The sequence below is a fragment of the Danio aesculapii genome, chromosome 14, assembly GCF_903798145.1.
Source record: "Danio aesculapii chromosome 14, fDanAes4.1, whole genome shotgun sequence".
Lineage (NCBI taxonomy): Eukaryota > Metazoa > Chordata > Actinopteri > Cypriniformes > Danionidae > Danio > Danio aesculapii.
In genome coordinates this window covers 37,815,897-37,931,218 of record NC_079448.1, presented here as the reverse complement: position 1 = coordinate 37,931,218, position 115,322 = coordinate 37,815,897, and the positions used below count along the sequence as shown (strand labels likewise).

Sequence of the window (115,322 nt, the reverse complement as noted above, 5' to 3'; positions counted from 1 at the left end):
CAAAAAAGCCAAAGCTAAGCAAACACTACCAGTTTCTGTGGTATAAATACAGCACTACAAAATACAAAAGAGAGAGGTCGACTTAGAATGTAACTTGCCTGATTTATAATGGTTTGTTCTGCTGTAGTTTGAAACTTATGCTGAGAAAATGCTGTGTTTTACCTAAGGACAGTGGTCTCTGTTGCCATCTTGTGGCGGAATGTCAACTGTCACTTTCTTTGGTCTGCTCAGACAGGCTGATGCAAGATGTCCTTGCTGCAGCCCGCAGCTTGATGATTTAGGCGATCATCAATTACGTACCGACCTGGTACCGCCCACTGAGGTAACACCCATGCTACTGTGACAGTTGGGTTAAGGGTAAGGGGAGGTGTAGGCGATCATTAACTACGTAGCGGACCTTGTACCACCCACTAAGGTAAAGCTCATGCTACTGTGATGGTTGGGTTTAGGGTAGGGGGAGGTGTAGGTGATCGTCAACTATGTAGCAGGCCTTGTACCGCCCACTGAGGTAATGCTCATGCTACTTTGACGGTTGGGTTTAGGGTAGGTGGAGGTGTAGGTGATCGTCAACTATGTAGCAGGCGTTGCACCGCCCACTGAGGTAACGCCCATGCTACTGTGACGGTTGGGTTTAGGATAGGGGAAGGTGTAGGCGATTGTCAACTAAGTAGCGGGCCTTGTACCACCCACTGAGGTAACGCCCATGCTACTGTGACGGTTGGGTTTAGGGTAGGGAGAGTTGTAAGTGATCGTCAACTACATAGCAGACCTTGTACCACCCACGGAGGTAACGCTCATGCTACTGTGACGGTTGGGTTTAGGGTAGGGGGAGGTGTAGGTGATCGTCAACTATGTAGCAGGCCTTGTACCGCCCACTGAGGTAATGCTCATGCTACTTTGACGGTTGGGTTTAGGGTAGGTGGAGGTGTAGGTGATCGTCAACTATGTAGCAGGCGTTGCACCGCCCACTGAGGTAACGTCCATGCTACTGTGACGGTTGGGTTTAGGATGGGGGGGGTGTAGGTGATCGTCAACTACGTAGCAGGCCTTGTACCACCCACTGAGGTAAAGCCCATGCTACTGTGACAGTTGGGTTTAGGATAGGGGGAAGTGTAGGCGATCGTCATTTACGTAGCGGGCCTTGTACCACCCACTGAGGTAACGCCCATGCTACTGTGACGGTTGGGTTTAGGGTAGGGAGAGTTGTAAGTGATCGTCAACTACATAGCAGACCTTGTACCACCCACGGAGGTAACGCTCATGCTACTGTGACGGTTGGGTTTAGGGTAGGGGGAGGTGTAGGTGATCGTCAACTATGTAGCAGGCCTTGTACCGCCCACTGAGGTAATGCTCATGCTACTTTGACGGTTGGGTTTAGGGTAGGTGGAGGTGTAGGTGATCGTCAACTATGTAGCAGGCGTTGCACCGCCCACTGAGGTAACGTCCATGCTACTGTGGCGGTTGGGTTTAGGATGGGGGGGGTGTAGGTGATCGTCAACTACGTAGCAGGCCTTGTACCACCCACTGAGGTAAAGCCCATGCTACTGTGACAGTTGGGTTTAGGATAGGGGGAAGTGTAGGCGATCGTCATTTACGTAGCGGGCCTTGTACCACCCACTGAGGTAACGCCCATGCTACTGTGACGGTTGGGTTTAGGGTAGGGAGAGTTGTAAGTGATCGTCAACTACATAGCAGACCTTGTACCACCCACGGAGGTAACGCTCATGCTACTGTGATGGTTGGGTTTAGGGTAGGGGGAGGTGTAGGTGATCGTCAACTATGTAGCAGGCCTTGTACCGCCCACTGAGGTAACGCCCATGCTACTGTGACGGTTGGGTTTAGGATGGGGGGGGTGTAGGTGATCGTCAACTATGTAGCAGGCCTTGTACCGCCCACTGAGGTAAAGCCCATGCTACTGTGACAGTTGGGTTTAGGAAAATCACTCGCAAAATCGCAAAATCACTCTGGACGCCTCACACCCAGCACACTACCTGTTCGAACTGTTACCGTCTGGTCGGCGCTTCAGAGCACCGAGCACAAAAACAGCCAGACACAGGAAAAGTTTCTTTCCTCAGGCTGTCTACCTTATGAACAGTTAAATATTCCCCTACTGTGCAACAAATATGTGCAATACTTTCTCATACGCACTTGTACACAGCACCTTATATCAATATACAATGCAATACTTTCTACATTCGCACTTGTACACAGCACCTTATAACCTGTATATTTATAACAATCTGTACATACAACTCAACATCCAGGTTTCTTCACTAACCGCATCTGTTTAATGTTCATCATTTTTTATTATTATTATCTTATTTTTTCAGATTATTTTGTGTTGTCACTTGTCACTTTATGTACACTGGAAGCTTCTGTAGCCAAAACAAATTCCTTGTGTGTGTGAAGCACACTTGGCAATAAAACTGATTCTGATTCTGATTCTGATAGGGGGAAGTGTAGGCGATCGTCAATTACGTAGCGGGCCTTGTACCACCCACTGAGGTAACGCCCATGCTACTGTGACGGTTGGGTTTAGGGTAGGGAGAGTTGTAAGTGATCGTCAACTACATAGCAGACCTTGTACCGCCCACAAAGGTAGCGCCCATGCTACTGTGATGGTTGGGTTTAGGGTAGGGGGAGGTGTAGGCGATTGTCAACTACATAGCGGACCTTGTACCGCCCACTCAGGTACAGCCTATGCTACTGTGACAGTTGGGTTTAGGGTAGGGGAAAGTGTAAGCAATCGTCAACTATGTAGCAGACATGATCTACTACGTCATCAAGCTGCGGGCTACTCTCTGCTGATGGCGGCCAACGCACTGAATCCAATGCTCCGAAATTCTAAATATTTAAAATAGGCACTATCCTTATAGATAAACTGCATAGTTGCAATCTAAACAACTACATTCTCAACAAAAAAAAAAAACTCCATAATACATTATGTTGTCCAACAGCAGTATTATTTGTCAAACTGTAGTGTCCTCTGCTCGTCCCTGTATACGGGCAGAGTAATACACAAGGGTGAAGAGGCTGTACGAGTGCTGTCATTTGCAGAATTCAGATTTAAGAACCAGACAGAACTGTTGTATAAAAATATAGTTGTTGTTTACAAGTGTTAATTCGTTCATATTCATTGTATGATTAAACTTTGTAACTATAGCTAAGGAGAACAGAACGAGTGTGCTCAACTACATTAAAAGCAAAGCAGCACTCCTTTTTTCCAGCATTATGGAATGACCGTCTGGGAAATGACTCCAGCAGGAAGACAAACAGGAATGGGCAGCTTGGAGCAGACGGCCAGCTAATGTGGCAGGATGGACAAGAGACAGGGAGGCAAAAAGCTCATTCCTGCTGCTCAACGTCATCCAAGGGCAAGAGGAACTGAAGCAGTGGACTTCAGTTTATTCATTCTTAGCTTAACCTTTCCCACTCTTCCGCTCTAGTCTGCATACCAGGAAAAGCTAAATCTCCCTGTAAGCAAATCTGGACACAGAGTCATGACGAGTTGCTTTTACATTCTTAATTAAACTGTAATAGTAGTTTTTTTGTTTTACACTTTATTTTGGTCTTCTTTAAACACTGTTTTCAACACAGTCACTCATTAGTGTTAACAAAAAGAAGCAGACAGAAAACTAAAACTATATAATGAGTGCTTATTAAAGTGTTTATGCACTTTGGCTGTTCATTTAAAGCGGGACTGAAAGATGAAAACTTTTCAAACTCACAAAAGTGCACGTTCTTCTTTAAAACAGTACTTTTTTGTTTGCATGTAAAAAAAGATTTTGTTAAAACAGTGTTTGCTGTATTATGTATTCACTCTGAATTAATAATTAAAAACCAAAAAAATGGCAGACCTGTATGTGTGCAGGCATTTAATGTCTCTTTGCAAAGTGACATCGGCAGCTACTGGCCAGACACCCACATAGCTTTTTGCAGATCTGTGTGAATGGGTTCGTTCTGACATCTTGAGTTGTCATCTGTTGGTTGGGGCTTTTTTCAATGCAAAGAAAAACTTTAGTGTATTTAGTGCATGATTGTCATGTAAAAGTATCCATAGTTATCAGAACGTGTAAAAGTTTTTATTTTATTTATTATTATTAATATTAGGAATAATATTGTATCTGTATGCAACTTGAGATGAGAGATGTCCAAAATAAACGTCTACTGCCACCTGCTGTCTATGAAAGGCATATAATCAGTTTGAATACATGTAAATGTAAATGTGTATTGCGTGTGTACAGATTTGAGGACAAATATGCTCCCAGAACATTTATCCAGTTCTAAAATTTACCTTAACTCTAATTCTAACCCTAATGACATTCATAAAAGGGTTTTAAGTTAAGGTAAAAAACAAATAATAATAAAGTACAACCTTTTAATGGCGTCACGGTGGCACAGTGGGTACCATGATCGCTTCACAGCAAGAAAAACTGCTGTGTAAAACTCATTCCGCAGTGGCGACCCCTGATTAATAAAGGGACTGAGCCAAAAAGAAAATGAATGAATGAATGAACCTTTTTAATTTAAATGCAGATATTTTTTTTGAGGTATAATGTTAGGGCTATTACAGTAAGTATTTTAAACAAGCGGTTAAGTATTTATTTTGTTTGCACACTTCACAATATTAGTGGAAGTATATGTCATCAAGTTTGAAGCAACTACAAACTCTGTTTTCAACCTGTGGCTTGAAATGTCTCAAATTGGCAGTCTCAAATCAGAATTCTGATCGAACAGATGTTTTTAATGAGGTTAAAAAGCTTGTATTTGCTTGTTTGGCAGATCCACAGAACAACCTTAGAGTCAAATGCTTTTAGATTATTAGATAATTGCTTTTGATACATTATATTTCCAGTAAAATATTTGCAGTTTTTTTGTTGTTGTTGTTGTTGTTGTTGTTGTTGTTGTTGTTGCGCTTAAAGTATTCTGACAAGAGGGTGTTGTGTAAGTGTAAAGCGTAAAACTATTTAACGTCTGTTATTTTATGGTAAGTTTCTGTAATTTAACGTCTGTTATTTTATGGTAAGTTTCTGTAATTTAACGTCTGTTATTTTATGGTAAGTTTCTGTAATTTAACGTCTGTTATTTTATGGTAAGTTTCTGTAATTTAACGGCTGTTATTTTATGGTAAGTTTCTGTAATTTAACGGCTGTTATTTTATGGTAAGTTTCTGTAATTTAACGTCTGTTATTTTATGGTAAGTTTCTGTAATTTAACGTCTGTTATTTTATGGTAAGTTTCTGTAATTTAACGGCTGTTATTTTATGGTAAGTTTCTGTAATTTAACGGCTGTTATTTTACGGTAAGTTTCTGTAATTTAACGTCTGTTATTTTATGGTAAGTTTCTGTAATTTAACGGCTGTTATTTTACGGTGAATTTCTGTAATTTAACGTCTGTTATTTTATGGTAAGTTTCTGTAATTTAACGGCTGTTATTTTACGGTGAATTTCTGTAATTTAACGTCTGTTATTTTATGTTTTTTTCCGGCACCCCAGCTGCCAGAAAAAAAGGGTAAAATAACGGATTTTTTTACAGTATAAAACACACTTTTAAAATGGCCCTAAATTACATAATAAGTCAGTGTGTGAGTTCAGATACACCATATGCATGTATATAGAATATCATGCTTGAATGACTTCCACATAATTGTCTAAAGTGTTGTTTAGCCTCATGTATTATGAAATAATGTAGTATGCAATGAGCTATTGAACTTGTCATCTCTCTCCGCGTATCTTCTTATATTGAGGAGGAATGTGGATTTGCTGGTTCCCATGGCAACCACCTCACTACAGGATGCTGAGGGCTTCTGTGCACACTTTTTACAGCCCATGCACTCTCTGTCACTCTGCTCTTATGGTGCTAGCAGCTCTTTCCAGCAGTGAATAAATCAGCATCAGCTGGCCACTAAAACACACATAGCGAGCACCTTCCTGAACTTAAAACACAACATTAAACAAGAACTAATTTTTAGACTGGAAATTCATTGGCTGCTCAAAAATATCCATCTGACTGTTTGCAAACACAGCTTCATAACTGAAAAATCAATGCCCTCATTTCATATTTTGCTCATAGTTCTTTCTTTGTGTGTCATTGTTTGACATGTGAGCTTAAACCCCAGAGGTCTCCGCTCTCTTCTGATAGTGGCAAGTGACAATTGCTAAAAAGACTTGCTGAGAGCAGTGGCCCTTCAGAGGAAAACTCTGTGTGTCTCTGTGAGAGAGATTGTATCAGGGGAAATAAAGAAATATCACACTTTTATGTCATTTTAGAGGGACTGTGACAGAGCATCTCTATGGACCTTCACCCTAAAATTCTGCTGCAGATCTGCTTGCAAAAAAAAGTTTTGATTCCATTAAAACAGACGACAGAATGACTGACTGCACATTCAGGTGATTTGATAAAAGGCCAAAACTGTGGCTGTAATTTAAATTCATGAGTTTCTAAAAGGATAATTCACCAAAAAAAAAGGTTAAATTACTCAGGACTTCAGAGATGTAGATAATAGGCTGTATCAAACATTGGGAAAATCTAAAAATCAATGTGATCACACTCAATGTATAAGTGGGGAGAAAAGGTAGATAATGGTTCACTCATCACCCCACACTCCCCTTCAACCCCCCGAAATTATTTGCCTAAAATTGCTGGCTACGTCCCAGATCACACTGGACATACACTGAAAAAATACGTTTTGCTGCTACTTCTAACTACGTAAAATGTGCTGAATCAACACAGTTATTGGGGATTTTTTTGGGATAACTTAATTGTTTTATGTCCGATCCACATAAATTTGTACAAACAGTTAAGTTAAATTAATTGATTTGTGTTGAGACAACATGAAAGAATTGCGTGGAACCCAGCATCTTATCCAGCATCCTTACTTTTTTATGGACTGCAGAATACACTGTAAAAATGCTAGGTTCCAAACAATTCCTTTATGTTGTCCCAACAGAAATCGTTTAGGTTGACTTACACATTTTTGACTTGATCATTTTAAGTTGATTGAACATAAAACAATTAAGTTATGCCACCAAAAATCTGAAAAACTGTGTTGATTCAGCTCATTATAATAAGTAGCTTGAACAAGCAGAAAAATGTTATTGAGTGTATGAAAACAGCAGAAGATCAAAGTCACATACTGTATTCAGTTGAAGTCAGAATTATCAGCCCCCCTGAATTATTAGCCACCCTGTTTATTTTTCCCCCCAATTTATGTTTATCAGAGAGAGATTTTTTTCAACACATTTCTAAACATAATAGTTTTAATAACTCATTTCTAATAACTGATTTATTTTATCTTTGTCATGATGACAGTATATAATATTTTTCTAGATATTTTTCAAGACACTTCTATACAGCTTAAACTGACATTTAAAGGCTAAACTAGGTTAATTAGGTTAACTAGGCAGGTTAGGGAAATTAGGCAAGTTATTGTATAGCGATGGCTTGTTCTGTGGACTATCGATGAAAAAATATATAGCTTAAAGGGGCTAATAATTTTGATCTTAAAATTTTTTTTTTTATTAAAAACTGCTGTTATTCTAGCCGAAATAAAACAAATAAGACTTTCTCCAGAAGAAAAAATATTATCAGACATACTGTGAAAAATACCTTGCTCAGTTAAACATAATTTGGAATTCAAAGGGGGCTAATAATTCTGACTTCAACTGTACGTTGAATGTACTGAGAGTAAATTAACAACATATTTTCTTCTTTTTGGGGTGAACTATCCCTTTAAATTTAGTCTATCTATTCTTCAGTTGTCCATATGCTGTCATAAAAAAATAATTGGAAGTGGCTTTTGTAGTTCTCAGGGGGCAGAGAACATTTCAGGGACAAAAGCTATTTGATTCACTAAGAGATCCTGAGATACTCTGCAATCCCGTGTCCAGCAAACACCATACAAGTCTTCACCATCAGCTCATTTATCAGTGTATATTGTATTATTGGCTGCTGGGTCTATTTTTAGCCCTGGGAACTCTTTTCACAAGGGATGCATGTATTGCTGAGAAGTGTTCGAAATATATGCTGTAAAGAAGTCAGAAAGTATCTACAGGGCAATGCCTAAAAATCTAGACCTACGAACTGAGGCTACAAAACAGGATAAATTAAGCTGGGGGTTCTTGAAGTTTCCTTTCATTTTAAAACATTTCTTATTTAAGATTAGTCGGGTATAACTGACATGCACTTCATTATGCTGCCTCATCCCTTCTTCTGAAAAATGGGTCCTCTATGTGGTAAATGAGTCATCTTACTGACAGATGCAAGAACATTCTGTGCTACAGAGAAGTCAACTTTTGGTTTGAATCACTCGTCAACTGAATGCGTCTCTACAATCACAGTCAGTGAAAAGCCAACTGCGGATGAATATTTTAGCTGCTCGCACTCTCTCAAAGCTATGGCAAGCATGTCAGGACTTAGGTTATTCATGCAGCATTTTCCATCTTGCCCTTTTATCCTTAAATGCTTTCAAGGTGGTATTAATTAACTCTCTGAAATAATAGTAATAGGCCTATCTTGTTTATTGTTAATATTTTATCTTCTTCATTTCTCAGATCTCATCTCTAAATATGCTATATTTAGAAATTGGACATGTCCCTAAGTCTCCCAAGTCTTATTTACTACTGGAAAACTCATTCATTTAATTTAGCCAGTAAATATTTTTGACTGGCGACAGTGGCACAGTGGGTAGTGCTGTTGCCTCGCAGCAAGAAGGTCCCTAGTTTAAGCCCCAGCTGGGTCAATTAGCATTTCTGTGTGGAGTTTGCATGTTCTCCTCGTGTTCACGTAGGTTTTCTCCAGGTGCTCCGGTTTCCCCCACAGTCCAAAAATATGCGGTATAGGTGAATTGAATAAGCTAAATTGGTCGTGTATGGGTGTTTCCTGGTACTGGGTTGTGGCTGGACAGGCATTCACTGCTTAAAACACATGCTGGATAAGTTGGCGGTTCATTCCGCTGTGGCCAGCCCTGATTAATAAAGGGACTAAGCCAAAAAAAATGAATGAATGAATAAATATTTTTGACTCTCAATGTGATGGTACCATTGTAGGCTACCATTTTATGAAAGGTCTACGAATTCAGCTAAACATCCTCTTAATGAAGAAAAATATTGGGACTATTTGTTGTCTGAAAGCTGAGAGATTATAAAAAATGTAGCACTTATGTTCAACTAGCATCCAATGTCCAACTAGCAACCAACAAACTTTATTCAAATTTTTAAGGCCTTACATACTGTAGCAGGCTATAGGAGAAAAAACAAGTGACTCATCTAGGTAGAAACTTTCTATTTTGGGAAATTCCAACAGACTAACTTGAGTTTTTTTGTAATAAAATGACTGCTATACTTTATTTGCTTTTCCATGAGCTAATTCACCTTATCTTGCATTTATTTTTTTATTAACAGTGAAATTAGCGTTACAAAAGTTGTAGATGTGGTGAATATGGTTATTAACAAATGGAATGCTATGTCTTAAATGTTGTAATTTGGATATGACTTTTTGTAGAAGATTTTACACACATAAACCATTTTTTCCTCACTAAATCTAATTATTTCCGACAACAAAGCACTTGAGAGGGACACGACTAGGCACGTGATACGTGAGACTCAACCATAGATATATCTATAAGAATCAACGCCATCATCGTTTAACTTGCAGAGTAAAATCTAGATCGGATATGCGGCCGGCAGGAAGTGCAATATGTACATTAATAAAGCAGCATTTTGTTTGAGATTGTATAACAATAATTAATATTTTTACAGTACTGTGACGGTAGGGTTTAGGGTTGGGGTGGGAGTAGGCGTTAAAAAATACGATTTATTGGGTAATTTAATAGATAACATAAATAATACTCGATACAACTACTGATTTTACGTTACTGTGACGGTTGGGTTGGGAACAACAACCGTTGTTAGATCGGATACGTTGCGGCCGGAAGTTATTTCTGTAATTTATTAAATTTCTCATTTATTGTATTTTATTTAGGTCCACTCCCACCCCAACTCTAAACCCAACCGTCACTGTACTGTAAAAATATTAATTATTGTTAAACAGTGTCATAAAAAAATGCTGCTTTAGTACATGTCGCACTTCCGGCCGGCCGCGTCTCCGATCTAGACTTTACCTAAATTACACAACACAAATGAGAGTAACTACAACATATTAGAGCGACGACCAAAGGAGAAAAGAAAAATAGCAGTACTTGTAGCCTACAGCAAATCTCTGAAGACTTTGAATGTTGCTCAACAATACAGTTGATTTTCTTCGAGCTTCGGGGTTAACGTTAATCATATAAGTCAAGTAACTTCCTGCAGACGTTCAGCTAGATACACTATGGGTTGGCTGGAACGACACGACGGTAAGAAAGTGATATTTAATTTATTTGTTATGTAAATTAAGCCTATATGTTTGTATGAAAATGAATTTTAAACTACATTTTCATGAAATTAAGGCCAGCTGCTGTTAGGTTACAGTACTTAAGATGGCCATTGGAGGGCAGTGCTCCTCTGCAGTTGTATATCATAGTTGAAAGTAAGTTGAAACAGAACTGCTTTGAGTTTCTTCCTAACAAAAGTAATGCTAGGAAGAATGGATAAGTAAAGATTGGGATATACTGCCTAACATGCTTACTGCTTTGCTATGGTGTAATGGGACTGGTCATTGTTGCACATTATGTTCCAAGATGGAGTTTTTTAAGGCAAATTGTGATTGAGATGTCATAAATGCCATGCAATTGTAAAATGAAGAATGGGCAGCAGATTTCAGCTTCATATTTGTCTGAAAATTTATAGCTTTCCACAAAGTTCACCATTTTGAAATGGCTTCAGTACTTGCTGTCATAAACAAATTTTTTAATTCAAGGAAATCAATATAATGGTTCTAATAATAAAAATGTGTGGGATATCTGTGCTACTTGAACTCAAGTCATTCATATTGATTCTCACAAAGTCAAGAGAAAATTAAACCAAGATCTGATCAAAAGATCAAGATCAAAAATCATTACCAAAATCAGGTACATATGCAGCACAAGGAGTGTGTGTGTGTGTGTGCGTGTGTGTGTCAGACACCTGTAAATGACAATAAGCTAATGAAAATGGACTAAATGAAATGACCGTGATCAGCCTAGACTGCTGCCTAATTTCAGAACTGAAAGACAAACAGGTAGTGACAGTGTGACTGGCACAGGAGATGTTCTTTTGCTCTCATCACACAAATGAGGCAGAGCGAAGTAGTTTTCATCAGGTTGCTTCATTATCCCGGTGATGAATCATTGTGCATCATCATAGCAGCACATACTTATGTCTGATAGCTTCCACAGTACTGTTTATTATTGCGGGACTTTATATTCTAAGGGGAGGGATTGGGGACTTGTAATACATGTAGAAAAATAAGCATTTTGAATACATCTTAAAGCAAATAAAAAGTTAGGGGAATTCATGCGTTTGTTTTCTGTACATTAAAATGTGTCCTGTTTATTTTTATTATTTTTTATTGCTGAAATAATGATCATCATGATGTTTTTAACCATGATGTACAGATAACATCTTGTAAAATGTAATTCAGTGTAATATTATTTTGACACTGATTGATGGCATTATTTACCCCATATTGTAACGCTTTTGTACTGTTCAAATTTACTACCCTTTTTTAGGGTTCATGGCTGTTTTTGCCCCATTATGATGACAGTTTTTGATCACAAAGCCAGGCCACCACAATAACCCTTTAGATAGGCCTGTGCAAAAAATTGTCTGGCTTTTATATGGAGTTTTATGGAGTAAAACAGCAGATTATAGTGTGTGCGGATAAATACACTTACTATGTTTACTATGTTTTGAGAGCTGAGCTGTTTATTTGATTTTCTCAGACACACTTAACGCAGGGGTGTCACACTGCAAATTTCAATAAGAAAATCTGCACTTGGTATAGGTGAATTGGGTAAGCTAATTTGACCGTAGTGTATGAGTGTGTATGGATGTTTCCCAGTAATGGATTGCAGCAGGAAGGGCATCCGCTTAAAAACATATGCTGGATAAATAGGCGGTTCATTCCACTGTGGCGACCCCAGATTAATAAAGGGACTAAGAAAATGAATGAATGAAAGTCTGCACTTTAAATACATGCATGATACACTTCTTTAACCAAATAATAAAAAAAGTGGACACTTCATGCACTCGACTGTCACAGCTTTATTTACATAGAGGAGAGGCCGGATTTACAGACCCCCCTATTTAAATGACATAAGTGGGAATAAATGATGACAGAATTTTAATATCAGTTTATTATGTGCTTTCAAATAGCTAAATTGTTGCATTTTATCAGGTGGAATCTGCAAACAAATTATCAATAGCCTTTTGTTTCTCTGAGAAGTAACTGCATATTTTTACAGTGACTGCTGTGAACTTTAGTCAATATGTAAGTCAGTTCTCCTCATGTTCTCACAGGTCACTTAACAGGTGTAGTTCATCTCATTAACTATGGCCATGCTCCATTAACATCTGTCAGCCAGTAATTATTCAAATAACTTTGTCTGCATTTTGAACACTCAATCTTTTCTTTTCGTCTTTCAAATTAAACCATCTAGCAAAGTTCATTTTGGCAAATGTTTTTCTTGGATAATTATTAACTGATATTTCACATTGACTTTACAACAATTTAAGCTTGTTCTAACTCTCAAAATCTTTTTTAGGGTCAAAGTGTCAGGCTTCAACAAAAATAGATGTTTATTCATAATGATAAGCCAAACAAGGCACATTCACCTAATATTTATACATAGTTGGGTTGCACGGTTTACTGGTATGGTAGTATTGCAATACTATGGCTTCAAAATACTGGCAATGCCACTGTAGTTTGTAAACAATAGTATCGTCATTAACCTCTGTCTACAATAGATAATGTTGGGATGTGGAAAAGACACTAAAATGCTCACGTTTGTCTAACAATAGACCATTTAATTTGATAGTCTGTAAAGCCCTTTAAGATTGCAAGTTTTCAGACGTTTCAAACGCACATCTTAATGGGTTCATTTCTGTTCCTCTTAATATGATTTAGTAGCTGCAACAACCACGACAATATCTTAAAAAGAACCACTCACAAAATGAAATTTTGAAGTACTTTGGATTGTTACCTGATAAGACTCCAAATAAACTCAAAATTGCAACACAAAAACAAATTTTGACCACTTTATATAGCCCAATTTTGATGGAAAAATGCAGGTGATTCATTCATTCATTTTCTTTTTCGGCTTAGTTCCTTTGTCTTTCTGGGGTCGGAATGAATCTCCAGCTTAACCAGCATATGTTTTACACAGTGGATGTCCTTCCAGCTGCAACCCATCACTGGGAAAGTAACAAATTTCATTTGGTATAATTTGTATCTTTATTTTAAAGTATTTTTGTTGGTCATTTATCTACAAAATAAACAAAAAGAATTAATAGGTGAAGTGATGTGCAAATAATACTTTTTTCAATAATAAGGGAATTACAAATTAAATTCAAGACCTATTATAACATGAAAATGTAGTATTTCTGACAATTTTCTTTATAATTTGAGTTATGAATTACAGCATTCCAATACTACTTGGTGTCGTAAAACTTCAGCTGGTACAGAATTGTAAAATGAATTAATGGTATCGCGACAATCCTAATACATAGTATAAATCTCTTTTGCATTTTTAGGTTTGTTCACACAAATCTGTACATTTTCTCACTATTTTCTCACCCTCAAGTGACTCCAAACAAGAATGTTAGGACCTAGACATGAGCCAGTATAGGATTCTGACAGTATGATAACCTTAAATGGAAAATCACGGATTACTGCTCTTAAATAAGTTCCTTTTAAATGTTTGGGTAAAATACTTCTACTTTTCCCTCATTGAACACAATATAATTTATTTCAAGAAATATGTCAAATATTTTGGAACAGTAAATTATTTGTCAGGTTAAATTATTAAAATATATCATTGACTTCATTAGTTTGAGAAACACATTAAAAAGGCATCTTTGGATATCATTGGATATTATTTTTATTTTTTTATTTATTATTTTTTTTCAGATGTTTGCTGAATCATGGGCTTATCAGTAGCTCTTGATGTGAAGGGTCCTTTTCTGCTGGAATTACTGTTGCTCTAAAAACTAAATAAAATAGTGGTAAAAAAACAATAACATGTAACCTAGGAATTAACAGTATAAAAGAAAATGTTAGTGGTTTTAAAACCTTGACTTTTCCAAAGTGCGGTAAACATTGAATCCGGTTGTAACCATCTCATGCCAATTAGAAACTAGTAAGCCTTGACACAAACAGTAGAAAAAAATGGTTACTGTTTTTATTTATTTATTTCCTTTATATTTTTAGAATAACTTTCAGAAGAAATTCAAACAGGTAAAGTGTAAATGGTGACATAATTTTCAAGATTGGGTGAATCATACACAGACATTTCTGAATTTCCCTGGCTTTAAGTGCATGATAAAACCTGAGATCTGGTTGTTGGATATTTGTAAGGTCTCCATTCAGTGACTGAAATAAATATGCAATTCCCATTGCTCTTTGGTCTTGTCAAAATTGGTGACAGAAATTCAATTAAACCTGTGTAATGACCCTCTGAGGAGCTCCTGTCAGATGCCTACAATATTCTGCATGTGAGTTAGAACTGGCCTTGTCAAATAAATTACATCCCGAGCCACCTCAGATACTGCATACCGAATAGGATACTGTACAGAGGGTTGAAGACACACATGCAATGTAATCTTACATTCGCTTTGTTGCAACAGGCTTTGTTATATTTAAATTTTTTCAAAAGTCATAAAGAAGATTTGTATGGAAGGCATTTTAGCTGGGGGAAACCTTAGCACAAAGAGACCCTAGATGTGTTTTTTTTTTCTCCTTGTCCTTGTTCTTTATATTGTCCTTTAGGGCCATAATCCATATTTATTTATCTGTCAAATAATTAAAAGCCATTTTTGTCTCTGTGCTCTCCTATTAGTAGTGATCTTACAGAATGTGCCACAGGACAACAATTCTTTTGTAGAATGGACTCTAATAGATAAAAGATAGTCTAGTCCCTGCATGGGCAAATATAATCGGAGCAAATCTTTTCTTTTATGAAATGTAGAATTAAGTACTGTTGTTTTTCCTGTTATCAGTATTTGATAATCCCTGGTGTACAACTGCAGGACTGGTCTCTTTTGAACTAGATTGTCTTTAGATTATCAGTTAATTGCAGAGCTTCACTACTGATCGGATTCGCAGTCACTAGACTCATTCCTGTTATGCATATTGAGTCCTATGTGAATTTTAACTCCTTTGATGTTCATAGCAGTGTACTGTCACCATAACAACAGCTTACAGTTTTATTTATAGCCTCGTGCAGGGTCGTTTGCATTCAGAGACATCTAAAATCTTGTATGACAACCCGAGCATTCATTTCTTTAAATCACTGCAGTAAATGACACATTGCTGATTCAAAGGAACAGGACCAAACATTACTGCACACCATTGCTTATGGTTTTACTTTTTTTTGACTCATTCATTGTTAGTATTAAAATTAATTTATGGTTATTGCTTATTTTTATCATAAATTACTATCATTGTTGAGATATGCTTGCTTGAAGGCCAGATAACTTGCATGAAATAAGGCATAATTAGGATATATTTAATAATATGTGAAGAGCTCAGATTCAAAAGCACATAAGCGCAGTCTGAAATTTTCTTCTAAAATGAGCACTTTTTTCAAGGCCTCTGTGTGTAAGTTCAGCAGTTTCTCTTTTATGGCAAAGAAAATGTTCTTTTTATTGTCTTTAAAGTAAAATAATGAAACAAACAGGAGACTTAGAAAAATGCTAAAGTTTTGAAGAACAATTTATTTGCCACTGAAAGGTTTTGCATCTGAACTCTTCATATATAACTAGAAAGTAGGGCCAGTAGAATTTTGGTCATAATTGTAATCACAATTATTCAAAACGATTACAGTTGAAGTCAAAATTATTAGCCCGCCTGTGAATTTTTAAAAAAAAATATAAATATTTCCCAAATTATGTTGAACAGTGCAAGGAATTTTCACAGTATTTCCTAAAATATTTTTTTCTTCTGTAGAAAGGCTTATTTGTTTTATTTTGGCTAGAATAAAAGCAGGTTTAAATATTTTAAAACCTATTTTAAGGTAAATATTATTAGCCCCTATGCCTAATTACCCTAATTAAGCCTTTGAATTGCACTTTAAGCTGAATGCTTGTATTTTGAAAAATATCTAGTAGAATATGATGTGCTGTCATCATAGCAAAGATAAAAGTAATCAGTTATTAGAAATGAGTTATTAAATCTATTATGTTTAGAAATTGGTTGAAAAAAAAATCTTCTTTCCATTAAACAGAAATTGGGGGGAAAGGGTCGCTAATAATTCAGGAGGGCTAATAATTCTGACTTCAACTCTATTTATACAGTTATTTTCCTCCCTGTAAATAAGGAAAGGGAATTAAATACTATAGAATAAAAATATGAAACAAACTGTGCTATAAGCATCTTCACTGTAAGAAAAAACTTTAATTATAGCTACAAAAGTCCTTTAGTCAAGAGCAGTGAGTGATTTTTCTCCTTTGTTTGATTAATGAAAAAAACACTCAGCAGCAGAAATATTGTGCACTGTCACTTTAAGAGCAGCACCGTTCTGATGTCTTTTGATACTCAACTTGTTTGTTTATTACACAAATGAGGGGTAATATGAATAATCACTAAACACCGCGTTTTGACATATTTGTACACTATTTGAATATGCTTTTTATTAATTTTCATGTGAAACTGAGCTTTGCAGAGCAACAAATGTGTACAACTAGAAAGGGGGCGGTATATGATGCAATAATCGTTTATCTTGATTAATGTTTTAAAAATGTTTCGATTAATTGTAAAAAGGGTCCCTTGTGCTTCGGGATCTCGACACTGTGTCGAAGCGTCCGTTTCATGTCAGCCACCCCTAGTGCCAACCGCTCGGTCTTATTGACCACGATTCTGGATTCTCTGTATGTGTCTGTTTACCCTGTTTTGACGGTTGCCTACCTGACTAATCTTATAAATAAACTGCATGTGGATCTAACCCTGTTGTCCAGCACCGTTGCATTACAATATGTAATATTAAAGGGATAGTTCACTCAAAAGTCAAAATTTTGTTTCACTTACCGTTTATTTTGTTTTTCCTTTATATGTTTTTTTTCATCTAATTATGTTGGTCGCTCATGACATTAATAAATCACCAATGATCACATTTCAGATTTTTAAAAAATCTTCAATTTTTTTATCTTCAAAAAGAAAATATATATTACAAATTTGTAGTTTAGTTTGTAATGTCAAGTCACAGCAATTTATATGCATATGCCAATAGTAATTATTAACGAAGACCTCAAAATAAATAATATATTCCCCTAATTTCATTAAATCATTTTGCCTACTTTGATTTGCATTGGTTTCAGGAACTCTGATTTGTTGAGTCATTAGTTGCACTCATTATATTGGACTCATTAGCTCAGTGATGAGCTCACTGAAAAGTCAGCCCATCTGTGACCTCATCAGACACTCAAAGCAGCTGGAGTGGTCTATCATGAACAAACTGTTTTATTCATTAATTAGTCTACTTAAAAACGAACATTAAGAACTTATGCATTTTATCAAGTGGTATAATTTGGCAGATTTTTAAATGGTAGAGATGAAAGTACCAAAATGAAAACTTAATGAATGTCCCTGGCATTTAGAATAGATAGTACCTGATGTTACTCTCAGTCTGGATCAGTATATTGTTGTGTATGTAAATCATTCACTCTGAGAATGATATAATTTTAAATATAACTATAAAGATAACTGTTATTGTCCACACCAATGCATGATCATTCTATTTATTCATTTATAATTCTACAGTTTTGTTGTCTGCCAAGCTCTTTAAAGCATCATGGATTTTAACAAGTGGCTGTCAATATTTTTATTGTTCAGCAGTTATAATGAAATCCTCTATTCTTTGAAACTCATTTTAGAACTATAGAGTGTCAGCATCATACCGCCTTTTATAAATGGATCTTAACCATCATGGAGCCAGTTATTACATTTAATAACATTGCACATTAATTTTCTTGCATGCTGTAATTGGAAATCTCTAAAGGTAATTTCATGCAGCAAGTGGCAGTATAATGAAAGGTCTGTTTTATAGTCATAGCCTAATGAATGTCTGTAGGTGATGTATGTCACGTTACTAAAACCACCTGCCATACACACTGAAGCACAAGATATCCAGACCAGGAATGCAGTGCTTTATTACTCATAGGATTCTATTATGTTAATGTGAATAGTGGGAACTGGTTTATTTTAGATGTAATGTTTGCACAATGCTAAGTATTCTTGGCCATTACTTTGTGAATGAGGTTATTAAGACCTCATTTTTGTGGAAGATAGATGCCTGCTGTATCTGTAATGCTATTTCAGCACGTTTTAGTAAGTGGTTGCACGTAAGTATTTGTTTTAAATGTCAGAAAATGCCATGCACCCCATTACTTTGAAATTACCTTCACATTGGCCACCATGCTCAATTTAGTAATGAGAGTCTTGTTAAATAAAGGCAATAGGATTGAATGTGTACAGTTGGTCAGAGCAGAGGTGGAGGAAATATAGAATCCTTTGTTAAGAGTATAAACTCACTTGTAGAATAAACCTCATTGTAAATATATTCTTGCTTTTACCAAGTACAACAAAGGCTTCAATTTAAGTTTGCTTATTTGCATAATAATGACCAAATATTGCTCTTAGTCTACAAAATGGATATTTTCACACTCAAATTAATTCGCCACCCTTGGTGCAGGATGTGTTCGGTTATTAACAGTTATAAATACATTTTCCACAGATACCGTATATTCACTCAACTTTTCTAAGCCTCCCAATGCTTTTAGCTTTTAATTAGACCCAAAGACCCGTTGGAAAACTGCTTGTGTTTCAGCTGAGAGAGTCTGCCCTATGGTGGCCAAGATTTATCTGAGCAGCAGAATGTAAAGTAGTCTCCACAGAGACATTATGCCTCAACAACCACAGTTCAGTCTAGTCTCTGGATATGAGCCGGTGGAGCTCTGATGGTGGGAATCACACATCGAACCACATATAAATATGTTTGTGTGGGCAGATCGATATGACTGAATCACCGGGTGCCAAATGGCAAAGAAGTTTAACAAAATTGTAGACAAAATTGAGCTTATCACTGCATCACAGTAGGAGTTCCACTCAAACTCAGATGTCCAAAGAGGTTTCCATTGAAAACCATTTTTAAAGTGAAATGTCACATTGCGTTTCTAAAATATGTAATTGTTGTCATTTGCAGCTTTTCTCAATTGATTTTAAGTAAGGCTGTACGGCATGGTATGTTTAGACAGCATACGGTGTACTAAATAGGAAGTTTTGTGTACAGATGACAGTAAAAAATAGTAAAGGTCCTGTATTATACACACTAGACCAGTAAATGGCCATTTCACTTTGTAAAGAAATGCTATGCACATGTGTGCCAAAAGACTGCATCCCTAATCAGAGGCAGAGAATGGTCTGATCATCATTGCAAAAGGAATTCTGTGGTAATCTAGGTTTCTCAATATGCGCTCTTCAGCAATCTTGTGTCCTTGTGTATTGTCATCATCAACTGCCAAAGTTCAATTCCAAAACTTAAGACCGTAGGAACAGAGGATGCGTGAAAGTTCCCGGATGTGTTCTCGAGGATGCATCAATGCAGACCCAGTAGTCCCAGTAGTCAGTAGTGGGGCTGAATAAAGGAGGAAGGAAGCGCAGAATTTTATTTAGATTTATTATTAAAGATATAACTTATTTATCTCAGGAGTTTGCCCAAATGAGACAGTAAAAGTAAACATTAACATGAAAATCTTAATAAAGATTAAGGGTGTGTATTTGCTGAAATTCGTACCAAAATCTGTATATTTGTAAGGTTTTTGTGCATGTTATTCATTGTAAGGTTAAAAAAACAATAAATCGTTGAATGAGCACTGTAATGTTTAAATAATTTTTCCGTTTAAAATGTGTAAAGTTCATGTGACCATCTGGAAGAACGCAGCATCTCATTTCTCACAGGATGCGTTCTCTGGTCTTGTGTCTCCTAAGTTTGTTTTTTCGAGGTAACTTGGCAAACAGCCTCGACCATGAAGCCTCTTTTATCTAAAATTATTTTCAATGAAATATGTATTTTAAGGATCCTTTGAATTTGAATAGCCTTCATCATGCCATGGTGGTGCAAGTGACCTACTGTATGTCTGAACTGGGCCACACTTCTGTAGTTTGCCATAGCTTTTTTTGCCTGTAGACTGAAGCCATGTTTTCAGGTCCCCAAAATGCAATGGATGTGTGAACGAATCGGCTAAGTGTATTGAAAGTTTTCCATTTTAAGATGACTGTCATGTCAAACTTGATGACTGTCATGTCATATAAACGCTTAAAAAATGTAATTCTTGATTTCAAAAGGGAACATATTGAAATCTGCTGCAACTAACTTGAACTTGTATGGGTGAATGGGTTTGTCTGTGAAAATAAGAGCAAACAAATAAGGACAGAGCAGAAATAAGATAAGACTTAGAAGAGGTGGAGTGGAGAAAGGAAGAAGGGCGAGAGAAATTGTATGAATGGGATAGAAGAACAGATAATGAAAGCTTATCAGTTTATCAAAGCTTTTTGGAAGACGTGGAGGGAATCTGACTTAACCATTTTGCAATGAAAAAGTTTTATTTTGTAAATTTAGAACAAAAAGTATGTTGTTTTTTTTATTGTGTGAACCCCTATCTTCCCAAAAAGAATTTAGTTGTTATAACGAATTTGTTATATCATTTTTTTTTTCAATTGTAAGATAACATGTCCTTAAATAAATCATTGTCAACTTGTTAACTTATTTTTCTGTATGCTGTGGAATTTTTATTTGTTTGTTCCTTTTTTTTACCTTAATCACATTGTCTCCACATTATCAGGCCAAGCCAACAAAGCTCTGCTGAATATCTCTAGATTCAAATTATATTTGGTCCAGTACACTAATATGAGTTACATATTGTGCCCTGGGGTATTTAGCTTTTCATACTTTTAAAAATGGCCTTTTGCATTCACAGGAGAGTCGTAAAATTCTGAGGGGAATTGTTCATTCCAGCAAAGCTTAAACCTATATCCTCATTATAGGTGTTGTGGGCTGGCTGCTGTGTCATTAATTTAACACATCTCATTACCTATTAATGAACATGAATCCATAAATGCAAATGAAAAGAAAAGCAACACATATACATATGCACAAATATACATCCTGCAAGCTGAAAATGAGAAACCATAAAAAAAATCACCGTGCATCTTAATGTAGATTGTTTGTAAAGCCATTTTTTAAAGTCTTATTGTCACATAATTTAGTTCAAAGCAAAGAAATTACCACCCCCCCCCCAAAAAAAAAAAAAAAATTATAAGAATTTAAATAGGAACCTGAGCTATTTGTGTTTCATGAAAAGAGCCTTTTAAAATGTCTCCTTTAATAAAAAAACACAGAGAACATTTCAGAAGTGTTTTAGCACTGAGAGAATGGGGAGCGTTATGAGGTAAATTCATAATTTATAAGTAAATGAAGGCAGAACAACATGCTTTCATGCTGCTGAGAGAGAATTTTGCTGCATGTCCCCTGAGCATTAGACACATGGCAAAACTTGTGTCAAGCTTTTCTCATTGTATTCTTGTTATACTTTTGTGAATCTATTGGTATGTAATTATTGTGTGTAGAGCTGTGACAATACCAATACTTTAGTGAGAGTACTTGCCATATTGCAATTAACAAAAATAAAAAATAAAGTTGTAAATGATAGATGTAAAGCTGGCACTCTATTTTTGTCATCTGTATCCATGTTATGTTCATTATTTATGTTCTTCCAGAGTCTTTTAAAAGAAAGACAGTCCTAAACAAATACAGAACTGGCGTAATCAATTAGAATTAAATATTCAAACACTCATATTGGTCGACAACTAAACTAAATATTTAGGGAGGCTGGATTTAAGAGGTCTGCTTTTTGGTTAATACCACGGGAATAGACGGGAATACAGCAGTCTCTCTTTGCTTTTAATTATGACAGACACATGTTGCATATAAATGATCCTGGAGCAAGAGAAGCCATCTCTGTTCATCAGGGTCATGACAAGGTGAAATAAAACACATCTGTAGTATTTTTGTCAGTCTCTCGCTCAGACACAAATTTAAGCGTGGCGCCCGAGGACTTGATCTTCATAGCAATGCTTACCCATGCAGCTGCAATGTGTGTTTGTGGATGCGTGTTTGATTCCTGAGAGAAGCTTAAAGTTTTATTCTCTTATGGAAATTAAGTGGGCGATTGCATGAAGTAATATTAAGATCATTGCTTCAAATGTTAATATAATTCATTGACATGAAGTAATTTTCAAGGAAACGCACAGCGATATTTCCAGGCTGATTTAACTTGCTACAGTCACATGATTTCAGTTATTTAATTATTTTTACAGTTTACAACCCACATTGAGCAGTAAATGTTTAGTAAATGATATAAAACAGCCTGCTCTCATGAGGAAACATAAGCAGGGCTTTTCTTAAAAAGCTGAGTTTAGTTTTAACTTTAAATGAGCAATCACGTCTAACCGATGATCTAGTCTGTCTTATAATGTCCTTGCAGACAATAACACATTGTTTTAGGGGTGGTGGTGCAAGATCATTAAATATGCTATACATTAAACACACATCAGCATAAAATAAAAAACTGTCGAATGTCAGTAATTTATGTTGTGCAATACAGTTACAGTAATGATAGCTCATTGGCTTCTCAGCTAAATTTTTACAGTTTATTTATAGATAATATACAATGGTTTTAATGTTGTAATGTTCGTATGGGACCAGCTTGTGGCACAATAAGATAAATGAGGGAAAATCATTGTATTCATAAAAAGTTTAGCAGCAGTCATAGGTAACTGATGCCGGATGTTTCTATAAATCCTCAGGCTTAAACCTTAACTGTGTGCACTTGATCAATCTTTCATTTTTACGCACGATATGTTTTCCCCCTGCTTTCTTTTGTTTAGTTACTTTGGGCTAAGAATTAATTTTTTTTAATGTATTTATTTTTGCAAATCCTTAGTGTTGAGCTCTGAAAAATGAAATAAAAACTATTGAAATATGTGAAATAAAAACTAATTGCAATTCAACACTATGAAAAAGCACAACCGTATTGAGCAAGGTCATACACACACATAGTGAAATGAGTGAGACGTGTGGACATAACACAAAATCTAAATCAAGTAATTTTAACATGTCAAAGTCAAATTTTATGCATATAAAATATATTTTCTCAACAACAAAATTGTGGCTAGTGAAAATGCCGAGTGGCTTGTAATGTTGAAAAACTACTAGCCACAGTGGCTGGTGATCAAAAAAGTTCATGTCAAACCCTGAACGTAACTATTTTACGCTTTGTCAGTTTAGTAGCTAATTTGTATGAAAAATCCTTGTTAAAAGCAGGTACCCAACCCCACCCCAATCGTCACTGGGACATGAGCAAACTGTACTAAATTGTATGGATGAGATCGTACGAGTTCAAACAAACTGAATTGCCGTGAGATTGTGGAAAGACAAACACAAACTCTCTTTCTGTCTCACAATTCGACATGCATAACTTTAGCTCCCTTTCCAATGCACAAGGGATTCTGCCATGACTTCTGGAATTCCCTGTCTAGTAGCAGTTACAATGAACTTTCTGTCTGGCCTAGAAGAAAGCAAAACAACTTAAAGCTACATTTCGTACTACACTTTTGGCTATAATATGCAGCTGCCAATGACTGTTGAGAACTTTGCTGACACATGTTATCCACACATGCTTTATCTCTTTCTCTATAATAACGACATTATTAATTGCATTTACAGACCATTTCTCATTGGCTCATGGTGACACAGTGGCTCAGTGCGTAGCACCATTGCCTCACAGCAAGAAGGTTGCTGGTTTGAGCCCCGGCTGGGTCAGTTGGCATTTCTGTGTTGAGTTTGCATGTTCTCCCCGTGTTGGTGTGGGTTTCCTCCGGGTGCTCCGGTTTCCCCCACAGTTGAAAGACATGCAGTACAGGTGAATTGAATACCGTAGTGTGTGAGTGTGTATGGGTGTTTCCCAGTGCTGGGTTGCAGCTGGAAGGGCATCCAATGTGTAAAACATATGCTGGATAAGTTGGCGGTTCATTCTGCTGTGGCGACCCCTGATTAATAAAGGGACTAAGCCAAAAAGAAACAGAATGAATGAATATTATTGGCTCAAAGCAGTGTTACTAACCCTAAAATGACATTCACAATTAGGAATGGGAACCTGTCCCAAACTAAAAAGGACATTTTGAAGAAAAAAAAAAATTATATTTGAAATGCTATTTTTGAACAATGTCTTGAGGTGTTGTAAATTATATTATTTTCTGATTATTCAATGTCCCATTGTGCATTTTGTTCTTAATTGTTCAGTTTATTACATCTATATGCATATGTTTTATGCAGCGGATGCCGTTTCCAGCTGCAACCCATCACTGGGAAACATCCAAACACACTAATTCACACACATACACTACAGACAGTTTAGCTTACCTAATTCACCTGTACCGCATTGCTTTGGACTGTGGGGGAAACCAGATCACCTGGAGGAAACCCACACAATCACAGGGAGAACATGCAAACTCCACACAGAAATGACAAACTAACCCAGCCCAAACTCAAACCAGTGACCTTCTTGTTGTGAGGCGATCATGCCACCCACTTTGGCACCGTGACTCCCTTGTTGAAACATTATTTTTTATAATTTTTGCTTTTCCTTTTTCTTTTACAGTTATTTACATCAGGATATCATGTGCTTTCATTTATCAGTCTCTAAAACAATACAATATTGTTTAATAGTCTTTAAGATGTATTTGTTTTTTTCATTTCTACAAATACACATTTGTTGGTTTTTCCCTTATAAGTCTACAGTTTGCACCTGCAATTTGTGTTCATTAAGTTTGAGTGATTCATGATTCAAAAGTTCAAAAAATGAGTTATCAATAAAAACACAAATACACAAACAAGCACAGCCGAGAGCTCCTGGGTCTCCATGTTTGGCTCCCTGCTCTCTTCGCCACAGGCAATCCTTGCCCAGCTGAGCATGTAATGGCCGCAATGATTGTACAGACCATCTAAGATCGAGAGCACAGACAGACAGGGCCGTGTGTGGGAGTAGAGAGAGTAGAAGAGGAACAGAACTCTAGAGATTTAACAGTAGAGGAACTCAATAGTGCTGGATGTCTTTAAAATGGCCCAAGCAGAGGCATGGTAGAGGGTCAAAACCATGAAGGATACAAAGGTCAGAGGCAGGGGACAGTAGTTTAGCTCTAAATATCAGATCTTGATATAAAAATATAGATCAGCTCTGTACGCATATTGGAGTCCTCTAATGTCCAGTTGCACTTACTTGGAAAAAAGCAACATTCACACACAAAACAATGTATTGACTTGTTTGTTTTCACAAGGTGGTAATGTTTCTGTTATATTTACTGTACTAATGTGTTATTATTTATACAGGAAGCACTTGTTCACTTGCCAGACTTTATGCACACCATCTGTTGATCATAATATGTGCAAGATTTATTAATAAGGAACGACTGATTTATTAAAAAAAATAATAATTCACACGTGAGGAGCAGACTTTATGTGAAGCACAGTGCACACATGCACTTTGCTGACTACACATTGCTACTGGACCAGTCATTGGTTGCCTTCTTCAACGCTGTGCATGATGTCATCGAGAATGTGAAAATAGCTGACAAGAGCACAATCGATAGCTATGAAGTGGTGCTTTTTGTACTTGTTGTCTTGGTATCAGATAAGCCCCCAAAAAAACAATCCATTGCATAACTCCAGTATTGTTTCTAATTTGTTACGTTGTGTTTAGAAGCTGTGTAAAAGCTTCTATGCTTTTATTGGTCAACGTCATAGATGTGATGGAACAGGTTGTAAGAAAGGAATGAAAATAATTAAACATGACAAGGTTAAATAAAGTAAACTTGTTAATAATTAAACTTTTTGTATTGACGTTGTAAAGCATCCCAGACCAACTGCTAATTGTTGTCCACTATAGTTATGTGCAATAATATCTTAATTGCATTTTGAGTGTTCTTATAATTCAAGTTAAAGGGGACCTATTATCTAAAAATCACAGTTGTGTGCCAATGATCTGTGAATATAGCCAACTTCTAATGGTAAAAATGTATGAATTTTATTTTTTATAACCACACTTGTTGAAAACCAGAAACACTTTGATTGACATTCTCCCTTTGTACATGTCGTTAGAGGGGGAATGTCCCGCCCATTATCGATGATCTCTCCCTCATTAGCATAGGATGTTAGTCCTATTATGTTTTTTTATCTGCTGCTATGCTGACTCATGGGCATTTTTAGCTCCGCCCTGATTTCCTGATTTAAAAAGAGCAGTCTCATTTGAATTTAAAGTGGCAGTCACCAAAATTATGCAACTAGGATCAAAACCTAAAAGTTTCAGACAGATGCAAAACATTATGTGTGGGGTATTTTTAGCTCAAAATTTACATATGCACCAAATCAACATTAGAGACTTATTTTACACAATATAAAAAAGGGCTTAATAGGCCTCCTTTAATAAAATGTAAAATTTTAATAAATTATAACCGTTATTATTTATACTATAATCTATAACAAAGCAAGAGTGCTTTTTTTTCAAATATTAGCGTGCATATGAGATCACAAATATTACATTTATGCAGTTCAGTAAACATTTTGACATTGAAGATATTATAAAGTAAGTTACATTTTTGACTTCGTATTGACAAATAAAGCCTGAACCGTGCATTTCACAGCACTCTAGTGTTTTGTTCTTGAAAAACATGATTATTTTGTAAATGAAGCAGCTATTTATCAGGAATCATTTTAATGAATGATTCAATGACTTTCCACCACCTAAAAACCTTTTTTAATTTTGTATTTATACATGCACCAACCACTTTATTAGGAACACCTGTCCAGCTGCTTCTTAACTCAAAGGATTTAGGCATGTAGACATGGTCAAGACGGTCTGCTGCAGTTGAAATTGAGCATCAGAATGGGGAAGAAAGGTGATTCTAAGTGACTTTAAAATAGCATGGTTGATGGTGCCAAACGGGCTGGTCTGAGTATTTCAGAAACTGCTGATCTACTGGGATTGTCATGTACAACCATCTCTAGGGTTTACAGAGAATTAAAAACATCCAGTGAGTGGCAGTTCTGTGGGTGCAAATGCCTTGTTGAATTGGCCAGACTGGTCCGAGAAAGGCAACAGAGGTATGCAGAAGAGCATCTCTGAATGCACAACTCGTCGAACCTTGAGGCAGATGGGCTACAGCAGCAGAAGACCACAACGGGTGCCACTCCTGTCAGCTAAGAAAAGGAAACTGAGGCTACAATTTGCACAGGCTCACCAAAAATTGAACAATAGAGGATTTGAAAAATGTTGCCTGGTCTGATGAGTCTCGATTTCTGCAGCGACATTCGGATGGTAGAGTCAGAATTTGCCATCAACAACATGAAAGCATGTATCTATCCTGCCTTGTATAAACGGTTCAGGCTGGTGGTGGTGGTGTAATGGTGTGGGAGATATTTTCTTGTCAGACTTTGGGCCCTTTTGTACAAATTGAACATTGTGTCGATGCCACAGCCTACCTGAGTATTGTTGCTGACCATGTCCATCTCTTCATGACCCCAGTGGACCCATCTTCTGATGGCTACTTCCAGCAGGATAATGCACCATGTCATAAAGTGCAAATTATCTTAAACTGGTTTCTTGAACATAACAAAAAAGTTCACTGTACTTAAATGGCCTCCACAGTCACCAGGTCTCAATCCAATTGAGCACTTTTGGGATGTGGTGGAATGGGAGATTCACATCATGGATGTGCAGCTGACAAATCTGCAGCAACTGCGTGATGCTATCATGTCAATATGGACCAAAATCTCTGGGATTTTCGAGTACCTTGCTGAATCTATGCCACAAAGGATTAAAGTCTAACCTGGTACACATAAGGTGTACCTAATAAAGTGGCGGGTGAGTGTATATCACATTTCTAAACCAGTCAACATTCTTGCCCAGAAATGAATTTTGATAAATAATTGTTTATAATTATCTAACAAAACGCTGAACCTTTTTTTTGCTTTATTGGACAAAATGGACATTTGTGGAGTTTTGTCTTTTGTTTTAGGTTGTAAAACACTTTTGTAATTTGCAATAGCAAACGCTTTGAAACTAAAACAAAACGTAAAGGCAAATGCACGATTGCATCCAGTGCAGCAACATTTTGGTGATTTCATATATAGGTTTTGTTCATTTTCCTCGAGTTCATTTTCTTTCGATGGTTTCTGAGATATTGTTTGTTTTAAATTAACATTTTGTCTGTCTTTGTGCTGCAGCAAAACAAATGCAAATTGATGCAAATTACAAAAGCCACAAAGACTCGACTCTTCGTCCCTCACTGTGACACTGAAGATGCACTGTGACTCCAGCAAAATGGAAACCATAGCTTTGATGGCCTGCTTTGTTTTTGGCAAACAAAAGGCTGCACTAAAAAGCAAGTTTTTGGCACTTCATTATTATTACATTCTGCTCTGTTTTGGGCCCTAGGGGACATTGTGCCTTTTTATTTCCGCTCACTGGGAAGCTTTGCAACCAACACACACATGGATGTTGCTAACAGGCTCAGCGGTAGCTATCAATTCGACATCAGGATTAATAATGTGCCCGTCAACAAACGAGAAGCCCACTGCGAAAGGCGCCACATGTGGTGGCATGAGTGGGTCTGCATTGAAGTCGGCGGACTGTTTGCCCTCCCCCTCATAACACATTCACATGCGTCCACCCCTGCAGCTGCTCACATGACGCACAGCAGTGACCTCCGAACGTCCTCATCTGAAGTTCGCATGTAAAGGAATTGCATGATATTTGAATGCTGGCTGGTATCCACGAGCCATTCACAAATCATTTTGCAAAGCTGCCAATTTGGAAAAAATAACACAAGGCATCCCATGTCTATACAGTTTTTGTAATGGTTGTCCGGGGGTGGGACAGCTGAAGCATAAATTGCATAAAGTGCTGCCGTTGATCTTCCCCATGATATGGGCTTATTCGGTAACGCTGATGAAATCTTCCTTCACATTGGCCAGAGTAAATGCCAAGCTGCTAGCAATGCCAAGCTGTACGAAAACCCTCAGACCCAGTAATCTCACTCTCTCGGTCTGGGTACTGTGCCTAATTCCCTGCCAGGGGACTGCCCTTCTGTTCTTCTTTGGCAGCAAGTTCTCTCACCATGTCCACCATATGTCAAGTGTTACCCTGGGACGCTTTTCAGTGGCATCCTAGAGAGGCTGTCAGAAAACTGCTTTTCCTACTTTTGATTTTGTCCTTGATGCTTTACATAGGATATTGAATATTGTGTGTCATAATAATCAAGCTTGGAGACCGGTGGAAGCGCCAGTGTAGACAAAACACATTGAAGATTTGCCAAACCTATATACAGTTGAAGGCAAATTATTAGCCCTCCTGTCAAATATTTATACTCTTTCAAATATTTTCTAAATACTGTTTAACCGAAACACATTATAAAATTGTAGGGTAATTTACAGTTTGAACCAAAAAATGACCAGTTTGACTGATGAACAACGATGCCGGAGTCAGAGATTCAAATGAATAAAGTTTACTGAAGATAGTTTGGAGTTTCATCAGCAGAAGCCAGCTTCAACACTCGCAAATGAGTTCCTACGCCGCTCTGCTTACAATCACAAATCAACAATAATAACACTTTCACATTACATCATTAACTGTGTTGGACATAGAGTTGTTTAAACCTAATTGGTGAAAACCTTGATTTCCATGTGGGTGCATGCGTACAATTCTGAATGATATCTCAATATCTCAATCATACAAATGTCAGACATCCACTAGGCTGTTTAGAGCTGGCCCCAAACCTGTGAAAGGATCCACAATCGAATAGAACACACACACTCAAAGTACAATCCTGTTTCTTACCCAAGGCTGAGTGTACTCTCAGACGTCTTTATCAAAACTGGTTAATCTATGTTCAGGCTGCTATATTCAAACTACACAAAGTCTATCTAGCCTAAAAAGGAAAATCACTTCAAACAGATTTAACACACAATAATAATATCAAAATCACTTTAGACAGTATTAACACAGCAATAGAAATAGGAAAACAGTTGTTTTCAATCATCAAACCCATCACTCAAGAAGTCTTCATGACCACTGACCTGGTTTGATGTCTTTCGAAAATAGTTACAAAGAGACAGGCACTGAACATTCTTATATTAAGAGATGTGTTAACTTTATTCATTAGTCAAAATCATTTAAAGATTAAATACTTATTCAAATAATCATATTAATAAAGTAATGAGAAAAATATAAACGTTGATCCTTGCTTGAGCCTTATTGGAAGACAGAAATCTGAATCCATCAAAATCTAATAGATTTCTAATTCTTAACAACTAATGTTTTCGTCCATAATTACAGTCAATAATATTTTACTTGCAAGATAGTAGAATTCCACTTAAAGAGCAACTTGGAGACTTAACTAGATTATTAGGTTAACTAGGCAAGTTAGTTTAATTAGACATTGGACAATAGTGGTTTGTTCTGTAGACAGATGAAGAAAAAATTGTTTAAGGGGGCTAATAATATTGACTTTAAAAATGTAAAAACTACTTTTATTCCAGCCAAACTAATACAGACCCCTTAGTTTTTTTGCGATCATTGATTGCTGATCGATTTAAATCATCTCATAAAACATCTAATTCCAACATATAATCAAATTAGATTTATTTCAGTCTGCAGCGAATTGTTTTACATTACTTACAGATGTTGCATATGCAGCGCTTATGATGTCAAAAAATGACGTCTCACCTGCGCCCTCACAATGCCAACATTGCATGAAAGTGAAGGAAAATTGTTATGCAGCATATGCATTGAGCAGCGATCAAGCGCAAGTGATTTACATATGAAGTCAATTATTATAATTATCATAGTAGAGTAGTTTCTCAAGCAGTTTGTTATGCATTTTGGAAACCGGTGATGAGCCCCTGGTCTAATGCGCCACCTGGCTTGAGAAACCCATTCTCAAAGACTTAAATTTGGTCCTTATTTGGGTAGCACACATATTCTGAATGCCTTCGGCAGAATTCAAATGAGCCATTTTAATCTAGATTAATGTTGATTAATTCCAAATTACAGTGATATTAATCTAAATTAAAAAATCCATGCCCACCTATTATATATATATATAATTTTTTTTATTTATCTATTTATTTTTTCAAATCACAAAAAAATCTTGAAAAACTAGGGGGTCTGTTTATAGGAACAAGACTTTTCCCAGAAGAAAAAAATGTAGGAAATACTGAAAGTTACCTTGCTCTGTTAAACAACACTTGGAAAACATTTTTAAAAATATACCAATTTCACTGGAAATTTACTAATCAGTTTGCCTTCAACTGCATACTATCAGTTGCCAATACATGCAATAAATGCAGATAGTCTGTGATCATTTGAACACCTGGGACATCCAGAAGCACAAATCAGACTTTTCCATTAGAGAGCAGAGCATTAATCTGGATATGCCTCGGAGAACACGTGAAACCCATCTTCCTAGAGCATTTCCATGGTCTTCCACTGCATCTGTTATGGGGAAACCCAGAGGGATAAGGATCATGGAAAAGCTCTAAGCAGAAATTGAGGCAGGATTCCCACCTGCAGACATAATACTCTTGTCGGTTCAGCAGGCTCAGTTGCATTCAGTTGGAAGTCATTTCAGTTTAATCTCACTTAGAATTGGTAAGGAAACATGCAATAGCAACGAGTTATCATCAGTGTTTTCAGAAGTGCTGACCTCATTCAGCCGTGAACTCTGTTGCTTCGGTGTGTACAATTCAGAGGCATCACTTAAAGGGATAGTTCACTCAAAAGTGGAAATTACCTCATTATTTACTCTCATGTTGTAAACCCTAATAAGTTTCTTTATTCTGATGAACACAAAAGAAGGTATTTTTAAGAATGCTGGTTACTAGGATCCATCGACTATGGAAGTCAATGGGCTATCAGCTTTTTTCAAAATATCTGCTTTTGTGTTCATCAGAATAAAGTAACTCAGGTAGGTTTTGAACAAGTGAAGAGTGAGTAAATGATGACGGAGTTCTCATGTTTGGGTGAATTACATCCCTGTGTCATATTTAATAGTTTGAACTTTATTTGTATTCATGTGACAGATGAGATATTGTATTTTCATACCAGCTAAATCTAGCAATCTAGCTGTGTTTCTTAAGACATGTGCTAGCCACTTAATGCCTTTTAAAGTACCTTCAGTGCAGCGTTTTTGTCAGTATAGCTTGTAGCCAACTACTCCACGTTTGCACCTTTTAAAAGGATAATTCACCCAAAAATAAAACCTCTGTCATCATTTACTCATCCTTTACTTGTTTTAAACCAAGTTTCTTTCTTTAACAGGTCCAACCAACAAGCATTCTTTAAAATATCTTCTTTTATGTTCCATAGAAGAAGAATCACACGAGGCAGAGTAAACCAGGGGTTCCCAAGCTTTTCAAGTCGCGACCCCCAACATAAGGCCTATATAAACAAGCATGTTGACAACACAAAAAAATGCAACAGTCTAATATTCATAGGCTATAATGTATATAGTCATTTATTAATTGATGTAATTTAATATTAACCTCACACTGTCAGAAAAAAAGGTACAGTGAGGGTATAATATTGTTCCAAGAGGGAACAAAATATATAATTGTACCTTTAATGGTCCCAAATTGGTCCTTTTTGGCTAAAGGTACAAACGTTCAGATTTAGATTTGAAAGGTAAATTTATGTACATTTATAACCCATTTGGGTACAAAATTGTACCCTAAAGGCCCAATTTGGCACCTTTACAATTATATATTTTGTGCCCCTAGTAACAAAATTGTACCCTCAGCTCATAATAAGATCAAGACACTATATAACACTAATTGAAATGTATTAATACTAAATGTTAATACCAAAAATACATAATTTACAAATATAAAATTAATAAATTCTTTGAATTAAATATTTTTGTATATATCTATATATATATTTAATGTTTTCAAATGTAATTTTTCCTCAAAAATATTTATAATTGACCTTTGCATAACTAATTGTTTAAGACGCTAAATGAGATTTAGAATAAGGGCCATGCAGAGTGACAACAACATCATTCAGGTGTTGTTGTTCCTGTGTCTTTAAGAAAAGGTGGCTTGGTTGAGACGTTAGTAGAGTATGTTACTGAGGCAGTCAAGTATGCTGGCTGTTTACACAGAACTTTGCACAATTTTCAAAAAAAAAAACAAAACACAGGAATAGTCTATTTCGGAGTCCACACTTAAAGTAAATATGTATTAATGATATATAAGTGGGCACAATGTTTTCAGCACAAGTCTAATCTTGGTTTAATTTTGGAGACCACCACTCAGAGATCATCCTCAATGTTCAGTTGTGGCCTGTATTTATTTTTAACGTATTTAATTGCCATAAAGGTGTCAGATGGCTTTTTATTTGCATGTTGTTGCTTTTTTAACTATTAACAACTATTTTTATCTTCTGTGGGTTATGGATAAAATATGGTCATTCTAATAGCTGAATCAAATTTATTTGACTTTTGGAAATCACCAAGCGACCCCCATTTTGGGAACCACTGGAGTAAACGATGAGTTAAGTTACATTTTTTTAGTAACAAATAATATAATTTCAAGAAATTTTACTTGAATGATATGTGATGATAAGTGCTTAAATTTTTTTGAACTATTTAATTCATCATCATCAAAAAAAAAAACCCTGACAAATGTTGAAAAGTGGAAAAAGAAGGGCAGTTATATTTTAATTGTAGCTGTGTTACAGTTTAGTTATATTATATTACAGTCTCTGAGAGCATACAGTAGATCAGCCAAGGCTTCAAAAACATAAAAGACATGTTTGAATTGCAGCATTTATCTTTGACTGAGCATTTTCAATTTAATTGAATGTTTATTCCGCAGTCAATGAGACTTTGAAAGTCATATCTTTGAATTCTGACTAAAGGCAATCCCTGTTTATTTACCCAGATGGACAGAGTGAAAGAGACACCAGATGCAGAAATGAGCTATGAACAGATGTATGGAACAGAGGCCTTAGGTCCTGCCACGTCTCATATATCAACCCTCACACCTCACTTTGCCCTTGGCCACAAGTATTCTCAGGATCAGAATTAAACCGGATTAGTTTATTACAACAAGCATGAGATTACACAAGCAAAAAACTAATCTCTACATGCTTGCTTTTTATGTTCTTCCTGTAGCCTGTAATACCACTCTAGATAAACACTCGAGCAGACCCATGAGGAAAATTATTGAATCACGCCGATGCTTTCATTTATAGATTTCATTTATTTATTTATTTGTGTAATGGTAAGGAGCAGTGACTCATAGGCTCAGCCATTGCTTCAGTCATACAGGAGTCACATATCTTCCTTTTCACAGAGACACACCATTTAACTTTACTGCTCTGGCTGTGAGGGGGTGTAAGTGACCGTGAATAATGTGGGACATTAAAGCACTGGAGATCACCCACTCCCTTCTGCTGATTCAGAAGAGACTGTCTGACCATTTTGTAGACCGTGCCAGTAACTCAATCATGTTGACATTGACAGATTTTCACAGTGCTGCATGCGCATTCAATTTCCATTCTAGCTGGAAAAAAAGAGCTGAACAATTCATGAATTTATGATCTCAAATCCAACGCCCTTGCAATTTCATTCTTAAATGATGAAGATTTGGCTATGTCTATTCAAGTATGATCTCAGCGAACATTAGATCTGCCACTGACATGGACAGTTATGAAATTGCTTAGTCTTTTCAATCACGAAGTATAATTTTTTTCTGCGTTATAAAAAGAGATGGAAGTAATTCATGTGGGTAACACTTTACAGTAAGGTTGTATTAGTTAATGATAGATAATGCGTTTAAACAATGAACAATACATTTATTACAGTATTTGTTCATGTTAGTTCATGTTTACTCAGGGTTCATTAATGTTAACAAGCATGAATTTGGATGTTGCATTAGTAAATGATGAACTCTGAGTATTGTTCATAATTAGTTAATGTTAGTAAATACACTCACCGGCCACTTTATTAGGTACAACTTATTAATACTGAGTTGGACCCCTTTTTGCCTTTAGGCTGCCTTAATACTTTGTGGCATAGATTCAGCAAGGTACTAGAAATATTTCTCCATATTGGTCCATATTGACATGAAAGCATCACACAGTTGCTGCAGATTTGTCGGCCGCACATTAATGATGTGAATCTCTCGTTCCACCGCATCCCAAAAGTGCTTTATTGGATTGAGACCTGGTAACTGTGGAGGCCATTTGAGTACAGTGAACTCATTGTCATGTTCAAGAAACCAGTCTAAGATGATTTGTGCTCTATGACATGGTACGTTATCCTGCTGGAAGTAGCCATGAGAAGATGAGTACACTGTAGTCATAAAGGGATAGACATGGTCAGCAACAATACTCAGGTAGGCTGTGGTGTTGACACAATGCTCAATTGGTACTAATGGGCCCAAAGTGTGCCCATTGAAATATCCCCCACACTATTACACCACCAGTCTGAACCATCGATGCAAGGCAGAATGGATCCATGCTTTCATGTTGTTGACGCTAAATTCTGACCCTACCATCCGAATGTCGCAGCAGAAATCGAGACTCATCAGACCAGGCAATGTTTTTCCAATCTTCTATTGTCCAATTTTGGTGAGCCTGTGCAAATTGTAGCCTCAGTTTCCTGTTCTTAGTAACTGGTGTGGTCTTCTGCTGCTGTAGCCCATCTGCCTCAAGGTTGGACGTATTGTGTGTTCAGAGATGCTCTTCTGCATACCTCAGTTGTAATGAGTGGCTATTTGAGTTACTGTTGCCTTTGTCAACTTGAACCAGTCTGGCCATTCTCCTCTGACTTCTGACATCAACAAGTCATTTATTGTCACAGAACTGTTGTTCACTGGATATTTTCTCTTTTTCGGACCATTCTCTGTAAACCCTTGAGATGGTTGTGTGTGGAAATCCCAGTAGATCAGCAGTTTCTGAAATACTCAGACCAGTGGCCGGTGAGTGTATAATAACTAATGATAGTTTATTGTAAAGCATGACCAAAATGTTTAATTAAGGCCAACTTTAAATAATTGTCACGTGCTATGGTGTGTATGTGAGACGAGTATGGAACAGTATTTTTATTTGTGCCCTTCAAAAAAATTATATAATTTAAAAAAATGTCTTTTGCGGTGCTTACAGAAGGGTCCACCCCCATCATAGTTTCTGGGTCCTTTAAATAATACTGACTTACTGGAGGGGCCGGCACGGTGGCTCAGTGGTTAGCACTGTCACCTCACAGCAAGAAGGTCAATGGTTCGAGTCCTGGCTTGGTCAGTTGGCATTTCTGTGTGGAGTCTGCATGTTCTCCCTGTGTTCACTTGGGTTTCCTCTGCATGCTCCGGTTTCCCCTACAGTCCAAAGACATGCGGTATAGGTGAATTTAATAAACTAAATTGTCTGTAGTGTATGTGTGTGAATGAGTGTGTATGGATGTTTCTCAGTACTGGGTTGTGGCTGGAAGGGCATCCACTGTGTAAAGCATGTATAAGTTGGCAGTTCATTCAACTATGGAGACCCTTGAAGAATAAAGGGACTAAGCCAAAGGAAAATGAATGAATGAATGAATGAATGAATGAATGAATGACTCACTGGACACTCTCAAAAAACAGGTGTGTTAACTTAAATGTGTGTAAAGTATGGACAAATCCAATTGTAAGGTTAAATCTGGGTTAAAAATTCAACCAAGCAACCTAATATGTGTTCATGAGTGATTGAGCTGATGAATCGTTCATTCGTTCATAGATATTTTTAAATAGACTGCAGAAATGTACTTTTTTCAGAACCTTTATTAAATGGCATTCTATTGTATGGTTGTCTACTCAAAATCAAGAGGCTCTATTTAAAAAATAATAAAATCTAAATTTATACACAGTCAAGCAGCCGAAAGCAACGTAATCAAAATAGCAAAGTGCCTTTTTTTGTACATTTGGAGAGCACCACATTAGTTTGTTTTATTCCAACTCTCTGTATTCTGTTCAAAAGAATAACGGCGGTTTCTTTCACAACACACTCGGTTACATAAAGCACATTAATAGCCTTGCACAGTAGAGAATCTCTATTGGATGAGCTGAATAATCACCGCATGGAAGTGGTTGCCATAGAAACTCATGCAGTGTGAGGCGGCAAACACTAGTTGAACTTGGGCACAAATTAGTATGTTCCATGGCTGAACTGCTGAGATGTCTCCATGGTTTTGAGGTGCAAAGATTACAGCAATCAGTTGTTGTAGACATGTGTTCATGACTTGTAAAGGTGACAACGACATGAATCAATTACAAAAGCATCTTCAGATCCCACATGCTAAACGGCATCCTGTTCCTCACACAGGAAAGAGCACAGCCAATGCTGTTTCCATGACAACTCAGCCAGGGGATAACAGGTTCTATTTTTTCCTTTCTGTGCTGAATCCCAACCTATTACTGCAACAGAAAAAAATATATCTGAATTTATTTCCTTGTTTTCTGAAGATAGCATTGAGAAGAACAAAATGAAGATTAGTTTTAGGCAGTCTGTCTTATGTTGGCTCTACAGAGAGAAGACTTCATATGACATGTCAAAAGTGGACTTTGAGACAGTGTTCTCCTGTCTTCCAAACAAATTATGGGTCAGGGACACACAGCACATCAGCTTATCAAGTGTTTTGGAGGGAAGCTGGAGATATCTATCTCTCCCATATCTTGGATATTGTCAGTTCTTTTCATCCAGACCAAATAGAGGTCTACAGCTGTATGAAAAAGATGCTATGCTTGGTTCTGATTGGCTGATGAACATTCTCAGATGTGCAATTGTTTTTAGAGAAATGCAGAGCTGAAATAGTGCAAGACAGTTCTCAGCCATATTACAGTTTCATTTCACTACGCTGGACTTCAATTATTTCATTTTATTGCTGTATTAATTCAACATCCTATTATCACTTATTCCTTACATAAAAAGATTTGATTTAGGTAGCCTACTATGTTATGTGTGCAATCTGACACAATGACACAAATCATAAAAACAAAGCTTCTTTATTTTAGTCTCTTGTCAAGACAAGATCTAAAACCCATCTAAAACGGTAGGGATTAAGCCAAAGGAAGGTTGTATAACTTATTTTTATTCACAATTTTACTTTCTCTCAGATTTTTCTCCCCGGGGCATCTGAAATCACGTACCTCACTTAGGACATGCGTTAGGGCTTCCCCTACCATAATACACCTAAAACATGGATTGCCGTAAAACTTGTCAATGGCAGGGAAGTGTTTTCTTTTGTTAACGGCAGCTAAAGAGTTAAAGTAATTGGTCAATTTGATGCATATCATAATACCAGCCATACATGTAAAGCACAAATAGTATTCTTCAACTTGGTCATGTCAAGCGGCCGTCATCCTTGAACCAATCTCCATCTGTTTGTTCCATTGCTCCATTTGTTAGATGTTTGCACCAACTTTCTTTTGCAGTCTGAAGTGAGTCAAACGCATGAAATGCCCAATTTGTGCCACAGGATGTCTAAATATCATCTTTGCTTTGACTTAACATGTAAATCACTCGAGCTTCATCTGCGTCTGCATACTGCATAAGCTGAAAACTCCCCCCTGCCCCCCATTTCATGTCATTTTAGGATTATGAGGGTGCAGGTGACATGTCATTTTTTGCGAGACAATCAAATACATTGTGCGCTGTGTATGCAACGTCTATAAGTCATGTAAAACAATTCATTGCCATCTCAATTAAATATAATTGGATTATACGGTTTGGAATTGGATGTTTATGAGATTATTTAAATTTTTTGTTATTATTTTGCCATTAATTAAGAATTTTACAGGACTGCGAGTTTTTGTTGATTTTGCGTTGGATTCAGTGATCGTAGAATTGCAAAAAATGAGGAGGTCTGATAAAAGAATGATGCATTTGTATGAAAGAGAGTATTTGGCTATATTTTAGAAATATCACAGAAGTAATAACAAAATTGTTTTATGATTTGATATTACCCATTGGATTACCCATCTTTTTGCTAAGATATTTAAAGTAAAATGGCTGCCAAAATTTTTTTATAAACCATTATTTATATATATATATATATATATATATATATATATATATATATATATATATATATATATATATATATATATATATATATATATATATATATATATATATAGTACCTCAGATTTGTAAAATGTATATATGTTTGATGTGTTTGTCAAGATCTGAAAATAGAATGTTAAGTTAAATGAACAATTGACTGTCTATTATCTACAACCTTTACTCACAAGAATAAAATCTGTTTTTAAATTTAACTAAGGAGATTGAGACAGTAATATAGATTAGACTTTTGTGACAAGTTATCTTCATCAATATCGACTGAATTTTGTGGTATAGTCATAGAAAACAGTGCGGGTTTCATTCAGAGCCTTTTCTTCCTTTCAGTTACCTAGACGAGGCAATTACCCCCTTTTTTATGCACACTTACTTCCTGCTGCATACATAATCTTTTAAGAGTCTAATACTGCATTTCATTTGTACTCAGAAGTTGTAAATCACAAGTTCCCAGTAGAAAATGTTCAGTGAGATGCCCTCTCAATTTGTAATTCTGACACTGAAATTAGTGGGCGAGTGCTGATCCACACTATTAGGAAGCACCTATAATCTGGCTGTGATTCTGAAATATGTAAAGTTAAACTATCCTTCCAGTTTTTTTGTCCTTGAATACTTTGATCTGAAATGTGCTGAAAAAGTAGAACAGAGTTTGTCCTGATTAATCGCATCTCTGGGCTGGAGAAATGGAAATTGTAGTTGATGAATACAAATGATTTTGTAATAAGACTTTGGCCACTGACCCTAATTTCAAAGACGTTTTTCTCCCTCGACTGGGTGACATATGCAAAATTCATTGAAGGGCAAAATTGTGAATTCAAATTAAATCCAATGAGCTGTCAATCAAAACACGAAGGATATAGTTTTAGATGGAGAGATTTTGAGGTCATGTCACATCACCATACTTTAATGGCTAATCAGTAATTGAGCTCATATTTTAATCATTTTGTTTTTTGATGCAAGTTCATCCTTATAAATATGTACATACAGAAATATTTACATGTCTTATGCCAGAGCTTGTGTTTAATTTATGCACCGATTTGCTGTATTACTTAAAGCACAATCGCAGTTTTGAATTTGGGATTATTAGGATTACTGCTGGAAATGTTCTCGCCCCAATTTTGGTTCACGTAATAATGCGTATGTTTTTTTGTAAAATTGTAATCGTGTTCTTTCAGCCCACACTCTGGTTCCTCTGCAGACCCGCGGAAATAGCTCTGAGGCTTCATAATGAGAGCAGTGAGATGAAAGGTGAGGCTGTTTGAGCTATTGATGTCTGAGCCGGCATATACAGGGCAGTCCTGTTGTTCTTCCTCCTGTCATCTAGCTGTGCTATGCTTGAGTTTATCAATGATGGCTTTGATTGAGTTGCAGAAGGGGGAGGTGGAAGAGCAGATAGTCATCTTAGAGAGCAGCGGCGAGTTTTTGAGTTTAGCCCACCAACCTCCTTATCATTGACCTAATGACTTAGAAATGCTGCAGATAACCCAAAGGCCAGTGTTTCCCCTCTTTTTGTTTGTGTATCAGATGACTCTGCTTTATTCTTTGAAATGAATCTTTGAAGGTCTTTTGAGGATGCACTGTCTGATGTCTTACCATTGATCAATTATTTAAAAATATATATATTCAAATGCATGTATATAATTTGGGTTGCACTATATTTTGATTATTATATGAACTTCTGTTGACTGTAGTGGTTGTTAATTTAAGTCTGCTTTATATATACTAATGCTTTTATTTTTTATGCTCACCAACCGATTCTGATCTTTCAAATTCTGAATTCTTATTTTAATAATCCAAACCTTAATCTTACAGTTACTTACACCTATGTAAACTTTTATGTATATACTTATACTCTTATTTTACTACTGAGAATCTGTAAACATTGTCAGATACAACTTATAGAAAACAGGAATTCTAAACAGGACCAGCAAAATTAAGCCAACCAATGTGAAATTCAATCCTGACTAAGCCAAAGGACAATTAATGAAGGAATGTTGTGATCACAAGACTGAATATCAGACATTTTGCAGTCATGCTAATAGATACCAAAAAAGCTCAAAATAAAGCAGCCTAATCAGAAAAATGTATAAGTGCACATTAAAAAATATAGTAAAATGTTCTAACACAAATCTTTTAAATTAACATAATCATTTTTACAAATTAAGGTGGATTGAACACCCCCCCCCCCCCCCCAAAAAAAAAAAAAACAAAGACAAAAAAAAACATAAAAATTGTGCTGTTTCAACTGATTTTAAATAAGTTTTTTGAACAAGCAGCAAAAGTATTTGTTTTATTATTGGTCAAATGAGCTGGCTACTTTGGAAACTAGGTATAAAGTTGCTGAAACAGGACAGACGGTCTTTTAGCAGAAGCTTTGAGCCCAAAGCCAGATATTTGGTATTTGGTTTTCCATCAAAGGGCTTTTGAAATGCATGGAGCATAATTGAAGTGTCCCAAAACGCAAACGTTCAGATCATGAAATGTGGAATTCGATAAAAGAAGGATTTGATTTCTAATGTGCCCTCTGAAATAAACAAATGCCCGTGTTCAAATGCCTAAGGAGCTTTTAATATTTTCAGACTAAATGTTAGATGAAATGTTAAATGGAAGTTTCCAGAAGTGTTGGACACCATATGGGCTGCAAAGACGGAAGGGGGATTATGTAGGAAGAGCAGGGGGGAGGGTATCTGTCATCTCTGAATGTGTGACATTCATTAACACCAATGCAGAGACGTCACAGCATGATTATTTATGACCAAAACACCTCTCCATTCCTCACACTTCCCTTCGGCTAGCAGACACATTCAAATCCATCCCATACGCAACAAGGAATAAATGGAATCACTTTATGAATTATCTGTTTGGAATGATTGAAATCCATGTGTCAGTGAATACTGGAAACGCTTTAAAAAGAATCATGCAGAAATGACTTCTACTTCAGAAAGATCAAGATTACGCTCACCGGCCACTTTATTAGGTACACCTGTCTAACTGCTCGTTAACTCAAATTTCTAATCAGCCAATCACATGGCAGCAACTCAATGCATTTAGGCATGTAGACATGGTCGATCTGCTGCAGTTCAAACTGAGCATCAGAATAGGTAGGAAAGGTGATTTAAGTGACTGAACGTGGCATGGTTGTTGGTGCCAGACGGGCTGGTCTGAGTATTTTAGAAACTGCTGATCTACTGGGATTTTCACACACCACCATCTCAACGGTTTACAGAGAATGGTCCAAAAAAGAGAAAATATCCAGTGAGTGGCAGTTCTGTGGGCGCAAATGCCTTGCTGATGCCAGAGGTCAGAGGAGAATGGCCAGACTGGTTCGAGCTGATAGAAAGGTAACAGTAACTCAAATTACCACTCGTTACAGCCGAGGTATGCAGAAGAGCATCTCTGAACACACAACACATCCAACCTTGATGTGGATGTGATACAGCAGCAGTGGTTGGCATTCCTGTCAGCTAAGAACAGGAAACTGAGGCTACAATTCGCACAGGCTCACCAAAATTGGACAATAGAAGATTGGTAAAACGTTGCCTGGTCTGATGAGTCTCGATTTCTGCTGCGACATTTGGATGGTAGGGTCAGAATTTGGCATCAACAACATGAAAACATGGATCCATCCTGCCTATCAACAATTCAGGCAGCTGGTGGTGTAATGGTGTGGGGGATATTTTCTTGGCACACTTTGGGCCCATTAGTAATTGACCATCATCAACGCCACAGCCTACCTGAGTATTGTTGCTGACCATGTATCCCACGAAGGATTAAGGCAGCTCTGTAGGCAAAAGTGGGTCCAACCTGGTACTAGTAAGGTGTACCTAATAAAGTGGCTGGTGAGTGTATTTCTCAGTTGACTTGAAATACAGTATCTTGCTTGTTGTGTGCATTTTGTGACACTTACACACATTGAAGGTCATTGATGCAGTCAAAACATACGACTATTAGTCAGCTTTTATTTAGAAAGAATCCCAAAAAATAAACAAGTTGGCACACATTCATTTACAAAATGGCAAAGAGCGGTCTTTAAGATTACATGTTCAACTAAATATCATGTATGTCATGACAAAATGAGAAGTGTTATCCAGTTTTTGTCCCTCAGTCTAGTGTGGAAGACTGAGTGAGAAAGGAAAGAAATCATACAAAGATGCACACAACTGATGCATCGGGGACATCTTTGTTTGCTTTTGTTTTTAATCTTGGCTTATTGCAATATCTAATGTTAACTGTTACAGTTGCCATTGCTTGTGTAGGAATTATAACTGTTACCAAACAAAGTATATAATATTGTGGTGCAGTAGGTATCTTAAATAACCATGAATAAGTATATTGGCAGATATCTATTATAAAATAACATATTAAAACCGGATGCTTGGAAACCAGATTTAAGTTACAGAGTGAAAATTTGAGAAAAGCCAACAAAACAAACTGAAAAATAAATAAAAGATCCTCAATAAATCACTGTGTATACCATCCAACTGTACATTTAGTAACAAAACTTACAGAATGTATCGACTACATTCACATTGATGACAGATTAATATATGACTATATTTATCAATAATTTTGGCACACTTAATTATTTGGCATTTTTAACAGAGCATTTTGTTGATGTGTATGCTTCTATTCATCTCACAGCAAAACATATGCAATAATAATACAGTAGGTACATTTTTTTTTTCTTTTTTAAGTTCACATCTTTTTCTTTTCTTTTCATTTTTTAACATATTATAACCGCTACCCTGATTTTCTTGATATAAACAAAAATTACAAACAGATTCTTGAAACCAAACAAGTCGATGAAAGTAAGAAAACATGACCGCGGCACCCACTTTTTCAAACAGATTTCAAATGTCAAGCATTGCTAGATAGTTCGTATTAACACCAAAATGTTAATGAGTATATCAGAAGAGGACTAATAAATTACAAGAGAAGCAACATATTTGGCATTGAAATGTGAAACTAGTAGCTAAGCTCTTAAAAGTATGTTTACAGGTTTAATTAACATGTAAGCAGGTTTATTTAAAAGCCATTTCTGTGAAAATACATAAAAATACAGTTTTTTTCCGTCACTTTTATTAATAAAAAGACATTTCACATCCTGAAGCAGATGATGATAAAGTGTGCTTGAGCCGAAATAGACATCAGATGGCGTCAGCTACGAAAACAGACAGACTTTATTGACTTCTCCCTTTCCCGCTTCTGTGAGTTTCAAGTTTGTTGTGGAAAATATCCGTTACGGGGCGGGGGATATCAGCTCGGTAAGCGAGTGTCTTTTCCGATACTAGAGAGTGCATCTTTTGTTATAAAGGGCCAAGGAAGGATTATGTCTGTATGACATCAAATGAGGCCTCCATCCTCCATTCAGACGAGTGATGATAAGGGAGAGAGCGACAGGAAAGAGAATAGAACGCGCTCTATTGAAAACCATTGTGTAAGGCACTCGGCAGGTTCTTATCCATCAGGAGAGATCAGTCAGACTGACGTTCATTCCCACACCAGGTCTAACAAAGGGCACTGCATGTACGGCTTTGGGGAATTCAGGACTCATCACACGTCCATTCTCGCCAGTACTCCCAGTAACAGACAGTCTCGCTTTGCTCCTCATAGCGTCCGAAAAGGTCACCTGGAACACACACACACGCGCGCAAACACGCAAACGGAGAAACAAACATCCACGCGCGCACACATTCACCAAACAGAGAGAGGGCGGACAGTTAGTGTGTGTCCCACGAAAGGGCTTCAGTCTTATTTTTAAAACGTTTAGTTGAAAATGCAGATGTTCAGATGATGTGGTGGAGGAACATCAAAAATGAGGAGCAAAGTTGAGAGCAAACACCATTTAGAGAAATCATATTGCAAGCAGGGAATGAGGAAGATTCTTTGGAAGCTTGTTTCTGCCATGGAATAAAACGTTTAATAAAGGTAATTGCAACTTATCTCATAATTAGTGACTTTTTTTCTTTAAATTAGGTTTAGATCTTACATGATTTTACAATCAGTTTATTTTTTCATGCAATTCTGAATTTACATCTCACAATTTTGAAGTTTACACCTTGTTTTTTTATTTGGTTCACTGCTGAGTAAAATATTTGATCATGTTAGGGTAACTATAACTTTTTCCATTAAAATGATGACTTTTGTTAAACAAAAATTTTTACAATTTTTGTACAATTACAGGATTGTATCTAATTCAGAGGGTTTTCTTTTTCTAAAAATGTATATTGCAGTTAGGACTGGGCGATATGGCAATATCTCGTTAATTATGTTCCATATTGAACGATAACGATATATATTTCGATATAAGTTGTTAATGCTTCCAGATTTAAAAGAGTACCCTAACAATGACGGAACTGAAGTCACAAAAATTAGAGGGTCCATTAAATGGCTTAACATATTTTCGACCGATAAATTTTCAGTGGCTGAAAAGTTGGTACATCTCTATGCTTTCACATCTGTGATTCGGTTCATTTGGTTCGAACCAAGGCCAACCAATGATGCATTGTAGCATTTTTCTGCCATTTTTGGGTCCTTGTTACACCACACTGATTGCTTTGGTCTGAACCAGTTGAAAAGAACCAAAATGCAGTCATGTGACAAAATAAACATCATTCATTGGCCAGATTGGCCTAAACTGTTTTTTATTGGTCAGAATTATCTTGCCGGAAAATGCCAGTGGAACTAACTGGCAGAGATAAAATGTTGCTTTTTACTATGAAGAGACGACTGCGCTGGATGATTATATCCCTGATCATAGTATACTATATAGTTTGTATACATCACTTTAGGCAAACTATACATTTCGAGAATGAAGCGCGGCTGCAGCAATGCAAACGGCGAAGGCGCATCGCAAGTCACTTCAGGAGGATGCGTGAATTAATTTAGCTGAACTTCCACACCCTTCGATTCCCATTGTTGCGCATTTCTGCTGTGTGATTGGCTCTTGGATCAATATAGAGTAAAAAAGTCCAGAGCGTATCAGTGTTTTTGACATAAATTTTATCATGATTTGAAATAGTAGAGTTTATCGGCCCATCCCTAATTGCAATTGCAAAGGTTTACATCTTCCTTCTGATTTTTTTCCCTTACATCTTTATATTCAAGTTTACAGCTTATAATTCTTAGTTCATCTTAGTACAATTCTTAATTCAAAAGTTCATCTTTTTAATATTTTTAGCTTATATCTCACAATTTTTTTTCTGCCACAAGCATGAGGATGTTTTTTTTATTTAAAAATGTATTTAAAATATTTTCTTTTTAAAAATTATTTTCAGCTGTGAACTCAGTAAGTATGGTGACAGTTAAGGATTAATCTTGCAATTTTAAATGTTGATAGTGCAAGTTAAATTTTATAATTGTAACTTTTCTCTAATAGGCCTTAAAGACATTAACAGACAGTCAGTAACACTGTCGTTGAATGTCTGAAAAGTGGCATGCTACGCTGTAAAAATGCTGGGTTCCTCCACCGCCAACCTGATTTCACCAAGTAGGACATATTCCTGGGTTAACGTCCATGATAATCCTGGAACAACATTTCAATCAGTCAATCAGCATTAAGGCATACATTTACAGATTATGTTAAGTTTAGACTTCAGTAAGGTTTATATACTTCTACATCATTGTTTTCCACCTGTTATTCCCCTTTGATTTTTGGGAATAATTTACAGTTGTGGTTGGGTTTAGCAGTAGGGAATAGGTTTTTGAACTAAAATGATCTTCCAGGATCAAAATAGATGTTAATCCAGGATCACATCGTGCTTGGCAAAATTATGACGTGCGGGTTACACAACAAAGTACTTTATGTTGTCCCAACACAAATTGATTAAGTTAGCTTAATTGTTTTTTTACAAATTTAAGTGGATTAAACATAAAATAATTAAGTTGTCCCAAAAAACACAAAGGAATTTTGAACAAGCCGTCAAACAAGTGTATAATTTGAGTGTATAATCTATAATCCACATTTTTGGCCTCGGATTTTGTTTTGGAATTAAATTTTTTTTTTTCAAAAATTTCATGTGTTACAACTATGAGATTATTTATTGTTGTAGGTGAAAAAAAAGGTCTTATTTGTGAGATACAGCCGCAGTTAAATATATTTTTTTATTCTATAGCGATATAAGCTTCCTATAGAGATGTACGATATAACAACAGTCATACATGACAATGAGGTGGACGAACAAAGTCACTTGGGATGTACAAAAAAAAAACTTTTCTCCTGTATATATGTGCAGCGGAGGCGGAGAAAGGAAGTTTTTTTTTTCTTTTTTATCACTATAAGAACACCAGTACATACGATCCAGCTTACGGTCCAAACCTCCTCATTCACTAGAACATTCAGGGAATGGAACAGATGGGAAGCCAAAAGAAGCGTGCACGGGACAGACTGAAATGACGGCCGCGTATCCTACCCCCTTAAATTTTTACACTTTCGATCCCATATACGTTGTACCCTTCCTTATAAGTGGCAAAATTCTGTGAATTCTGCGAGGAAGTGGGATTAATATTCTGTGCATTCTTTGCCACCTTCATGCGCTTGGCCTCGGCTCGGGACTTGTAACAGAACTCGACCAGGGCCACCAGCATGGCCAAGCCCAGGCCGCCCACAAGGATGTAGAAGACGCCAGCCACATTGCTCAGGCTGAGCGCGCTGGTCTTCTCCTGAAAATGCACACGAGACACGGGTCAGCGCTCAGGGGAAAGCACACCATCTCAGTAATAAACATTCAAATGTAGAAATAACAGAATATTTAAGTGGCAGTTTTACGTCTATGTGGATACAAATGCACAGCTCAGGACAGTAATGTTTAAACAATAACTGTGCTGCTGCAGCTGCTGGTTAATGTGCCCTTGAAGCAATGCAATGGGGGGGCATTGAGCAATTCTGCTCGAATGGGATGGATTTACTAAAGCCTTTAACATTCTCTTGAGAGATGGCTACCAAAGCAATAATGCGCTTTTAAATCACACTTCTTACATTTCCTCATGCTAATGGCTGTAGTAAATATTCTCTTTGTTGAATTCACATTTATAGCAGCGGTTAATGTGCTATGCTTAGCTGTGATATGAATTACACTTGTGTCAGAGCCTACAGGACCATTTAAAGGGATGCTCAAGAGAGGCATCTGGATGGAAGGCATAGCATTAGACACGGGGGTGAAGCAGATGACAGGCATTCTGGGTAAAAGGCAGGAGATTAACACACATATACACACCTACGGAAAGGTCTCTGAGGGAGAGGGGCTGTTATTTAGATATTCTTTGCAAATATTAGTGTACTGTACTGTGCACAACATGACCACGTAGAAAACACAGACACATAGACGGATACAGAATGTGTGACGGTAATTTATTTTTGTCTGTAATTATTATTATACTGTAAGAAGTTGTGATGTGCAATGTAATAAATATTTTAAACTTTGAATTATTTTTAACAAGTTCACTTTTTAAATTACAATAATAATTGAATTTGAAGCATATTTTGACATTACCAAATAAATAAATAAATAAGTGCTCGTGACAAATAAGGTAAAAGTAAAACTTACAAACTCGATATTTGATGTAAAGCTAAATTAAACGAATTGAATGTTGTCTGTTGTATAAACGCATACAGATGCCTCATTGGTGGCTGTTTCTGTTTGTTAGCTGGCAGCCATATTGGAACAGTCAAAGTCTGTCTACGAACACTCAAGTTTAAGGGTGCTGTCACACCTAGTTTGTTTCCTTTGCTTCAGCTATCTTTAGCAAGGTTAAAACCAAGGTTTAAAATGATACATTGTGGCATTTCTTAGCCATTTTGGTTCCGTTTCACACCAGATCATCTGCTTTGAACCGAATCATTTAGAATGAACCCAAAAACGTCGTTGGCTAGACAAATTTTCTGAACTCCATTTTGATTGCTCAGAATTAACACATGGAAACTCACATACGCAACACAGAGAAGTAAGCAAAGAGCGGAGGAAAAGTCAGCAGGCACTATAGACCGTCTCACAACGTCTGTTTGAACCAAATCAGTTAAAATGAACCAAAACACTAATCGTTGGCTAGACAAATTTTCTGAACTCCATTTTGATTGCTCAGAATTAACATGTGGGAAACTCACATGCACAACAAGTAAAATTAAGCAAAAAGCGGAGGAAAAGTCAGCAGGCAGTATGAACCTTCGCACAACTCCACATTTGTTCACGACCTGCCATAATAGCGGTAAAGTTTTGAAACTCCTTTTCTCATCCCAGAATGCATGTCGCAGCTGGTTTAGTCCAAAAAAGCAAAGTTATTTTTGCATTTGGCTCAGTTCGGTCGATTCAAGTTCTAACCACAAATTAACTGCTCCAGAGTTCGCTTGTAAGTGTACCGAGACCACCTCTTTGAGCAAGTCTCAGTGCGCTTGTTTGGTCCACTTTAGGTGCGCACCATAGTACGATTGGCGCCTGCCCAAGCGAACTGCATCAAAAAGGCAAACAAACTCTGGTGTGTTTTAGCTGAACTAAATGAACCAGGTGTGGAAGCACCCCAAGTTGACTGTTCATCTGCTAATCTAGTTTATCTCAACAGCAGATGACTTTGCTAAACAAACCTAGAACAAAAGACTGAACTGAAGTCTATAGAAATACAAGAACAGTCTACTCACAAAACTTTGAAGGGGAAGAATGTGTGACATTGAGGTTATAATAAGCCCTTATCGGTAAAGGAGCTAATCGCTATCTGGCCAAATCATTGCATCACTGGAGCATCCATTAGGAGCTCCTCATGCCAATCAACTGGTTTTCCCTAAAATATTAGCTAAACAATTTGTATAACAGACAATTCATGTCAGATTTTACTGCTGATTTCAATTTCCATCATTTTATAGGTAATTCAACACAGTTTTTTAGTATTGGTCTTGCATGCTCAAAATAGGAGCCTAGAGGCATTGTAAATACTATACAGTATTGCCACTGAGTGAATGGACTTGAAAGTGGAAGTGAAAGGTGATGCTTAGACTATCTCTGAAAGTGTTTCTGAGAGTGTTGTATTACAGTATATACCCATTTTTGTTGTATTATATAAGTGCAAACATGGCGAAGCATGATGTATCAGGTTTCACATACAGTACATACATAAAAAAACATTTCAATTAAATCATTTAAAAAAAGCACACCATACCACAATACGACAATTGACAAAACACAACCAAACAGCTTAACACACAAAGAAACAAAGACATTTAAAAATCTTGGACACCCTTGTAGATGGTCCTACGAGTAACCTGAGAGAAATAATGAACAATTGGAAGTCTTTCGTTGTATGTGCTGGATATGAATGTCTGAGAACTGCTATTCTAAACTTGGCACAGGTCTGCAAGTAATAGCAGGATCTGTGATTCTCAGATTGAGAAGCTGAAAGGAGACCACTGGTTGTGTTACAGAGATTACAAAAAGTGCACATGATTGACAAAAGTGGCATGCATTACTTTTTAATTATCAGTGGATGGTACCAGATATTAGTAGCTCTGCAGGCATTAGTCAAATAATCTCACCAAGGCATCTCATGCTTGTCTGTGCATTGTCTGTCTAAAATAGTAGTTTTTTTTTTTGTCATTATTATTTAAATTGGGTAATTCCCACTAATCAAAAGTGTGCTTGATCACATAGAACCTGCAGCGACTAACCTTACTTCCAGAGTCCTTGGCTCCACATTCACCTTTATCGTACCACCATTTGTTTTTCAGCTTGTCTAAGGTGCCTTGCTCACTGAGTTTCAATACTGCAAGGTTTACTGGCGTTCTTCACGTGGGAAATAACATAAATAACATTATCAATGTTATTTTATGTTATTATTACATCACACTGATTTCACTTTCTCTTTGATTTCACCTTTTCTCTCCTCTTTTCTTCATTGCCATAGCGATTATGACGTTGATGCGCCATTTGGCCTAAGCAAATGCAAGTTTTGCAGAGCCAAATGTGCATTAACGTATCGCCTGAAGTAAGCAGCAAGGGCAACAGCCATGTGTGCTGCACACGATACCCAATCGGAGAATTTTGAAGCTTTTGTTTATGTGATTGTGTGTGTGTGTTCTCTAGCAATGGTTAGCGACGCTAAACCTGTCAGTGTTGTGTAGAGAAGGTCCGTCTTCGGACTTTTGGTTCCTGTGCGGTTTTGCTGCTTACTTGAGTGTTGCATTGAGTTACCCATCACTTTGCTCTCTGGGGCTGACCTTGGAATCACCTCCCCCGCTGCCGCACTCTCCCTTGTCGTACCACCATTTGTTTTTCAATTTGTCCAACAGGCCTTGTTCATTCAGTTTTAGTACTGCGAGGTTAACCGCATTTCTTGAAACGATAAAACATAACTTGTAAGACAGGGTGAGCCAACTTAGCAATTGTCAATGGTCCTCTTTCAAACCTAACGATTGCTTTCCTCTTTTTCAGCATTTTAACAAATAAGAAGAAATCATCTCCTCCCTTACAAAATGTTGTTAGAAAACAAATCAACTAATAGCATCAAACGTTTTAAGGTGATAAAGGTGGCTCAGAGTGCCGTGAATAGAGAAGCTTAACGCAGTACTCACATTGATAACTAATAGCAGTGGCCTGCGAGTAACATTACTAGAAGGACAGCAGAACAGCAATAAAAGTCGGTTATAACTTTATCATGCATAATTCAATCTTCTCCTAAAGCCCACCCACCCAGTTCTTAACAGACTGCTGTTCAGAGGAGAAATTGAATCCCACTTAACGAAGACTGTGTCTAATGCTGAGAGATGGCATTATGCAATACATATCAATCAACCATCAGCATATATTCAATAAAAGCATTTACAAAGGTAAACCCAAGCAGTGCCACCTATTGCATGAATATTGCTAAATTTGGGTTGACTGGCCAAATTGGAAGTTCAAAGAACGTCTTTGTTAATGTTCTTTATTGAAAATGTGTACTGCAAGGGTTTGGTCAAAAACAGTTCAGAAATCATCACATTATTAGGAATAAACAAAGACAGCAATAATTAATGAATATAGAGAGATGGGAGACATGATAGGAGAGGATATTAGGCAAAACTTTGAAACATTCAAAAGACAAAGAACAAGACACAACTGTTGAAAAAGACAATCTGAAAGATCTATAGATTAGCATATGTTAAAATTACTCAAAGCATGAACAAATGTATTCTTATTATCTGTAGCTTATAAAGTTCAAAATAATGAGGTATTCAAATATTTATTATGTATGAAATATTGAGAGATTCAAATCCTCTAAAATAAAATGAGGTTTTCTTTTTTTTATCAGTAAAAATTTGCATGATAACTATATTATTCTTTTAAAAAAAATCTTCATTTATCTTTTATCAATTTAATTTTATCTCTTTTATACAAACCAGGACACATGAGCACAGCTACATCAGGGTAGGTGGGATACTATAACAACATTGGACACATTGTTATACTATTCCACCCACCTTAATGAGGATCCTTTGGGGGTGGCGATGCCGTAGCCTTTGGAGTCCAGGTTCCCTCCGACCTTCATAGTGTCGCAGGGTTTGCGCTGCTCGATATACTCGTTCATGGTGGACTCCAGTAGGTATGCATACTTCCCCTTGGACTTCCTCACTCGCATGACACCTTCTGCTGTCGTCTTAACAAATACAGAGGGCTCCGCACCCTTCATGTAAGTCCACATCTTGTCGAAAAGTGCAATTTTGGAACGCTGTGCAAGAAAGAAGACACAGGAATTAAAAAAACAATGGAAAATAGGTATTTTCAATTTACTGTAATTACATTTGGTCATACATGAATATTAGGATGTGTTTTCATCAATCTAATCACATGTGGGTCATGCAAAATGTTTACAATTTTGGAGCTTCTCCACTAGGGATGAGTACCAAAACTCTATCGGTATTGGTGCTACATTAAAAAAACTGAAGTATCGATAAGCTCTGACTTAACGGTTCTGCTATCGGTACTGGCCAATTATTGCTGAATAAACATTACTTACATTAGCATAATTTAACCTTTTCTAATTTGCAATATTTGATATTTGTCTGCACAGCTGGCAATCTCACACAGTTCTCGGCTTTGCGCGCACACTCAACCGATGTCCGTTGCAACAAATGCAACAAGTTGTTTTCTTGTATAAGCGGAAACACAAGCAATCTGGCTCTGGTACCTTTTAAAAGTGCATTAACTGCAATGAAAAGTAATGAAAAGTTTTTGACTTCCTACCTACTAACAGTAAAGTTACATCACCCACATCGTTATGCCAGCAGTCAATCACCTAAATTAGTATAATATAAATAGTTAAGTAAACACACACATTCGGTTACAATGAAAACAGTATATTTTTCTGCAGTAGCCTAAATAAATCTTTAACATTAAAAGTGCTTTTATATTAGCTGTATTTACAAATATAGCGCATGAATAAACTATGCTTATTGAGAAATGATAAAAAAGCAGCTTATTTTTACATTGCGAGATGCTCCAAAACGGTATTAAAAACACAGTTAACTCATTTATGTAAATGTGGTAATGAAAAATCATAAACATTATCTCATTTAACTGCATTTTGCTACTTAAAGAGGGTATTTTCAACTGCAAGGAGCACAATAAACCAAGAAAGATCCTGACTTTTCTCTAGAAGAATGGTTATTCTATGGGTATTTGTTGTATAAATATTGGTTTCGTTTTATTTTAAATTAAAAATGTAATACTAAAATGAAGTGTTGTTAATTCTGCTCAATTAGTTTTTGTTTTTTTCATAAAAACAAAACACTACCGAAAGTACCGATAAAAGAACCGTTAAAATACTGATCTAATAAGTGGTATTGATAAAAGTAATACTGTTAAATCCTAAAGGATCATAAAGGATACCCATACCTATTGTCCACTATCAACCACCTCCAGAGATACTTGTAAATGCTTTTACAGTAATTGTAAACGTGCTCAAACTCTGCCTATTGACCAAAAACATTGATTGTTATGGGGTGTGTTTCGAGAAAGCCCAGCAAAACAAGTTGTTTATACTTCGTTACACTGTACCAATACACATAGATTCTAATGAAAAGTCATAGTTGCCATCAACAACTTGTTTACTTGCTCACTTATAACCAGCGTAACATTCGTTCATTCATTCAACAGTACTTGTGTGACACTCAATGCCACACTTATGTGATAAAATAAGAGGAAAGGATTTTAAAATCTGACCAAAAGTAGTCACAAGAGATGCATTCAAAAGCTTCATAATGTCAGGTGGAAATGGTGTTGTGTCTCAAGACCACTTGTGATTAGATCACTGAAAGCGCATATTAATACCAGGTGGAAACATTACCCACATAGCATTGAAATTTAACATTTAGTTCAGCATATTACTTGCCATTTAATCAGTTCTTTCATTAATCATATTTTAAAACAAACTGGGAATCCATAAGTAAAGAAAATGTAGGCTTATAGATTAGAGGGATAGATATAAATGAATGTCTTACTCTGAAAAACTCTTTTGTTGAACCAGAATCTAATGTTCCATAAGCAATCTCTGTTTGCTTTGCCAAGTCCTCTGCACTCTCGATTGGAGACACCATCCTCTCCACTGTTAGGAAGGCAGCCAAGTTAGCCGTGTAGGAAGAAATGATGATCAGGGTGAAAAACCACCAGACTCCTCCAACTATGCGGCCAGAAAGAGACCTAGTGGAAAAATGTCCAGTGGGGTTTATTAGGATGAAAGCATGATTATCACAGTTAGCAATGTCATCTTCAGCTAACAGGCTGCGTGGAAAACAAAGTGTGTAATGGAGAAATCAACTGCCTCCTTTTTTTAAACTATACATGTTTCACTATATATATCATGCAAATACAATCCAATGAGACTGATGTCTTGTATAGTTTTTGAAAAGATCAGTCAACTCTAAGTCTGAACAGATGCCTCTTTATTGATTTTAAGGTATTTGTGAGAATAGCTAGTATTGAGAGAATAGCTGAATCTATGACATTTATATTGAGACTGTGATGGATAGTAAATATTTAATATGTGTATATTTTACTGTGGTATATTTATTAATTTCAACATTAAATCAATAAAATGTCATCATGTTAACTACAAAATATCAAATATGTGAAAACTGATGTAATGCATATGTGTATTATAGTACAACTTCTGTATAAGTGAAGTTTATTTATAAACTAATTTTGAGAGGATCACGTGCTTATGATTGCTTGCGGCTGATCCCGCATTATCCAATTTATTATTCACCAATCAGACGATTCCTAAGCCACTATAAATATCCTAAGTTCCATATAACAGCCATCTTCGTTGTGAAGAATTCCCCCTTCCACCCCTACTCCTCCTCCTTTCCTAGTTGGGTGGCATGGTGGCCCAGTGGTTAGCACTGTTGCCTCATAGCAAGAACGTCACTGGTTCTAGTCCTTACCAAGCCAGCCGACATTTTCCAGCCGACATTTACACATTTCTTCCCGTGCTCATGTAGGTTTCTCCTGGGTTTTCCATTTTCCTCCCAGCATCCAAAAACAAACTTAAGTCAATTGACTAATCCAAATCGGCACCATAGACATGCAACTAGTAAGTAGTTAATAATACTAATAATTCCTTACATTTATATAGCACTTTTCCAGACATTCAAAGCGCTTTACACATTGGGGTGGGGGGGCTCCTCATACACCACCAGTTATCTCTTAAGAGCAATCACAATCTGTTCATTAGCTACTACAGCAGGGGAGTTCTCGAGATGTACCTGAGCTCAAACCCTCTTCTCACCTTGCAAACGGCAGGGAGCCCCAGGCTCGAGGATCTTATGAGCTCAGGGTTCTCTCCCGGGACAGCATGCCAAACAAGCTTTTATAATCAATCATCAGCTAAGTGTGAACTCTTGAAAGGCGTTTGCAAGACTAATTACTTAAAGAGCACTGGTGGACTGCAGGACTGTAAATGAACAGGTGCAGTATGTTTTACACAATCTACTGGCCTGGTGTGCATATTAGAGTGAGTTTAGTCATTTTCACAGATCCTTATGAATGGGGAAAATTGATACACAACTGTGTATCTCTACACTTTTTAAATCCAAAGATAAAACTGTGTTGTTATCTAAGATTATCCTAAGCAATCTAAAGTTAAAATGACTGCAAATCTAAACTTTGTTTTACATACTAAATCATCCAAAACTTTTACAAATTCAACATTTCTTGAAGAAATCAAGATCACGAACAAACCTGGGCGAAATATCACATCCTTGTCTCATAAAAGCTCCAAGAGAGAACCAAAGACTGTTGAAGATCCCAAACTCATTGGTCGACTCGTTGGTCTGGATCTGGCCGTCTTCATATTCCTCTGTGTGCCACTCATATGGACTGAAACGACTGACCAGGAAAAGCACCACGCTCACACCGATGTAAGCAAACACAATACACATCCAGATCTCATAAGCCAGTGGATCCAGGAACGAGAAGACACCAGGCTTGGACTTCTGAGGCTTTTTGATCATGATGGAGATGCCCAAACTCATGAACGGCTTTGAGAAGTCGATAACTTCTTCTCGGACTAAAGTGATAGTCAACGGAGCCACTGCAATGTCAGCTTTCTGAAATGAGAGATTCAATTTTGTTTAAATTCTTAATCTATATTTTTTACTGAAATATTGTTGAGCTTAATGCTTAAAGCCATTTTTCCGCTCATTTTCAATCACATCCAAAACTATCTTTCTTACCCCATAAACCAATTCTCCAACCATTCCATTCCAGATTTTCGTCTCTGCATCTCTAGCCCCATATTTGCCATCGCCTACTATTTTCAGCTGATATTTAAATCCACAGTGCTTTGCTATTTCAGCTGCCAGGTCCACACAGTACCCCTCATATCTTTCATTATCCATAAAAAGGTCAGCATTCTTTTTTAGCATTACATATGGGGCTTCCTGAAAAAGACAGCAGGGAACACCTTGTCAGAGAGCAGTGCTTTACAAAAGAATACTTCATAATATCTTGGACATTCACAAGTAAAACTTACTAGAATGGTGGTGACGATCACAGTCTTGTTTTCAAGCCCCATTGTGTCATTTGGGAAGAGATCCGATTTTGTGACGACCATTTTATCAACTTCGTTCCAATAGCCAATCTGAAATAGTCATAATTATGATTAAATTGATAAAATGATGCTTTGCATGTGCATTATTAGGACAAAGTATTACCTTAACCGCTCCATTGCTTTTCAATTCCATGACATTGACGGTGTAATTCACTCTCTTTCCATACTGGTCAAACTGAATGTTACCAGTGAGACCATCAACTCTCACCTGCATGAAATGGATATGACAGAAGAGGAAAATCATTTTTTTGGTTATTCTGAGAAAGGTGAAATACATGAAGCAGGCTTCAAAAATGACTTGCTTCAAAATCTTAAACAAAGCTTCAAGGTTTTATTTGGTCACACTTTATTTTGATGGTCCATCTGCATGTCAACTAATTCTCATTAGATTATAAGTAGACTAGATTGGGGTTGGATGTTAGTGTAGGTTGACATGTACTTGCAAAGTTTCTTATAGTCAGTTAAATGTCTGTGGAAGGAGCAGTATCAACAGATATTAAGCAGATAGTCTACTAATACTCAAATGGACCATCAAAATAAAGTGGTACCTTTTTATTTTAAATACACATTTATAGGTTAATATTCTTTGAATGTATTCTTCTGATAATGATGGTCAAAGATAAGATGTACATTTTTAAAAAAGTATTTTCTATATATAGAAAGCATGTTAGAAGCAAATTGGGTGTGTAATTGAACATTTCAAATAACTTATTCTAAACAGGTAAACAAAATATTAAATCATCATTTAGCACAGCATGTACAGTATATGTACAGTATAAATAAAACGACATACTTATTCTGACTTGTAAATTTTCAAATATATACACATACACATTACCGGCCACTATATTAGGTACACCTGTCCAATTGCTCGTGAACTCAAATTTCTAATCAGCCAGTAACATGAGAGCAACTCAATGCATTTAGCCATGTAAGCATGGTCAAGATGATCTGCTGCAGTTCAAACCGAGCACCAGAATGGGGAAGACTTGGCATGGTTGTTGGTGCCAGATGGGCTGATCTGAGTATTTTAGAAACTGCTGATGTACTTGGATTTTCACGCACAACTGTCTCTAGGGTTTACAGAGAATGGTTCAATAAAAAGAAAATATCCAGTGAGCGCCAGTTCTGTGAGTGCAAATGCCTTATTGATGCCTGAAGTCAGAGGAGAATGGCCAGACTGGTTCTAGCTGATAGAAAAGCAACAGTAACTCAAATAACCACTCGTTACAACCGAGGTATGCAGAAGAGCATCTCTGAATGCACAACACGTCCAACTTTGAGGCAGATGGGCTACAGCAGCAGCAGACCACACCGGGTGCCACTTCAGTCAGCTAAGAACAGGAAACTGAGGCTACAGTTTGTACAGGCTCACCAAAAATAGATGGTTAAAGACTGGAAAAACGTTGCCTGGTCTGATGAGTCTCGATTTCTGCTGCAACATTTGGATGGTAGGGTCAGAATTTGGTGTCAACGACATTAAAGCATGGATTCATCCTGCCTTGTATAAATGATTCAGGCTGCTGCTGGTGGTGTAATGGTGAGGGGGATATTTTCTTGGCACACTTTGGGCCAATTAGTACCAATTGAGCACAGCCTACCTGAGTATTGTTGTTGACCATGTCCATCCCTTTATGACCACAGGGTCCATCTTCTGATGGCTACTTCCAGCAGGATAATGCACCATGTCATAAAGCATGAATCATCTCAGAATAGTTTCTTGAACATGACAATGAGTTCATGGATGTGCAGCCGACAAATCTACAGCAACTGCGTGATGCTTTCATGTCAATATAGACCAAAATCTCTGAGGAATATTTCTAGTACCTTCTTGAATCTATGCCACAAAGGATTAAGGCAGTTCTGAAGGCAAAAGGGGGTCCAACCCGGTACTAGTAAGGCGTACCTAATAAAGTGACCGATGAGTGTAAAATAATAATAAAATGTTAAATGGGTGAAACCTACTGCTTTAAACTTAAGATGACAGTTAATTAGTATTTTGTGGCAGCACTGGGATTCTTATATGATTTTTGTTCTAAATATATAAATGGAGTAGGTTGGCACTATTAGTGGATGACTCTTCACCTGTTTTAGGGCACGTTCTATCTCCACCCCTTGCGCCCATGGTACAGCAGGATTGGCCAGGCAGTCTCCGTTGTTAGCTCTACGAGAGATGTCAATTCTCTGTTTGTGCAGGTAACGGAAAGCCTCAGTCATCACCTGAACCGCGTCATACGTCAGTGCTGAAGTGTACTGGATACATAGAGAGATAGAGAAAGAGAGAGAGGGGTGGCTTATATTTCAGTATTGTATTCTTGTAGGTAATATTGCAGTTCTAGATGTAATATGTGATCTAGAATTATTGTGAAAAAATGAATTTTAACATATAATGCATATATAAAATGAACATATGGGGAAGCCATATGCTTGTATTTAAAAAAAAATGTATTCATTGAAGCTAAGGCTGCACGATATTGGAAAAAAATTATATTGCTATATATATATATATATATATATATATATATATATATATATATATAATTTATTTATTTTTTGCGATATATAAATACAATTTCACCACAAGGCTTTATTAGTCCTGTTTTACATTTTCTGGGGAGTCTAACAGTATTCATATTCAGAAACCAAATAATACAAAAACACTGTATAGTCTTCATTGTATAAATACTTTAATGCAGCCCTAGTTGGAGCCGTCTAGTAAGATTAACAGCAGATTCAATACATTTCAATTTTACTAACATAATTTAAATTCTCTTTCCTATTTGCTACCTCAATGTAAGTTCAACTCAAATTTAGGAAAGAATTTAAATGGAATTCTCAGTTTTAAATGTCACTTATTCAAGACTTATAGGCAATTAAAAAATTAAACACTTGATTTCAGGCCGCAGAAATGAAGCACCTGCTTAGTCTTTGTAAATTGCTGGGAAGACAGATGAGACCACATTTAATCTGGAGTAGAAAATGACTAACAAGCTTTTCCTGCAAATGGCCTGAACTATACGGGCATTTAAATGAAGAGGTTTTACGTTCATGTAGCAATTACATGAACATCTCTTTTAATCATATTTAGTAAAGATGTCTCAAATGGGCAGACACACACACACACACACACACACATATACACACAGACACACATCTACAGGTCTCACCCGTATCTTACTGTCTGCTCCAGGATATTCTTTTTCCTCCAAAGCTTCCCAGCGCTGGTCAAATTTGGACACCAGAGGGTCATCAAAATCCACAATCTGAAAGCCTGACACATTTGCTCCACCATACTGGATTTTTGAAAGATCTCCATCCACAAACCCCTGAAAACATGAAATGGCTTTATTTGATTGCTACTTTTTAAAAAATGTGATGTTTTACTTTGGTGTTGCATTTGAGTTTACCAGGTTTGCTATGATGTAGTGATATCCCTTCACATGCCTGCCAATAGTAATGACCTGAGAAGAGAATAACAGAGCTCATTTATTCAACGAATAAAAAAATTAAAAAACACAATAGAAATACTAAAAGCTAATATTTAAAGGTTATTTTTGGTTGAATTTGAATTTTGAATTACCTCAGAATACAGTTTGTTTTTCATGCAATTGTGAGTGTCTCACAATTGGTACTTTTCTTCTTGGAATTGTATTGTTATATCTCATAGTTGCAAATAAACACTCAAATTAAGGCTGTGAAATTTGGGGAAAATATCTGGTTTTTGATTTTTTTTTTTTTTCCATTTATTTATTTATTTTTTGACAGATAATGCGATTTCGATTTGATTCGCGATTTAATTTTTTAGTTAAGCTTTAATGTCTGTGACTTTAAAACCAAAATATACCCATATTACTGTCGTGCTGTTTTTCTTTGATATTAATTTGTATATTAATGCTTTTGAAGCAGCAGACAACATCATCGCACTCGTCTGCGCTTTAAATAATATATATTAATATTGCAGCCTCTTGTGATTGCAACGTTTTAAATTGCGATTGTGTTTCGATATCGATTAATTGCACAGCCTTAAGCCAAAGTCTAAATTTGAGTATTCAAATTTGAGGAAAATTCTTGTCAAATGTAACCAACAAAAGTCAGAACTGCAAGACGCAAACTTGGAGTTGCAAGAAATCCCATTTTTTTTCACTTTTTGGACTTTTCTTGCTAGTGCTGTTAATTATGTTTTATTTACACAGAGAAAACGTTCATACAGTAATCCATAATAAATATATTTGTGAAAATGACAAAGAATAACTAAAAGAGATTAAAGCAGTTTGAGAGGTTTGTGTTTGTTTAAGATCATTATTATGTATGTGTGTACGTATGTGTGTGTGTGTGTGTGTGTGTGTGTGTGTGTGTGTGTATGTGTGTGCATAATGCTAGTATAGAGTCCAGATCAGCTCTATTGATTGTGGCGGTTGGTTAAACACACTTCTGCAGGTCTTAAATACAAATCAATAGCTCTTCCCTGAGGGTTCAGCAAGTGTGAATGAAAAACTCTTCTCATGAGGACTTTTCTGCCTGCTAATGGCGGCTATTTGTGCAGACTCATTGATGATTCGTAGTTAAGGTGCTCCTAAAAGGTTTTTTGTTACTGTACTGAATTATTTTTGTAATTATTATGCATATATGTGATTTTATATAATCACATTCTCTGAAACTGTTTGGGCTTGAAATGTTTATTAATTTATTTAATTATTTTTTGTCATTTTATGCCTACCATGCCTGTATTTACCTGATCACATACTGCAAATAAAAAATATATATATATTCATAATCATTTTCACCATTTTATTTTAATTTAAAACAAATATTTTCTAATATAATATACAGTAGATGTTTAAACAAAGTCATTTATTCCTTTTACAACAAAGATTTTCAGCAGTATTACTTGATCCCTCTGAAATCACACAATCACTTGGAAATCATTATAATATGCTAATCTTTAATATGCTAAAAAGATTTTTATTATAATAATACTTGTGCTCACTAAAGTATTTTGGAAACCCACATGGAATACTTTTATTCAGATTTATTTGCTATAAAATACAAATACAAAGCATTTTTAAGCAGACATCTTTTGCATGACATTGACTTTTGTTTATATGCATGAAATGTCTCTTCTGGTATAATTAAATATGATTACTGTATACTGATTATATGTTGCAAAAACAGCACATATAATGGCTGATATACTTCGTGTTAAAGTATTCAAATCCACTGTAGATTATGAAGTCTTGCAATCTAATTGTTTATATTATTAATGTTTGCATATGTATTGATGTCTATACCTGTTCCATGATGTCTTTAACTTTGTCCTGCTCACAGTCTAGGATGACCCTCCGCTCTTTCTTGTTTTCCAGGTCCTGAAAGAGTGAGCGATACGCTTCATCCTTTCTCTCATCCTTCATGTTGCCCACGTTGATGGCGGTCACCTGCCATTTCTTCTCTGCTGCTGTGTCCAGCACAACTTGGAGTGTGGTAAGTCCTGTTTATGAGGAAGAGGAACAAATGAGGCTATAAATAGATTTCTTCTTTCAAGAGTTCACACTTAGATATTGTTTGACAACTGTTAGCAAATTTGGCATGCTGTCCCGGGAGAGAACCCTGAGCTCGGAGATAGGTGAGCCCAGGGCTCCCGCCTGGTCCATAGAGCATATGAGGGGAGTACGAGATCAGGTGGTTCTCGAGAGCTCCCCGTGGTAAAAGAAAAAAAAAAAGGAGGAGAAGGGGTGGATGGGGGGTTTCTTCGGAAAACGAAGATAAGAGAGTAGTTCTAGCTAGGCTACTTATAGTGAGTTGGGGTTAATCTGATTGGCTAACTAGTGAATGTAGATGAGTGGCCAGCTGCAGTCAATCATATCACGTGCTCCTCTCGAAATTAGTTTAAAAACTTCACTTAATGTTTTTTCTAAAAAAAAAAACAACTACATTTTGGACTCATTTTAACAGCAGATTTATTTTTTTGGGTACATTTTAACATAAAAAAAAATATTTTTTTTTTCTTCCTTTGAAGCAATACTGTATATTTGCTTTATCTTATGGGAAATTGAACCAGTTCAAGAAATATAAATGATGTATAACCCCTATGTACTGTTGGGGATGTTTTCACCCACTATGGGGTGATTTTGAGTCTTAATTTGGCTATACCTTTTTCTGTGTTTTAGCTAGTGAAATGATTTTTGGTGACAACTTATATTGACACATATTTTGGGAAAATGCTTTGACATTAAAGAAAAAACCCTCAACAATACACTCTGGCCTTGTTTTTTTAAGTCTGTACTTCTCAACATCAAAAGGCAACTCTTTACTCTATGTAGTCCTGAGAGCTGAGATTCATATTTTGATATTCTCAGACACATTAAGGTGACAATCGTCACTCTCACACACTCACAGACACACATACACACAAATTCCAAATGCATACAATGCATAAAAGTCAATGTTGTTACTAATCTTTCACATGTCCTGTGATAAAAGGTAAAAAAAATCCAGTCCACTATGACTTTTTATATTGAAAATACGTCATTTTGTGCATCATTTTGATCAGGACTGAGGTTGATTTTAATAGATTTATACAAAAAAAAAAAAGAATCTGATGCATTTTTACAGCAGTTAAATTGAGTGGATGTTTTCATCCCTAACATAACATAAGGCTAATAAATTTGAGCAGTGCACAAGGGTTAATTCAATTTTGATTGTATGTATTCGTTTTTCCATTTTTTTTCACACCTAACACTGGTTCACGCAGGTTCGCCATTTGCGCGTACACGTGTGCATTCATGTGCAGACGAGACAATCAAAGTGATTAAAAACAAAAGCTTAATCAAAACTTTTTAAAATCCTGAATCAATATTGGAGTAACTTTTGCACACTGGAGAAAGGATGACACCATGGCTGAAGTATTTCTTTTAGACAGGTAATGTTTTGTTTTAAAACTATTTTAGTCACACAAAGCTTATGTAGATTGTGTTGTTACAAAAGGGTTATATGCACGGAAGTGTTGTTCAGCCACTAAAATCTTCCGCCGAAAGATTGATGTGACTATTTTCAATTTCATAAGTGACCTTTTACAGCATCATTAATGTATACTTTAATTAGTTTAACAACAAAGAATAAGTAAATATCGCTATTCCGCCTAGCCTGCTTTACTGAGGTGAAGTTAGTTTTATATTCACATTGATGAAACAATGACACATTTTTCAACAATGACAACCTGTGACACGCTTCCTATATTGTTTACTGCTACTTTGAATATTTGGTCTGAAATAGCCTGTAAGTATGGCTTAGTGATAAGTGTAATTCCTGCATGCCGCTGGCCAACCACTAAGCATACAGTAATCGCTTTAGGATAATGCGCATGAGAGAGAGACAATTATGACAAGTTTTGCTTGCTACACAACTGAAAATGTGCTAGATATAATACAGTTTTTCGTTCGGAACTGTAGTATTATAAGATACTGTAAAGTTTTCTAACTGGCGAATGACATGAACTAGTGGTTTGTCTGCTGTCATCTTTAAGGTGCGCGTGTTTGTGTTTCAGGAGGCGTGGCTTTGGACAGCAGGGGAGGGACTTGCTGTGTCCAAAACCGCCTACTACTCAGTAGGTACTGCATTTGAATTTAAACGTACAACTCGGCCGTTTGAAAAGTACGTTCTATACAGTAGGAATGTGAAAAGTATGAATGGAATTCCGACGTACTACATCCGCCATTTTGTCATGGTCATGTGACCTACCAGCATCAGTTGCGTCGCTTTACTCCCATTCATAGCGCAGCATGCATGGGATGCGCACTCCAGAATATCGCCGGAAGTAGTAAGTCATCCGGGTACTTCTCGCAGACTAATTTTCGAATTCTATGAATTCGGACATACTACTCGGCTCGCATACTGATTTTAGCATACTGTATAGTATGGAAGTATGAGGTTTCGGACGCATCCACTGTTTATCAAAGATATTATGCTAACCCATTAGCATTTTAAGAGATCTCCTACTGCACCTTTAATATTTTCTTTTAAGATGGAATGTGTTTGTCTATGCATATGTAAGTTCTGCAATCTTACATAGCTCCTACTGTGTATATTCTGCTGCTTACACAAACATCTGTCACCATTTGAAACATTAGCATGATGCTGTCCAAAAAAAAAAAAAAACAGCATGTGACACTATAATGATGTAGTGGAGATTCTTTGTGTTTTGAGAATTTTACATAATAAAACTTCCCAATGTAAAAGGTTTTGTTTGATAAAAACTTTCATCCAGTTAATCTGCTTCTTCCTTGTCACAATCTGGCTCGTTATAAGATGACGTAAAAACCAGTGGCATTATGTACTTTAAATTATTTAATTTATGTTTGCACTTGCATTTTTTATTTGAAATGTTATGCCTTTTCCAAACCAGCAAGTTTTGGCTTTCAGACACACAGATTGAGGTGTCTGACCAATCACAACACATTGAGTGGGTCAGTTGACCAATCAGAGCACTGCAGCTACAATGTGAAAAAAAAAATTTTTTAAAACATTCAACCTATTCTAATACACCAAACAAACGAAATAATTTCATTTAAAATAGCATCTTAAGTCTTGTTTAAAAATACTCCATGACGGACTTGATACAGATAAGGTTTCAAAACTGATCTGTTATTTCCATCCATCACATGGGAGGTAAACAATTTATAATTCTTATCAGTAATGATTTATAAGAAGGATTTATAAACTCAGATTGTCATTGAGAGTGAAGGTTTGTGTGTTAGATAAGCATTTTGATTGTAGTGGTTTGATTGAATAAATGAATCGTGGGTAAAAATCGAAGGGAGTACAAGGCACAGTAGGCTCCCCTGTTTAACCTTAGCTTAATGTGCAGCTCAGAGACACGAGGATCAAGACTTACAGCTATTCTTGGAGATAAGTGATTAAAAACTCGTTAGAGAGGCACATTAGCTCTAACAAATGAGATGATGGGATTGAAATGCATTGTTACTTCAGCCCACTCCAAAATCACTTCTGAATCTCAAAAATCCTGATGCGGGTCACTTAAAGACTAAGGAGCAAATGAGAGGATGGCACTTCAGTTCATTATCGTTCCAGCACACTCTAAAAATCACTTCTAAATCTAGGAATGCCTGAAAGGTGGAAAACGAAGGTTTAAATGTAAATTTGGCCGTTTAAATGGAAGCATACATGCAAATAAATACAATTTCTGACTCAGAAATAAGTGTGAATCTTGTTTTACAGGTCATGTATGTCATTTTCTTACATGACATACAGTGGGGAAAATAAGAATTGAACACATCATGTTTTTTCCTGGGAATAATATTTCTAAAGGAGCTGTTAACATGGAATTGAAAAAGATTTTGGTAAAAACCCGAACAATACAAACATAAAAATTAAACAAACCAACAAAATCACAAAAATGAGTTATGTGTAATTACAATGTAATGACACACTGAACAACTGAAATGTATTTAATACTTTATAAAAGCCTTTTGTAATGATGGCTGCTTAAAGTCACTTGCATTGCTCAGGTGTTTTTTTTCAGGTTTTAACAAATCTGATCTTTAATTTGTATTTTCAATTGGATTCAAGTCAGGTGATTGGCTGGGCCATTCTACAGCTTGATTTTCTTTCTCTGAAAGCATTTGAGAGTTTCCTAGGCTGTGTTTTGGATCATTGTCTTGTTGAAATGTCCACCCTGGTTTCATCTTCATAATTCTGCTAATGTAGTTGTTGGACTGAACAGCTGATATTAATTTACAATGAGGAAGGGCAGAGAGTTGCTGAATAACTACTGAGCGATTTCAGCTGCTGTTTGAGCTTTCACTACCTTTCTACACCTCCCTTTCTTCATGTGTTCAATACTTTTTTCCTGTGTCATTTCATTTTATTACACATAACTTCATTTGTTAGATTTGTAGATTTGTTTTCTTTTTGCATATCAAAACATCCATGTTGCTATCAACATCCAAAGAAAATTTCAAGTCAACAGCACCTTTAGAACTATGTTTTCTGAGAAAAATGGTGACGTGTTCAATGCTTATTTCCCCACTGTAAAATTTGCTTGCTATTTTCCTATTCATAATTGTATGAGGACAATTCAAATGAACAATTTAAGGTATCACCATTTTTTATTTTGTTTTTAATGGGTTTCATTGATGAATATCAAGTCAAGTTCAAATCAAGTTGAGTTTTGTTGTTATTTTGCTACATGTGTGGATATATAATGGAACGAAATGTCATGTCTCACTGGACTACAGTTCTACATAAGCATATTAAGATTGAAAGTGTTCCTGTGTTGTGTGTGTAAATTTGGTTTCTTTTTGTTGTTATCCCTCCAATGCCACCCCCCCCCCTTCCCAAGTAAGTTTTGTTTTGGCTTTGGCGTTGTCACTGTAAAAATACTGCATATGCACGGTTTGAAACAGTAAGGGTTGGATAGGTAGGAAGTGAGGTGTAGTATTGTATTTTTATTGTAAGGTGTAGATAGTTTTATGATTGTGGGTGTTAAGGTAGAGTGTACTTTTTTTTTTTTTTTTTTTTTGTGGGTCCTCTCCGAGGTATATGCTTCACGTTTTGGGTGTTTAAAAAAAAGAAAAAAAGAAAAAAAAAGACAAATAAACTGACCCGACTCTAAGGGCTCCTAAAAGTTATTTTATTTGTCTAGTGTTTTATTTATGTTATGTCCTTGACCCTAGACCAGGGTTCTAGCCGTATTTACTTGTATTATTTTACTTAGTGCTCCTAATCCTGTTACTTAAACTTGAGCAAAACTTATCTGTTCAAGTAACGAGTGAAGTCAATTTCTGTTTTGTTCAATATCTTATTTGTTTCTCAGTATGAGGTTGCCCCCATTGAACTGTGATGTCAGCTGTATTACATAATCCCATTGTCTCTCTGCACGCACTACACAGCTGGATCTTTGTAGATCATTTGAGGTGTTGGGCTGATTTAATTAACCATCCTGATTATGCACAGGTTATGGATGACTCTCGCAGTAGGGGAGAATTAGTCTTTGTGCAGTGCCAGTCCTTTATTGATTATAGAAGACACTCTCCAACTATTATTGTAGGAGATGAGGAGCAATCAAGCTCAAACTACAAGGAAAAGCCAGATCCAGACAAACTGAAACAGGCATTCTGGTGCTCTAGTATGATCATCATAATCCTGAGTTGTTATTTATGATGCACCTGTCCCTGATGATAACAGGAACTAGCGAGTGTGTGAGGCTGTATGTGTTTGTCAGTGTCGCTCTGGGTCTCTTCAGGACCACGGACAGCGAAATGCCAGATCCAGGCAGGGTGAAGAAATGACCCTCAGCTCCAGTCACTTCACTGCTCATCAGCATCCAGAAGAGATGATAAACTAGATTCACTAGATTCACTCAATCGTTTTAAGGTTGCAAACAATTTATAGGAGTTGAATTTAAACAGACAAATTAAGTTGAACATTACTAAATTTAATTTGTTTGTTTAAATGCAGTCTATATAAATTGTTTACAACCATTTACCTTAAAACAATTGAGTAAATCCAATGAATCATTTTTTTTCAGTGTGTTGCTGTATCTGAAATCGCCCTCCTATAGCTCCATTCTCTATTCCGTACATTAGTCTATTAGTGCACTAATTTATTTCATTTGAAGGGGTGAATGAAACAAGTTAGTGAATTTGAGCATCGGAATCTCGGGATGCTGTTTTGTCTATGCTTTGTTGTTTGATGAATCCCTCAGACGGATTAGATTTTCAACTACTTATTAAATTGAGCAGAAAACAACGCAATTCTTGAGTTTGTCTTATTTCTTTTGTGTTAAATACACTTAAATTTGTATAAACTATTAGGTTATTTTTAATCGATTTGTGTTAGGGCAACCAATACAATCTCACGGCAATTCGTAACTTTTTGATTCAGTGGCTAATTCGTACAAATTTGTACGATCTAATTCGCACAATTTAGTACGATTTGCTCATCCCCCAATGACGGTTGGGTTTAGGGGTGAGGTGCCACGCCTCCTTTTTAAAATCGTTCGTACGAGTTTGTACGAATTAGCCACTACACTGACAAAACGTAAAATACTTACGTTTTCTCATGAGATCAGGCTGGGGCAACATAAAGAAATCCTGTGAAACCCAGCATTTTTTACAGTGTTCTTGGTCAGACTCTGTGATAGTTATTTAACACTTAGCAAGTTGTCTATTATTAATGAAACAAACACTTTTGATTTCTGTCATGTACACAAATGTTACTTTAATTTAAAAATAATTAGTTTTGAGTGTGGTGACTCAGTGGTTAGCACTGTCACCTCATAGTAAAAAGGTTGCTGGTTCGATCCTGGCTGGGTCAGTTGGCATTTCTGTGTGGAGTTTGCATGTTCTTCCCGTTCACGTGGCTTTCCTCTGGGTGCTTCGGTTTCCCCCACAGTCCACATGCACATGCGGTAAAATTGGATGAAGTAAATTGGCCGTAGTGTATGAGTTTGTGTGTAAATGTGAGAATGTATGGGTGTTTCCCAGTACTAGTTTGTGGCTGGAAGGGTATCCGCTGATTAAAACATGGTTGCTGGTTCATTCCGCTGTGGCAACCCCTGATAAATGAGGGACTAAGCCAAAGAAAAATAAATGTATTTAGTTTTGAATCTTACTGAGAGGATTGCACTTTAGATGCTGTCTTGTGTACATGCTTGGAAATTCATGCTGCGCACAATCTCTCATAGTGGGGATTATGGGGATTTTCTAGCTGTCGAGTGTACATGGGTTGTAGACTCGTTATAGTGGGATTGACTGAGTGCACTTCATAACGTCTACTATGGTTTGGGGCACCACTAACAAAGGTTGTTCTTTCAAATTTGCGCTATTTTAGGGTATACGGGGCAATTTTGCATACAGCCTATGTCTACATAAATCCAGAAACATTTCCTCGACGTTTCCTCTCCTCCACCATTGTCCTGCAAAAGTAGAGCTTTTTGCCCTGCCAAATGGAGACATTTGAAAAATCTGTTTTTGCAGTGCTGCTAATCATATATGTTACTTTGTACAATCTGCACATTATATTCTTACAAACATGCTATACTAGCAAGCATGAGACCAATTTCGTCTAGGCCATGCATGTAATTAAGAGTGACCTGGATGCACTAGTAAAGCCATTTTCACTTAGGATTACAACTATATAAGTACTGTAATTCAATAACTGGAAACATGTAATAATCATTTTGATTTATAAGAATTGAAAATGTAACAGTTAAAATTAAAAGAAGAAAATGTAACAGTGATGAAACAAGACACTGATATTTATTTGGACTGAGGTAAATTTAAAAAACAAAAATTAATGTAGATGTAGTCAAAGTAAGTATCCCAAGAGGTCTGCTGTCCTGCAATAATGCACTGAATCTTCACAACCGCACCACTGAATGAAACGCAAAACTAAAATCTCCACAATATTTATATAAGCAAAACAACTGCCACACGGACCAGCAGTTACTTTCACCTCCACGCTCTGTGGTTTAAAAATAAAAGCCTTTCTATGGTTATAAATTATAAATTTGTTTTCTGCTAAAGTGCTCAATATCAAGCTTGAACAAACTCTTTATTAAGCCATCAGCCATTTCTTTACTAAAACATGCACTATATATTAAATGCAGCAACAAGTTTATATGCCTCTATCTGTGAAGGTTATCGAGGATATTGCAAAATGCAGTGCTGTGTGAGGAGGTATTTCTTAGTGTGTGTATGTATGTATGTATGTACACACATTTAGCTAGTTAGTTTTACCACAACTGCTTTACTATACACTTTGAGCTTTTGGCAACTGAAAACACTGTATTACAATAACATTATTTACTCAATATATGTTATTATGTATGTATAGTTTACATATTATTTACATATATTTTTACATACACTTACTAGCCACTTAATTAGGTACACCTGTCCAACTGCTCATTAATGCAAATTTCTAATCAGCCAATCACATGGCAGCAACTCAATGCATTTAGGCATGTAGACATGGTCAAGACAATCTGCTGCAGTTCAAACATCAGAAGCATCAGAATGAGAAAGAAACGTGATTTAAGTGACTTTGAACATGGCATGGTTGTTGGTACCAGACAGGCTGGTCTGAGTATTTCAGAAACTGCTGATCTACTGGGATTTTCACACACAACCATCTCAAGGGTTTACAGACAATGGTCCGAAAAAGATCAAATATCTTTTTGAGCGGCAGTTCTGTGGGCGGGTATGCCTTGTTGATGACAGAAGTCAAATGATGCCTTGTTGATGACAGAGAATGGTCAGACTGGTTCGAGCTGATAGAAAGGCAACAGTAACTCAAATAATTACTTGTTACAACTGAGGTATGCAGAAGAGCATCTCTGAATGCACAACACATCCAACCTTGAGGCAGATAGGCTACAGCAGCAGACAACCACACCGGGTGCCACTCCTGTCAGCTAAAAACAGGAAACTGAGGCTACAATTTGCACAGGCTCACCAAAGTTGGACAACAGAAGATTGGAAAAACATTGCCTGGTCTGATGAGTATCGATTTCTGCTGCGACATTTGGATGGTAGGGTCAGAATTTAGCATCAACAATATGAAAACATGGATTCATCCTGCCTTGTATCAATGATTGAGGCTGCTGCTGGTGGTGTAATGTGTGGGGGATACTTTTTTGGCACACTTTGGGCCCATTAGTACCAATTGAGCATTGTGTCAACTCCACAGCCTACCTGAGCATTGTTGCTGACCATGTCCATCCCCTTATGACCACAGTGAACCAATCTTCTGATGGCTTCTTCCAGCAGGATAACGCACCATGTTATAAAGCGCGAATCATCTCAGACTGCTTTCTTGAACATGACAATGAGTTCACTGTACTCATACGGCCTCCACAGTCACCAGGTCTCAATCCTATAGAGCACCTTTGGGATGTGGTGGAACAGGAGATTTGCATCATGGATGTGCAGCTGACAAATCTGCAGCAACTGTGTGATGCTATCATGTCAATATAGACCAAAATCTCTGAGGAATATTTCCAGTATCTTGTTGAATCTATCCCACGAAGGATTAATGCAGTTATGAAGGCAAAAGGGGGTCCAACCTGGTACTAGTAAGATGTACCTAATAAAGTGACCGGTGAGTGTATGTATTATTTACATGAACATCTTTATTCTGCAAGGATGCATTAAATGATGAAAAAAAATCACAGAAAATACATTTATGTAACAAAAGACAAAATAAATACAACAAAAAAAATGTTGTTAATTGAAAATCATAACTGAAAATGTTAATATTAATTCTATTTGACTAATGGATTTAAAATCTATATTGTTATTTTATTTTCCTTTCGTTACTTTTTTAAACTGTTAGTCAACAAATACTATGTAAACTCAAATGTAATGATGTAGGCATGCATAAGGTACCTTAGCTTTATTACTAAAACTGTCTCCGTCACAAATAATAGTATCTAATTAATTTCAAAGTGGTGGTGTGTTTTTTAATGCTGTACAAAACTAGTAAATATATGTTCTCATTATCCTCTTTGTGTTTTAAATACTTCAGCATTCAAGTCATCTAAAATATCTGCTATCTATCTTAAAAGATGCTTCACACATGCTATTATATACTCAAACTTCTCTATATTTGCACAAATAGAGGAGTGAAATGCTGGAACTGACGTTAAGTTTACGTCTACGTCAGCTCTCACCAGTGGAATCCATCATGACCACAGGCACTGTGCTGCTGCTCTCACACTGTAACCGTGACACATTAATAACACACACAGCACAATGGTTGCCATGGAAATACAGCGCCGACCGACCTAATTAGTGTGACAGGTGATAAAATATGCACCTTGACACAGGTTTACATCCCACACACACAACCACATGAATCTGAAATAAATAATGCAGATTCAGCCCACAACAAAAGCAAACAAGCAAATGCGCACACAAATTTCATTTTTTTTGGGGGGGGGGGCATTGGGTTATGGATGCATAATTGATATTCATAAATGATAAATGACTCATGTGCATGCTGATCTTCATCACAGGAAAGTTATGTAGCAACCTTGCATCTAATAAAACACACAGATGTTTATGACACCACGGTCCTTAGAGAGATGCATCAACCATTGTCATTTGTGTCACAAAGCGCTCAACCTTCACAACCGTCAAAGAATGTGCGAACGAGAGGGTGACAAAGAAGAAATGGAGAGAGAGAAAAGAAAACAGAGACAGACGAGCTTGAGGCTGTGAACACAAGGCGAACCTTTAAAAACAGACCTGTGATTGCAGATGCCTTCCGACAAAATACTGTATTATATCTTAATATTCTTATAATATGTATGAATATTCTGAATACAACAGTCATTTTCAACCCAGGCTCGTTATTGATATGTACCTCAGGAGACATGTTTTTTGCAGTTTCTGTTTTCGCCAATCCACCAGAGGCTGCGGTGTACGTTTTTTCAGATCTCAAATTTCTCTCGCGAATGCCATTCGTGCCTGCTTTACTCATGTAAATCTACCAGAGGCCGCTGTCGACTGACCGTCTAACCGACGACCAATACCCCCACCCACCCCCTTCTCTAAACCCAACCGATATTGTTTTCAAAAGCACCTATTGCACCATGCCAATCGCCTTTCCTGAACCCAACCGACAGTGTTTTCAAAAGCAATCCAGAAAAAGAAAAGCCCTTATGGCCGCCTGATTTTTATCATGTTTTCAGATCTTACCATGTTTCCACCCTGTAATTTACTTGTTTATTGAATTTTTTGCCTTTAGTTTTACCTGCTTTCTTGAACCGTTCTTCGCCGGACTCGAACCCCATCATCGCGGTCAACTCTTCTCTACGTCTCAAGTCTGCCGACGAATGTGGCGAGCCACTGCAATCTGTTAAACAGCGGTAAGGCTGTCTTACGAAAGTAAGCGGTCAGTTGGTAGCGCCGAAATAAACCTAAGCTGTCATCGGCGTCATGCCACCTTGTAGTGTTTGTTTTAAAGACTAAATTCAGCCATATGTAGCTCTGGCTACATAATTCGCGCTCTCCAGAAATGTATACAGGGGTTTGTTTTTACAATGAGCCTGTGTTGGTCATTTTCCTATATATATATATAATTGCATGTGACCACAAAACATGTTGTATGAGTTTATTTTTTGCAATACGCAAAAATGCTTTGTATGGGTCAAAATAATTTATTTTATAGCGAAAATCATGTTCAATCAAGATTTTTTTTTGTAAATATATCAAAACTCAAATTCCTATTTCATGTTTTAATTGAAATGACGTCAAACACTGAATAAAAAAATCCAAATTTCAAAGCACTTCACGGCACCTTTAAGTCTCTTACAATACAGCATTAGTTTTTTTTCCTCCAGTTATGAGAACCTAATTTCATCTGATTGGTCAACTCACCCAGTCTGGTGCGATTAGTGTACCACTTACAGCATTTGTCAGAAACTGAACCATTTCTGAATTTCAGACCGGGAGACATCCTCAGCACTTGATATGCACAGTGCAGATGGTGAAGCAATGCAAACATTAGGCCTGATCCTGACAATACAAACCAAACTCTTACAGGCATCAGCTACAACTACATTGTTTGATATCAGCAGACACTGTTGCGTACAAATGACACCAAAGATGGAAGAGATTTACATTTGTAAAACGTAATTATGTCGGCGCCAGTGGTGTAGTGGTTAGTGCGTCGACACGCACTCTGGTGCTCACGGTGACCCGAGTTCGATTCTGCCTCGCGGTCCTATGCCGATCCTTCCCCTCTCTCTGCTCCCCATGCTTTCCTGTCAATACTCTCTACTGTCCTGTCTAATAAAGGTGAAAACCCCCAAAAAATAATTATAAAAAAAACCTAATTATGTTATCAGTGAGACTGGAATCACTGGTGACAACTTTTTAGATCATTCAGAATTAGATCATTGGCTCCTTTTTTTGAAAGACAATATATTTGAGTATTATGGTCTTGCATACATTTCTATTCACAAACAGCTGTGCTACACACTATGTAAAAATGATAGATAAGGGCAATTTAATCTAAATGTGAAGATTAGGGCTTAATAACAAACCATCTGATGCATGCGTCTGAAAGCCGTACAACTGGCAAGACACTAATTAAGTCCTATTAAGAAGTAAATCTATAATGTTTTTTTCCATCAACCCGTGTATTTCATGTTCATATGGTGATGAATAATGCAGTGCAGTGCTTTACCTCGGTCACTGTCATACAGGTAGGCAAACTTGTCCCATTTGTAGTACTCGATGAGACTCAGGAGAGGTCCTTTGATGTCTGGTCGCATCTGAATAATAAACTGCTGATTTCCATCCAGGGGAAAGCTGGGGGTGATGAAGGAGACGTGAAGTGTCCCGCAGAACGACGTTATTGTGTTCACTGACTTCTTGTCGTAAAATCCAAAGATAGCATAAACTCCCCTTGAGAACTGAGAACAGACTGGGGGGGAAAAGAGAATTAATTACAATTGAATCGAAAAAGCATTGCCTTTTAAAGTCTTGCACAAACTATAGAATATATATATATATATTTTTTTAATTGTAAAAATAAATACAAATTTACCATTGTTATAAGCCAATAAATAAGCAATGTTATTTTTTTTAAACAGAACAACAGTGGTACTGGTATCTTGTAACAAGTCCAGCAGTTTTTGTTAGACAAATCTAACAAATCCATACAAATGCTTCAAAGCAGAGACAAAAATAAAAGGAGATTATAAAACAAATTTAGAAAGACATAGTTACTGAGTACCCACAGGATAAATCGAGAAGGAGGACCAAATGCACCAGAACACCTCAGATTTTTGATTTTTGAAGTCTGGTTGCCTGACTCAGCCACATATTGACTGAAGGTATCTAAAGCAGTTGATCATAATAATAATATACATTTTTTGGCCAAGTATATGCAAAAATTCAATACACATTCTTTATCACGAGTTCCAGACACAGTTCTAATGTACAATTCAAAAGGTATACCTTTGGGGACAAAGCAAAAGTATTTTCAATTTTTTGAATAATTTTGTGAATCTCTTTTTCATACATTTTGATTTTGTCGCAATCCCAAAATACATGCATCACTGTGCCAGTGTCTAACTTACATTTGCAACATAGCTGGGAACAATTGGGAAATATTCTATGGAGGCCAACTGGGGTTAGATAAATCCTGTGAATACATTTATAATTTTGTTCTTGAACCGAAATTGAAGTACATTTGGGATAGATATTTAAGCAGACAGATCCTCATCACTAAAAATAGACTTTTTCCAATATTACCCTTAAAGAATCAAAGGTAAATGTTTTTATATTTTTTATATTATTGCAGTTTTGCCCTATTAAATTACATTGGTGCATGAACTCTACAGACAAAAAACCTAAATCTAAAATCTACAATTTTAACCTTTAATGTTTTCAACTAAAAAAACAAATTAATATGTATGCTTTTGGCTGGTAATGCCTTATAATTTCAAAAACTGAATTTGAAAATCTGAGCACTGTGAACCTCACTGTTCCTCTATGATGTGAAGTCAGCTATGATGTAAGTAACGAAGACTATTACTGATGGATGGCATCATTAAATGTATCAATAAACTTTGCAATGCAATTTTCTGGGTCTTAGAGTTGTAAAGACAAAATGATGGATAAAAAAAAAAAAAAAAAACACCAGCTTTTATTCAAACCACTGCAATTTTCTCTCCATGCTAAATCAGGAGCCTCAGGAGTATTTGAGCAACGGTGTTTCTAATAAGGGATGAGCCCTAGTGTCACACATACCATACATCATCATCATCATCATACCTGTATAACACCCCAAGATAAAACGTAAAACTAAAGTACAATGTGTCCTCATGTTCCAGAGATGCTACAGCATACTGTAACTGGGCCACCTCAATATATCAATGACCATCTGGCTCTGAGCCTCTGGATTTTCCCCTCCCCCACTTCTTCCACCCACGACAACAGCTCTATTTTCAGTACCACCCCCAACCTGGACCTTCGCTTTTTCCTAAGACACCTTTCTGGTTGTAACCTCCACCTATAGATTTTTTTTTTTTACAATGAAAGCTTCTTCCTGGTATGCAGCAGATGAGAAACCAAAAGTATGCCGCTGCACTACTAGTCAAACAAACTAGGTCAAGCTGCCTAGCTAAAGCCGTTCATGATTATCAATAATTTATTATTATTATTATTATTATTATTATTATTATTATTATTATTATTATTTTTTTTTTTTTTTTTTTTTTTTTTAAATATCTGGCAAGTTTCAACATATGCATTAAATGAGAGGGCCAAAGAAGAGGTCAGGCTATGTGATGGGTCATGTCAGGTCATCTGGTCAATGGTTAATGAATCAACAATATGTGCCATTTTGTATTAAGTCTCTATTCTGAACAATATGCAGATTCTGATTTGTACAAAGTGGAGTTTAGTATTATATTCAATGCAAATGACATCCACAAAACATGCTTTAATATTCTCATCTAACGCTTTTTTTTTTTTTTCAAACTAGCTGTATTAGAGCAAAATAGGTGAGAAAGTATGACAAGTGGAGATAAAGATGTACTTTTGAATTTCCTCAGGCTATTACCGTAAAAATAATGGGAATTTTTATGTACAATGCTGACAATTATTACTTTGAGTCAAACACTGTATTGAGTGATTCTTCTGTTAGGAGAACAGTTTTAGTTCTTAGTGTAAATTTAAAGGAAATTTAACTGCAAATCTTTTTGTATTTTAAAGTGAAAGTATAATAGACCCCTTTTTGTGTCTCTTTAATTACTGTTTCTTAATTTATCAGTGTTAAAAAGGTTTTTTTTTAATTTCTCAATATTGGGCTTTTCTCTGTTCAGTAATAATTAAAATCAAAGATGTCCTACACTCTCAGAAATAAAGGCACAAAAGCAGTCATTGAGGCGGTATCATTTCAAGGGTCCATATTGCTATCTTAAGCACCTTTAAGATATTAATACTGACAGTACACTCGCAGAAATAAAGGTACGCAAGCTGTCACTGAGGTGGTACCTTTTCAAAAGGCACAAATTTGTACCTAAAAAGGTCCATAATAATACCTTAAGGGTACATATTAGTACTTAAAAAGTACAAAACTGTTCCTTTCAAAATTTGTAGGTACTAATATATACTTTTGAGGTACCAATATGGACCCTTCAAGTACAAATCTGTACCTTTTGAAAAGGTACCACCCCAGTGACAGCTCTTGTACGTTTATTTCTGAGAGTGTATAGTGTACATATTAGCACAAAAAGTACTAAAGTGTATCTTAACTTATTATTATTATTATTATTATTAATATTATTATTTGGACTATTTTTAAATTATAGTATGCCATAGTAGTATTATAGTATGTTTAAAATGTTGATTAAAAGGTACTGTATAAAAAAAAGATCTCTAAAATTTGTTATTTTATATGCAATCAAATGATTCTTGTTCTAGATACAGTTGAAGTCAGAATTATTTGACCCCCCGAATTATTAGCCCCCCTGTTTATTTTTCCCCCAATTTCTGTTTAACGGAGAGAAGATTATTTCAACACATTTCTAAACAATACTTTTGATAACTCATTTCTAATAACTGATTTATTTTATCTTTGCCATGATGACAGTAAATAATATTTGACTAGATATTTTTCAAGACACTTCTATACAGCTTAAAGTGACATTTAAAGGCTTAACTAGGTTTAATTAGGTTACTAGACAGGTTCATTTAATTAGGTTAACTAGGCAGGTTAGCGTAATTATAATTTTTTTATTTTTAATTTTTAATCCATATCTAGGTCTGTGCAGTTGTAACGAACACCAACTTGAGACTTGAGTTCATTTAAATGTTTGTATGGCCCAGTCAGTCAAGTGTGGAAGAACAGTAGATGTACGTCTTATTAAAGTCTTTTAATCAAGAGCAAGCTGCCACCATATACAGAGAGCGAATGAGAGACTCGAGGAGCCATTAATGACACTGTCACATATGACTGCCTTTCAATGGCACAGAGTCATTAGCATACAGAAACAACTCCAACGAGAGAAGCGTGTGGACAAATTACTTCATGCTGTTAATAGCTAATGCCTCCAAGCTCTTCTTATTTATTTCATTTCTTATGAGTATTACTTTTACACTTAATCGAAGAAACATAATTAAGACTGATTGATATTAAAGGATATCTTTAATTTTTCTGTCTTTAAGTTTTCTTTTAAGAGATCTAATCCCAAGGAGCAAGTATTAGACAACTCGTTTTGTATCATTTTTAGATCATAAAGGAACAGATTGTTTACCCTGAAGACATTTTTAAACTTATACAAATGTGATTAAGTGTGACCAAGGCTCCGAAAAGATATATAATAATACAATAGCCCAATTAAAAACACTACCATACCACTGCTGGAATATTTTCATGCTGGTCACAAAAATCTTGTGTTGAGTACAGGGAATAAAATAAAAATGAATGATTGAATTCTTATATATTTGTATCCATGCCTTGATTTATTCTTCTAAAAACAAGTAATTGCAAGTTTTATAAATGTTAGGGGTGTTATAAGACATGAAGAAAACACCACATTGGGTTTACCAAACACAATTGTTACATTGGTATTTTTTTTAAATCTTCAACAACACAATACATCAGAGTAAATACAGTTTGTAGGTGCATTTCGAAAACATTTGATAAGAACTAGTTATAAGAACTTATCTTCTTATAATGAATTTCACTTGATTTCAACTTAATTATCAATAAAAGAGCAATATACAGGCAGTATCTGTACATCACAGAACTGAGCATGAGTTATGAGCTTCTAGAACTTTCAGATTGAAGCTGTGTGTGACCTACAAACATAACTTCTTTCCAAAAATTGCATATAAATATTAAAGCATATTGGGCGGCGCGGTGGGTAGCACAATCGCCTCACAGCAAGAAGGTTGCTGGTTCAAGCCTCGGCTGGGTCAGTTGGCATTTCTGTGTGGAGTTTGCATGTTCTCCCAGTCTTCGCGTGGGTTTCCTCTGGGTGCTCTGGTTTCCCCCACAAGTCCAAAGACATGCAGTAGAGGTGAATTGGGTAAGCTAAATTGACCGTAGTGTATGTGTGTGAATGAGTGTGTATGGATGTTTCCCAGTGATGAGTTGCAGCTGGAAGGGCATCCGCTGTGTAAAACATATGCTGGATAAGATGGCGGTTCATTCCGCTGTGATTAATTCCAGATTAATAAAGGGACTAAGCCGAAAAGAAAATGAATGAATATTAAAACATATTGCTTTTCTACAAAAAGTACAATCAAAGGGCTCTCTCAATACTCAGTGGAAACGAGACTAACCAAATGTGTTGTGTTTGTAGCTTAATTGTTCAAATAAATACATAACAATAAGAAAAGAATCCAGAAAAACAATAAATTAATCAAGAAAATAGTATGTGTCATTTGTGGTACAATTTGGGTCTTAAAGAGACAGCATGTTCATTCCAAGATATTCCAAACTTTTACAAAAGCAAATGATAGTGAGACCAGAGTCTGGCGAAATCCAAAGAGGACCAAAACTCAGCTAGTCTTTTTTGGCGTCTGACAGCCCCTTGGTCTTATTTATCAAATTGGCATATGCACAAAATGGATCTTAGAGTGTGTGTTTCTAGAAATCCAAATGTTCAGACTATCATTGCTGTGGAAAAAGTCTTTAGCACCTTATTTTTGTGCTTTTATATGCTATAGAGATTAATTAGGAGATGTTTGTAAGGCAGAGACCTGAAACCATTTTGCAGCTCTCAAATTCAAGATCATTTGTGGTTGATAGATTTCACAACTGGAAAAGAGTTATGCACATTTTCGTTTGTGCCTACGCTTGTTTCTCACATTTGAGCAATGATTTTAGATCAAGTATATGGTTATTTTCTACACAACATTTTGTAAAATGAGATCCCTAAACACTATAAACCACTAAAACGATTTCATAACGATTCATTCTACGTTTATGCTGAACATAAAATCTTCAAATGGTGACGTAACAAATAATGACAGACTTTTCAGATATTTGTACTCAAGCATTGAACACTGAAATTATGTGTGTCTTCTGTAAAGATTATGATGGTCCAAACCCCAAATAAAGCTCACTGGGTCTGATGGTACAGCTGACATTAAATGTGTTCTGGTCTAATGAAAGCAAGGTAACCTTCAGAGAGAGAAAGAGAGGGAGAGGGAGAGAGAGCAGCACGCTTGTAGTGGTATATTTAGCTGTCCTCATTAGTTGGCCTTATTTTCTTGTGTCTGACACAGTCTGTTCTATAGGGCTTCCATTTCCTGGACCTGTGATCAAGTCGCGTGATTTCAGAATGTGTTCCTTAAAGTCAATGTGAAATGTGTTTTTTTGCTAGTGCACATTGTTATTCTTTAGGTGAACAATTAATCAGTGCAAGTTAATACAAAAAAGTTGGTTTTGGTAATCTTCAATCAAGGCTGACCAGCTTATTCTGCATTTGGAGTGGTGGTCCTTATCTGTTGATGTAATTTTTACGATTTTAACCACAATATTTGTAACCATGCCACTTTCACCGTTAATGTTCTATAAGGGTTAGCACAGTTTCTTTTTTTTTTTTTTTCACATTATATTGAGTGCAAATTTTTTCCTGTGTCAACTGAGTGGGTAAGGTACGGTACGGGTCACCTTTATCAGGCTTGCGTTTTCTCTGCCTAAAGGGTACCAATGGTATCCTTTTGGTGGGCGTGGAGTAAGACAGAACGTTTCAGTCTATGTCATTCTCGCTATACAGGTCGTTCACATATCATATGAGAAGCACTTCTCACAAAACAGATGCTTTGTACACATAAATAAAAATGATAGTGCGAAATGGCCTACCTTAACATCAGCAATTACATAAAATAAATAAATAAATGCAACATATTTATCACATACAGCCCCTTACAGTCTCCGATATGTTACCAATTACAGAAAAACTACACATAGCATACATTTAGTCCTTATTTGGGTTCTAAAACAACATGTAACATACAGCCTACAGTCAGTACAAACCTCTTTAATCTTCACCAGCACATGTAACGACCTGTTAGAAATTAAGTCCGTCATTCAGTTCATAACAGTCCAAAAAGTGATGATAATAGTTAAACATGGCTGTTTGTTCATGTTTTAGGTTGCTGAAAGAATCATTTGTTCCTTTGTTTTTTTTCACGTGTTACTCTCTTGTTTGTCCGTTTCTGAAAGATCAGATATCAGAAGAACTTCAATAATCATGCACATGTTATTAACTCTCTCAAGAAAGTGAAACCGCTCACACTTTAAACGGCCTTATATACAACAGGCCCTTCTTCTTGGCTTTGTGGCTGTTTATTAAGATGACGACAAGGTTAGTTTGAGCTCAAGTCAACCATGCTCGTTATTATATGTATATATTATTACGGTGTAATGTCTCCGATGTGTATTTAAAAATGTTGCTTCCTTTGGTTTCCTTCTCCTGAATTGTGCACGAGCTAGTGACGTATTTCTGTAAACCAATAGCGTTCAGCTGCACGTCTTGCTCCATCATTTTGTACCTTTTTGTTGTGCTAGGTACCCAAAAAGTGGTTTGCTTTTTGATACTGTTTGACAGTGGAAACAGCCATAAAAGCGCAGTGCAACGAACCATACCATACCGTACCGTACCACTCAGTGCCACTATGGTACATAGTGAAGTAATTATATTCACTAAAATAAAATTGGCACAGTAATGGACTAACATTTTGCCACAGCTGGCGATTAAAAATAAATAAATAAATAAATAAATAATAATAATAAATTAATAAAAAAATCTGAATTATTTTACCAGCCATAAATTATAGCCATGAAATATACCAGCCATATTAATATAATATTACACAAATAGCACTAAGCAACAGTAACACAAACAGTAATCAAACAAAACAACAAAAACAGTAACTCAAGGTATTAGACTATTAAAAGATATGAAAATAGTTATTGAGTTAACATAAATTTTGATTAAATTATAAACAGTAACTAATTAATAAATAAATACCTCTATAATACTTTTCTATAATTTAAATTATGTATTATTACCAGTAATAATAATAATAATATCATTAGCGGTGGCACGGTGGCTCAGTGGTTAGCACTGTCGCCTCACAGCAAGAAGGTCGCTGTTTTGACTCCTGGCTGGGCCAGTTGGCATTTCTGTGTGTTTGCATGTTCTCCCCATGTTTGTGTGGGTTTCCTCCGGGTGCTCCAATTTAGAGTGCTATAAGTGAATTGGGTAAGCAAAATTGGCAAAATAGTGTATGAGTGCTTGTGTGAATGTGAGTATGTATGGGTGTTTCCCAGTACTGGATTGCGACTGGAAGGACATCCGCTGTGGCATCCAATAGTTGGTGGTTCAATCCACTGTGGGATCACTGATAAATAAGGGACTAAGCCGAAGGAAATTTAATGAATGAATAAATAATGTTATTTTTATTATTATTATTATTATTATTATTATTATTATTATTATTATTATATAACAGTAAAATAGCAAATGTGATATTTGTTTTTCCCCTCTTTGCTTTAAAATATGAAACCATAGAACAGTTATTAAACATTACACATTTTCAGACATTTTTGAATTAATAATAAAAATGAAAAGCCAAACGGTGAGTAACACTTTTTTTTATAATCACCTACGCCTATTTTTACTCGCATTTGGCACTCGTGCATGTTCATTTTAAACTCTGTGTGCCAAAATCACATAGATAAATTGCATATGTGCCAGACATGAGCCTTACACTCCTCCTGAAGTCCTAACTATCATTTCTAATTAGTTGTTTCCTCATTTTCTTGTTGGTTTATTTTGAAACAGAGCGTGCACAGTACATCTAATTAAGTGTTGATTTGTTAGCATGATAACTTCTACTGTTCCTCCTCCTCTCATGTGTTCAACGTAGCAACGTTTTGCAAGTGGCGCCTTATCGCTGCTTGGCAAACCATGTCATAGGGTTTGCGCTGTTAGCAAACAGAAATGTGATTCTCTTTTGACGGTCGGCAGTACATTACTCTGCCACTTTTCATGTACGTTTGATGTACTAAAGACATGAATGCTGAAATAGCTGGTTCCGGTCAGGTTTAATAGGCTCTGACTGTTATGGTCTGGTCCTGTTTGTGTTTAAGTCTGTACGTGTCTCTGTGTATAAAAACAAGTTTATTTGAGTGGACACATTCCTGCTACTGCTGTAAGGCAAGACACTGCAGGTCAGTAGGTTAAGAAAATTCGAATACTTTTTACCATACTTCCCCAGTTTATTGACTGGATTAAGAATCGCAAATATATTTGCATTACAGGTTTTCTAAAATGTTAATATACACCTTTTGTCTCATTTGGCAAAATCAAACATTTTTCATGAAATAGAAGTAAATGTTAAGCTTTTGGAGTGTATAAAACATTAACGTAGAATTGTCTTATTTAACTAAAATAAAAATATGTAAATAAATGAAAGTTAAATATGTTTTTGTCATTTTTATTGTTCTAAAATAGATGTAAGTTACAAAACATATTGTCAAGACATTGATTATATATACATATGGGCTAATTTAGCATATATTTTAGGCCTGTAACCAGGGTGGGTTTGGGTGGTTCAAAAGACCCACCCCCCACCAGTGGTGGAAAAAGTACTGAAAAATCATGCTCAAGTAAAAGTACCATTACTTGCCCAAAGATGTAGTGCGAGTAAAAGTATCATTTTCACAAAAAAAGGTATTAATCTTTTATTTATATCCATTATTAATAGCCTATTTTGATTGACTGCTTCTTCAAATACACGAAATATACTTATCTTATTTGTGTTAAATTCAATGGAATAAACATTGACATGGCCATTTTTCTGAAAATAGCCTATTTATTCGATTTAAAATATGTTATATTTATTTAGTTACAGTATATATACTGTATTTATACACATATACACTTATTTAACAACACACTTTACATGCCAATTTGTACATAACAGCTGCACATATAACGTTGTATATAGTAATAAACACGTACATACACTTGTCAATTTGTATATTGCATTCACTACTTACTTGTATTTTTTTAAATATATTTATTATATGTTTTTTTGTCCTATCTCTGTTATCCTGTTGCACTGTAGAAGCTCTGTCACGAAAACAAATTTCTCGTATGTGTGAACATACCTGGCAATAAAGCTCTTTCTGATTCTGATTCTGATTCTTCTATATATATAGGCTATTACATTCAATTTTAGTTATTTATTCAAACTATATAAAATTAAATTACAGCTTGTATTTTACCATTCATTTTGTCTTTAACAGTTTATTGATAATTAGCCTAATCCTAAAAGCATTTAACTGAGCTCTGTGAAAAGTTTTGCATGGCCTGCAATTAAAAATGTAATATTAGTGCCATGGCCGTGGCGAGTTGACAATACTGTGTCTAAAACGAAACTATTTCTCTTATCAGACAGCAATAAACACAATTATCCCAGGCGCAGCATTGTATTAGATTTGAGAAAACATGAACAAAACATGTAGAAAACACCTCCACCTCCGCGGCATCGAGTCCGCCTTCAGAACTGGCCACTACTGAGAATGAAGCTCGACTGCCCCCTATTGGTAATTTATTTCCTGAGTCCCTGAGTACTGTGACTATCCGCGGTTAGTCATGGGATTCTGTTCTCTGAGACATGCATTTCTAAAGGCCCTATCTGTAAATATTACTCAAAGTATGAGTAAAAAGTAGCCCTTTCAAAAGTACTACAGAGTAGTGAGTATTACACTGTAAAAAGCTGATGCATTTACATGTAATTTGTGGATGTGTGTAAACGTAACATTCTGTAGTGCATTTAGTTATTGCCCAGCAGGCACACAACGTCATAAGATGTTAGATTTAGGTCGTGACATCAGGTGACCAAAGTTCAATGTTAAGTCAGTGTCTAAGGACATTATTTTGATGTCCAATAATCACATCAAATTATGCTGCTATTTGGTTGATTTTAAGTTGTTAGACATCTTATACCAACATCATATTGACGTCAAGTACTGATATTTATTCGTCAGGTATGGCAATCAAAAATTTGGATGATTTTAGGTTGGACATTAATGTCAGCATGACTTTGGGTTCTGATGTAAACCCAATTTTCATTTCCAAACAAAATGCAACGTCCCCACAACGTTGGGGTACAACATCAATCTGACGTCATGTTGACGTCTTGTGTCTGCTGGGTGTTTAATTTTGGTCAATATGCAGTTAACGTCTGTCATTTTCTCATCAGTGACATGCATCGAAACACTCTCTGGGTCAATGCGTGTAAATGATTTTGCACATTTTCTTGGACACTTTTAATGCTTCCAAACAGTTGCTGCATTTATAAATCGCCCATGTCTTGATGTAGTTTATTATGATGTGATTTACCTTCTATGTGCAATTTGATTGGACAGAAATCACAGGACTGATTTTTCTAATCCCTATAGACAATAAAATAAAGTAGTGACTGCAGGTTGAAGGAAAGTAGTGGAGTAAAAGTACCGATACTGCACAAATGTACTCAAGGGAAAATAAACCAGTACACATTGTTAAAAATACCACTCAATTACAGTAGTTTGCATATTTGTAATTTATTACTTTACACCACTGGCCCCTACAGACAAAGGTCCAAAATTTTTCCCATTCATAAGCTCATTTGTTTATTTTGACGGCTATGCCATCGTAAATTCTAAAAAAAGAACCCATCAAAGAAGGCTTTAAGACCAAGTGGAATCCTCTGTTGGCTGTCGATTCGGCATGACTTCAGATAGAAAACATACAATCTGACGTAAGTGAAGTCATCTTTCACTACTGACTTACTGTACTGTTGTTAAATAGAGAAAACATTTTAAAAAGTAACTTTTATTCTGAATGTTGGGCTTCTTTCTTGAAACGAAAAAATGACCAATAAAAAGGCATGAAGCACCAAAAACGGCCATTTTAAAGTTAACTTTAATACTAATTAGGCTATTTTTTTTATGAATTAATTTTCAAATGTACTTTTTTTTACAAGAGAGGCTAGAAAAATTATTATTATTATTTAATATTATTCAAATGGCCAAATTGAGGAATAATAATAAATAATAAATAACATTGACTACAGATTCCTATTTTTTGCTAATGATATGATGTAATAAATTTGTATTTTAAAAAATAAGCTTGTAACTTTTTTTTTTTTAAATTAGGAAATATTTTTTGGGCCATCAAAAAATGTCATGATCACCATCCGACAAGCTAATCAAATGCTTAAAATATCACTAAAATGCTTTATTTAAAACTTGTAATTGATAGAAAATTAGGCAAATAACTGCAAAAAGGTCCGCTTTTACCAGGCTGGCTATGGGTCTGTATTTCTAGCACACATTTTGTTTGTATATTACAGTCAAATTGTTTAACATTTTGGATTTTGGGTATCTCCTTTTCACTCCTTGGTTTAGAAAATTCTTATGACAGAATGGAAAAATATAATTTTAGTTTAATTTTTTAGAATAAAATATTGCATATAACCAGGCAAATAATGTATATACAAATTCTGACATATAGATTTGAATTAAGAATTGCTTTATTTATTGGATGGATGGATATGAATGAAACTACTGTAATTTCATGTACTGTAATTTAAAATCTGCAGATGCAAATTGATAAAATGTGAAAAAAGGAATACTTAAAAATGTATTTTGGGTGTTACATTAGACTCACAACAACACCTTGTGAAATTCCCCAAAGGCTTCAAAGCTTTAAACTGACAGGTGCATGAAAAGCTGTGTTTTTGCCTGCAGTGTCTGGCCTTAAGAGGAGCATTGTGGGATGGATGTGGTTCTCACAGTCTCTTCCTGCAGCTGCTGCATGGAGACACAGAGAGCCTCAGTCCCCAGCAACCCGCTTGTTTACAGAGACCCGATTCAAGCATGCTGAAAAGGGGGAGGTAAACTAGACAAAACGCCTGACCTGAACGATTGGATCGTAAAAACAAAGGGCAAAAGTTCAAATGAAACATATTTCAGCTCATTTTCATGCCATCTAGAAATAAAGAGCGACTTTCTGGTTCAAAACATAATGTTCTCTATGAAATTGGCATATGATTTAATGTGGGTATACCAGATTGACACACAACCAATGGTGTGGCTTTAGGGCGGGGCTATCTGTGTGTTCAGCCAATTGCAGACAGGGGGAATGTTAATTAGTTTTTTCTTCTACAGTTTTTTTCCCCCACCACTTCAGTTTGATGACAATAGTGGTAAAATAGAAACACATCTTTAATCTCATTGGGAAAATCAGAAACATTTTTCATGAGAGAGAAATCAATACGCTTTTATTAATATTTTACTGTGTATAACACTTTAATGTAGAAGTGTGTCACGATCACCAGTGATCTAAGCCTATGCAGAATGCTGGAGAACTACTCATCTGCCACCACATGAACTACAACTACCATGATGCTGTGTGCCAATCAACACCTGCTACAGCTGACAATAATCCAGACACTCTCACACACAGCTGAAACTCATAATTAAAGATAACCTGAACTAAAAAGACACGTCTCATTTTCACACACACATTTTACTGTGACCACGACTTCGATTTTGGATTACCCTTATGTATCTGTTTGTTCCTGTTTGACAATTGCCTGCCTCACTAAGCTATTTAAGAAAGTGTGTTTGGACACGCCCCTTCGCTGTCACCTGACTTACAAAGTGCCTTATTTAACTAAAAGAAAAATACAATACAATACAATACAATACAATATATACAATAAATATGCTTTTGTCATTTTTATTGTACTAAAATAGTTGTTGTAGGTAACTAAACTTATTGTCAAGACATATTCGTGATATATAGACCATTTTGAGAAAGGTAAACAATAACAATGGCCCTAATGTATTTCCTGTTTTACATTTTTAACTTCTATTCACCTTATTCTCCTCGTACGAGCAGGCGCAGCCATTTGAATCATTTTGTCTCGAAACTTCCGGTCACATTCACTTCCATTCATTTTTAAATGTTAAAAACAGCTCGTTTTGCTGCTTGGTGTTGCAAACTGATATTTTCTTATTATATTATTCTACTTTTTCTGTATTGTAATGCAAACACTTATTTGTAGAGTAAGTAGTTTGACCGTTTTTTGCCGTTTATTATTCCTAGTCATTTCTCCCATAAGCAACTGAATCGGAAGTTCTAAAACAATCGCAAAAACGCGCGCACTTCCGCATTGAAGAATAAGGTCAATACAGTGGGTGACACGTTAAAATGAGCGTTACCACCGTGCCTTGTACTGCCACCACTCTAAGATGTAAGAACATGTTTTTAGGTATGACCGCAGTTTGCGACAATGACGGGGCAAAAAGGGACGGGATGCAAATAGAAATAGCCTATAGAGTAGCTGTAAGGTTATTGATAGATCAGATATGGTTGCGGCCGGAAGTCAACGAGAATTATTTATATTATTTATTACATTTCTCATTTATTGTATTTTATTAACGTCTACCCCCACCCTAACTCTAAACCCAAGCGTCACAGTAATGTAAAAACAGTAGCTGCTATATTAATGTGCATATCGCACTTCCGGCTGGACGCATATCCGAACTAGACTTTACCCTTGCTGTAAATACTCTGCTACTTGTAAATGAAGATAAACAATAAAACAAAGCATTATAATTCCTTCATTAATCATTCAAAACTTGTTAACAAGCTTTATTATCATTGTAATCTTGTTAAGTGAAATGAGGATTAATTTTGGAAAGTAGAAGTAAAGAAATAAAAGACGAATGAAAAGAAAGTACAAACATACATACAAATAATTAGGCATAAATAAATAGATAAATAAATAAATAAATAAATCAGTATTTTAGCCTAAATATAGAGATGTGTGTTTTTTGTGTGTAATTTTAAAGTGATAGGACTAAGACAGTCAATAAATAAGCTTTTTCATTTACAGTTTTAATTTACATTTTCGTTGTTGATTATATTTTACTATTTTATTTTATTTCTCAATCACTGCATATAAATAATAAATGAATAATTAAATAGGCCTAATTATTTATTTAAAGACATTACCAGCAAAACGCTAAGAAAGCGGTCTGGTGCTATTTTTATATAGGCCTACTATAATTTAAAAGAAAGCTGCAAAGTGGGCTATATTATTATGTAGCTTCCGAGAATCCAAAAAGAGCCAGATACTGATAAATAATGTTATGGTAGCTGTTTTAACATGAAGAAATGCTTGAATTGCCTCTTATTACAGTTATGAAATAGTTTGATAGCAAGCAGGAAATGTTCATGGGGCAATAACATGACCACATTGAAATGGTCTATACAGGTAAACCCGAAAGTATTCATAACCCTGGGGTATGAATAATTTCGGGCTTGACTGTATACATAATTATATTAAGCTTTAATTTATGTTTATTAATGGTCATTTAATTCATGGGATTATTCATTATAATACATTAAATCAAACTTATTTTAATACATTTATTTACACAAGCACTTTTCGAAGCTAAAAAAAGCTTATAATATCACTGGTGCCAACAGTCTAAATTAGACTTTCCTTTTTCTTTTGCAGCTAAATTCGGGCACGAATGAAAGCCTGAATGCAGAGCAGGTGCGTGTGACAAATACAGGCATGAGGAAATTCTGCAAATGGCTGTATGAGCGTGAGTGCAGTGCACTGGTTATACTGCTGCACAAGAAGCTCCAAGTCGGAGTCCAGTATAATAAACACATGAGACTTGATGTTTGCTCATTATTGACGTGCCATTGCCATAGCAACAGCGACAGCCAGACACTCCGCTTAGAGAGTGAAAGCTGAACATTTCAGATGCTGTGAAAGAAAGTTGAGGAATGGTGAAGGGAACAGAGTGATACGAATTCATATGAATCAACTGAAATCAAGATTTTGTTTTAGAACACACCTCAACAGTCATTTTAATGCAAAGACTCCAAAATCTCTATTAAAGCCGCACGTTCAAATAAGCAGTTAAATTATTATAAATAATTAAAGGAATAAATATTTCCTCCACCACGTAATATAGATCATTAACCTAATTGTAGGTCATTTGCAGTTGCCAAGCAACACAGCAACTTGCTGCTTTAAAATAGAACATATAGAACATGTGAGTGTTTATGGGGCGTAGTGGGTAGTGCTGTCGCCTCACAGCAAGAAGGTCGCTCATTCGAACCCCGGCTGGGTCAGTTGGCATTTCTGTGTGGAGTTTGCATGTTCTCCCCGTGTTTGCATGGGTTTCCTCCAAGTGCTCCTATTTCCCCAAGTTCAAAGACATGTGCTATAGGTAAATGGGATGAGCTAAATTGTTCGTAGTGTATGTGTGTGAATGAGACTGTATGTTTCCTAGTGGTGGGTTGCAGTTAGAAGGGCATCCGCTGCGTAAAACATATGCTGAATAAGCTGGCGGTTCAATCGGTTGTGGTGATCTCAGAATGATAAAGGGACTAAGCCGAAAAGAAAATGAATAAATGAACATATAGTTATAATGTTGTGATTGACCTTAAAGAAATCATAAGGAGAACATTCACAGAACATTCCATAATGTTTATCAAAAGTTAAGGTCACACTTTATTTTGATGGTCCGTTTGTTGAATTAGGTTACATTGCATCTACATGCCAACTAATTCTCATTAGATTATTAGTAGACCGTTAGGTTAGGGTTAGTGTAAGTTGAATTGTACTTGCAAAGTTTCTTATAGTCAGTTAAATGTCTGTTGAAGGAGCAGTATCAACAGATATTAAACAGACAGTCTACTCAAATGGACCATCAAAATAAAGTGTTACCAAAGTTAAATGTAAATGTTAGCATGTAACATAATTAAAATAATGTTGTAGGAACATTTAATTAATGTTGATTAAAAAGCATAATATTATAATGCGGATGGAATGTTATGGGTCACACTTTATTTTGATGGTCCGTTTGTTAAAATTTAAGCTACATTGCAACATGCAAACTAATTCTCATTAGATTACAAGTAAACTGTTAGGGTTGGGGTTGGGGTGAGAGTAAGTTGACATGTACAGTACTTGCAAAGTTTCTTATAGTCAGTTAAATGTCTGTTGAAGGAGCAGTATTAACAGATATTAAGCAGACAGTCTACTAATACTCAAATGGACCATTAAAATAAAGTGGTACCATATAATATTTTAAAGAATACTTCTAGAACATTAATATAACATGAGACTGAAAAATGATAAAAACGTTTTGCATAACGTTAATAAAATAATAAAAAATAATGTAAATTCATCTAAATATCTGGATGTATTGAACATTCTAAGAATAAAATAAATAATAATGTCATACAAATGAATGGGAATGTTAAAGGAATGTTTTTTTTTTTTTGTAAACTAGATTTTTTTGCTGGGTTGTAGCTGGTTGGTTTGGTTTCTATACACCTTTTTTTTACAACGCAAAATTACCCATTATGCTTTGCGTGTATGCGCAAGGAGGATACTAAGAACTTCCGGTTGGCAGCTGATGCATATAAAGAGTCACATTCGGACAGCTTTGAAACAATAGTTTTAATCTATTTTGCTTGCTTTTAAAGTCTTTGAACTAATACTGCTGTCGATCAACACCATCTCCTGGACTGATTCATTTAAAAAATGTGATTTAATTGGATGGAAAACAACTGCTGCGAGGCATTTTTCCCTCGTTGTTAGACGGCATCTTCTGCAGTTTAAATGAAGCCTCATCATTGCTAAAGGCAATATTTTCTATTTCTTTCAAATATAGCCAACGCAAACAAATGTAATTCACCAAAATATTTGACACACACACACACGTAGCCTACTGTACTGTCCCACTAGCACGTTGATTGAATAAGTGGCACAAAGTGAAAATAAAGTTGCATTTTATAATGACAGAAAAACATATACCGTGGTAAATACTACACAATATAAACTAACTAAATGAAACATAACTGAAAATCACCCAGATTAGTCTCTGTAGGCACGGGACATCTACATGATGTCATTTTGACGTTAAACTCCAACGTACCCCAACATCATGGGGAGGTTGGATTTTGTTTGGAAAAGAAAATCGGGTTGATGTCAGAACCCAACGTCAGGCCAACATCAATGTCCAACGTCCAACTAAAATCAATGTCAACCAAATATCAGTGTCTGATCATGTTACACCTTGATGTTGTGTGACAATACCACACGGACATCTGTCAAATCTTGAATTTTGGTCACTTTCCAACACAACCTAAAATTAACCAAATATCAATGTAATTTGACGTCGTAATTGACGTCAAAAAAACATTATCCTTAGACGCTGATTAGACATTGAATTTTAGTCATCTGAAGTCACACCCTAAATATAACCTAATATTAATGTCTTATGATGTTGTGTGCCTGCTGGGGTATCAGTAACGTAGTTTTATTGGTAATTTTTGGAAATTGCATGGCGTGCGTGCATGCGTATGTACGTACGTGCATTAAAAAGCTGCTGAATACATTATAACAGCTGACCGGTCCGGAACACTGACACTATATTTCAGCATCTGATCTGATGGCAGACACTGAATTAGGAGAGCGTTTTTCTCTTGCACTTGAATCTTGCATCTGATAGAAGTATAACGGCATTTTTATGTCACAAGTAAAACGCCACGGAGAAGCGAGATCAGCCATCGGTGGCAGATGGAGATTTAACTCTCTCGCGAGGCCTCTCTCTCGAACTCTTGGTGTCGCATGCACTCGCTCTCTCTCTGCTTTCCCTTGACTTTTGTCAGTGACGGTGCTGTGCGCATTTCCCACATTCATCAGAAGTTAAGCCCCAAATTGACATAGGTGATAAAAAGATTCAACTTTAGTCATGTTCATGTTGTGAAAAACTACCAAAGGCGTTACCCAATAAGTTTGATGTCTTCCTATTGAAAAAAACTAAAGTTGGATCCAAGATGGCCGACTTCAAAATGGCCACCATGCTCACCACCCATCTTGAAAAGTTTGCCCCCTCACATATACTAATGTGCCACAAACAGGACGCTAATATCACAACCATTCAGATTTTATTAAGGTGTATCCATATAAATGGCTCCCCCTGTATAATGATGGTTTGTTTTGTAGACTATCGAAAAAAAAAATTAGCTTAAAGGGGCTAATAATTTGACCTTAAAATGGTTCAGAAAAAATTAAAAACTGCTTTTATTCTAGCCGAAATAAAACAAATTAGACTTTCTCCAGAAGAAAAAATATTATCAGACATACTGTGAAAATTTTGCTCTGTTAAACATCATTTGGGAAACATTTAAAAAAAGAAAGAAAACAATTCAAAAGGGGGCTAATAATTCTGACTTCAACTGTATGTTAAAATGTGAACCCTGAGAGTATAAGGGTCCCCTAACTTTAAAGTGGTCTGTTTATAAGTGCTGTATTATAATTCAGTCAGCATGAATTACCAGCAGAGCTTGCAGACTATCAAACACTTTCCTGAATTCACTTTTAGGAATTCCAGTTCAAACATGCACATTGTAAGCACTAACTGAGAGAAACTTCTATGATTAGTCAAGCTTAATTTCAGTCATGAACACTTTATAAGGATTACAGCAAGGCGACAGCGATAGATGCAATTTCCATTATGTAAATGCAACCCTTTAAAGGAACCCAGCATCTCCATGGTGACCGTCGAATAGAGTGTGCATTTTTCCTGTGTGTTTGAGTGTGTGTGTGCGTGTGTGTGTGTGTGTGTGTGTGTGTGTGTGTTAAAGTTGATTTCACACTGGCAGGACAAATCATATTCCACCCACATATACAAACACACTCACATGTGTTGTTTCTGGGGGAGTTTTTGGTGGCGAGTGTACAAGCTCATGAACAGACAGATAAACCACAGGGTGTTAGAAAAGTCTTCCTATAAAGAGGGAAGCTCATTGCTGTGGAAACAATGGCACAGACTGTGAGGGATACTAGATGGAAGCCCCTTCATTTCCTGTGAAAGACCCAGTAATGTACCGTAAACCATGCACACTTTGGTTTTTAGGATTATTAGCACAACATGGTAGTGTTTCTCTGGAAGGCTCTGTTCATTTCTTTGTTGACTAGGTTATTGAATGTACTTTATGTAACCTACGCTCAGGTGCATTCAGTGCCTGGAACATGGAACTAACACCAAATGGCAACAGATACTGGAGTATTTTTATGGTTGCTTATATGGAATTTCACATACTGTACCGTCGAAGTCAGAATTATTAGCCCCCCTGAATTATTAGCCCCCCTGATTATTTTTTTCCCCATTTTCTGTTTAACGGAGAGAAGATTTTTTCAACACATTTCTAACATAATAGTTTTAATAACTCATTTCTAATAACTTTATCCACACGGAATTTGCGCGCGCAGAATTCCACAGATTTTCTGCAGATTTTTAGCACATCATTAATTCTGTTTATTTACTTGAGTAAATGTGTGTAAATTTTAATTTATTCAGTTTTTAAATTAATTACAGTAAAATAATTGACTAATATAAAAATGTTCATCTGATTTATGTACAGTGCAGTTTGTACAGTAAAAATTTCTTTTAGTAGATATATTATATGAGAATATATATATATATATATATATATATATATATATATATATATATATATATATATATATATATATATATATATATATATAAAGTGAATCTAATTGGATTTGCATTTTAAACATATAATAAATGTAAAAGATATTATTTTTTATTTCACATATTAAGGTTTTAGTTATGATACTCCCAAAATAGCAAAAAAAGTCCGCAGATTCCGTCTGGCCCTACTATTAACTGATTTATTTTATCTTTGACATGATGACAGTAAATAATATTTTACTATATATTTTTCAAGAGACAAGTATTCAGCTTAAAGTGACATTTAAAGGCTTAACTAGGTTAATTACATTAACTAGGCAGGTTATGGTAATTAAGCGAATCATTGTACTGTATATTGATGGTTTGTTCTGCAGACAATCAAAAAAAATATATATATATAGCTTAAAGGGGCTAATAATTTTGACCTTATTAATTTAAAACTGCTTTTATTTTAGCCGAAATAAAACAAATAAGACTTTCTCCAGAAGAAAAAATATTATCAGACACACTGTGAACATTTCCTTGCTTTGTTATTGGGGAAAAAATCTGACTTCAACTGTATATCTCAATTCGAACAGCATATTCATTCATTCATTCATTTATTTTCTTTTCAACTTAGTGCCTTTATTAACCAGAGGTCACTACAGCGGAATGAACCGCCAACTTATCCAGCGGATGCCCTTCCAGCTGCAACCCGTCACTGGGAAACACCCATACACTCTCATTCACACATATACATACACTACGGACAATTTAGCTTACCCAATTGACCTATTGCGCATGTCTTCGGACTTGTGGGGGAAACCGGAGCACCCAAAGGAGACCTACACCAACTCGGGGAGAACATGCAAGCTCCACACAGAAACGCCAACCGACCCAGCCAAGGCTCGAACCAGCGACCTTTTTGCTGCCAGATTTCTTTTCATTTCAAGTATTATTTAGGATGAACAAGCTTTGAATGTAAAAAAATGCTAGATTATTCATTCATTCATTTACCTTTGGCTTAGTCCCTTCTATGTTAGGGGTATTTATAACCATTCCAGCATATGTCTTACACAGTGGATGCCCTTCTAGCCACAACCCAGTACTGGGAAACACCCATACACTTACTCACCCTTCACTCATTTGTAATAGAGTGTGCCATAATGCATGAGTAGTGAAGTATGGTTACGCAACTATGATGACAAGGTTTCACTTTTGAACAGCATCCTGAAGCCGCGGCCAAACAACAAATCTGAAACTCCTTGCCTTGTCTGTAATTATCTATCTGTCCAAATTAAGCTGATTTGGCAGGCCGGAGCGTTGCAATCTAATTTTAATATAGAATTTTTTTTTTCTCCCACCCCTAGTACGCCTGCTTAATTTTTTATTCACTCAACTTCATTCAGTAACAAGCAAATGACTGCATACAGAATGTACTCGGGTGATTGAATCATGTATTCAAATGAATCATATTTCTTAAATAGAGTAATGCAAGGAACATTTTATTAAGAACCAATAATAAATCACACGTCATTTTGTTTTGTAGCCTAATGTCCTGGTTTTGTAAATCACTGAATCACGATCTCCATTGTACGCTATAAACAATTTCATCCATTCTTTTTAATACATGAGAGAAAAGGATTACAGGTTTGAAACGACTCCAGAGCAGACTAAAAAAGAGACTATATTGAGATGTTAAAGAGTACTGACTCATTTGTCATGATGAGATGATGTACTGGACTTACGCAGAAAAATGACAAAGCTTGGCTGTATCACACGGCTCAGCCTTAAAAGCTCTTATTGGATGGCACACAATTACTGCTTCCCCCTGTACGAGAAGGCTGGAGAAAGTGGAAATCGAACTGTCAGATAATTTATGCAGGCCATTTCTGTTATGTAGCTGCAGCCAGGGAAAAAAAGGGCTTTTAATAGATGGGGGTCATCCCTGCGCGGGGTGGGGGATGAAAGTGTGAGCCACTGTACTGCACTCCACTAAAGACGCCTGCCCAACACAGCCTCTTTCACTTGCCAAAAGGGATTTTCATCTTTCTTTTTCTTTCAGTGCTTTTCAGTAATTTCACACAGGGTCCAACTAGCTGTTCAATTATAACAGTCATTTAGCGGGTTTTTAGACTGTAAATTAAACCAATTTGCACATCAGTTGCTTAGTGACTTTATTAGGAAATGTAACTTAATAAATGGTTTTAAAGGGATAGTTCACTGAAAAAAATGATAATTTGCCCGCCCTCATTTTCATGTCATGAATTATTAATTCAGTATAGAGTTTTGATTCAGTCTATGATATAGATGACTTTCTGGCCTAAGTAGAACACTAAATATTGTAACATTACGGATGGGATAACGGAGATGAGGATCCTATAGCAGAGTCTTTATTACACAAGGATTGGTCAGGCAGGCAAGAGTCGATCACAGGAGCAAACAGTATTATGTGGACAATCCAAAAGAGTTAAAAACAGGTAAAGAGGTTGATCCAAGCGGCTTGCATCAAACAAGGCAAAAAATCAAACACGGCAGAGCAGGGCAAGGAGAAACGCTTCGTAATGTGTACAGGTAACAACAAGACTCAGCAATGTCTGTGTGTGTGTGCTGTATAAATAGTCCATGTAATGAGTGCTTAAGTAGCTTCAGCTGTGTGAGTTTGTAATCAGTCTGGATCAGGAACCGATGTGTGTGGTGAATGCTTGGAGTTGTAGTCCATGTAATGGCGGATTTGTAGTCCGTCAGCGATCTGCAGCCACTAACCTCATATGTATGGCTTTTTTATTGTAGTAAACTTGCTCAGTAGCTCACCTGGTGCACTCATGCACTTGTGATGTCTATGAGTCTAACGCAACTGTCGGAATACGCCCTCTTGTGGCAGTTGCACAGAATTTTCAGTTCTGTCATGCCTCATGAGAGAGAAGCTGTTCGCGCAGTGTCCGAAAATAAAGGAGTGCAAAAACAAGAGCCTTTATTCTCCGTGCGTTCACCATGGTTGAATGAATACTAGAAACTCATAGACCACTAAAAATTTTGGAGGGAATGTGGAGAAAATAAAAAAAATTCTATGAATAGAAATGTTTTTTTAAATATAGAATTAATTAAAATTATTTGCTAAAAAAAAAATGAAAAAAATCTAGTATTTTTAATCTAACATGCACAGACCTGCTTGGACAACACTGGAATACATCACATCCGGTTGGCCAGTCGCATACGCTCTAGTCGCAGGAGTTCAAATATTTCAACGTATCCGCAGCTCAAATCAGATCTAAATTTTCCACATACGGAGATGATCGGAGGTCCACGCAGCTCCATTGGAAATGAATGACTTCTGGTCTGTCGCTTGTCGTTTGTCGCGTGCAGTTGAAAGGTGGCTTATGAGTCCCGTGAAGCACAGTTGGGACCAAGAGCACAAAGTTATGTAAAAACCAGGTAAATGGTATGTTTGATCTAACAAATGCATTTTTATTGCACATTTAAGGGTCTGGGGTAAGGATAAAATAGTTTTCAGAAAGGTTTAGGGTAAGCTTTAGTGCAGCTTATGTGTTGGATTTAAACTATGTAAATGTACATATTATCATTTTTAAAAAACTGTTCAAACAATCACATATCTCTCATGATGATTCATAAAACGCAATGCGTCTCATTACATTAAGGAAACAGGCAAGACATTCTACGAAGAAACTGAACATTAATTACATTAATACATGTACATGTTGATTGTGAAATTTTAAAGAATGCTAGACAAAGATATTAAACTAAGAGGACTTTTACGGATGTTTTTCAAAATCTCTCTCTAGGAAGAAGAATGTTGTTATTTATCATAAATTGAAGTGAAAAATCATACTTAATGTTTTTACTGTAAAATGTTCAGTGTTTTTTTGTATTCTCTCGTATTGAGGTACAAAGATGTCATTATTATTACGTAATGTGTTTTTATCTGTATTGATCTTGCCATCAAATAAGTTCTGATGTGGCAAAAAACAAACAAAGAAATATTAATACATGTAATCATTTTTATATGTCACATATGTGGCGGCAAAACTGAAATGCAGTCCATAATAGTTTTAGTTTACTTTCGTTACTGTATGATAAAAAATATGAGGTTATTGATTGCATTTAACGTTGTTGTAAATAATGTTCTAATTCCTGGGCAGACCAATCACGTTGCTTCATAAAAACTTAAAATAATAGTGTTAATTTCACTCTCTAAAATTTACACCTGAAATTTTGTTATTTTTTTTTATACTTGCATAGTTTTAAAAAAGCACTGCTAGTGTTAATTTAACGCTGTGTTTTCCACTCCCTTTCCATATTTGTATGGAATAAATATGTTAAAACTACACTTTCAGTGTTAATAGTTTAACACTAACAGTATACTTCTTAACAATAATAGTGTTCGTTATAGTGTTCATATATTCCTAGGTTTATATTTAAATGTATTTTAGCCATATAAATTGTTTACTGCATTACAGGAGAGTGTACATTGATCATTTAAAAAAATAGTCAAAACTGTACAAGTTGAAATTGTTATTTTTAACAATGCAACCTAAATGCAAGTTAAACCAACATAAAAGAAGGTACAACATATTTACTATTATCTGACCCATATGAACTCAGATCAAATGGCCTGTAGAACTTCAATTCACTTGCTTTTATAAGTTCACCCAACTAATGGCCTAAAGTTAAATTAAAAGCAATTTTATTATACTTTTAAGATGAATTGCTACAATGATCCTTGTACCTTGTAAATTCTAAATCTATTTGCTTTTACCTTTGGTGGTAAATTTAACCCTTAAATAAAGCCTAGGTTATTTTTTTCTCTTCAGAACTTCATGTAACGATACACGATATTTGTATGATCAACAAATCCATGAAGAGTCACACTGTGACAGGTGCAGTTTTACCAAACAAAAGAGTCTACCACAAAGACTAAAAAGCATATAGACTGCATTCGAAATTGCATACTTCTATATTGTATAGTACGCTAAAAACAGTATGAGAGCCGAGTAGTATGTCTGAATTCATAGAATTAGAAAAACAGTATGTGAGAAGTACTCGGATGACCTACTGCTTCCGATGAGATTGTGAAGTGCGCATCCAATGCATGCTACGCTATCCCATGATGCACCGCGAGAGAATTCATAAATGGGAATGATGCAACGGAACTGGCATGGGTAAGGTCACATGATCATGACAAAATGGTGGATGTAGTTCCATTCATACTACTCACATTCATACGGGATAGAACAGCCTGATCTCACGAGAAAACGTAAGTATTTTACGTTTTGTCAGTTTAGTGGCTAATTTGTACAAATTCAAGTTCAGTCGTACGATTTTAAAAAGGAGGCGTGGCACCAAACCCCACCCCTAAATCCAACCGTCTTTGGGGGATGAGCAAATCGTACTAAATTGTACGAATTAGATCGTACGAAATCATACGAATTAGCCACTAAATCAAAAAGTTACAAATTGCTGTGAGATTGTGTTGGATAGAACACACTTTTTTAATAGTCGAGTAGTAAATTCAAATTTAAATACAGTAGCTACTTAGTAGGCGATTTGGGATGCACCCTCAGTGTTACATACAGTACTTATAATATGCAAGATGCAGTTTTGTGGGCAGTAAAAAACATTTCAGATTAGTAAATGTCCTCAATTTACTTAAGCATCAGCAGGTGTGGCCTAAAGTTTGGACGCTGACTTCAAATCATTGGTAGTGTCTAATGCTCTTTTTCTGTTCTGTGCTTTTTCTCAGCAGTGTAGCATTAAAGCCTTTCCCAGGCTGCTGTGTGACAGCCGGATCAGAGCAGCACTCCTGAGATCCCTGCTGTGTCAGGTAGGAAAAAACAGCAGGTCTTTTTAATTGAAAAAAGATCGAATCACCCAGTTAGTGGAGGTTGGTTGAGCGACTATGTATGTACTGACAAGAGACAAGAACTGAAACACACGCAGCTATTGATCATGATCACGCAATTTATTTCCCTAAGTTAACAGACTTCACAGTCGAATTGAGGGATGTGGGAAAGGATATATCAGCATAGATAGGATCCTCACTGTATTTATGGTTGCTAATTTTTCAGGGATTTTCGTGTCTGTAACAGCATTTATTTGGAGCTCAAATGTGCTCAAGTGAGATCCAGCACAGAAAGTACTTAAAAAAGCACATTAAATATCAATCAATGTTTCGAAATTGTGTTAGCTTACATGCATTTTGAGAAATTACTCAGAAAAAAAATGAGTCGTAGAATGCACTAATTTGATTTCACATTAATTAGTCTGGGAAAAACAAAAGTTTTTATCCAAGCTGTTCAATCAGAATATATATTGTATCAGGATAAAGATCTTTGTGACTAAAACATAACATTTGCTTGTGTTTTATATAGTATAAGTAACTAAAGTAATGCTTTACTTTTCATTCCATTCATTTGATTATTTATACTTTTAGAAATGCAAAGGAGATTTAAAAGCATTGATCTACCACTAGACTGCTATATTTTGTATAATGTGAGCAAATATGCTCCAGGTATGTCTTCCAGATATATGGGGACCCTAAGGAAAGCTGACCTGGCTTCGTAATTGAAATATATGCATATTAATATGAATCATAAATCCACTAAATTAGATTGTGAGGCCCTGTTTAAACATACACTTTCATGTTTAAAAGCCAGGGTGTTTTATAATTCACTCAAGCCTACTTGTCTTTTTAATTTATTTTTGGTTTCTTGAGCAAGGATTCTTGATAGCTACGTTGGTCCAGTCAAAACCTGCCATTTATAATAATATTTCAATGTATCAATTCAAAGCTGGAATACGACAAACAATCTAGCTGTATACAAGAATAATGCATCAGTCAAGGGTGTAAATGTATGCATTTTTGCATCAAAAAATTCAGCACAGGTTTTTTTGGTTGAATAAAGCACAGCAATGCAAAACTTAATAAGGAACAGGATCAAATGCTTTTGTTTATGCTGTTTCATTTAATGCGTGAATAAAACTTAGGTTTATAACTTAAATTTCACTGGCGGTTCTTCTTTACTACTAGTTATAGCACAAAATAAAGATAAATGAACTTATCTCATGTGAACGCTCTGTCAGTTTTTCAACTGTGGAAAGATTATGAACTGTGCAGTTTGTAAACACTAGCTATGTTTTCATCCACCTATTTTTATGGGCATTTTCGATATGCACATAAAAAACGGTCGGAACGGAAGTTTTGAAAATGCGCATAACTGAGTAGGATAAACTTTTCATTCGATAAAAAAGATGCGCATAAACTACGATGGAAACACTTTTAACAAACAAATTACAGTATGCGTATTAAAATATATCATGTGATTTCGTTGTACGAGATCATGTGGTGATAAAAATGTGTGTGAATGAACAAACCAGCAGGCTGACCACAATGTAAAACATCTGAAATATTGTTTTTGTCATTCTAAAATGCCTTAACCATCTCAGTATTAGTGTTATTATATGATTAATGGCCTCCAGAATCAAGAGCGTCTGTGCTCCGCTTATCACGCTGTCAAACGCCACCGCACGTTCACTGCGTGTCGGGACTGCCTTCTGAGGCACAAGTCATTTATTAAGTGAAAAAAAGATTCACGCAGCTTCTCTTATCGCAGCAAATTCTGATTTTACTGTTGATATTGGGTGCCAGATAATCAAGAAGTGACGATTTTGTTCACGCTGACTCCTTGGATGGAAACGCTGCTTTATTCGCACATCTTTTATGTGATGATTTTAAGTTAATTTATATTTTTGAATGGAAACATTGCTACTGTTACATAATATCACTGTTATCAGTTGTATATTAATGTATTAGACTAACACTTTGGATTTGGCTATATATGCACATGTTATAGTAATTAATAATAATTATAATACTAATTTATAATTATTATAATTTGGAATTATAATTAAATGTAATTAAACACACACAACTACAGTAGTTTTGTGCCCTTGTCTACCAAAAATACACTGAAAAGTGATTTCAAAACAGAGGTATACCATTACACCCTTGGTATGTATTTACTATCTTACTGCTTTTCAGTGTATGAGGATGAGTGCTGGAAAGTAACACAACATCTTGCTAAAAGCAATATAGCTTCAAAGAAGAAAAGCCTCATTAGCTGCATCTCATACCAAGGTGGCATGTCTTGTTGTTTATCTCATGAGAGCCATTTAAGACTAAACCATTGCCTGTATCTGCTCTGGGGCTGTCATATATCAGTGACAAGATCATTCTGACTCATGCCAAACCAACAACACAGAGCAAATGTCAGCTTTAGAGAGCAAATGTTTTCCGAATCAACAAGACCTCATGAAGTCATCTGTACAGTATATCAGAGACCAGAATCTTGTGATTCATAATGGGATCTTCACATGTTTCATGTCAAGTCAAACACATACATTCCCTTATACATCCACACATCCCAGAATGTTTGTCTAAATGAAACCTATTTGTGGTCCAGATGAAATATGACTGATGGATACATTTTCTCCAGCTGCTTTTAAGAGGACACTTAACTGTATGAGAAAGATGGAAACAATAAAGCCTGCAAATGCATAGTGCCATCTAGGGGTTTTTATGTAGGAGAAATAAAATGAACGATGCCTGGAAGACCTTTTGTTAACACACAACACTCATCTTGGGGAATAAAATGTGAATTAGACAGTGAAAATAGAAAACTATAGGAAATACTGATCTGGTTAAAAGACAAAATGATCATGTTCTGTGAGATCAAGCTCATGCACATCTTACAGGCTGTCAACACTAGACTAACGTTATCTGAACGTTATCAGTTTTTTCAACAGTTATTTATTTTTCAATTATTTATAACTTATTTATTGCAGAATTACACTTAATTATAAACGCTACGATGTAAATGAGCAATTCTAAAAAAAAAAAAAAAAATTTTTGAGAAGAAAATGAAATAATTTGTGTCTATCATATTATAGAATGATTTTCAGCAAATGATTTATATATACGGTTCAGTCTTTTTATAAATAAAACGTTAACTGAACCACTTGAAGAGAGTTTCTTAAATGATAATTCTTTTCGCAATATTGCTTAGCAACAGCCCACTGCATACCAAATGAAATCCTTGAATATAAGTGATCCACTTAATAAAGGCTTCATTTATTCACAATCATCTCATAAAGTTCTGCACTGATTAAATCTAATGCAGTGATGGTCAAATATGTGAGCGCTCTATCATCATCAAAAAAAATTTTTTAACTCTTCTGATTATTTCTAGACCAACAGGCTGCCCATGTTAAAAACAGAAAAAAGCCTAGCTATAAGATGAGATATACAGCTATAAGATGAGAGATTATATATATATATATATATATATATATATATATATATATATATATATATATATATATATATATATATATATATATATATATATAATTTTTTTTTTTTTTTTTTACGTCAGTAATTAATTCATTTATTTTTTTTTCTCTGGAAAAAGTTGAATAAATGGAATAATTTAACTGCATGCATTAAAATATATGCAGTTTACAGAAAATAAATAGCATTGGTGTTTTAGCAGAACAAATACACTTTATCCCAACCTATTGTCCCAGATAATAACTTAAAGTCGAATATATATATATATATATATATATATATATATATATATATATATATATATATATATATATATATATATATATATATATATGTATATATATATATATATATATATATATATATATATATATATATATATATATATATATATATATATACATACATACATATATATATATATATATATATATACGCACAACATGCTGACAAGGCCAAAGGTGAAAGGTCACAGACTGTTGAAAATCTGAGTAAGAATGGACAACTAATACCATTTTGTGTTATAGTTTAAAATGGTTATGTTTTAAAAAAATATATAGTATTAAAAAACTCTGTTCAAGAACAAAAACGACACATATCCATAGCGTTTTCTTTGGTAAAACCGAGAGAATGACCCGAAGACAATAGAATGGTTAAGCAGCGTCTCATGATGGGAGCCCGTCCTCGTCTCCGTTACTGTGGAAACCAACTTCACATCCAGCTATACAGAAATTCCTACCACAAGCCGCACTCAAACTTCAGCACACAAGCCACTCATTCTTAATTGCCAAATTCTGCCTTTGTTGAAATACAATAAAGCAATCACATGCATTTGATATGGAAAAACAAGACAACTCACAGCAGTTAGTTACGGCGAAACTGTTTGCTACTTCCAGATTATCGATGTGAGGCGTCAGTCTAAATTCAGCCGTTCCGAACTGAACCATTCCGATCCGAAACGCGCTGTACTCCTGATCGGCTCCCCTCGGAAACAAGCCTCCTGTACGATACACACACAAATACAGCTTATGAATACTTAGTTCACGTCTATTACAAGCGCTAGTTTAACAAAAAAATAAATAAAATGAATGACGCGCGTACCGATTTGAACACTTGGAGAGCCTCCAGTTGTCATCCCTAATAAGAGGGCTATGAGACAAATCGATAAATTCTTCAACTGTTGCATCTCCTCGACAGTGTGTGTTCAGCCACTGTGTGAAGGAAATAATCTGTCGTTTACAGTGTGAGTCAAATCCGTAACATATTGAGGCGTTGCTGGAGAATGAGAGCGGCTGCGGTCTGCAGGTGGTTTCTCTATCGCGGACTCCTGCCTCAGTCCCGCTTCTGGAGGAATAATGCAGATTTATCTCTCTCTCTTTCCTTCTCTCTCTCTCTCTCCTCTCTCTCCCTCCTCCCTCGAGTCGCGCGCCTTTCTGTTAGTTGATACCTTTACTAACATACAGGAGCAACGCACACTGTAGTCACACCGGCGACTGTGAATGAGGGCGCATAGAGATTAATATCACTTTTTAAAATATAGTTGCACGTGCCACATTATTAATTTTTTTGTTTGTTTTGGTTTCAGGCATTTATTTAGTAGCAAATTAGAACATTTTATTTTAGTAGCACTTTAATAATGATAACTAGTAAAAGTAACCCGAATAAACATACTTCTAAACCGTTTTTAGTTGATTTACAGTATTTAAAATGTACTAATATATTTTTAAATATTGCTAAGAAAAGGTGTATTGAAAAAAAATACATTTTACGTTTTTTTTTTACGAGTTTTTACATTTTAAATCAATTTAGACAAATTAATGGTGGCGTTGTGGCTCATTGGTTGGCACTGTTGCCTCACAGCTGGTCACTGGTTGCAACCGACTAGGCCAGTTGGCATTTCTGTGTGGAGTTTGCATGTTCTCCCCGTGTTCTTGTGGATTTCCTCCAGGTGCTCCGGTTTCCCCCATAGCCCAAAGACATGCAGTATAGGTGAATTGAATAAGCTAAATTGGCTGTACACTACCTGACAAAAGTCTTGTCGTCGATGTAAAAGCAACACATAATAACTTGAATGATAACTTGACTTTTAGTTAGATTTAAGGCAGATTTTTCAGATGAATCATCTGTTGAACTGCATTTCAATCATCACAAATACTGCAGAAGACATAATGGAACCTGCATGGACCCAAGATTCTGATAGAAATCAGTCAAGTTTGGTAAAGGAAAAATCATGGTTTGGGGTTACATTCAGTATGGGGGTGTGCGAGAGACCTGCAGAGTGAATGGCAACATCAACAGCCTGAGATATCAAGACATTTGTGCTGCCAATTACATTACAAATCCACAGGAGAGGGCAAATTCTTCAGCAGGATAGCGCTCCTTCTCATACTTTAGCCTACCCATCAAAGTTTTTGAAAGCAAAGAAGGTCAAGGTGCTCCAAGATTGGTCAGCCCAGTCACCAGACATGAACATTATTGAGCATGTCTGGGGTAAGATGGAGGATGCATTATAGTTGAATCTAAAGAATCTTGATGAACTCTGGGAGTCCTGCAAGAACGCTTTCTTTGCCATTCCACATGACTTTATTAATAGGTTATTTGAGTCATTGCAGAGATGTATTGTATGCAGTCGTCCAGGCTCATGGGAGTCATACACAATATTAATTATTTTTTCCACTGCACCATGACTTTATATTTTATACTGTACATCATTTCTGTTAAGTGACAAGACTTTTGTTTAAGCAAAGTCAGACCTTACTGTCCTAATTAAATAATTAAAAATCAAGGCATGATTTTATTTTATTTTGTTAAATAAAACAAAATAAAGCGGCCTCCGCCGCTGAGACTGCAGCTCTGCACAAGACGTTTGGCCAGCGGAGAAATTAAAATGGTCGTGCCCAACTGAGTCTGGTTTTTCTCAAGGTTTTTTTCTTCACTTTCACCAATTAGTGAAGTTTTTTCCCTCTCCGCTGTCGGCCACTGGCTTGCATGGTTCGGGATCTATAGAGCTGCGCATCGTTGGATTTGCTCTTCAGTGTTTGGACTCTCAGTAGTGATTTTTAAACCACACTGAACTGACCTAAACTAAACTGAACTTAAACACTGAAAACTAAACTACACTGTTCCAATCTACTATGGAATTGTAATTTACTACTCACCTTTTATGTAAAGCTGCTTTGACACAATCTACATTGTAAAAGCGCTATACAAATTAAAGTGAATTGAATTGAATTGAATTGAATAAAATGAGCATAATTCATATGCCAAATGATCTAGTAAAAGGCAAGTTATTATTTGTTGTTCCTAAAACTTGGATAAGCAACAAGACTTTTGTCAGGTAGTGTATAAGTGAGTGTGTGAATGTGAGAGTGCATGTTTCCCCAGTACTGGGAACGGCTGGAATGGCATCTGCTGGGTAAAACATATGCTTTAGTTGGCATAGTTGGCAGTTCATTCTGCTGAGGAATTAATCAAATGGATGAATGAATGAATGAATGAAATTAAACATTTAGAATTTTTAAATTCAGAAACTGAAACCACAATACAGAAACATATCCATGATATTCGCATAAATAGCTTTCAACTTGTATTTTTACACCCTTAATATATAGATGAAATTAAGAAGAGAGAGAGAGAGAGGGAGAGAGAGAGAGAGAGAGAGAGAGAGAGAGAGAGAGAGAGAGAGAGAGAGAGAGAGAGAAAGAAAGAAAAGCAGAAACAGCTTCAGGTTTTTTGTCCAAGATTCATATTATGAAAGAACAGCTCTTGCAGATATGATATTCTAGTTCATTTCCTCTCTTAAGTGCAATGACTCAATAAATGAGAACAGGCGCTCATAAATGAATGAATATTTTATACTAATTCAAAAACCTCTGAATTGTATGTGTTTTTATACTTCTTATAGGCTAATTATATAGTGTATTTAATAAAGTTCTACATATGCAGTCCCTTTACTTTTTTTAAAATAAAATTAATATTTGTTGTGAGCCCCACTGCATCTGTGGACCCTTGAGTCCCATTACTAGTACTTCACACTCAACATCTGTACTCTACATCTGACGTATTGACCACTTCTTTGATGTAGGATCCATTGCTTTCAGGACCATGGACAGGTCCCTCTCACTTTCTAAAAACCAGTGACCTTATTAGATGAGCTCATAATCATTTCTCTTGATTTCCACATGTATGATGAAACTAAAAGCAATTAAAATTTTATGAACACTTTGCTTCTCACAGCCTTTGAACAACCTCCTGTGAGACCCATCTTTTTCACACTATTTGTGCACTCATATGTATTGAATAGTTTGCATGACATTTAATACACCTTCCTCCACAAATAACTGCAAGGTATACTTCTAGGTTTTCAGATGCACATCAAAGGCCATGTTCTCAAACTCCCAAAATACAGTTTCTGATGAAAGACTTCTTGCACTGCTGTATATATATAATGACAATGAATCTAATACTACTTGCAGATATGCGATTGCATTTTGGAAATGTTCTGTTTCCTCTCATCCCTTCGGCACAGACCACAAGCAATCATCATCTCTTACAGCTCCCCAACCTCCACGTCCCAGTTTCATTCCCCTCGGCCCATGCTCCATACTGCATGAGCTGCTATAACAAGATGCCAGGCTGGAAGGTCTTTCAGAGTTAAATTGCAAATATCAAAATCGAGCTCACTGAAGTGATAAATGGAAAATTAAATATTTCATGATGAAAAAATGACAGTGTGTTTTTTCCAAAGAAAGGTGAAGATAACCATAACCCACTTTTAATCATTCAGGCTCAGGTAACAATAACTTCTTATCACTTCACAAACATGTTTTGACTCCAATCAGAAGGTGAAAATTCCCAGGAGGAGCACAAAATGAATTACCGCCATTTCATATTCTGAATACTGATATTAATGAAAACATTTGGATTTGAGTAGACGTGTGCAAGTAATTGTCATGCGAAATATATTTGGGCCAGGTTTATAAAACAGGGACAATTAGCAAGAGAGTGTGATCCTATAAGAAATGCAGATGGGATTGTGAGATCTGTGAACGATCTACAGACAGAAACCAAGTTAAAGGAAAAAGATGCAGCAGCTCATTTCCATTATGATCAACGCAATCTACCAAAAGCAGCACACATGAAAAATAATAAGGCCTTGCAAATTAAATGTCTTGCTATTATTTGGAATTATGGCGACCCCTGATAAATAAGGGACTAAGCCGAAGGAAAATTGAAGAAAAAATAAACTAACAAAAGAATTATCTCCTGTTTGTTTTTGTTTTTTTCACACTGTTCTTTTGTGAGTGGCACGGTGGCTCAGTGGTTAGCACTATCGCCTCACTACAAGAAGGTCACTGGTTTGAGTCCCGACTGGGCCAGTTAGCATTTTTATATAGAGTTTGCTTGTTCTTCCTGGGTTTGCATGGGTTTCCTCCGGGTACTCCAAAGACATGCTCTATAAGTGAACTGAGTAAACTAAATTGGCCGTATTTGAGAGTATATGTGAATGAGTACATATGTTTCCCAGTACTGGGTTGCAGGTTAAAGGGCATCCGCTGCATAAAACATATGCTGGAATAGTTGGTGGTTCATTCCACTGTGGCGACCTCTGAAATTGAGACTAAGCTGAAGGAGAATGAATGAATGTTCTTTTGCGATCCTCCTGCAGCAAATTAAGCTGACCACATCTGCAAACTTTAGCAAATAGTAAGTAAAAAAAGTTCTTAATGGCATATTTAAATGCTTATCAAAGATGTCACTCTGTCTTTCCTACTGTATGTGCACAATGAAAGAAATTACATGGAACTCTCACTTGACTTGATAGTGTTGCCAATATTTCTATAAATAACAGCATATAAGAGGCCATAATAAACCTAAACCCTAACACTTTAGCTTAGGAAATAAGCCAAACACCAACATATTGTGATCTGCACCTTCCTACTGTACCTCATTAAATCGATCAACTTAAACCCAAAGATGATTATTAAGTGTTGCTCATAATAAGTGGACATGGCAACTCTTCAAAGTGTGCAGCTTTCCAAACATAAACAAAACAAGTGGTGGTTTAGTTAAAACCATCAACCACAATTAGTTTTATTATTTCTTTGGTCAAAAATAGTGAATTGCAAATGAATTGCCAGAACATTACTTCGTGTCATCACCATGATGTCATTTAGTGCAGTTTTGCGAGTGACTTGTATTACGTACACACCGAATGATCATTTTGGGGATTCAATCCTGGATTTAAATATGATTGTCCCTCCTGAAATTTTCAAGTGAAAATGGCCATCGTCAATAAGTCAGATTCATTCATTATCCTTCGGCTTAGTCCCTTTATTCATTAGGGGTCTCCACAGTGGAATGAACCGCCAACTTATCCAGAATATGCTTTACACAGCCGATGCCCATCCTGCTGCAACCCAGTACTGGGAAACACCCATACACACTCATTCACACACATACTTTACGGCCAATTTTAGTCTATTCAATTCACCTGTACTGCTTGTCTTTGGAATTGTGGGGGAAACCGGAGCATCTAGAGAAAAACCACATGAACACGGCAGTGGTGTAGTCCTAAAAAAAAAGGTGGTGTACTATTACCCAGCCAACCTGCCCATGCTGTTTTATAATTTTACCTGAACGTTACAGGAAGACATCATTCAGTTAACTTCGAAAAGCCCACGAAATTTTCTCACAGCTGCTGTGGTCGTCAGAGGGCAGGGAAGGGCGCAAAATATAAACAAAAATGCACCAATTGCAACTAATTAGGATGAGAGTTAAAAAAAATTGGAATACAGTTAGTCTAATCAGAAAAACAAGTGAGCATACCGAGGGTATACGCAATTTTTGATCCTCAGAAGTCGTAATACCCAAACAGCTAGTGGAAAAAAGTAGGCATACTGAGTATACGTGCGTATAGCCTCGACTACACCACTGGAACACGGGGAGAATATGCAAACTCAACACAAAAATGCCAGCTGACCCAGCCGGGGCTCAAACCAGTGACCTTCTTGCTGTGAGGCGACAGCACTACCCACTGCACCACTTTGTCACCATAAGAAGTAAGATGTCCAACTATAATTTAATCTATTTAAGCTCTAGTGTTTGTTATGCATGACACTGAAATGCTCTCGCTTCCTCTCTCTGTGTTTTCTGGCACTCTTTAATGTCTTTTTTCATGCTCATGGTTGTTTATCTAGAGAGTTGTCCTCATATTAACTCATTACTGCTCTATCCGCTCTCCTCCTCCTGGATAAGCCACCATGAATCTGCACATATATAAGCAGAAAGGTCATGCGGTGGGCAAAGAGATTGGCTCCAGGACTAATGGCCATTTCGCACACCACGGACCTAAGTGTGACACACTGAGAGAAGTTCACATGATATAGCATGATTTGGCCTATAGCTATATCACAGGCTGCTGTTTGTATTTCTGCCTTTGCTTTTGTAGAGAATGTTACACAAGGCATTGCATACATACAGTATAAAACATGAACACATAGAACTATTCTATAGGGATTTATATAGAATTTGACTATTTATATCTAGTTATTTGTCTAGGATTTGTGTGTCCGTGTGTAAGGGTTAATGTATATTGTATCTAGTTATTTTCAAAGACCAATGCCTGTGCTATTAGTTTAATTCAATTCATATGTATTTCTATATCGCTTTTACTATGTAGATTGTGTGAAAGCAGCTTAACATAGAACAGGCATGTCCAAGCTCGGTCCTGGAGGGCCGGTGTCCTGCAAAGTTTAGTTCCAACCCCAATCAGACACACCTGGGCTAGCTAATCAAGCACTTAGGCTTTCTAGAAACATCCGTGCAGGTGTGTTGAGGCAAGTTGGAGCTAAAATCTGCAGGACACCGGCCCTCCAGGACCGAGTTTGGACACCCCTGACATAGAAGTTCTAGTTAATTGAAACTGTGTCAGTCTAGTTTTTAGAGTTGAAGTTTAGTTTAGTTCAGTGCAGATTAAATTTCACTGCTGAAAGTCCAAACACTGAAGAGCAAATCCATCGATGCGCAGCTCCACAAATTCCAAACCAAGCAAACCAGTGGTGACAGTGGCGAGGACCAAACTTCACCAATTGACAAAAGTGAAGGAAGTCTAGGAGGTTGGAGAATGCTGGACGTCCATCTTGAAGAAGCTGCAGGTGTGAGTATGTCACCAGCGGGTGTTCAGGCTGGCTCATGGGATCAATGTGAAGACTCGTCTGTCATCTGGGGTCTTTCAGGAATGTCATGCTCTCCACTTCTCCTTGACCACCTCAGAATTTGCTCAGCAGTTGTTTAAGCAGTTGTGATTGGGGAATTACATATGTTGGAATGCCATGATTGACCAATCAGAATCAAGTGATCGAGTGAGATATGTGTGTGCATACTTAAATAATAATTAGATAAATAAATAAACAAAAAAATATGGATTTACTGCATACTGTATATTTGTGCATTTCTTCCAAACATAAAATACAAATATTGCCAGTAATGTTTATAAGAAAATGACAGGTCAAAATAACAAAAGTTTTCAGTTTTTGTGACAGGAAATCAGCCTTAATCCACCATATATATATACACGTGTATATATATATACATATATATATTTGTGCACGTCCTGTCTTGTTTATATGTTATGCTATGTTACTACAGAGACATGTTAATGTGTGGCTGTCAAGCAATTCGGATGTCAAGCAATTCGGTGAGTGGGGAAACCGCACCGAAATTTAAAAAGGAGACTTATTGTCTTTATATTACCCAAGTATGACTGTGGACACGCTATACCTACACACAGTTCTATCCAAACAGCTTCAAAAAGATGATTTTCCTCATAGGTGCCCTTTAAAGTAATAGGTATTTGGCAATAGGTAATAGCTAGCCTGGCAACTTTTTTGTTTTGTTGCCATTTTGTTACATTTTAAAAGGAAAGTTTAGCTAATAAGGAAAGCTAAGGAAATGTGTTGTGTATATGTATATATATATATATATATATATATATATATATATATATATATATATATATATATATATATATATATATATATATATATATATATATAATTATTTATTTATTTTATTTTATTTTATTTTTTCTTCACTGGTAAATCTGTTTAGCTGATGGCACAGTGGGTAGTTTGTTCGCCTCACAACAAGAAGGTTGCTGGTTTGAGCCTCGGCTGGGTCAGTTGGCGTTTCTGTGTGGAGTTTGCATGTTGGTGTAGATTTCCTCCTTGTGCTCCTGTTTCCCCCACAGTCCAAAGACATGTGATGGGTGAATTGGGTTAGCTAAATTGTCCATAGAGTTTGTGTGTGAATGAGTGCGTATTGATGTTTTCCAGTGATGGGTTGCAGCTGGAAGGGCATCCAATGTGTGCATACCATGTTAAAAACCTTATTTTTATTTATGAATTGCACAAAATGTGTTCATTCAGTAGGCTACTTTCAAAATAATTTGACAAAACATTTTTTTCTGAAATTAAAACATTTGTTGTTTTGTACAAAAAAATGTATATAAACATGTCTGAAAGAAATTCCATCTTTTGTCATTTTGTGCTCTAATTAAAAAAATATTTTTATTTTCAATTTGGAAGAAATTCCATCAATAGTTTGCAGAATAAAGCAAATAGGAATTTTATTCTTATTATTATTATTGTTAAAGAGAAACTTCCAGAATTTCCAGAATACATTTCTCTGTGCATCTTTCTAGTCTCCTAGTCTCATTGACTACGTTTACATGGAAATCAGTAATTGAATTATTTGCTTTAATCTGATTAATAAAATAATATGATTAAGGTGTTTATATGAGTTACTTTTTGAATGTTCCTTTCGTGATCCTGTTTTACATGTTATAGCAAGTAGATCATTTATCATCATTGTGTCACCACGCTATCCACATTTCCTCCAGAGCTTCATGTAATTTCGACTGTTTCATTTTTAATTTGTCAAATTTAACTGCAGTTTGGCACTTTCA

General features: G+C 36.1%; 1 protein-coding gene across 5 annotated transcripts; it reads right to left on the bottom strand.

Annotated features, from left to right (window-relative positions):
• Positions 1–43,290: 43,290 nt before the first annotated feature.
• gria2b (glutamate receptor, ionotropic, AMPA 2b) lies at positions 43,291–106,695 on the bottom strand. 5 transcript variants are annotated; one of them, XM_056471907.1, is made up of 16 exons: positions 106,457–106,695; positions 106,215–106,355; positions 75,628–75,867; positions 62,706–62,902; positions 60,825–60,878; positions 60,585–60,743; positions 59,503–59,670; positions 57,521–57,625; positions 57,340–57,447; positions 57,041–57,247; positions 56,547–56,914; positions 54,809–55,007; positions 52,790–53,037; positions 51,551–51,665; positions 47,797–48,012; positions 43,291–44,980 (listed from the first exon to the last, which is right to left on the bottom strand). In XM_056471907.1, the coding sequence occupies exons 1-16, from the start codon at positions 106,539–106,541 to the stop codon at positions 44,816–44,818; spliced, it is 2,775 nt and encodes a 924-aa protein (XP_056327882.1). In that variant the 5' UTR covers positions 106,542–106,695; the 3' UTR covers positions 43,291–44,815. The 5 variants fall into 5 exon arrangements, with proteins under 5 accessions (XP_056327882.1, XP_056327878.1, XP_056327879.1 ...); XM_056471903.1 differs by having other exon boundaries at positions 47,878–48,012; XM_056471904.1 differs by lacking the exon at positions 51,551–51,665 and adding an exon at positions 51,002–51,116 and having other exon boundaries at positions 47,878–48,012.
• Positions 106,696–115,322: the final 8,627 nt, after the last annotated feature.

Coding starts and splice junctions, on each gene's coding strand:
- gria2b (XM_056471907.1), bottom strand. CDS start 106,541: ATGCAACAGTTGAAGAATTTATCGATTTGTCTCATAGCCCTCTTATTA. Junction 60,744..60,824: donor ACTACATCATAGCAAACCTG/GTAAACTCAAAT, acceptor TCATGTTTTCAG/GGGTTTGTGGATGGAGATCT. Junction 57,448..57,520: donor AAAGCAATGGAGCGGTTAAG/GTAATACTTTGT, acceptor TGACTATTTCAG/ATTGGCTATTGGAACGAAGT.